The following is a 141,695-nucleotide window of genomic DNA, read 5'->3' as shown; positions in this document are numbered from 1 at the left end:
ACGTGTCCAAGAGAAAAGTGATGCACAACGGTCTTGGCTAGGCCCCCGTGAAATTTCATGATCTTTGGAGATGTGTAGGTTGAGATTTTAACAGATAACTAACGAGTGTAAGAGTAAGGAAAAAACTTGTTAAAATTTCCCCTAAAAAGAAGAATATTTTCAATTAGGGGGCCATTTCAACAAATTTTAACCCAAAACCATTCTTCATATTCATTTCTTAGTAGTACAAATTGATTGTGACTAGTGGCAAAAAATATTCCGAGATTGGTCCGGCCACATTTCACAAAGGGGTACCACTATCAGAAATGTGAGATTTTCACTATTTCGATTAAAACGATCGTTAGTGCAAGAAAACTAATTTTTCTCTCAACGTGTCCAAGAGAAAAGTGATGCACAACGGTCTTGGCTAGGCCCCCGTGAAATTTCATGATCTTTGGAGATGTGTAGGTTGAGATTTTAACAGATAACTAACGAGTGTAAGAGTAAGGAAAAAACTTGTTAAAATTTCCCATGAAAAGAAGAATATTTTCAATTAGGGGGCCATTTCAACAAATTTTAACCCAAAACCATTCTTCATATTCATTTCTTAGTAGTACAAATTGATTGTGACTAGTGGCAAAAAATATTCCGAGATTGGTCCGGGCCACATTTCACAAAGGGGTACCACTATCAGAAATGTGAGATTTTCACTATTTCGATTAAAACGATCGTTAGTGCAAGAAAACTAATTTTTCTCTCAACGTGTCCAAGAGAAAAGTGATGCACAACGGTCTTGGCTAGGCCCCCGTGAAATTTCATGATCTTTGGAGATGTGTAGGTTGAGATTTTAACAGATAACTAACGAGTGTAAGAGTAAGGAAAAAACTTGTTAAAATTTCCCCTAAAAGAAGAATATTTTCAATTAGGGGGCCATTTCAACAAATTTTAACCCAAAACCATTCTTCATATTCATTTCTTAGTAGTACAAATTGATTGTGACTAGTGGCAAAAAATATTCCGAGATTGGTCCGGGCCACATTTCACAAAGGGGTACCACTATCAGAAATGTGAGATTTTCACTATTTCGATTAAAACGATCGTTAGTGCAAGAAAACTAATTTTTCTCTCAACGTGTCCAAGAGAAAAGTGATGCACAACGGTCTTGGCTAGGCCCCCGTGAAATTTCATGATCTTTGGAGATGTGTAGGTTGAGATTTTAACAGATATCTAACGAGTGTAAGAGTAAGGAAAAAACTTGTTAAAATTTCCCTGAAAAGAAGAATATTTTCAATTAGGGGGCCATTTCAACAAATTTTAACCCAAAACCATTCTTCATATTCATTTCTTAGTAGTACAAATTGATTGTGACTAGTGGCAAAAAATATTCCGAGATTGGTCCGGGCCACATTTCACAAAGGGGTACCACTATCAGAAATGTGAGATTTTCACTATTTCGATTAAAACGATCGTTAGTGCAAGAAAACTAATTTTTCTCTCAACGTGTCCAAGAGAAAAGTGATGCACAACGGTCTTGGCTAGGCCCCCGTGAAATTTCATGATCTTTGGAGATGTGTAGGTTGAGATTTTAACAGATAACTAACGAGTGTAAGAGTAAGGAAAAAACTTGTTAAAATTTCCCCGAAAAGAAGAATATTTTCAATTAGGGGGCCATTTCAACAAATTTTAACCCAAAACCATTCTTCATATTCATTTCTTAGTAGTACAAATTGATTGTGACTAGTGGCAAAAAATATTCCGAGATTGGTCCGGCCACATTTCACAAAGGGGTACCACTATCGAAATGTGAGATTTTCACTATTTCGATTAAAACGATCGTTAGTGCAAGAAAACTAATTTTTCTCTCAACGTGTCCAAGAGAAAAGTGATGCACAACGGTCTTGGCTAGGCCCCCGTGAAATTTCATGATCTTTGGAGATGTGTAGGTTGAGATTTTAACAGATAACTAACGAGTGTAAGAGTAAGGAAAAAACTTGTTAAAATTTCCCCTGAAAGAAGAATATTTTCAATTAGGGGGCCATTTCAACAAATTTTAACCCAAAACCATTCTTCATATTCATTTCTTAGTAGTACAAATTGATTGTGACTAGTGGCAAAAAATATTCCGAGATTGGTCCGGCCACATTTCACAAAGGGGTACCACTATCAGAAATGTGAGATTTTCACTATTTCGATTAAAACGATCGTTAGTGCAAGAAAACTAATTTTTCTCTCAACGTGTCCAAGAGAAAAGTGATGCACAACGGTCTTGGCTAGGCCCCCGTGAAATTTCATGATCTTTGGAGATGTGTAGGTTGAGATTTTAACAGTTAACTAACGAGTGTAAGAGTAAGGAAAAAACTTGTTAAAATTTCCCGTAAAAGAAGAATATTTTCAATTAGGGGGCCATTTCAACAAATTTTAACCCAAAACCATTCTTCATATTCATTTCTTAGTAGTACAAATTGATTGTGACTAGTGGCAAAAAATATTCCGAGATTGGTCCGGCCACATTTCACAAAGGGGTACCACTATCGAAATGTGAGATTTTCACTATTTCGATTAAAACGATCGTTAGTGCAAGAAAACTAATTTTTCTCTCAACGTGTCCAAGAGAAAAGTGATGCACAACGGTCTTGGCTAGGCCCCCGTGAAATTTCATGATCTTTGGAGATGTGTAGGTTGAGATTTTAACAGATAACTAACGAGTGTAAGAGTAAGGAAAAAACTTGTTAAAATTTCCCAAGAAAAGAAGAATATTTTCAATTAGGGGGCCATTTCAACAAATTTTAACCCAAAACCATTCTTCATATTCATTTCTTAGTAGTACAAATTGATTGTGACTAGTGGCAAAAAATATTCCGAGATTGGTCCGGCCACATTTCACAAAGGGGTACCACTATCAGAAATGTGAGATTTTCACTATTTCGATTAAAACGATCGTTAGTGCAAGAAAACTAATTTTTCTCTCAACGTGTCCAAGAGAAAAGTGATGCACAACGGTCTTGGCTAGGCCCCCGTGAAATTTCATGATCTTTGGAGATGTGTAGGTTGAGATTTTAACGAGATAACTAACGAGTGTAAGAGTAAGGAAAAAACTTGTTAAAATTTCCCACGAAAAGAAGAATATTTTCAATTAGGGGGCCATTTCAACAAATTTTAACCCAAAACCATTCTTCATATTCATTTCTTAGTAGTACAAATTGATTGTGACTAGTGGCAAAAAATATTCCGAGATTGGTCCGGCCACATTTCACAAAGGGGTACCACTATCAGAAATGTGAGATTTTCACTATTTCGATTAAAACGATCGTTAGTGCAAGAAAACTAATTTTTCTCTCAACGTGTCCAAGAGAAAAGTGATGCACAACGGTCTTGGCTAGGCCCCCGTGAAATTTCATGATCTTTGGAGATGTGTAGGTTGAGATTTTAACGAGATAACTAACGAGTGTAAGAGTAAGGAAAAAACTTGTTAAAATTTCCCCTAAAAAGAAGAATATTTTCAATTAGGGGGCCATTTCAACAAATTTTAACCCAAAACCATTCTTCATATTCATTTCTTAGTAGTACAAATTGATTGTGACTAGTGGCAAAAAATATTCCGAGATTGGTCCGGCCACATTTCACAAAGGGGTACCACTATCAGAAATGTGAGATTTTCACTATTTCGATTAAAACGATCGTTAGTGCAAGAAAACTAATTTTTCTCTCAACGTGTCCAAGAGAAAAGTGATGCACAACGGTCTTGGCTAGGCCCCCGTGAAATTTCATGATCTTTGGAGATGTGTAGGTTGAGATTTTAACAGATAACTAACGAGTGTAAGAGTAAGGAAAAAACTTGTTAAAATTTCCCGTGAAAAGAAGAATATTTTCAATTAGGGGGCCATTTCAACAAATTTTAACCCAAAACCATTCTTCATATTCATTTCTTAGTAGTACAAATTGATTGTGACTAGTGGCAAAAAATATTCCGAGATTGGTCCGGGCCACATTTCACAAAGGGGTACCACTATCAGAAATGTGAGATTTTCACTATTTCGATTAAAACGATCGTTAGTGCAAGAAAACTAATTTTTCTCTCAACGTGTCCAAGAGAAAAGTGATGCACAACGGTCTTGGCTAGGCCCCCGTGAAATTTCATGATCTTTGGAGATGTGTAGGTTGAGATTTTAACAGATAACTAACGAGTGTAAGAGTAAGGAAAAAACTTGTTAAAATTTCCCCTGAAAAGAAGAATATTTTCAATTAGGGGGCCATTTCAACAAATTTTAACCCAAAACCATTCTTCATATTCATTTCTTAGTAGTACAAATTGATTGTGACTAGTGGCAAAAAATATTCCGAGATTGGTCCGGCCACATTTCACAAAGGGGTACCACTATCGAAATGTGAGATTTTCACTATTTCGATTAAAACGATCGTTAGTGCAAGAAAACTAATTTTTCTCTCAACGTGTCCAAGAGAAAAGTGATGCACAACGGTCTTGGCTAGGCCCCCGTGAAATTTCATGATCTTTGGAGATGTGTAGGTTGAGATTTTAACAGATAACTAACGAGTGTAAGAGTAAGGAAAAAACTTGTTGAAATTTCCCCTGAAAAAGAAGAATATTTTCAATTAGGGGCCCATTTCAACAAATTTTAACCCAAAACCATTCTTCATATTCATTTCTTAGTAGTACAAATTGATTGTGACTAGTGGCAAAAAATATTCCGAGATTGGTCCGGGCCACATTTCACAAAGGGGTACCACTATCAGAAATGTGAGATTTTCACTATTTCGATTAAAACGATCGTTAGTGCAAGAAAACTAATTTTTCTCTCAACGTGTCCAAGAGAAAAGTGATGCACAACGGTCTTGGCTAGGCCCCCGTGAAATTTCATGATCTTTGGAGATGTGTAGGTTGAGATTTTAACAGATAACTAACGAGTGTAAGAGTAAGGAAAAAACTTGTTAAAATTTCCCTTAAAAGAAGAATATTTTCAATTAGGGGGCCATTTCAACAAATTTTAACCCAAAACCATTCTTCATATTCATTTCTTAGTAGTACAAATTGATTGTGACTAGTGGCAAAAAATATTCCGAGATTGGTCCGGCCACATTTCACAAAGGGGTACCACTATCGAAATGTGAGATTTTCACTATTTCGATTAAAACGATCGTTAGTGCAAGAAAACTAATTTTTCTCTCAACGTGTCCAAGAGAAAAGTGATGCACAACGGTCTTGGCTAGGCCCCCGTGAAATTTCATGATCTTTGGAGATGTGTAGGTTGAGATTTTAACAGATAACTAACGAGTGTAAGAGTAAGGAAAAAACTTGTTAAAATTTCCCGTAAAAGAAGAATATTTTCAATTAGGGGGCCATTTCAACAAATTTTAACCCAAAACCATTCTTCATATTCATTTCTTAGTAGTACAAATTGATTGTGACTAGTGGCAAAAAATATTCCGAGATTGGTCCGGCCACATTTCACAAAGGGGTACCACTATCGAAATGTGAGATTTTCACTATTTCGATTAAAACGATCGTTAGTGCAAGAAAACTAATTTTTCTCTCAACGTGTCCAAGAGAAAAGTGATGCACAACGGTCTTGGCTAGGCCCCCGTGAAATTTCATGATCTTTGGAGATGTGTAGGTTGAGATTTTAACGAGATAACTAACGAGTGTAAGAGTAAGGAAAAAACTTGTTAAAATTTCCCTTAAAAGAAGAATATTTTCAATTAGGGGGCCATTTCAACAAATTTTAACCCAAAACCATTCTTCATATTCATTTCTTAGTAGTACAAATTGATTGTGACTAGTGGCAAAAAATATTCCGAGATTGGTCCGGGCCACATTTCACAAAGGGGTACCACTATCAGAAATGTGAGATTTTCACTATTTCGATTAAAACGATCGTTAGTGCAAGAAAACTAATTTTTCTCTCAACGTGTCCAAGAGAAAAGTGATGCACAACGGTCTTGGCTAGGCCCCCGTGAAATTTCATGATCTTTGGAGATGTGTAGGTTGAGATTTTAACAGATAACTAACGAGTGTAAGAGTAAGGAAAAAACTTGTTAAAATTTCCCCGAAAAGAAGAATATTTTCAATTAGGGGGCCATTTCAACAAATTTTAACCCAAAACCATTCTTCATATTCATTTCTTAGTAGTACAAATTGATTGTGACTAGTGGCAAAAAATATTCCGAGATTGGTCCGGCCACATTTCACAAAGGGGTACCACTATCGAAATGTGAGATTTTCACTATTTCGATTAAAACGATCGTTAGTGCAAGAAAACTAATTTTTCTCTCAACGTGTCCAAGAGAAAAGTGATGCACAACGGTCTTGGCTAGGCCCCCGTGAAATTTCATGATCTTTGGAGATGTGTAGGTTGAGATTTTAACAGATAACTAACGAGTGTAAGAGTAAGGAAAAAACTTGTTAAAATTTCCCCTGAAAAAGAAGAATATTTTCAATTAGGGGGCCATTTCAACAAATTTTAACCCAAAACCATTCTTCATATTCATTTCTTAGTAGTACAAATTGATTGTGACTAGTGGCAAAAAATATTCCGAGATTGGTCCGGCCACATTTCACAAAGGGGTACCACTATCAGAAATGTGAGATTTTCACTATTTCGATTAAAACGATCGTTAGTGCAAGAAAACTAATTTTTCTCTCAACGTGTCCAAGAGAAAAGTGATGCACAACGGTCTTGGCTAGGCCCCCGTGAAATTTCATGATCTTTGGAGATGTGTAGGTTGAGATTTTAACAGATAACTAACGAGTGTAAGAGTAAGGAAAAAACTTGTTAAAATTTCCCCTGAAAGAAGAATATTTTCAATTAGGGGGCCATTTCAACAAATTTTAACCCAAAACCATTCTTCATATTCATTTCTTAGTAGTACAAATTGATTGTGACTAGTGGCAAAAAATATTCCGAGATTGGTCCGGCCACATTTCACAAAGGGGTACCACTATCAGAAATGTGAGATTTTCACTATTTCGATTAAAACGATCGTTAGTGCAAGAAAACTAATTTTTCTCTCAACGTGTCCAAGAGAAAAGTGATGCACAACGGTCTTGGCTAGGCCCCCGTGAAATTTCATGATCTTTGGAGATGTGTAGGTTGAGATTTTAACAGATAACTAACGAGTGTAAGAGTAAGGAAAAAACTTGTTAAAATATCCCTCGAAAAGAAGAATATTTTCAATTAGGGGGCCATTTCAACAAATTTTAACCCAAAACCATTCTTCATATTCATTTCTTAGTAGTACAAATTGATTGTGACTAGTGGCAAAAAATATTCCGAGATTGGTCCGGGCCACATTTCACAAAGGGGTACCACTATCAGAAATGTGAGATTTTCACTATTTCGATTAAAACGATCGTTAGTGCAAGAAAACTAATTTTTCTCTCAACGTGTCCAAGAGAAAAGTGATGCACAACGGTCTTGGCTAGGCCCCCGTGAAATTTCATGATCTTTGGAGATGTGTAGGTTGAGATTTCAACAGATAACTAACGAGTGTAAGAGTAAGGAAAAAACTTGTTAAAATTTCCCCTGAAAAGAAGAATATTTTCAATTAGGGGGCCATTTCAACAAATTTTAACCCAAAACCATTCTTCATATTCATTTCTTAGTAGTACAAATTGATTGTGACTAGTGGCAAAAAATATTCCGAGATTGGTCCGGCCACATTTCACAAAGGGGTACCACTATCAGAAATGTGAGATTTTCACTATTTCGATTAAAACGATCGTTAGTGCAAGAAAACTAATTTTTCTCTCAACGTGTCCAAGAGAAAAGTGATGCACAACGGTCTTGGCTAGGCCCCCGTGAAATTTCATGATCTTTGGAGATGTGTAGGTTGAGATTTTAACAGATAACTAACGAGTGTAAGAGTAAGGAAAAAACTTGTTAAAATTTCCCTTAAAAGAAGAATATTTTCAATTAGGGGGCCATTTCAACAAATTTTAACCCAAAACCATTCTTCATATTCATTTCTTAGTAGTACAAATTGATTGTGACTAGTGGCAAAAAATATTCCGAGATTGGTCCGGCCACATTTCACAAAGGGGTACCACTATCGAAATGTGAGATTTTCACTATTTCGATTAAAACGATCGTTAGTGCAAGAAAACTAATTTTTCTCTCAACGTGTCCAAGAGAAAAGTGATGCACAACGGTCTTGGCTAGGCCCCCGTGAAATTTCATGATCTTTGGAGATGTGTAGGTTGAGATTTTAACAGATAACTAACGAGTGTAAGAGTAAGGAAAAAACTTGTTAAAATTTCCCCTGAAAAGAAGAATATTTTCAATTAGGGGGCCATTTCAACAAATTTTAACCCAAAACCATTCTTCATATTCATTTCTTAGTAGTACAAATTGATTGTGACTAGTGGCAAAAAATATTCCGAGATTGGTCCGGGCCACATTTCACAAAGGGGTACCACTATCAGAAATGTGAGATTTTCACTATTTCGATTAAAACGATCGTTAGTGCAAGAAAACTAATTTTTCTCTCAACGTGTCCAAGAGAAAAGTGATGCACAACGGTCTTGGCTAGGCCCCCGTGAAATTTCATGATCTTTGGAGATGTGTAGGTTGAGATTTTAACAGATAACTAACGAGTGTAAGAGTAAGGAAAAAACTTGTTAAAATTTCCCAAGAAAAGAAGAATATTTTCAATTAGGGGGCCATTTCAACAAATTTTAACCCAAAACCATTCTTCATATTCATTTCTTAGTAGTACAAATTGATTGTGACTAGTGGCAAAAAATATTCCGAGATTGGTCCGGCCACATTTCACAAAGGGGTACCACTATCGAAATGTGAGATTTTCACTATTTCGATTAAAACGATCGTTAGTGCAAGAAAACTAATTTTTCTCTCAACGTGTCCAAGAGAAAAGTGATGCACAACGGTCTTGGCTAGGCCCCCGTGAAATTTCATGATCTTTGGAGATGTGTAGGTTGAGATTTTAACAGATAACTAACGAGTGTAAGAGTAAGGAAAAAACTTGTTAAAATTTCCCTAGAAAAGAAGAATATTTTCAATTAGGGGGCCATTTCAATAAATTTTAACCCAAAACCATTCTTCATATTCATTTCTTAGTAGTACAAATTGATTGTGACTAGTGGCAAAAAATATTCCGAGATTGGTCCGGGCCACATTTCACAAAGGGGTACCACTATCAGGAAATGTGAGATTTTCACTATTTCGATTAAAACGATCGTTAGTGCAAGAAAACTAATTTTTCTCTCAACGTGTCCAAGAGAAAAGTGATGCACAACGGTCTTGGCTAGGCCCCGTGAAATTTCATGATCTTTGGAGATGTGTAGGTTGAGATTTTAACAGATAACTAACGAGTGTAAGAGTAAGGAAAAAACTTGTTAAAATTTCCCCAGAAAAGAAGAATATTTTCAATTAGGGGGCCATTTCAACAAATTTTAACCCAAAACCATTCTTCATATTCATTTCTTAGTAGTACAAATTGATTGTGACTAGTGGCAAAAAATATTCCGAGATTGGTCTGGCCACATTTCACAAAGGGGTACCACTATCGAAATGTGAGATTTTCACTATTTCGATTAAAACGATCGTTAGTGCAAGAAAACTAATTTTTCTCTCAACGTGTCCAAGAGAAAAGTGATGCACAACGGTCTTGGCTAGGCCCCCGTGAAATTTCATGATCTTTGGAGATGTGTAGGTTGAGATTTTAACAGATAACTAACGAGTGTAAGAGTAAGGAAAAAACTTGTTAAAATTTCCCCGAAAAGAAGAATATTTTCAATTAGGGGGCCATTTCAACAAATTTTAACCCAAAACCATTCTTCATATTCATTTCTTAGTAGTACAAATTGATTGTGACTAGTGGCAAAAAATATTCCGAGATTGGTCCGGCCACATTTCACAAAGGGGTACCACTATCAAATGTGAGATTTTCACTATTTCGATTAAAACGATCGTTAGTGCAAGAAAACTAATTTTTCTCTCAACGTGTCCAAGAGAAAAGTGATGCACAACGGTCTTGGCTAGGCCCCCGTGAAATTTCATGATCTTTGGAGATGTGTAGGTTGAGATTTTAACAGATAACTAACGAGTGTAAGAGTAAGGAAAAAACTTGTTAAAATTTCCCCTGAAAAAGAAGAATATTTTCAATTAGGGGGCCATTTCAACAAATTTTAACCCAAAACCATTCTTCATATTCATTTCTTAGTAGTACAAATTGATTGTGACTAGTGGCAAAAAATATTCCGAGATTGGTCCGGCCACATTTCACAAAGGGGTACCACTATCAGAAATGTGAGATTTTCACTATTTCGATTAAAACGATCGTTAGTGCAAGAAAACTAATTTTTCTCTCAACGTGTCCAAGAGAAAAGTGATGCACAACGGTCTTGGCTAGGCCCCCGTGAAATTTCATGATCTTTGGAGATGTGTAGGTTGAGATTTTAACAGATAACTAACGAGTGTAAGAGTAAGGAAAAAACTTGTTAAAATTTCCGGTAAAAGAAGAATATTTTCAATTAGGGGGCCATTTCAACAAATTTTAACCCAAAACCATTCTTCATATTCATTTCTTAGTAGTACAAATTGATTGTGACTAGTGGCAAAAAATATTCCGAGATTGGTCCGGGCCACATTTCACAAAGGGGTACCACTATCAGAAATGTGAGATTTTCACTATTTCGATTAAAACGATCGTTAGTGCAAGAAAACTAATTTTTCTCTCAACGTGTCCAAGAGAAAAGTGATGCACAACGGTCTTGGCTAGGCCCCCGTGAAATTTCATGATCTTTGGAGATGTGTAGGTTGAGATTTTAACAGATAACTAACGAGTGTAAGAGTAAGGAAAAAACTTGTTAAAATTTCCCCTGAAAAGAAGAATATTTTCAATTAGGGGGCCATTTCAACAAATTTTAACCCAAAACCATTCTTCATATTCATTTCTTAGTAGTACAAATTGATTGTGACTAGTGGCAAAAAATATTCCGAGATGGGTCCGGCCACATTTCACAAAGGGGTACCACTATCAGAAATGTGAGATTTTCACTATTTCGATTAAAACGATCGTTAGTGCAAGAAAACTAATTTTTCTCTCAACGTGTCCAAGAGAAAAGTGATGCACAACGGTCTTGGCTAGGCCCCCGTGAAATTTCATGATCTTTGGAGATGTGTAGGTTGAGATTTTAACGGATAACTAACGAGTGTAAGAGTAAGGAAAAAACTTGTTAAAATTTCCCCTAAAAAGAAGAATATTTTCAATTAGGGGGCCATTTCAACAAATTTTAACCCAAAACCATTCTTCATATTCATTTCTTAGTAGTACAAATTGATTGTGACTAGTGGCAAAAAATATTCCGAGATTGGTCCGGGCCACATTTCACAAAGGGGTACCACTATCAGAAATGTGAGATTTTCACTATTTCGATTAAAACGATCGTTAGTGCAAGAAAACTAATTTTTCTCTCAACGTGTCCAAGAGAAAAGTGATGCACAACGGTCTTGGCTAGGCCCCCGTGAAATTTCATGATCTTTGGAGATGTGTAGGTTGAGATTTTAACAGATAACTAACGAGTGTAAGAGTAAGGAAAAAACTTGTTAAAATTTCCCGTAAAAGAAGAATATTTTCAATTAGGGGGCCATTTCAACAAATTTTAACCCAAAACCATTCTTCATATTCATTTCTTAGTAGTACAAATTGATTGTGACTAGTGGCAAAAAATATTCCGAGATTGGTCCGGCCACATTTCACAAAGGGGTACCACTATCAGAAATGTGAGATTTTCACTATTTCGATTAAAACGATCGTTAGTGCAAGAAAACTAATTTTTCTCTCAACGTGTCCAAGAGAAAAGTGATGCACAACGGTCTTGGCTAGGCCCCCGTGAAATTTCATGATCTTTGGAGATGTGTAGGTTGAGATTTTAACAGATAACTAACGAGTGTAAGAGTAAGGAAAAAACTTGTTAAAATTTCCCTTAAAAGAAGAATATTTTCAATTAGGGGGCCATTTCAACAAATTTTAACCCAAAACCATTCTTCATATTCATTTCTTAGTAGTACAAATTGATTGTGACTAGTGGCAAAAAATATTCCGAGATTGGTCCGGCCACATTTCACAAAGGGGTACCACTATCAGAAATGTGAGATTTTCACTATTTCGATTAAAACGATCGTTAGTGCAAGAAAACTAATTTTTCTCTCAACGTGTCCAAGAGAAAAGTGATGCACAACGGTCTTGGCTAGGCCCCCGTGAAATTTCATGATCTTTGGAGATGTGTAGGTTGAGATTTTAACAGATAACTAACGAGTGTAAGAGTAAGGAAAAAACTTGTTAAAATTTCCCCTGAAAGAAGAATATTTTCAATTAGGGGGCCATTTCAACAAATTTTAACCCAAAACCATTCTTCATATTCATTTCTTAGTAGTACAAATTGATTGTGACTAGTGGCAAAAAATATTCCGAGATTGGTCCGGGCCACATTTCACAAAGGGGTACCACTATCAGAAATGTGAGATTTTCACTATTTCGATTAAAACGATCGTTAGTGCAAGAAAACTAATTTTTCTCTCAACGTGTCCAAGAGAAAAGTGATGCACAACGGTCTTGGCTAGGCCCCCGTGAAATTTCATGATCTTTGGAGATGTGTAGGTTGAGATTTTAACAGATAACTAACGAGTGTAAGAGTAAGGAAAAAACTTGTTAAAATTTCCCCTGAAAGAAGAATATTTTCAATTAGGGGGCCATTTCAACAAATTTTAACCCAAAACCATTCTTCATATTCATTTCTTAGTAGTACAAATTGATTGTGACTAGTGGCAAAAAATATTCCGAGATTGGTCCGGCCACATTTCACAAAGGGGTACCACTATCAGAAATGTGAGATTTTCACTATTTCGATTAAAACGATCGTTAGTGCAAGAAAACTAATTTTTCTCTCAACGTGTCCAAGAGAAAAGTGATGCACAACGGTCTTGGCTAGGCCCCCGTGAAATTTCATGATCTTTGGAGATGTGTAGGTTGAGATTTTAACAGATAACTAACGAGTGTAAGAGTAAGGAAAAAACTTGTTAAAATTTCCCCTGAAAGAAGAATATTTTCAATTAGGGGGCCATTTCAACAAATTTTAACCCAAAACCATTCTTCATATTCATTTCTTAGTAGTACAAATTGATTGTGACTAGTGGCAAAAAATATTCCGAGATTGGTCCGGGCCACATTTCACAAAGGGGTACCACTATCAGAAATGTGAGATTTTCACTATTTCGATTAAAACGATCGTTAGTGCAAGAAAACTAATTTTTCTCTCAACGTGTCCAAGAGAAAAGTGATGCACAACGGTCTTGGCTAGGCCCCCGTGAAATTTCATGATCTTTGGAGATGTGTAGGTTGAGATTTTAACAGATAACTAACGAGTGTAAGAGTAAGGAAAAAACTTGTTAAAATTTCCCGTGAAAAGAAGAATATTTTCAATTAGGGGGCCATTTCAACAAATTTTAACCCAAAACCATTCTTCATATTCATTTCTTAGTAGTACAAATTGATTGTGACTAGTGGCAAAAAATATTCCGAGATTGGTCCGGGCCACATTTCACAAAGGGGTACCACTATCAGAAATGTGAGATTTTCACTATTTCGATTAAAACGATCGTTAGTGCAAGAAAACTAATTTTTCTCTCAACGTGTCCAAGAGAAAAGTGATGCACAACGGTCTTGGCTAGGCCCCCGTGAAATTTCATGATCTTTGGAGATGTGTAGGTTGAGATTTTAACAGATAACTAACGAGTGTAAGAGTAAGGAAAAAACTTGTTAAAATTTCCCCTAAAAGAAGAATATTTTCAATTAGGGGGCCATTTCAACAAATTTTAACCCAAAACCATTCTTCATATTCATTTCTTAGTAGTACAAATTGATTGTGACTAGTGGCAAAAAATATTCCGAGATTGGTCCGGCCACATTTCACAAAGGGGTACCACTATCAGAAATGTGAGATTTTCACTATTTCGATTAAAACGATCGTTAGTGCAAGAAAACTAATTTTTCTCTCAACGTGTCCAAGAGAAAAGTGATGCACAACGGTCTTGGCTAGGCCCCCGTGAAATTTCATGATCTTTGGAGATGTGTAGGTTGAGATTTTAACAGATAACTAACGAGTGTAAGAGTAAGGAAAAAACTTGTTAAAATTTCCCCTAAAAGAAGAATATTTTCAATTAGGGGGCCATTTCAACAAATTTTAACCCAAAACCATTCTTCATATTCATTTCTTAGTAGTACAAATTGATTGTGACTAGTGGCAAAAAATATTCCGAGATTGGTCCGGGCCACATTTCACAAAGGGGTACCACTATCAGAAATGTGAGATTTTCACTATTTCGATTAAAACGATCGTTAGTGCAAGAAAACTAATTTTTCTCTCAACGTGTCCAAGAGAAAAGTGATGCACAACGGTCTTGGCTAGGCCCCCGTGAAATTTCATGATCTTTGGAGATGTGTAGGTTGAGATTTTAACAGATAACTAACGAGTGTAAGAGTAAGGAAAAAACTTGTTAAAATTTCCCTGAAAAGAAGAATATTTTCAATTAGGGGGCCATTTCAACAAATTTTAACCCAAAACCATTCTTCATATTCATTTCTTAGTAGTACAAATTGATTGTGACTAGTGGCAAAAAATATTCCGAGATTGGTCCGGGCCACATTTCACAAAGGGGTACCACTATCAGAAATGTGAGATTTTCACTATTTCGATTAAAACGATCGTTAGTGCAAGAAAACTAATTTTTCTCTCAACGTGTCCAAGAGAAAAGTGATGCACAACGGTCTTGGCTAGGCCCCCGTGAAATTTCATGATCTTTGGAGATGTGTAGGTTGAGATTTTAACAGATAACTAACGAGTGTAAGAGTAAGGAAAAAACTTGTTAAAATTTCCCCAGAAAAGAAGAATATTTTCAATTAGGGGGCCATTTCAACAAATTTTAACCCAAAACCATTCTTCATATTCATTTCTTAGTAGTACAAATTGATTGTGACTAGTGGCAAAAAATATTCCGAGATTGGTCCGGGCCACATTTCACAAAGGGGTACCACTATCAGAAATGTGAGATTTTCACTATTTCGATTAAAACGATCGTTAGTGCAAGAAAACTAATTTTTCTCTCAACGTGTCCAAGAGAAAAGTGATGCACAACGGTCTTGGCTAGGTCCCCGTGAAATTTCATGATCTTTGGAGATGTGTAGGTTGAGATTTTAAGAGATAACTAACGAGTGTAAGAGTAAGGAAAAAACTTGTTAAAATTTCCCCTAAAAAGAAGAATATTTTCAATTAGGGGGCCATTTCAACAAATTTTAACCCAAAACCATTCTTCATATTCATTTCTTAGTAGTACAAATTGATTGTGACTAGTGGCAAAAAATATTCCGAGATTGGTCCGGGCCACATTTCACAAAGGGGTACCACTATCAGAAATGTGAGATTTTCACTATTTCGATTAAAACGATCGTTAGTGCAAGAAAACTAATTTTTCTCTCAACGTGTCCAAGAGAAAAGTGATGCACAACGGTCTTGGCTAGGCCCCCGTGAAATTTCATGATCTTTGGAGATGTGTAGGTTGAGATTTTAACAGATAACTAACGAGTGTAAGAGTAAGGAAAAAACTTGTTAAAATTTCCTGTGAAAAGAAGAATATTTTCAATTAGGGGGCCATTTCAACAAATTTTAACCCAAAACCATTCTTCATATTCATTTCTTAGTAGTACAAATTGATTGTGACTAGTGGCAAAAAATATTCCGAGATTGGTCCGGGCCACATTTCACAAAGGGGTACCACTATCAGAAATGTGAGATTTTCACTATTTCGATTAAAACGATCGTTAGTGCAAGAAAACTAATTTTTCTCTCAACGTGTCCAAGAGAAAAGTGATGCACAACGGTCTTGGCTAGGCCCCCGTGAAATTTCATGATCTTTGGAGATGTGTAGGTTGAGATTTTAACAGATAACTAACGAGTGTAAGAGTAAGGAAAAAACTTGTTAAAATTTCCCCTGAAAAGAAGAATATTTTCAATTAGGGGGCCATTTCAACAAATTTTAACCCAAAACCATTCTTCATATTCATTTCTTAGTAGTACAAATTGATTGTGACTAGTGGCAAAAAATATTCCGAGATTGGTCCGGCCACATTTCACAAAGGGGTACCACTATCAGAAATGTGAGATTTTCACTATTTCGATTAAAACGATCGTTAGTGCAAGAAAACTAATTTTTCTCTCAACGTGTCCAAGAGAAAAGTGATGCACAACGGTCTTGGCTAGGCCCCCGTGAAATTTCATGATCTTTGGAGATGTGTAGGTTGAGATTTTAACAGATAACTAACGAGTGTAAGAGTAAGGAAAAAACTTGTTAAAATTTCCCCTGAAAAGAAGAATATTTTCAATTAGGGGGCCATTTCAACAAATTTTAACCCAAAACCATTCTTCATATTCATTTCTTAGTAGTACAAATTGATTGTGACTAGTGGCAAAAAATATTCCGAGATTGGTCCGGGCCACATTTCACAAAGGGGTACCACTATCAGAAATGTGAGATTTTCACTATTTCGATTAAAACGATCGTTAGTGCAAGAAAACTAATTTTTCTCTCAACGTGTCCAAGAGAAAAGTGATGCACAACGGTCTTGGCTAGGCCCCCGTGAAATTTCATGATCTTTGGAGATGTGTAGGTTGAGATTTTAACAGATAACTAACGAGTGTAAGAGTAAGGAAAAAACTTGTTAAAATTTCCCCGAAAAGAAGAATATTTTCAATTAGGGGGCCATTTCAACAAATTTTAACCCAAAACCATTCTTCATATTCATTTCTTAGTAGTACAAATTGATTGTGACTAGTGGCAAAAAATATTCCGAGATTGGTCCGGGCCACATTTCACAAAGGGGTACCACTATCAGAAATGTGAGATTTTCACTATTTCGATTAAAACGATCGTTAGTGCAAGAAAACTAATTTTTCTCTCAACGTGTCCAAGAGAAAAGTGATGCACAACGGTCTTGGCTAGGCCCCCGTGAAATTTCATGATCTTTGGAGATGTGTAGGTTGAGATTTTAACAGATAACTAACGAGTGTAAGAGTAAGGAAAAAACTTGTTAAAATTTCCCCTAAAAAGAAGAATATTTTCAATTAGGGGGCCATTTCAACAAATTTTAACCCAAAACCATTCTTCATATTCATTTCTTAGTAGTACAAATTGATTGTGACTAGTGGCAAAAAATATTCCGAGATTGGTCCGGCCACATTTCACAAAGGGGTACCACTATCAGAAATGTGAGATTTTCACTATTTCGATTAAAACGATCGTTAGTGCAAGAAAACTAATTTTTCTCTCAACGTGTCCAAGAGAAAAGTGATGCACAACGGTCTTGGCTAGGCCCCCGTGAAATTTCATGATCTTTGGAGATGTGTAGGTTGAGATTTTAACAGATAACTAACGAGTGTAAGAGTAAGGAAAAAACTTGTTAAAATTTCCCTTAAAAGAAGAATATTTTCAATTAGGGAGCCATTTCAACAAATTTTAACCCAAAACCATTCTTCATATTCATTTCTTAGTAGTACAAATTGATTGTGACTAGTGGCAAAAAATATTCCGAGATTGGTCCGGCCACATTTCACAAAGGGGTACCACTATCAGAAATGTGAGATTTTCACTATTTCGATTAAAACGATCGTTAGTGCAAGAAAACTAATTTTTCTCTCAACGTGTCCAAGAGAAAAGTGATGCACAACGGTCTTGGCTAGGCCCCCGTGAAATTTCATGATCTTTGGAGATGTGTAGGTTGAGATTTTAACAGATAACTAACGAGTGTAAGAGTAAGGAAAAAACTTGTTAAAATTTCCCGTGAAAAGAAGAATATTTTCAATTAGGGGGCCATTTCAACAAATTTTAACCCAAAACCATTCTTCATATTCATTTCTTAGTAGTACAAATTGATTGTGACTAGTGGCAAAAAATATTATGAGATTGGTCCGGGCCACATTTCACAAAGGGGTACCACTATCAGAAATGTGAGATTTTCACTATTTCGATTAAAACGATCGTTAGTGCAAGAAAACTAATTTTTCTCTCAACGTGTCCAAGAGAAAAGTGATGCACAACGGTCTTGGCTAGGCCCCCGTGAAATTTCATGATCTTTGGAGATGTGTAGGTTGAGATTTTAACAGATAACTAACGAGTGTAAGAGTAAGGAAAAAACTTGTTAAAATTTCCCCTGAAAAGAAGAATATTTTCAATTAGGGGGCCATTTCAACAAATTTTAACCCAAAACCATTCTTCATATTCATTTCTTAGTAGTACAAATTGATTGTGACTAGTGGCAAAAAATATTCCGAGATTGGTCCGGGCCACATTTCACAAAGGGGTACCACTATCAGAAATGTGAGATTTTCACTATTTCGATTAAAACGATCGTTAGTGCAAGAAAACTAATTTTTCTCTCAACGTGTCCAAGAGAAAAGTGATGCACAACGGTCTTGGCTAGGCCCCCGTGAAATTTCATGATCTTTGGAGATGTGTAGGTTGAGATTTTAACAGATAACTAACGAGTGTAAGAGTAAGGAAAAAACTTGTTAAAATTTCCCCTGAAAAGAAGAATATTTTCAATTAGGGGGCCATTTCAACAAATTTTAACCCAAAACCATTCTTCATATTCATTTCTTAGTAGTACAAATTGATTGTGACTAGTGGCAAAAAATATTCCGAGATTGGTCCGGGCCACATTTCACAAAGGGGTACCACTATCAGAAATGTGAGATTTTCACTATTTCGATTAAAACGATCGTTAGTGCAAGAAAACTAATTTTTCTCTCAACGTGTCCAAGAGAAAAGTGATGCACAACGGTCTTGGCTAGGCCCCCGTGAAATTTCATGATCTTTGGAGATGTGTAGGTTGAGATTTTAACAGATAACTAACGAGTGTAAGAGTAAGGAAAAAACTTGTTAAAATTTCCCCTGAAAAGAAGAATATTTTCAATTAGGGGGCCATTTCAACAAATTTTAACCCAAAACCATTCTTCATATTCATTTCTTAGTAGTACAAATTGATTGTGACTAGTGGCAAAAAATATTCCGAGATTGGTCCGGGCCACATTTCACGAAGGGGTACCACTATCAGAAATGTGAGATTTTCACTATTTCGATTAAAACGATCGTTAGTGCAAGAAAACTAATTTTTCTCTCAACGTGTCCAAGAGAAAAGTGATGCACAACGGTCTTGGCTAGGTCCCCGTGAAATTTCATGATCTTTGGAGATGTGTAGGTTGAGATTTTAACAGATAACTAACGAGTGTAAGAGTAAGGAAAAAACTTGTTAAAATTTCCCCTAAAAAGAAGAATATTTTCAATTAGGGAGCCATTTCAACAAATTTTAACCCAAAACCATTCTTCATATTCATTTCTTAGTAGTACAAATTGATTGTGACTAGTGGCAAAAAATATTCCGAGATTGGTCCGGGCCACATTTCACAAAGGGGTACCACTATCAGAAATGTGAGATTTTCACTATTTCGATTAAAATGATCGTTAGTGCAAGAAAACTAATTTTTCTCTCAACGTGTCCAAGAGAAAAGTGATGCACAACGGTCTTGGCTAGGCCCCCGTGAAATTTCATGATCTTTGGAGATGTGTAGGTTGAGATTTTAACAGATAACTAACGAGTGTAAGAGTAAGGAAAAAACTTGTTAAAATTTCCTGTGAAAAGAAGAATATTTTCAATTAGGGGGCCATTTCAACAAATTTTAACCCAAAACCCATCTTCATATTTATTTCTTAGTAGTAAAAATTGATTGTGACTAGTGGCAAAAAATATTCCGAGATTGGTCCGGGCCACATTTCACAAAGGGGTACCACTATCAGAAATGTGAGATTTTCACTATTTCGATTAAAACGATCGTTAGTGCAAGAAAACTAATTTTTCTCTCAACGTGTCCAAGAGAAAAGTGATGCACAACGGTCTTGGCTAGGCCCCCGTGAAATTTCATGATCTTTGGAGATGTGTAGGTTGAGATTTTAACATATAACTAACGAGTGTAAGAGTAAGGAAAAAACTTGTTAAAATTTCCCCTGAAAAGAAGAATATTTTCAATTAGGGGGCCATTTCAACAAATTTTAACCCAAAACCAATCTTCATATTCATTTCTTAGTAGTACAAATTGATTGTGACTAGTGGCAAAAAATATTATGAGATTGGTCCGGGCCACATTTCACGAAGGGGTACCACTATCAGAAATGTGAGATTTTCACTATTTCGATTAAAATGATCGTTAGTGCAAGAAAACTAATTTTTCTCTCAACGTGTCCAAGAGAAAAGTGATGCACAACGGTCTTGGCTAGGCCCCTGTGAAATTTCATGATCTTTGGAGATGTGTAGGTTGAGATTTTAACAGATAACTAACGAGTGTAAGAGTAAGGAAAAAACTTGTTAAAATTTCCCCTGAAAAGAAGAATATTTTCAATTAGGGGGCCATTTCAACAAATTTTAACCCAAAACCCATCTTCATATTCATTTCTTAGTAGTACAAATTGATTGTGACTAGTGGCAAAAAATATTCCGAGATTGGTCCGGGCCACATTTCACAAAGGGGTACCACTATCAGAAATGTGAGATTTTCACTATTTCGATTAAAATGATCGTTAGGGCAAGAAAACTAATTTTTCTCTCAAGGTGTCCAAGAGAAAAGTGATGCACAACGGTCTTGGCTAGGCCCCCGTGAAATTTCATGATCTTTGGAGATGTGTAGGTTGAGATTTTAACAGATAACTAACGAGTGTAAGAGTAAGGAAAAAACTTGTTAAAATTTCCCCTGAAAAGAAGAATATTTTCAATTAGGGGGCCATTTCAACAAATTTTAACCCAAAACCCATCTTCATATTCATTTCTTAGTAGTAAAAATTCATTGTGACTAGTGGCAAAAAATATTCCGAGATTGGTCCGGGCCACATTTCACAAAGGGGTACCACTATCAGAAATGTGAGATTTTCACTATTTCGATTAAAACGATCGTTAGTGCAAGAAAACTAATTTTTCTCTCAACGTGTCCAAGAGAAAAGTGATGCACAACGGTCTTGGCTAGGCCCCCGTGAAATTTCATGATCTTTGGAGATGTGTAGGTTGAGATTTTAACAGATAACTAACGAGTGTAAGAGTAAGGAAAAAACTTGTTAAAATTTCCCCTGAAAAGAAGAATATTTTCAATTAAGGGGCCATTTCAACAAATTTTAACCCAAAACCAATGTTCATATTCATTTCTTAGTAGTACAAATTGATTGTGACTAGTGGTAAAAAATATTCTGAGATTGGTCCGGGCCACATTTCACGAAGGGGTACCACTATCAGAAATGTGAGATTTTCACTATTTCGATTAAAACGATCGTTAGTGCAAGAAAACTAATTTTTCTCTCAACGTGTCCAAGAGAAAAGTGATGCACAACGGTCTTGGCTAGGCCCCCGTGAAATTTCATGATCTTTGGAGATGTGTAGGTTGAGATTTTAACAGATAACTAACGAGTGTAAGAGTAAGGAAAAAACTTGTTAAAATTTCTCCTGAAAAGAAGAATATTTTCAATTAGGGGGCTATTTCAACAAATTTTAACCCAAAACCATTCTTCATATTCATTTCTTAGTAGTACAAATTGATTGTGACTAGTGGCAAAAAATATTCTAAGATTGGTCTGGGCCACATTTTATCAAAAGGGGTACCACTATCAGAAATGTGAGATTTTCACTATTTTGATTAAAACGATCGTTAGTGCAAGAAAACTAATTTTTCTCTCAACGTGTCCAAGACAAAAGTGATTTGCAACGGTCTTGGCTAGGCCCCTGTGAAATTTCATGATCTTTGGAGATGTGTAGGTTGAGATTTTAACAGATAACTAACGAGTGTAAGAGTAAGGAAAAAACTTGTTAAAATTTCCCCTGAAGAGAAGAATATTTTCAATTAGGGGGCCATTTCAACAAATTTTAACCCAAAACCCATCTTCATATTCATTTCTTAGTAGTAAAAATTGATTGTGACTAGTGGCAAAAAATATTCCGAGATTGGTCCGGGCCACATTTCACAAAGGGGTACCACTATCAGAAATGTGAGATTTTCACTATTTCGATTAAAACGATCGTTAGTGCAAGAAAACTAATTTTTCTCTCAACGTGTCCAAGAGAAAAGTGATGCACAACGGTCTTGGCTAGGCCCCCGTGAAATTTCATGATCTTTGGAGATGTGTAGGTTGAGATTTTAACAGATAACTAACGAGTGTAAGAGTAAGGAAAAAACTTGTTAAAATTTCCCCTGAAAAGAAGAATATTTTCAATTAGGGGGCCATTTCAACAAATTTTAACCCAAAACCATTCTTCATATTCATTTCTTAGTAGTACAAATTGATTGTGACTAGTGGCAAAAAATATTCCGAGATTGGTCCGGGCCACATTTCACGAAGGGGTACCACTATCAGAAATGTGAGATTTTCACTATTTCGATTAAAACGATCGTTAGTGCAAGAAAACTAATTTTTCTCTCAAGGTGTCCAAGAGAAAAGTGATGCCCAACGGTCTTGGCTAGGTCCCCGTGAAATTTCATGATCTTTGGAGATGGGTAGGTTGAGATTTTAACAGATAACTAACGAGTGTAAGAGTAAGGAAAAAACTTGTTAAAATTTCCCCTAAAAAGAAGAATAATTTCAATTAGGGAGCCATTTCAACAAATTTTAACCCAAAACCAATCTTCATATTCATTTCTTAGTAGTACAAATTGATTGTGACTAGTGGCAAAAAATATTCCGAGATTGGTCCGGGCCACATTTCACAAAGGGGTACCACTATCAGAAATGTGAGATTTTCACTATTTCGATTAAAATGATCGTTAGTGCAAGAAAACTAATTTTTCTCTCAATGTGTCCAAGAGAAAAGTGATGCACAACGGTCTTGGCTAGGCCCCCGTGAAATTTCATGATCTTTGGAGATGTGTAGGTTGAGATTTTAACAGATAACTAACGAGTGTAAGAGTAAGGAAAAAACTTGTTAAAATTTTCCCTGAAAAGAAGAATATTTTCAATTAGGGGGCCATTTCAACAAATTTTAACCCAAAACCAATCTTCATATTTATTTATTAGTAGTACAAATTCATTGTGACTAGTGGCAAAAAATATTCCGAGATTGGTCCGGGCCACATTTCACAAAGGGGTACCACTATCAGAAATGTGTGATTTTCACTATTTCGATTAAAACGATCGTTAGTGCAAGAAAACTAATTTTTCTCTCAAGGTGTCCAAGAGAAAAGTGATGCGCAACGGTCTTGGCTAGGCCCCCGTTAAATTTCATGATCTTTGGAGATGTGTAGGTTGAGATTTTAACAGATAACTAACGAGTGTAAGAGTAAGGAAAAAACTTGTTAAAATTTCCCCTGAAAAGAAGAATATTTTCAATTAGGGGGCCATTTCAACAAATTGTAACCCAAAACCAATCTTCATATTCATTTCTTAGTAGTACAAATTTATTGTGACTAGTGGCAAAAAATATTCCGAGATTTGTCCGGGCCACATTTCACAAAGGGGTACCACTATCAGAAATGTGAGATTTTCACTATTTGATTAAAAGGATCGTTAGGGCAAGAAAACTAATTTTTCTCTCAAGGCTTCCAAGGGAAAAGTAATGCGCAACGGTCTTGGCTAGGCCCCCGTGAAATTTCATGATCTTTGGAGATGTGTAGGTTGAGATTTTAACAGATAACTAACGATTGTAAGAGTAAGGAAAAAACTTGTTAAAATTTCCCCTGAAAAGAAGAATATTTTCAATTAGGGGGCCATTTCAACAAATTTTAACCCAAAACCCATCTTCATATTCATTTCGTAGTAGTAAAAATTCATTGTGACTAGTGGCAAAAAATATTCCGAGATTGGTCCGGGCCACATTTCACAAAGGGGTACCACTATCAGAAATGTGAGATTTTCACTATTTCGATTAAAACGATCGTTAGTGCAAGAAACCTAATTTTTCTCTCAACGTGTCCAAGAGAAAAGTGATGCCCAACGGTCTTGGCTAGGCCCCCGTGAAATTTCATGATCTTTGGAGATGTGTACGTCGAGATTTTAACAGATAACTAACGAGTGTAAGAGTAAGGAAAAAACTTATTAGAATTTCCCCTGAAAAGAAGAATATTTTCAATTAGGTGGCCATTTCAACAAATTTTAACCTAAAACCAATCTTCATATTCATGTCTTAGTAGTACAAATTCGCTGTGACTAGTGGCAAAAAAAAATTCCGAGATTGGTCCGGGCCACATTTCACAAAGGGGTACCACTATCAGAAATGTGAAATTTTCACTATTTCGATTAAAATGATCGTTAGTGCAAGAAAAATAATTTTGCTCTCAACGTGTCCAAGAGAAAAGTGATGCACAACGGTCTTGGCTTGGCCCCCATTAAATTTCTAGATTTTTGGAGATGTGTAGGTTCAGATTTTAACAGATAACTAACTAGTGTAAGAGTAAGGAAAAAACTTGTTAGAATTTCCCCTGAAAAGAACAATATTTTCAATTAGGGGGCCATTTCAACAAATTTTATCCCAAAACAAATCTTCATATTCATGTCTTAGTAGTAAAAATTCGTTGTGACTAGTGGCAAAAAAAATTTCGAGATTGGTCTGGGCCACATTTCATAAAGGGGTACCACTATCAGAAATGTGAGATTTTCACTATTTCGATTAAAATGATCGTTAGTGCAAGAAAACCAATTTTTCTCTCAACGTGTCCTAGAGAAAAGTGATGCACAACGGTCTTGGCTTGGCCCCCGTGAAATTTCATGATTTTTGGTGATGTGTAGGTTGAGATTTTAGCAGATAACTAACGAGTGTAGGAGTAAGGAAAAAACTTGTTAAAATTTCCCTAGAAAAGAAGAATATTTTTTATTAGGGGGCCATTTCAACAAATTTTAACCCAAAACCAATCTTCATATTCATGTCTTAGTAGTACAAATTCGTTGTGACTAGTGGCGAAAAAAATTCCGAGATTGGTCCGGGCCACATTTCACAAAGGGGTACCACTATCAGAAATGTGAGATTTTCACTATTTCGATTAAAATGATCGTTAGTGCAAGAAAACTAATTTTGCTCTCAACGTGTCCAAGAGAAAAGTGATGCACAACGGTCTTGGCTTGGCCCCCGTTAAATTTCAAGATTTTTGGAGATGTGTAGGTTCATATTTTAACAGATAACTAACGAGTGTAAGAGTAAGGAAAAAACTTGTTAGAATTTCTCCTGAAAAGAAGAATATTTTCAATTAGGGGGCCATTTCAACAAATTTTAACCCAAAACAAATCTTCATATTCATGCCTTAGTAGTACAAATTCTTTTTGACTAGTGGCGAAAAAAATTCCGAGATTGGTCTGGGCCACATTTCACAAAGGGGTACCACTATCAAAAATGTGAGATTTTCACTATTTCGATTAAAATGATCGTTAGTGCAAGAAAACAAATTTTTCTCTCAACGTGTCCAAGAGAAAAGTGATGCACAACGGTCTTGGCTTGGCCCTCGTGAAATTTCATGATTTTTGGAGATGTGTAGGTTGAGATTTTAACAGATAACTAACGAGTGTAAGAGCAAGGAAAAAACTTGTTAAAATTTTCCCTGAAAAGAAGAATATTTTCAATTAGGGGGCCATTTCAACAAATTTTAACCCAAAACCAATCTTCATATTCATGTCTTAGTAGTACAAATTTGTTGTGACTAGTGGCGATAAAAATTCCGAGATTGGTCCGGGCCACATTTCACAAAGGGGTACCACTATCAGAAATGTGAGATTTTTACTATTTCGATTAAAATGATCGTTAGTGCAAGAAAACCAATTTTTCTCTCAACGTGTCCAAGAGAAAAGTAATGCACAACGGTCTTGGCTTGGCCCCCGTTAAATTTCATGATTTTTGGAGATGTGTAGGTTGAGATTTTAACAGATAACTAACGAGTGTAAGAGTAAGGAAAGAACTTGTTAAAATTTCCCCTAAAATGAAGAATATTTTCAATTAGGGGTCCATTTCAACAAATTATAACCCAAAACAAATCTTCATATTCATGTCTTAGTAGTACAAATTCGTTGTCAATAATGGCGAAAAAAATTGCGAGACTGGTCTGGGCCACATTTCACAAAGGGGACCATTATCAGAAATGTGAGATTTTCACTATTTCGACTAAAATAATCGTTAGTGCATGAAAACTTATTTTTCTCTCAACGTCTCCAAGAGAAAACTGATGCGCAACGGTCTTGGCTTGGTCCCCGTAAAATTTCACGATTTTTGGAGATGTGTATGGTGAGATTTTAATAGAAAACTAACGAGTGTAAAAGTAAGGAAAAAACTTGTTAAAATTTCCCTTGAAAAGAAGAATATTTTCAATTTTTGAATTAGGGGGCCATTTCAAGAAATTTTAACCCAAAACTAATCTTCATATTCACGTCTTAGTAGTACGAATTCATTGTGACCAGTGGCAAAAAATATTCTGCGATTGATCCGGGCCACATTTCACAAAAGGGTACCACTATCAGAAATGTGAGATTTTCACTATTTCCATTAAAATGAACGTTAGTGCGAGAAAAATAATTTTTCTCTCAATGTCTCTTAGAGAAAAGTGAAGCACAATAGTCTTGGCTTTGCCCCCGTGAAATTTCAGTATTTTTGGAGATGTGTAGGTTGAGATTTTAATAGAAAACTAACAAGTGTAAGAGTAATGAATTAGTTGTGACCAGTGGCGAAAAAAATTAGTTGTGACCAGTGTAAGAGTAGGAGAATATTTTGAATTAGGGGGCCATTTCAACTAATTTTAACCCAAAACCAATCTTCATATTCATGTCTTAGTAGTATAAATTAGTTGTGACCAGTGGCGAAAAATATTCCGAGATTGGTCCGGGCCACATTTCACAAAGGGGTACCACTATCAGATATGTGAGATTTTTACTATTTCGATTAAAATGATCGTTAGTGCAAGAAAACCAATTTTTCTCTCAACGTGTCCAAGAGAAAAGTGATGCACAACGGTCTTGGGTTGGCCCCCGTTAAATTTCATTATTTTTGGAAATGTGTACGTATAGATTTTAACAGATAGGTAACGAGTGTAAGAGTAAGGAAAAAACTTGTTAGAATTTCCCCTGAAAAGAAGAATATTTTCAATTAGGGGGCTATTTCAACAAATTTTAACCCAAAACCAATCTTCATATTCATGTCTTAGTAGTAAAAATTCGTTGTGACTAGTGGCGATAAAAATTCCGAGATTGGTCCGGGCCACATTTCACAAAGGGGTACCACTATCAGAAATGTGAGATTTTCACTATTTCGATTAAAATGATCGTAAGTGCAAGAAAACCAATTTTTCTCTCAACGTGTCCAAGAGAAAAGTGATGCACAACGGTCTTGGCTTGGCCCCCGTTAAATTTCATTATTTTTGGAAATGTGTAGGGATAGATTTTAACAAATAAGTAACGAGTGTAAGAGTAAGGAAAAAACTTGTTAGAATTTCCCCTGAAAAGAAGAATATTTTCAATTAGGGGGCCATTTCAACAAATTTTAACCCAAAACCAATCTTCATATTCATGTCTTAGAAGTACAAATTCGTTGTGACTAGTGGTGAAAAAAATTCCGAGATTGGTCCGGGCAACATTTCACAAAGGGGTACCATTATCAGAAATGTGAGATTTTCACTATTTCGATTAAAATGATCGTTAGTGCAAGAAAACAAATTTTTCTCTCAACGTGTCCAAGATAAAAGTGATGCACAACGGTCTTGGCTTGGCCCCCGTGAAATTTCATGATTTTTGGAGATGTGTAGATTGAGATTTTAACAGATAATTAACGAGTGTAGGAGTAAGGAAAAAACTTGTTAGAATTTCCCCTGAAAAGAAGAATATTTTCAATTAGGGTGCCATTTCAACAAATTTTAAACCAAAACCAATCTTCATATTCATGTCTTAGTAGTATAAATTCTTTGTGACCAGTGACGAAAAAAATTCCGAGATTGGTCCGGGCCACATTTCACAAAGGGGTACCACTATCAGAAATGTGAGATTTTTACTATTTCGATTAAAATGATCGTTAGTGCAAGAAAACCAATTTTTCTCTCAACGTGTCCAAGAGAAAAGTGATGCACAACGGTCTTGGCTTGGCCCGCGTTAAATTTCATGATTTTTGGAGATTTGTAGGTACAGATTTTAACAGATAACTTACGAGTGTAAGAGTAAGTAAAAAACTTGTTAGAATTTCCCCTGAAATGAAGAATATTTTCAATTAGGGGTCCATTTCAACAAATTTTAACCCAAAACAAATCTTCATATTCATGTCTTAGTAGTACAAATTCGTTGTCACTAATGTGGAAAAAATTGCGAGACTGGTCCGGGCCACATTTCACAAAGGGGTACCATTATCAGAAATGTGAGATTTTCACTATTTCGATTAAAATGATCGTTAGTGCAAGAAAACTTATTTTTCTCTCAACGTCTCCAAGAGAAAAGTGATGCACAACTGTCTTGGCTTGGTCCCCGTAAAATTTCACGATTTTTTGAGATGTGTAGGGTGAGATTTTAATAGAAAACTAACGAGTGTAAAAGTAAGCAAAAAACTTGTTAAAATTTCCCTTGAAAAGAAAAATATTTTCAATTTTTGAATTAGGGGGCCATTTCAAGAAATTTAAACCCAAAACCAATCTTCATATTCACGTCTTAGTAGTACGAATTCATTGTGACCAGTGGCAAAAAATATTCTGCGATTGATCCGGGCCACATTTCACAAAAGGGTGCCACTATCAGAAATGTGAGATTTTCACTATTTCCATTAAAATGAACGTTAGTGCGAGAAAAATAATTTTTCTCTCAACGTGTCCTAGAGAAAAGTGAAGCACAATAGTCTTGGCTTTGCCCCCGTGAAATTTCAGTATTTTTGGAGATGTGTAGGTTGAGATTTTAATAGAAAACTAACAAGTGTAAGGGTAATGAAAAAACTTGTTAAAATTTCCCCTAAAAAGAAGAATATTTTGAATTAGGGGGCCATTTCAACAAATTTTAACCCAAAACCAATATTCATATTCATGTCTTAGTAGTATAAATTCGTTGTGACCAGTGGCGAAAAAAATTCCGAGATTGGTCCGGGCCACATTTCACAAAGGGGTACCACTATCAAAAATGTGAGATTTTTACTATTTCGATTAAAATGATCGTTAGTGCAAGAAAACCAATTTTTCTCTCAACGAGTCCAAGAGAAAAGTGATGCACAACGGTCTTGGCTTGGCCCCCGTTAAATTACATTATTTTTGGAAATGTGTACGTATAGATTTTAACAGATAAGTAACGAGTGTAAGAGAAAGGAAAAAACTTGTTAGAATTTCCCCTAAAAAGAAGAATATTTTCAATTAGGGGGCCATTTCAACAAATTTTAACCCAAAACCAATCTTCATATTCATGTCTTAGAAGTACAAATTCGTTGTGACTAGTGGTGAAAAAAATTCCGAGATTGGTCCGGGCCACATTTCACAAAGGGGTACCACTATCAGAAATGTGAGATTTTCACTATTTCGATTAAAATGATCGTTAGTGCAAGAAAACCAATTTTTCTCTCAACGTGTCCAAGAGAAAAGTGATGCACAACGGTCTTGGCTTGGCCCCCGTTAAATTTCCTTATTTTTGGAAATGTGTACGTATAGATTTTAACAGATAAGTAACGAGTGTAAGAGTAAGGAAAAAACTTGTTAGAATTTCCCCTGAAAAGAAGAATATTTTCAATTAGGGGGCCATTTCAACAAATTTTATCCCAAAACCAATCTTCATATTCATGTCTTAGTAGTACAAATTCGTTGTGACTAGTGGCGAAAAAAATTCCGAGATTGGTCCGGGCCACATTTTACAATGGGGTACCACTATCAGAAATGTGAAATTTTCACTATTTCGATTAAAATGATCGTTTGTGCAAGAAAACAAATTTTTTAGTCAACGTGTCCAAGAGAAAAGTGATGCCGAACGGTCTTGGCTTGGCCCCCGTGAAATTTCATGATTTTTGGAGATGTGTAGGTTGAGATTTTAACAGATAACTAACGAGTGTAAGAGTAAGGAAAGAACTTGTTAAAATTTCCCCTGAAATGAAGAATATTTTCAATTAGGGGTCCATTTCAACAAATTTTAACCCAAAACAAATCTTCATATTCATGTCTTAGTAGTACAAATTCGTTGTCACTAATGTGGAAAAAATTGCGAGACTGGTCCGGGCCACATTTCACAAAGGGGTACCATTATCAGAAATGTGAGATTTTCACTATTTCGATTAAAATGATCGTTAGTGCAAGAAAACTTATTTTTCTCTCAACGTCTCCAAGAGAAAAGTGATGCACAACTGTCTTGGCTTGGTCCCCGTAAAATTTCACGATTTTTTGAGATGTGTAGGGTGAGATTTTAATAGAAAACTAACGAGTGTAAAAGTAAGCAAAAAACTTGTTAAAATTTCCCTTGAAAAGAAAAATATTTTCAATTTTTGAATTAGGGGGCCATTTCAAGAAATTTAAACCCAAAACCAATCTTCATATTCACGTCTTAGTAGTACGAATTCATTGTGACCAGTGGCAAAAAATATTCTGCGATTGATCCGGGCCACATTTCACAAAAGGGTGCCACTATCAGAAATGTGAGATTTTCACTATTTCCATTAAAATGAACGTTAGTGCGAGAAAAATAATTTTTCTCTCAACGTGTCCTAGAGAAAAGTGAAGCACAATAGTCTTGGCTTTGCCCCCGTGAAATTTCAGTATTTTTGGAGATGTGTAGGTTGAGATTTTAATAGAAAACTAACAAGTGTAAGAGTAATGAAAAAACTTGTTAAAATTTCCCCTAAAAAGAAGAATATTTTGAATTAGGGGGCCATTTCAACAAATTTTAACCCAAAACCAATATTCATATTCATGTCTTAGTAGTATAAATTCGTTGTGACCAGTGGCGAAAAAAATTCCGAGATTGGTCCGGGCCACATTTCACAAAGGGGTACCACTATCAGAAATGTGAGATTTTTACTATTTCGATTAAAATGATCGTTAGTGCAAGAAAACCAATTTTTCTCTCAACGAGTCCAAGAGAAAAGTGATGCACAACGGTCTTGGCTTGGCCCCCGTTAAATTACATTATTTTTGGAAATGTGTACGTATAGATTTTAACAGATAAGTAACGAGTGTAAGAGAAAGGAAAAAACTTGTTAGAATTTCCCCTAAAAAGAAGAATATTTTCAATTAGGGGGCCATTTCAACAAATTTTAACCCAAAACCAATCTTCATATTCATGTCTTAGAAGTACAAATTCGTTGTGACTAGTGGTGAAAAAAATTCCGAGATTGGTCCGGGCCACATTTCACAAAGGGGTACCACTATCAGAAATGTGAGATTTTCACTATTTCGATTAAAATGATCGTTAGTGCAAGAAAACCAATTTTTCTCTCAACGTGTCCAAGAGAAAAGTGATGCACAACGGTCTTGGCTTGGCCCCCGTTAAATTTCCTTATTTTTGGAAATGTGTACGTATAGATTTTAACAGATAAGTAACGAGTGTAAGAGTAAGGAAAAAACTTGTTAGAATTTCCCCTGAAAAGAAGAATATTTTCAATTAGGGGGCCATTTGAACAAATTTTAACCCAAAACCAATCTTCATATTCATGTCTTAGAAGTACAAATTCGTTGTGACTAGTGGTGAAAAAAATTCCGAGATTGGTCCGGGCCACATTTCACAAAGGGGTACCACTATCAGAAATGTGAGATTTTCACTATTTCGATTAAAATGATTGTTAGTGTAAGAAAACAAATTTTTCTCTCAACGTGTCCAAGAGAAAAGTGGTGCACAAAGGTCTTGGCTTGGCCCCCGTGAAATTTCATGATTTTTGGAGATGTGTAGATTGAGATTTTAACAGATAATTAACGAGTGTAGGAGTAAGGAAAAAACTTGTTAGAATTTCCCCTGAAAAGAAGAATATTTTAAATTAGGGGGCCATTTCAACAAATTTTAAACCAAAACCAATCTTCATATTCATGTCTTAGTAGTATAAATTCATTGTGACCAGTGGCGAAAAAAATTCCAAGATTGGTCTGGGCCACATTTCACAAAGGGGTACCACTATCAGAAATGTGAGATTTTTACTATTTCGATTAAAATGATCGTTAGTGCAAGAAAACCAATTTTTCTCTCAACGTGTCCAAGAGAAAAGTGATGCACAACGGTCTTGGCTTGGCCCCCATTAAATTTCATGATTTTTGGAGATTTGTAGGTACAGATTTTAACAGATAACTTACGAGTTTAAGAGTAAGTAAAAAACTTGTTAAAATTTCCCCTGAAAAGAAGAATATTTTCAATTAGGGGGCCATTTCAACAAATTTTAAACCAAAACCAATCTTCATATTCATGTCATAGTAGTACAAATTCGTTGTGACTAGTGGCGAAAAAAATTCCGAGATTGGTCCGGGCCACATTTCACAATGGGGTACCACTATCAGAAATGTGAAATTTTCACTATTTCGATTAAAATGATCGTTTGTGCAAGAAAACCAATTTTTCAGTCAATGTGTCCAAGAGAAAAGTGATGCCGAACGGTCTTGGCTTGGCCCCAGTGAAATTTCATGATTTTTGGAGATGTGTAGGTTGAGATTTTAACAGATAACTAACGAGTGTAAGAGTAAGGAAAGAACTTGTTAAAATTTCCCCTGAAATGAAGAATATTTTCAATTAGGGGTCCATTTCAACAAATTATAACCCAAAACAAATCTTCATATTCATGTCTTAGTAGTACAAATTCGTTGTCACTAATGGCGAAAAAAATTGCGAGACTGGTCCGGGCCACATTTCACAAAGGGGTACCATTATCAGAAATGTGAGATTTTCACTATTTCGATTAAAATGATCGTTAGTGCAAGAAAACTTATTTTTCTCTCAACGTCTCCAAGAGAAAAGTGATGCAAAACGGTCTTGGCTTGGTCCCCGTAAAATTTCACGATTTTTGGAGATGTGTAGGGTGAGATTTTAATAGAAAACTAACGAGTGTAAAAGTAAGGAAAAAACTTGTTAAAATCTCCCTTGAAAAGAAAAATATTTTCAATTTTTGAATTAGGGGGCCATTTCTAGAAATTTTAAACCAAAACCAATCTTCATATTCACGTCCTAGTAGTACGAATTCATTGTGACCAGTGGCAAAAAATATTCTGCGATTGATCCGGGCCACATTTCACAAAAGGGTACCACTATCAGAAATGTGAGATTTTCACTATTTCCATTAAAATGAACGTTAGTGCGAGAAAAATAATTTTTCTCTCAATGTGTCCTAGAGAAAAGTGAAGCACAATAGTCTTGGCTTTGCCCCCGTGAAATTTCAGTATTTTTGGAGATGTGTAGGTTGAGATTTTAATAGAAAACTAACAAGTGTAAGAGTAATGAAAAAACTTGTTAAAATTTCCCCTGAAAAGGAGAATATTTTGAATTAGGGGGCCATTTCAACAAATTTTAACCCAAAACCAATCTTCATATTCATGTCTTAGTAGTATAAATTCGTTGTGACCAGTGGCGAAAAAAATTCCGAGATTGGTCCGGGCCACATTTCACAAAGGGGTACCACTATCAGAAATGTGAGATTTTTACTATTTCGATTAAAATGATCGTTAGTGCAAGAAAACCAATTTTTCTCTCAACGTGTCCAAGAGAAAAGTGATGCACAACGGTCTTGGCTTGGCCCCCGTTAAATTACATTATTTTTGGAAATGTGTACGTATAGATTTTAACAGATAAGTAACGAGTGTAAGAGAAAGGAAAAAACTTGTTAGAATTTCCCCTAAAAAGAAGAATATTTTCAATTAGGGGGCCATTTCAACAAATTTTAACCCAAAACCAATCTTCATATTCATGTCTTAGAAGTACAAATTCGTTGTGACTAGTGGTGAAAAAAATTCCGAGATTGGTCCGGGCCACATTTCACAAAGGGGTACCACTATCAGAAATGTGAGATTTTCACTATTTCGATTAAAATGATCGTTAGTGCAAGAAAACCAATTTTTCTCTCAACGTGTCCAAGAGAAAAGTGATGCACAACGGTCTTGGCTTGGCCCCCGTTAAATTTCCTTATTTTTGGAAATGTGTACGTATAGATTTTAACAGATAAGTAACGAGTGTAAGAGTAAGGAAAAAACTTGTTAGAATTTCCCCTGAAAAGAAGAATATTTTCAATTAGGGGGCCATTTGAACAAATTTTAACCCAAAACCAATCTTCATATTCATGTCTTAGAAGTACAAATTCGTTGTGACTAGTGGTGAAAAAAATTCCGAGATTGGTCCGGGCCACATTTCACAAAGGGGTACCACTATCAGAAATGTGAGATTTTCACTATTTCGATTAAAATGATTGTTAGTGTAAGAAAACCAATTTTTCTCTCAACGTGTCCAAGAGAAAAGTGGTGCACAATGGTCTTGGCTTGGCCCCCGTGAAATTTCATGATTTTTGGAGATGTGTAGATTGAGATTTTAACAGATAATTAACGAGTGTAGGAGTAAGGAAAAAACTTGTTAGAATTTCCCCTGAAAAGAAGAATATTTTAAATTAGGGGGCCATTTCAACAAATTTTAAACCAAAACCAATCTTCATATTCATGTCTTAGTAGTATAAATTCGTTGTGACCAGTGGCGAAAAAAATTCCAAGATTGGTCCGGGCCACATTTCACAAAGGGGTACCACTATCAGAAATGTGAGATTTTTACTATTTCGATTAAAATGATCGTTAGTGCAAGAAAACCAATTTTTCTCTCAACGTGTCCAAGAGAAAAGTGATGCACAACGGTCTTGGCTTGGCCCCCATTAAATTTCATGATTTTTGGAGATTTGTAGGTACAGATTTTAACAGATAACTTACGAGTTTAAGAGTATGTAAAAAACTTGTTAAAATTTCCCCTGAAAAGAAGAATATTTTCAATTAGGGGGCCATTTCAACAAATTTTAAACCAAAACCAATCTTCATATTCATGTCTTAGTAGTACAAATTCGTTGTGACTAGTGGCGAAAAAAATTCCGAGATTGGTCCGGGCCACATTTCACAATGGGGTACCACTATCAGAAATGTGAAATTTTCACTATTTCGATTAAAATGATCGTTTGTGCAAGAAAACCAATTTTTCAGTCAATGTGTCCAAGAGAAAAGTGATGCCGAACGGTCTTGGCTTGGCCCCAGTGAAATTTCATGATTTTTGGAGATGTGTAGGTTGAGATTTTAACAGATAACTAACGAGTGTAAGAGTAAGGAAAGAACTTGTTAAAATTTCCCCTGAAATGAAGAATATTTTCAATTAGGGGTCCATTTCAACAAATTATAACCCAAAACAAATCTTCATATTCATGTCTTAGTAGTACAAATTCGTTGTCACTAATGGCGAAAAAAATTGCGAGACTGGTCCGGGCCACATTTCACAAAGGGGTACCATTATCAGAAATGTGAGATTTTCACTATTTCGATTAAAATGATCGTTAGTGCAAGAAAACTTATTTTTCTCTCAACGTCTACAAGAGAAAACTGATGCAAAACGGTCTTGGCTTGGTCCCCGTAAAATTTCACGATTTTTGGAGATGTGTAGGGTGAGATTTTAATAGAAAACTAACGAGTGTAAAAGTAAGGAAAAAACTTGTTAAAATTTCCCTTGAAAAGAAGAATATTTTCAATTTTTGAATTAGGGGGCCATTTCTAGAAATTTTAAACCAAAACCAATCTTCATATTCACGTCTTAGTAGTACGAATTCATTGTGACCAGTGGCAAAAAATATTCTGCGATTGATCCGGGCCACATTTCACAAAAGGGTACCACTATCAGAAATGTGAGATTTTCACTATTTCCATTAAAATGAACGTTAGTGCGAGAAAAATAATTTTTCTCTCAATGTGTCCTAGAGAAAAGTGAAGCACAATAGTCTTGGCTTTGCCCCCGTGAAATTTCAGTATTTTTGGAGATGTGTAGGTTGAGATTTTAATAGAAAACTAACAAGTGTAAGAGTAATGAAAAAACTTGTTAAAATTTCCCCTGAAAAGGAGAATATTTTGAATTAGGGGGCCATTTCAACTAATTTTAACCCAAAACCAATCTTCATATTCATGTCTTAGTAGTATAAATTAGTTGTGACCAGTGGCGAAAAAAATTCCGAGATTTGTCCGGGCCACATTTCACAAAGGGGTACCACTATCAGAAATGTGAGATTTTTACTATTTCGATTAAAATGATCGTTAGTGCAAGAAAACCAATTTTTCTCTCAACGTGTCCAAGATAAAAGTGGTGCACAACGGTCTTGGCTTGGCCCCCGTGAAATTTCATGATTTTTGGAGATGTGTAGATTGAGATTTTAACAGATAATTAACGAGTGTAGGAGTAAGGAAAAAACTTGTTAGAATTTCCCCTGAAAAGAAGAATATTTTCAATTAGGGTGCCATTTCAACAAATTTTAAACCAAAACCAATCTTCATATTCATGTCTTAGTAGTATAAATTCTTTGTGACCAGTGGCGAAAAAAATTCCGAGATTGGTCCGGGCCACATTTCACAAAGGGGTACCACTATCAGAAATGTGAGATTTTTACTATTTCGATTAAAATGATCGTTAGTGCAAGAAAACCAATTTTTCTCTCAACGTGTCTAAGAGAAAAGTGATGCACAACGGTCTTGGCTTAGCCCGCGTTAAATTTCATGATTTTTGGAGATTTGTAGGTACAGATTTTAACAGATAACTTACGAGTGTAAGAGTAAGTAAAAAACTTGTTAGAATTTCCCCTGAAAAGAAGAATATTTTCAATTAGGGGGCCATTTCAACAAATTTTATCCCAAAACCAATCTTCATATTCATGTCTTAGTAGTACAAATTCGTTGTGACTAGTGGCGAAAAAAATTCCGAGATTGGTCTGGGCCACATTTTACAATGGGGTACCACTATCAGAAATGTGAAATTTTCACTATTTCGATTAAAATGATCGTTTGTGCAAGAAAACAAATTTTTTAGTCAACGTGTCCAAGAGAAAAGTGATGCCGAACGGTCTTGGCTTGGCCCCCGTGAAATTTCATGATTTTTGGAGATGTGTAGGTTGAGATTTTAACAGATAACTAACGAGTGTAAGAGTAAGGAAAGAACTTGTTAAAATTTCCCCTGAAATGAAGAATATTTTCAATTAGGGGTCCATTTGAACAAATTTTAACCCAAAACAAATCTTCATATTCATGTCTTAGTAGTACAAATTCGTTGTCACTAATGTGGAAAAAATTGCGAGACTGGTCCGGGCCACATTTCACAAAGGGGTACCATTATCAGAAATGTGAGATTTTCACTATTTCGATTAAAATGATCGTTAGTGCAAGAAAACTTATTTTTCTCTCAACGTCTCCAAGAGAAAAGTGATGCACAACTGTCTTGGCTTGGTCCCCGTAAAATTTCACGATTTTTTGAGATGTGTAGGGTGAGATTTTAATAGAAAACTAACGAGTGTAAAAGTAAGCAAAAAACTTGTTAAAATTTCCCTTGAAAAGAAAAATATTTTCAATTTTTGAATTAGGGGGCCATTTCAAGAAATTTTAACCCAAAACCAATCTTCATATTCACGTCTTAGTAGTACGAATTCATTGTGACCAGTGGCAAAAAATATTCTGCGATTGATCCGGGCCACATTTCACAAAAGGGTGCCACTATCAGAAATGTGAGATTTTCACTATTTCCATTAAAATGAACGTTAGTGCGAGAAAAATAATTTTTCTCTCAACGTGTCCTAGAGAAAAGTGAAGCACAATAGTCTTGGCTTTGCCCCCGTGAAATTTCAGTATTTTTGGAGATGTGTAGGTTGAGATTTTAATATAAAACTAACAAGTGTAAGAGTAATGAAAAAACTTGTTAAAATTTCCCCTAAAAAGAAGAATATTTTGAATTAGGGGGCCATTTCAACAAATTTTAACCCAAAACCAATATTCATATTCATGTCTTAGTAGTATAAATTCGTTGTGACCAGTGGCGAAAAAAATTCCGAGATTGGTCCGGGCCACATTTCACAAAGGGGTACCACTATCAGAAATGTGAGATTTTTACTATTTCGATTAAAATGATCGTTAGTGCAAGAAAACCAATTTTTCTCTCAACGAGTCCAAGAGAAAAGTGATGCACAACGGTCTTGGCTTGGCCCCCGTTAAATTACATTATTTTTGGAAATGTGTACGTATAGATTTTAACAGATAAGTAACGAGTGTAAGAGAAAGGAAAAAATTTGTTAGAATTTCCCCTAAAAAGAAGAATATTTTCAATTAGGGGGCCATTTCAACAAATTTTAACCCAAAACCAATCTTCATATTCATGTCTTAGAAGTACAAATTCGTTGTGACTAGTGGTGAAAAAAATTCCGAGATTGGTCCGGGCCACATTTCACAAAGGGGTACCACTATCAGAAATGTGAGATTTTCACTATATCGATTAAAATGATCGTTAGTGCAAGAAAACCAATTTTTCTCTCAACGTGTCCAAGAGAAAAGTGATGCACAACGGTCTTGGCTTGGCCCCCGTGAAATTTCATGATTTTTGGAGATGTGTAGATTGAGATTTTAATAGATAATTAACGAGTGTAGGAGTAAGGAAAAAACTTGTTAGAATTTCCCCTGAAAAGAAGAATATTTTCAATTAGGGGGCCATTTCAACAAATTTTAAACCAAAACCAATCTTCATATTCATGTCTTAGTAGTATAAATTCTTTGTGACCATTGGCGAAAAAAATTCCGAGATTGGTCCGGGCCACATTTCACAAAGGGGTACCACTATCAGAAATGTGAGATTTTTACTATTTCGATTAAAATGATCGTGAGTGCAAGAAAACCAATTTTTCTCTCAACGTGTCCAAGAGAAAAGTGATGCACAACGGTCTTGGCTTGGCCCCCGTTAAATTTCCTTATTTTTGGAAATGTGTACGTATAGATTTTAACAGATAACTTACGAGTGTAAGAGTAAGTAAAAAACTTGTTAGAATTTCCCCTGAAAAGAAGAATATTTTCAATTAGGGGGCCATTTCAACAAATTTTAACCCAAAACTAATCTTCATATTCATGTCTTAGAAGTACAAATTCGTTGTGACTAGTGGTGAAAAAAATTCCGAGATTGGTCCGGGCCACATTTCACAGAGGGGTACCACTATCAGAAATGTGAGATTTTCACTATTTCGATTAAAATGATCGTTAGTGCAAGAAAACCAATTTTTCTCGCAACGTGTCCAAGAGAAAAGTGATGCACAACGGTCTTGGTTGGCCCCCGTAAAATTTCATGATTTTTGGAGATGTGTAGATTGAGATTTTAACAGATAATTAACGAGTGTAGGAGTAAGGAAAAAACTTGTTAGAATTTCCCCTGAAAAGAAGAATATTTTCAATTTGGGGGCCATTTCAACAAATTTTAACCCAAAACCAATCTTCATATTCATGTCTTAGAAGTACAAATTCGTTGTGACTAGTGGTGAAAAAAATTCCGAGATTGGTCCGGGCCACATTTCACAAAGGGGTACCACTATCAGAAATGTGAGATTTTCACTATTTCGATTAAAATGATCGTTAGTGCAAGAAAACCAATTTTTCTCTCAACGTGTCCAAGAGAAAAGTGATGCACAACGGTCTTGGCTTGGCCACCGTGAAATTTCATGATTTTTGGAGATGTGTAGATTGAGATTTTAACAGATAATTAACGAGTGTAGGAGTAAGGAAAAAACTTGTTAGAATTTCCCCTGAAAAGAAGAATATTTTCAATTAGGGGGCCATTTCAACAAATTTTAAACCAAAACCAATCTTCATATTCATGTCTTAGTAGTATAAATTCTTTGTGACCAGTGGAGAAAAAAATTCCGAGATTGGTCCGGGCCACATTTCACAAAGGGGTACCACTATCAGAAATGTGAGATTTTCACTATTTCGATTAAAATGATCGTTAGTGCAAGAAAACCAATTTTTCTCCCAACGTGTCCAAGAGAAAAGTGATGCACAACGGTCTTGGCTTGGCCCGCGTTAAATTTCATGATTTTTTGAGATTTGTAGGTACAGATTTTAACAGATAACTTACGAGTGTAAGAGTAAGTAAAAAACTTGTTAGAATTTCCCCTGAAAAGAAGAATATTTTCAATTAGGGGGCCATTTCAACAAATTTTATCCCAAAACCAATCTTCATATTCATGTCTTAGTAGTACAAATTTGTTGTGACTAGTGGCGAAAAAAATTCCGAGATTGGTCCGGGCCACATTTTACAATGGGGTACCACTATCAGAAATGTGAAATTTTCACTATTTCGATTAAAATGATCGTTTGTGCAAGAAAACCAATTTTTTAGTCAACGTGTCCAAGAGAAAAGTGATGCCGAACGGTCTTGGCTTGGCCCCCGTGAAATTTCATGATTTTTGGAGATGTGTAGGTTGAGATTTTAACAGATAACTAACGAGTGTAAGAGTAAGGAAAGAACTTGTTAAAATTTCCCCTGAAATGAAGAATATTTTCCATTAGGGGTCCATTTCAACAAATTTTAACCCAAAACAAATCTTCATATTCATGTCTTAGTAGTACAAATTCGTTGTCACTAATGTGGAAAAAATCGCGAGACTGGTCCGGGCCACATTTCACAAAGGGGTACCATTATCAGAAATGTGAGATTTTCACTATTTCGATTAAAATGATCGTTAGTGCAAGAAAACTTATTTTTCTCTCAACGTCTCCAAGAGAAAAGTGATGCACAACTGTCTTGGCTTGGTCCCCGTAAAATTTCACGATTTTTGGAGATGTGTATTGTGAGATTTTAATAGAAAACTAACGAGTGTAAAAGTAAGGAAAAAACTTGTTAAACTTTCCCTTGAAAAGAAAAATATTTTCAATTTTTGAATTAGGGGGCCATTTCAAGAAATTTTAACCCAAAACCAATCTTCATATTCACGTCTTAGTAGTACGAAGTCATTGTGACCAGTGGCAAAAAATATTCTGCAATTGATCCGGTCCACATTTCACAAAAGGGTACCACTATCAGAAATGTGAGATTTTCACTATTTCCATTAAAATGAACGTTAGTGCGAGAAAAATAATTTTTCTCTCAACGTGTCCCAGAGAAAAGTGAAGCACAATAGTCTTGGCTTTGCCCCCGTGAAATTTCAGTATTTTTGGAGATGTATAGGTTGAGATATTAATAGAAAACTAACAAGTGTAAGAGTAATGAAAAAACTTGTTAAAATTTCCCCTAAAAAGAAGAATATTTTGAATTAGGGGGCCATTTCAACAAATTTTAACCCAAAACCAATCTTCATATTCATGTCTTAGTAGTATAAATTCGTTGTGACCAGTGGCGAAAAAAATTCCGAGATTGGTCTGGGCCACATTTCACAAAGGGGTACCACTATCAGAAATGTGAGATTTTTACTATTTCGATTAAAATGATCGTTAGTGCAAGAAAGCCAATTTTTCTCTCAACGTGTCCAAGAGAAAAGTGATGCACAACGGTCTTGGCTTGGCCCCCGTTAAATTTCATGATTTTTGGAGATTTGTAGGTACAGATTTTAACAGATAACTTACGAGTGTAAGAGTAAGGAAAAAACTTGTTAGAATTTCCCCTGAAAAGAAGAATATTTTCAATTAGGGGGCCATTTCAACAAATTTTATCCCAAAACCAATCTTCATATTCATGTCTTAGTAGTACAAATTCGTTGGGACTAGTGGCGAAAAAAATTCCGAGATTGGTCCGGGCCACATTTCACAAAATGGTACCACTATCAAAAATATGAAATTTTCACTATTTCGATTAAAATGATCGTTTGTGCAAGAAAACCAATTTTTCAGTCAACGTGTCCAAGAGAAAAGTGATGTCGAACGGTCTTGGCTTGGCCCCCGTGAAATTTCATGATTTTTGGAGATGTGTAGGTGTAGATTTTAACAGATAACAAATGAGTGTAAGAGTAAGGAAAGAACTTGTTAAAATTTCCCCTGAAATGAAGAATATTTTCAATTAGGGGTCCATTTCAAGAAATTTTAACCCAAAACAAATCTTCATATTCATGTCTTAGTAGTACAAACTCGTTGTCACTAATGGCGAAAAAAATTGCGAGACTGGTCCGGGCCACATTTCACAAAGGGGTACCATTATCAGAAATGTGAGATTTTCACTATTTCGATTAAAATGATCGTTAGTGCAAGAAAACTTATTTTTCTCTCAACGTCTCCAAGAGAAAAGTGATGCACAACGGTCTTGGCTTGGTCCCCGTAAAATTTCACGATTTTTGGAGATGTGTAGGGTGAGATTTTATTAGAAAACTAACGAGTGTAAAAGTAAGGAAAAAACTTGTTAAAATTTTCCTTGAAAAGAAGAATATTTTCAATTTTTGAATTAGGGGGCCATTTCAAGAAATTTTAACCCAAAACCAATCTTCATATTCACGTCTTAGTAGTACGAATTCATTGTGACCAGTGGCAAAAAATATTCTGCGATTGATTCGGGCCACATTTCACAAAAGTATACCACTATCAGAAATGTGAGATTTTCACTATTTCCATTAAAATGATCGTTAGTGCGAGAAAAATAATTTTTCTCTCAACGTGTCCTAGAGAAAAGTGAAGCACAATAGTCTTGGCTTTGCCCCCGTGAAATTTCAGTATTTTTGGAGATGTGTAGGTTGAGATTTTAATAGAAAACTAACAAGTGTAAGAGTAATGAAAAAACTTGTTAAAATTTCACCCGAAAAGAAGAATATTTTGAATTAGGGGGCCATTTCAACAAATTTTAACCCAAAACCAATCTTCATATTCATGTCTTAGTAGTACACATTCGTTGTGACTAGTGGGAAAAAATATTCCTAGATTTGTCCAGGCCACATTTCACAAAGAGGTACCACTATCAGAAATGTGAGATTTTCACTATTTGGATTTAAATGATCGTTAGTGCAAGAAAACTAATTTTTCTCTCAACATGTCTTAGGGAAAAGTGATGCACAACAGTCTTGGCTTGGTCTCGTGAAATTTCAGGATTTTTGGAGATGTGTAGGGTGAGATTTTGACAGAAAACTAACCAGTGTAAGTGTAAGAAAAAACTTGTTAAAATTTCCTCTGAGAAGAAGAATATTTTAAATTATTGGGCATTTCAACAAATTTAACCCAAAACCAATCTTCATATTCATGTCTCAGTAGTACAAATTCATTGTGACTAGTGGCAAAAAATATTCCGAGATTGGTCCGGGCCACATTTCACAAAGGGGTACCAGTATCAGAAATGTGAGATTTTCACTATTTTGATTAAAATGATCGTTAGTGCAAGAAAACTAATTTTTCTCTCAACGTGTCCAAGAGAAGAGTGTTGCACAACGGTCTTGGCTTTGTCCACGTAAAATTTCACAATTTTTGGAGATGTGTAGGTTGAGATTTTAATAGAAAACTTACGACTGTAAGAGTAAGGAAAAAACTTGTTAAAATTTCCCCTAAAAAGACGAATATTTTCAATTAGGGGGCCATTTCAACAAATTTTAACCCAAAACAAATCTTCATATTCATGTCTTAGTAGTACAAATTCGTTGTGACTAGTGGACAAAAATATTCCGAGATTGGTCCGGGCCACATTTCACAAACGGGTACCACTATCAGAAAGGTGAGATTTTCTCTATTTCGATTTAAATGATCGTTAGTGCAAGAAAACTAATTTTTCTCTCAACGTGTCCAAGAGAAAAGTGATGCACAACGGTCTTGGCTTGGCCACCGGAAATTTCATTATTTTTCGAGATGTGTAGGTTGAGATTTTAACAGAAAACTAACGAGTGTATGAGTAAGGAAAAAACTTGTTAAAATTTCCGCTGAAAACAAGAATATTTTTAATTAGGGGCCCATTTCAACAAATTTTAACCCAAAACCAATCTTCATATTCACGTCTTAGTAGTACAAATTCATTGTGAATAGTGGCAAAAAATATTCCGAGATTGGTCCGGGCCACATTTCACAAAGGGGTACCACTATCAGAAATGTGAGATTTTCACTATTTCGATTAAAATGATCGTTAGTTCAAGAAAACTAATTTTTCTCTCAACGTGTCTTGGGGAAAAGTGATGCACAATGGTGTTGGCTTGGTCCCCGTGAAATTTCATGATTTTTGGAGATGTGTAGGTTGAGATTTTAATATAAAACTAACAAGTGTAAGAGTAAGGAAAAAACTTTTTAAAATTTCCCTTAAAAAGAAGAATATTTTCAATTTTTGAATTAGGGTGCCATTTCAACAAATTTTAACCCAAAACCAATCTTTGTATTCACGTCTTAGTAGTATGAATTCATTGTGACCAGTGGCAAAAAATATTCGGAGATTGGTCCGGGCCACATTTCACAAAGGGGTACCACTATCAGAAATGTGAGATTTTTTACTATTTCGATTTCAAATGATCGTTAGTACAAGAAAACTAATTTTTCCCTCAACGTGTCCAAGAGAAAAGTGATGCACAACGGTCTTGGCTTGTCCCCCGTGAAATTTCCTGATTTTTGGAGATGTTTAGGTTGAGATTTCCCCTGAAAAGAAAAATATTTTCAATTAGGGGGCCATTTCACTTCATATTCATGTATTAGTAGTATAAATTCATTGTGAGTAGTGGAGAAAAATATTTTCAGATGGGTCCGAGCCACATTTCACAAAGGGGTAGTACCACTATCAGAAATTTGAGATTTTCACTATTTTGATATAAAAATATTATAAGTTCTTGAAAACTACTTATTCTCTCAATGTGACGAATAGAAAAGTGATGCACAACAGTCTTGTCTTTGTCCTTGTGAAATTTTATAATTTTTTGAGATGTGTAGTGTGAGATTTTTAAAGAATACTAATGAGTGTAATAGTAAGAAAAACTTGTTAAAATTTACCGTGAATTTTGGGGGCCATTTTTACCAAATTTCACATAAAACGAGTCTTCATATTAACGTCTTAGTAGTACGAATTTATTGTGACTAGTGAGGAAAAATATTCCTAGAAGACTTTCCAACAACTTTTTTTGATGATTTCTTTTCTTCTACTTTCCTTCTATGTTCTTTTTAATTTTTTGTCGATCGTTTACAATGAATAGTGTTAGGATATTTTTAACCTATTATTTATGTTATTTTTATAGTTAATTTTCTTCTTTATTATCATTTTTTGGAATATAATTACTCTTGTTTTTCGTTAATTTCAGGCATCGACACTTGGAATGTATAAATTAGTCAAATCTCACAAAAAGATGATCTATAAAATAGATAAAATTGTGCAAGAAAATAAAGCTAAAACTTCAAGCTTAAAGTAGACTATTATCTGTTCATATTTTTGAGAAAGTTTAAACATAAAAATTCTAAATCTCTCTTTTTTCTTTTCGGAACATCTTGAATCGTCCCATTTTGAGCAATATCGAGAGATTTATGAACTAAATACTATCAATTGATGCAGTAGAAAGCTCATTGCCCAAATAAAGGGGGTTATGCCTAGGCATAGGCTTTCCATGTTGCAGCCTCGCCCCTTCTAATCCTAAGTTTTGAATAGGTTTTCAGCATCATTTATCTTTTTCTTTATCATTTTTTGGCTACAAAAGGAATGGACTTCAATAGTTTTCAAGAAGCAATCAAAGAGTACGAATTTAGAGAGCAAAATTGATATTCAAGGCTTTTTCACCAGGGTTTTTAGCATTCTTTTTTTCTCTATTTTCTTCTTCTATTCTTAAATTAATATGTGTGAAATTGCTACGATGAATATGAGTAGCTAAACAGTTCATTAGGGACTAGATGGATATTATTTGACAATTATTTTTGGTTTTAATATGATTTAATTTCCTCTCAATTTCTATGTATTTTATTTCATAATTCGTACTTAATTCTTTTTGATTGCTTGGCCATCAATTAATTGTTTATGATTTGATACAAAATTTGAGAACTGAATGTCAATTATACTATCGTGAAATAGAACTGAATTTCATTATAGGACAAGAATACCTATATGGTTTGGATAGCTTATAGGGATCTTGTATTTAATGTTTTTTACATGTTTAATTTATCACGATAGTAGAAAATTTGCATGTAATTGAGATTTATATATCTGAGAAGACTATAAATTACCTAAGTAAACCTACTATTGCATAGAATTTGGTAATATGAATACAATCATGTTAAACCATAATCAATAGATGCAATTAAAATCGAAAGTCCTAACTTATTTTAATCATCGTTAATTTCCTTATTGATTTACTTGCTTCTTATTTTCATTGTTTCTTTATTTTTATTTTCTAATTTTAATTTTCTCTTAATTTCAATATAACCAAATAGAAGTAAAAATTTAATTTTAAAGTATTTAACTACAAGTCTATAACTTGTTAACGATATGTATACTTGCGTGTTAAAATACCACAGCAAATAGGAGTAGCTAGACTTTTATTTAGGGTATTAATAGAGATTATTTGACATCTTATTATGGTTTTAATATTATTTAATTTTCCCCCCAATTTTCTTTGTGTATTTTTTTTCATTTGTTCTTAATTTCTTTTAATTTCTTGATCACTAATTAATTATTTATGATTTTGATATAAAATCTAAGAAGTGTCGATTATGCTATAGTTAAATATGGACAAATTTAGACATAGGACGCGAGTACCTATGTGGTTTGGATAACATTTACGATTTTTTTTTATTTAATGCCTCTTATATGTTTAAATTTATCACAAGATTATAAAATTTACATGTAGATTGAGACTGATATATCCTAGTTTGAATATAAGTTACTGTAGTAAACCTGCTACTACATAAAAATTGGTATTTATGAATTAAGTTATATTAAGCCATATAAGATAGATACAATTAAAGTTAATAATCTAGCTATGAGTATTGCTCCGGAAGGAAGTTTCTATTTGGGACTGCCGAGTTCAATGGGTCGTAATAAGAATGCGGCTTTGGGATATCTGAAGGAGAAGGTTCAAAAACGTCTTCAAGGGTGGGGAACAAAGTTTATCTCTCGTGCTGGAAAGGAAGTGTTAATAAAAGTTGTTGCTCAGTCACTCCCAAGCTACGCTATGAATGTTTTCCTAATCCCTCTTGAAACTACTAAGGACATGGAAAGTTTGATAGAAAAATATTGGTGGCAAGCCTCATCTACAACCAACTCGGGTATTCATTGGATTTCATGGAAAAGGCTTTGTCAACACAAATCAAAAGGCGGAATGAACTTTCAAAATTTAAGAGACTTTAATTTGGCGCTTTTGGGTAAGCAAGGTTGGTGTCTCTAAATCAATTATGAATCCTTAGTTTCGTGTGTGTTCAAAGCCAGATATTATCCCAATGGCACATTCACTTCGGCCTCTTTAGGTCCCAACCCGAGCTATGTGTGGCGGAGTATCCTTGAAGCTCAAAACTTGGTGGCTAATGGGGTTCGTTGGAATGTTGGCAATGGTAGCTCGTGATTCTCAAGGAATGCTAGTTGAAGGCTACACAAAATTGTTCCATGGTCAAGTTCCTCCTGCTACAGCCGAAGTCATTGGAATCCGAGAGGCATTGAGCTGGATCAAGATAAGATAACGAACACATGTGGTTCTTGAAATGGATTGCCTTCCGGTGGTTCAAGCCTTACAAAGAACAATTGATATGAGATCCATATTTGGTCAAGTGGTGAATGTTTGTAAGGGTATGCTTAAGGATTTAAAAGATGTAGTTTTTTATTTTGTTAGACGATCAGCTAATATGGCGGCTCATAATAACTTTGTTAGAACTTCTATATTCTATCCTGCTTGCACTTTCAGTTTGGAGTTTGTTCCAACTGATTTGTTACCTATTTTGGTAGCAGAGATGGTTATTTAATAAAGTATTATTTCCATTCAAAAATAAAAGTTAATAACTCTAAATTCTAATCATTGTTAATATTTATTCTAAATTAATTGCTTTTACTTGATTTAGATTTTCATATTTTTTCTTAATTTATTGCCAATTAAATAGAATAAAAAAATTAATTTGTTAGTATTTAACTACAATCCTCGAGGAAACTATATTCTACTTAACATTATATTACTTAAAATCGATACGTATAGTTGCGTAAAAAATCCATAACAGTAATATCAATATTGATCAATGAGAGTCTTGTCTCTTATATATTATTTTGTGTGGATGAATGATGCTATTTCAATTGTGAATAATTGTCTCTTTTATGGAAAGATGCGTATATATGAATTAGAGCTTTACAAAAAAAATTGTAAACCGCCCAAACCGAATCGAAAAAACCGATAAAAATTACAAACCGAAATAACTCGAAAAAATTACAACCCGCCCAGTCTGTTAATTGGGCGGGTTGAAAATAGGTCCAACCCGCCCAATTAAACCGATTAAACCGAATAACCCGACTAACCCGATTTTGGCTTTTATTCTTTTTTTTTTTACTTTTTAGTTTTTATTATATATAACATAAATGATTAAATATATAATAATATAAAATTATATACTTAATTGTTAGTTTCAAAGTCATATATATTGTGTTGTGTTTTGGTGGAATTTGATATTTTTAATTTATCTTTTTAATTTTTATTGACTTTGAAACCAAAAAAAAAAAAGTTTGGCCGGTTTGGACGGGTTAACTCGACCAAATCGTTAGTTGGTTTACAATTTTTTTTAAAAAAAATTGGGCGGGTGCACTTAAATTTTAGCAACCCGAACTTTAGATTGAGTTAGAAAATATATAGGATAAACCGCCCAAACAAACCGATGTAGAGCCGAATGGATGCATCTCTTTTGTGAACGATTACCATTTCTGTAGGAGGATTTGCAAATGTTATATTTCTCTTAAAGCCAACACTTTGTTAAGAAAATACAAAAAAAAAAAAATATTCCATTAAGATACAACAAAAATCGTTAAGATGTGTTAAATAAACACTTATATAATAAGTAAGATATGTACCAATTAAGTAAAAAATTAGTAAGATAATTTTATTGTAATGGCATAATTGTAATAAGATAATAATGTAGATAGTTGATATTTGTGTTAAATGATAGAGAGAGTAGTGTAAGAAAAGAGCCTCCTCAAAATGAAAACAAAAAAAAAAATGTTTTTACTTTTAGTGCTTTCATTGTTTTCTTGGCAGGTATAGTCTTGGGGAAATATAAAATTAATTAATGAATGCATAAGAGAAGAAATTAATTAATTTCAAATTTAAATTTAAATTCAAATTGAGTCTGGGAATGAGAGAAGACATTTTTATGATTAAAATAGTAAAGATAATTGGGCCCACCACATTTGGTCCATGCAGCCGGCCACGAGACTATATATATATAATATGAGTCGGCTCGGTCGATCTAGAGGCGACCCCGCTGTTGCCGCCGCCAAAACCGTCGGATTATCTGCCTCAACTTTTGCCATGCACCTCTATCTTGATCAGCTACTACACTTGTTATATATCTTACTCAACGTCCCACACACTATTACTATTACGTGTGTATTAATTTCTATCTATAAGTATAAATTGGCATCTAATAATTAATATTGGGAAGAGATATATCGATTGAGATGAAGATTTTAGTTTCTCAATTATCAAAGCCAGTAGTACTACTACTGCTACTACTATTGCTACTAGTGAATAACACTATTAGTAGTAGTAGTAGTAATGATATGATGATGATGAATAAACAGACTTATATAGTCCACATGGACAAGACCAACAAGCCAGCAGTTTTCAACGAACACATCAACTGGTTTCAATCATCTTTAAAATCAGTATCCAACAGTAACATTCTCTACACCTACAGCCACGTCGTCCATGGATTCTCCACCAGACTCACTCAAAACCAAGCTGAGTTGCTTAGGAAACAGACAGGTGTGCGCTACGTCTTACCCGAAGTCACATACAAGCTCCACACAACTAGGACTCCTAACTTCCTTGGCCTCTACAATACGACGGCGTTTACTTCACATATTAACAATAAGCTAGCGAGTGACGTTGTGATTGGAGTTTTGGACACTGGTGTATGGCCCGAGAGCCAAAGCTACAACGACAAAGGCCTTCCCCCAATACCAGCAGCCTGGAAAGGCAGCTGCCATGATGATGACGATGATCTAAACTTGTTCTTCAACAACAACTTCGGGTGTAACAGAAAGCTGATTGGGGCAAGGTTCTTCAGTAAAGGCTACGAAGCAAGTGCCGGTCCAATTAACCAAACACTGGAATCCAAATCACCCAGAGACAACGAAGGCCACGGGACTCACACCTCCGCCACTGCAGCCGGATCCGCTGTCCTTGGGGCTAATCTCAAGGGTTTCGCCTCGGGGACAGCGCGCGGGATGGCTCCCACCGCAAGAATAGCCTCTTACAAGGTTTGTTGGATTTCTGGATGTTTCGGTAGCGATGTAATAGCCGCAGTGGACAAGGCTATCGAAGATGGAGTCCATATTCTGTCCATGTCTTTCGGGAGAACCCCAACTGATTACTACGACGATGCTTCAGCAATAGCCACATTCGCTGCCATGCAACGCGGTATCTTCGTATCTGCATCGGCCGGGAACAAGGGTCCCGAAACCAAGAGCGTCTCCAACATTGCGCCGTGGATCATGACAGTCGGCGCGGGCACAATAGACCGCGATTTCACAGCCTACATCAGACTCGGCAACGGAAGACAATTCAAAGGCCTTTCCTCCTTCGCTCAACCCAAACATTTGAACAATAATAAGTGGTTTCCAATCGTAGAAGCCAAGAGAGTCAGTAGATCTGTGTACGGTGGTTATTGTTTAGCTGGCACACTTACTCCCCATGAGGTGGCCGGGAAAATAGTTATTTGCTACGAAGGAAGAACCGCAAGAACCCAAAAAAGTTTGGCCCTAAAAGACGCTGGTGGTGCAGCAATGGTTTACATCTACAAAAAATCTAATTATTTTGATAAGATAGTAGCGGATGCCGATTTCGTTCCTACAATTTCTATTGGGGTAGAAAATATAAACGAAATCAAGAGATATCTCAATTCAGTGGTTAATCCTACTGCTACAATGATGATAAAGGGAACAGAGATTGGATTTGGAGTTAAACCTTCACCAATCGTCCCAGATTTTAGCTCAAGAGGTCCAAATCCTATCACCCCCGAGATTGTGAAGCCAGATGTAATAGCACCAGGAGTGAATATCCTAGCCGCGTGGAGCGGAACAAGTGGGCCAACCGAGTTGAGTAGTGACAAAAGAGTCGTTGACTTCAACATCATATCAGGTACGTCCATGGCTTGCCCACACGTCTCTGGAATTGCGGCACTCATCAAATCCGTACATCCAGATTGGAGCCCAGCTGCTATTAAGTCTGCTTTGATGACTACCTCTTATAGGACTGATCGAAAGAACGGTAGACCCATTCAAGACATCACTACAGAGAACGATGCCACGCCGTTTGATTACGGATCTGGACACGTGGATCCCGTGGCTGCCGTCGATCCAGGACTTGTTTACGACCTTACTCCTGAAGACTACGTGTGGTTTTTGTGTGTGTCGGACTACACGCAGAGACAGATTAAGCTGGTTACTAATAGAGATATTAACTGCGAGGATTACTTAAGGGGAACAAATGACCACCTTGGTCAGTTTAACTATCCATCTTTTGCAGTTCCTTTCGATATTATTAATGCAAATACTAATATTATTAATGGTTCTACAAGTACCATTATTACGCACACAAGAAGTTTGACAAATGTGGGAACCCCAGCAACATATAAAGTGAAAGTATCGAAAGTTGAGTCAGTGAAAATTGTGGTGAATCCAAGTTCACTAACCTTCACACATAAAAAACAGAAGCTGGCTTACACAGTGACGTTTACTAGTACTGTCGTGAGGAAGAGAACTTCCCAATTTGGTCACCTGGAATGGTCAGATGGGAAACATATTGTTGGGAGTCCTATTGCTTTTACTTGGTCATGATATATATATGTATGCATGTATTTTACGTAACATCATTAATTTTAATTGCAGATGTATTTTAATTAATTATAATAAGAAATGCATTAATTATATATATTTTAATTATTTAATTTGGTTTTATTATTTGCAACGACAACCTATTTAGGTTATAACCGACCTATAACGATTTTCTTTTTCTTCTCCAATTGTTACAATATTTATATAAACGGAAGGAGATTGTATACTTGTAGCCATATTTACTTATGTAAAATCCAACTAACATATTGATCTTTTAGATTTGTTAAATAAAAGATAAAGAAATTAGTAGTTATAAATCTTTCAAACTCTCACTAGCATTCTTTTTAATTAGTGTAGTTTTTGAAATAAGGAATATGAGTAATTAATGAGTTTGGGGATCAACATCTTATATTGTTATGTACAGCTCAGCCTCAGCCACTAAGATTGTTATAAGGCTGACGTTAAGTTAGTTGGTTTGCCTTATAGCTCACTAACTCTATAAAAAGGGAACTTAGTCTAAGTCAGCCAGTGTGGGTGATCGACTTGACATGTAAAGGAGAGATCATACGAAGAGAGAAAATGAGGGTTGTTCAGTGCATAATTTGATCTTATGTGTCTAAGTGAGAAATTTATAATTTTGTTTTGATTGTAACTCCCTTATATGTCGATATTAGTTTATGATTAATAAAGATCCTCTAAGACTGTTCTCAATCTGATGTGTTTCTAGTTTGATTAGCTTTAATTTCTCCCAGTTTTAATTTAATTTCAATTTATGTACTTTAATTTGTTCATTTACTTAGTGCGATCTTGCTCGATATCATGTTGAATCTGACTGATATCAAATCATTACATATATTTATATAGGTGTGTGAGAAAATTGACTAAAGTGTACTAAAATTTTAATCACCGATCAGTTAGTAATGAGCAGAATGGTAATCGGAGAAAATAAGAATGAACAAATTATTAAAAACCATATTAAAGCAGTAAAATAATAAAATTAACACCAAGATACATATTGATTCAAATTATATAAATCCATGTGATTTATGGTTCTACTCCAATTCTTGAATACCACCAAATTCTTTTTATTATTTAAGCAAAAAAAGGTACAATATAATCGAGAGAAATCTTCTATTGGATCTCTCAAAGTATTTCAACTCTAACACCCATTGCCTAAGATTCTTTATACAAAATTTAAACTTAACCTCCGTCTTTTCTCTATATCTCTCTCTCTACCTCTCAATTTCTTTCTCTCTCAAACTCAAAGTCTTCTCTTGAAACTCGTCAATCCAATGTTCTTAAAATGATAAGTGTTTGTGGTATTTATAGGCTCAAGATTAAGATCCTAAGGTCAGTGGCTACAACTGATAAGTTGTTAAGATAGTTATGCTATAATAAACTTAACAACTTCCTCGAAACAGAATCTCCATGTCAGCGTACAGGACGAGGTGCTTCCGAATGAGGCGTACGCTTATTGGATAAAGGATCAAAGCGTATCCTGAAAGGGCTTTCGAATAAGAAAAGAGGGAAGTGGAGTCAACTATCGAGAATACCCTTCCAAGAGGAATAGCTAGTCATCCAAGACTCCTTTTCGGGGGAGAACTAGTTTTATTAAAGACTATTGGAGAACATTGTCCCACATGGATTAAATGTAAAAGTATTGAGTCATATATAAGAACATGAGCTACTCTACTCATCACCAATTGCTTTTGAGATGGAACCCCATGATTCTCGTCATGGTATCAGAGTCATATCCCTAGTGGGCTTTCGATCCACACCTATCCAGGTGGTTAACCAGTTGCACAAGATTCAGATGGACGCTTGAGATCCGAACAAAAATAAGCGAGAAAATGGCATGGCCTGTGATAAGGTCATTCAAGATTGGTGAGCAAAAATAGCCACCATCTTGAGGGGAGATATTGGAGAGCATTATCCCACATGGATTAAATATAAAAGTATTGAGTCATGTATAAGAACATGAACTATTCCACTTATCACCAATTGGTTTTGAGATAGAACCCCATGATTATCAAAGACAAACCCTAGAATGGAGATGACAACTAACTTTCCATTGCTTAGATAGTATTATGGAGATCTTTTTATTTTAGAGTAACTATACTGTTGGAAATATTTTACCAGGATCTAGATTTACTAACAAGTAGATTAACACCCTAAATATGAATTTTCTAAAACAATAAAGTAAACGCATAAGGGTTTAAGAAAATCTTACACTGATTGCAGCGGAATATAATGACTCCTTCCATTCAAGATCTCTAGCCCTTGATTCCTTTGTATAGCAGAGCATTATCAAGATCTGAACCTGGATCTCTTTCTCTCCTTCGGGTTCGGTTACCACCGTCTTACTCACTATGATTGAGTATTTGACTTGCTATGTGTGGGCACGGCACTCATTCACTCAAGGTTCAAATCTTGAGAAGAACAATGAAGGAGGATGAAATCACTAAGGAAGGAACTCTCTCATCTAGGTTGAAGCCAATAGTCAAGATGACATTAATTGGATGAGTGAGAGTATCGTGTTCATTTTATAGTGTTTCAACTAGGGCTTAGTGTTGAATTATATGGATTAAAAAGAATAAAATATTAGGCAAAAATAACTTCTAGGTCGTACACTTAAAGTGGACTAATTTCTAGTTAGATTTTCGCCACTTTATTTCAACCACTTATTCTTCTTTTTAATAATACCATATTTTCCAATTCAATCCTATAAATGTCAAAACTATTTATTTAATGATTATAATTAATTAGTAAATAAAATTGTCATTTACGTAATTTATTAATTAGACCATACAAAGTCTCTTAATTAACAAATTGACCCCAAAATCTCTTTTCTTCACAATTAAGCCCTTACTTAGTGAAAATTTATAAATAAGACATAGTCTAATTTTAGAATTATAATTGATTAATTAAAATCAATTAACTGAGTCTGCAAGCAGTATTATCTCAACTAGTGAGGATACCATGGGCCTATATAACCGAGCTTTCAATAAGTAGATCTAGAATCTACCAAGTTCAACTTATTAATTTTGTCTTGCGCCACTATAGATTTGGAATTGAATAGCACTCTCAGTTATAAAGAACGCTCTATATGTACCACGATATAGATACGTTATGATTATCCATTGTTACAATCCTAATAGTCAAGGATCCTCTTTAGATGAATAGGGACAAATTTACCGTTCTACCCTTCAATGTATTTTATCCTTAAAACACTTAGCAACCTATAAATATATTTCAGTAAACTAATATAATTACTGAAACGAGATCTCAATCATTTATCTCTATTCAGCCAAGCTCAAAGGAAATTATCGTTTCACTTCTAAATACTTATAGAAGCTATAAATTCCATATCTATGATCACCGCTCCCACTTAATTGAACTACCATGTCCCTAATCTATATGTCACGAGGGGATTTAATTGATCGACTTTAACGAACAAATTGAAGAACATAAATAATACAACTAAGTTGAACCTAACCATATCAAGATTAAGATGCATAGACCTAAAATCAACCATTGATATTGACTTAGAAAGATATAACAGTAAGTTTATGATATCTTATATAAAATCAATATCGGTCCCTTCCAATGTATACTCCATACATCCGATACTGGTAAACTTTGCCAATGACCTGGAAAGGACATAACATTTATCCAAGGTGTTTACACTTTGGATAAATGTTATGTCCTTTCTGTATCGCTGATTATCATGCCAATCCAGTGAATTGACAAATCATGGGAATTAAACTTTTGAACATATAATCATGATTATATTCTACCGTATCGACGATACTATAATCATGAACAAATATATACATATTTATATATGATCTGGATTTATAATAGAATTTATACATTAAATATATATAATCATGAAATAAATCATGTGAACCATGCAACATAAATGTAATTTCTGATCTTTATTAGTTAGTAAATCTAATTATATCAAAATAAATTTTATTTAGGGCACAAAACCTAACATATAACTCAAAGTAAGATTTTCTATACAATTATATATTAATATTTTAATATTTTGTCAATAAACTAAATACTGATTTTTAATTATATCAAATTAATAATATTAATATCAATAATTCCAATCACTAATTAATTGATCTACAGAAAAATAATAGTAGCCACGTACTAACTAGTACTGTGATCTATATATACGAAATGACCATCGATTTTGGCACCTACATAAATATACTAAGCTCGTGTATTGATTAGTAACCAAAAACTAGGCGTATATATTGATTTTGGGCAGCTCACTAATAATGTGGGCGTTTTGTGAGTGGTTAAGGTGGTTAACGGTTATAAAATTAATTAAATAAAAATATGTGGAAACTGACATTAAAATATTATACCAGATACTATATATCTGTAGTATTTGGCACTTTATAACATTTTCCAAAACTAGAAATCAAATTACCTGAAAGAACACAGAAAGCCAAGAACTAAACCAGAAGCAATGAGCAAGAAAGATGAAGGTGAGAGAGAGTGAACAATGGAAATATGGAAAGCTCAACTCAACTGAGTTGAGAAAGACCTTTGGTATTTATATACAAGAGATATGGTCAAGGACCTTACAACTGAAAAGAATAACAGAATTGTACAATAACAGAATTGTACAGCTGGACACTTTAACTAACTACTCAATATACCAACTAATATCAAGATTAGTTAAGTTCGTTATTTTCAGTATTGTCTGGTTTTCATATGGTTTAAGCAAGGGAAAACAAGAGCACCCAAACACCTTTAAGAGATTGTAATCTGGTAATTGGTTAGATAGCCGTTCATATGGTGTTTGGTAACTCAAGTTTGTGACAGGTAGCCTATTTATCAAGTAGGTAGCTGAGGTGTAGGCTTCGCACCAAAATTGGAGGGGCATATTGGCTTGTGCAAGGAGGGTGAGACCAATGTCAACAACGTGTCTATGTTTTCTCTCCACACTACCTTGTTGTTGATGTGTGTGAGGGCAAGAGTTTCTTCTAACAATGCCTAGTGTGGTGAACAATTTGTAAAGGGGTTCATATTCTTTGCCTAAGTCGATTTGCACACTTTTGATTTGTTTTTGAAAAACTCTTTTGACATAGGCATTGAAATGTTGAAAAATAGAGGTTGCTTCAGATTTATTTTTCATGGGAAAAAGCCAAACATATCTTGTGAAATCATCCACAAAGCTGAGGTAATATTTGTAGCCATCATTAGATGGATAGAATGAGGGGCCCCATACATCAGAAAAAATGAGTTCAAAAGGCATTTTAATTTTATTTTCAGTTTGTTTGAATGAAAACTGGTGTAATTTGCCAACTTGGCAAGCATCACAAAAGGGTACATGATTACATTTGGTGTGTGGAGACACCTTGGAAAGAACTTTAGCTAGAATTCTACTTGATGGGTGTCCTAATCGACAGTGCCAAATGGATGCTGTCTTGGACTTATCAAGGTTGCTAGATGTAGTGAAGTTGAAAACAGTGGGAGTTGCTGTAGCATTTTGTGACTTTTCTGAGTTGGAATGGTGAGACTTGTGTGTGGGGGCTTGAAGTTGGTAAAGGCCATCAGTGAGGGTACCTCGAAGAAGTGCTTGCTTCGTTGTCTTGTCCTTGATAAGACAGCAAACATCATCAAACTCAATGGTGACATTGTTATGCTTAGTGAATTGAGAAATACTGAGCAGATTTTTGGTTAAACTAGGGACATGCAAGATATCTTTTAATAATAAAGAGTGATGAGGAAAAAGTGTAGGAATTGAAGAGGTACCAATTTTATTTATGGGAAGGTTAGAGCCATTACCAACTACAACTTTAGCTTTGCCTTTATAGTTAGCAGATGTGTTCAGATTTTCTGGTGTGTTTGTGATATGATGAGTTGCTTCACTGTCCAAGAACCAAGAACCAGAATTGTCGAATTGAGCTGCTGATTCAGATAATAGAGCCTGTGGTGATTCAGAGCGAGTTGTAGAAGAGGAGGGTGTGCCTTGAGTTTGGGGAGGTCCAGTGAATGTTATATCGAATCTATGGTAACATTTTAACCCAGTGTGGCCTGCTCTGCCACATAATTGACATATGGGTTTGTTTCATCTGCCTCCTCTATTGCCTTGATATCCTCTGCCGCCCCTTTGACCACGATATCCTCGTCCTGTGTTCCCTTGGTATCCACCACGGTTGTGAGAATTTGTGGTGGTGTTGGCATAGTTGGCCTGAATATTTGTTAAAGAATCGGCAGCTAACTGGTTTATTCGCATTTCTTGAGAGTGCAGCATAAATTGTACTTCTTGAAGTGTTGGATTGTCGGTTCGAGAAGTGAGATTCACAATTACAGCCTCATACTCGGATCCGAGACCACCGAGTATGTAAAGAATCAAATCTTCATTCGAGAGGGGTTGATCTGCAGCAGCTAAGGCATCGGCATACTATTTCATCTTCAAGAAATACTCATCGATCGAAAGCGATCCTTTCTTTGTGGATTGAAGTAACCCACGGATCTGGAGCAATTTGGCCCTGGATCTTGTTGCAAAAAGTTGATTCAAGATCGTCCATATCTCAGCCGAAGTTTGACAGTTTATCACATGAGCAAGAATTGTTTCAGAAATCGAATTCATTAACCAGTGCATGAGAAATTGATCCAGACGAATCCACTGATTGAATGCAGGATTAGGAGCATTACCTGCCATATTTCGCTGAGGTTGGGGAATTGTTCCAAGCAGATGTCCATCAAGATCGTAGGCACGAACTGCTGCAAGAACTAAGGATCTCCATAGCGTGTAGTTTGATCGATCGAGTCTTAGATTCAACGGAAGCAAATTGTTGTTTGGTAGTGCAGCTGGTGGAGCTTCATTTGGTTGCAGATTTTCTGGAGCTTCTGGTCGACCGGTAGCCATGGCTCTGATACCATGAAAGAACACAGAAAGCCAAAAACTAAACCAAGAGCAAGAAAGATGAAGGTGAGAGAGAGTAAACAATGGAAATATGGAAAGCTCAACTCAGCTGAGTTGAGAAAGACCTTTGGTATTTATATACAAAGAGATATGGTCAAAGACTTTACAATTGAAAATAATAATTGAATTGTACAATAACAGAATTGTACAGCTGAACACTTTAACTAACTTCTCAATATACCAACTAATATCAAGATTAGTTAAGTTCGTTATTTTCAGTATTGTCTGGTTGTACAGTGATTACAATATTACCAAACCAAGTCTTTTAGACTATTACTATACAACTATATAGTCTCCTCCATCTTCCATATAATTAACCATACACATTATATATATACTCTTTCCTGACTCCCATCAAACAAATCAAGTTCCTATATATATAATATCATGATCATCATATACTATACCTATACACTATCCATAATATACTTCTACACATTATAAAATAAACCAAATACATAACATATATAACCATATATTTTTGTCACAAATTATATACCTTTATTGTTATTATTTAATTGGCAGTGGCACCGGCCCTTAGTATATATTGCACCCATTACATGCAATTTACAAGAAAGTAAAGTACAAATTAATTACCAAACAGAACAAGAGTGAAGAGCGTGGAGAGCTTAGATTCGAGACCTAGCTATTTCTCATGCGCCCATTATTATACACACACACACATATATATATATATATATGCAAATTATATATATAAAAGTGATATCTTGTCATATATTTATCATATGACTTAAAAACACACACACACACGATCACGATAGAAACTGGACAATGAAAAGTGTTTCATAGAAATGAATACATATAATTAGCGACGGAAGCTTCTGACTTGACGTGCTGCTAACTCAGCGCTAGTTTCTGGGAGTTTTACGGCTGTGTAGGTTCCAGCCCCAACAAGTGCCCCTAGAGTGGGTGCCACAAAGTATATCCACAAAGCCTTGTAATTTCCAGCTGCAACTGCCGGACCAAGTGTTCTCACTGGATTCATCGATGCACCACTCGATGGCCTATACCATATATATATATATATATGTACGTATATGTAAATTATTAATAAGTCATGACACATATATAATTGTTAATATTAATTATAGTATTTAGCTAGGTACCCTGCTATAAGAATGTTGAGCATGACAGTGGCACCAACTGCTATCCCAGCCAACTCTCCCACGGCACGAGTGTCAGTAGCCACAGCAGTGACCACAAACAAGAGATTGAAAGTGATGATAAACTCGAGAGCGAAGGCCTGGCCGTGGCTGACAGAAGGAACAGTGACTCCACCGCTCATAAAGGGGTGGAAAGCTCCTTTGAGAGCGTAGGAGGCACAGATGGAAGCGGAGACCTGGGCTGCGACGTAGGCAGGGACCTGAGTCCATGGGAAGTGACGCAGTGCAGCGAATGCAATGGTGAGAGATGGATTGAGGTGTGCCCCTGAGATGTGTCCTGTCGAGAGAATGACTATCATCACAGCCAGCCCCGCACATGCGGCGTTCCCTATCAGTGTCTCTGCTCCGTTGTACTTCTCATTCACTATCGGCCCTGCTGTTGCCCCGAATATCAGTATGAAAGTTCCCACGAACTCTGCTCCTATCTGCCCTTAATTATTATTAATTTCTTTATTATAATCAATATCCATTATTTCTATATATAAATTCAATAATAATATCATCTAAACTTCCAGCTGATCAACTACGTACCTACTGGTTAAGTATATATATTCCAAATTTCAACCTATATATGCAAACAAGTTAGCTATGGATTATATTGTTAAAATATTATTTAAAAATTCATAACTTAATATAATATAATAGTTTCCGAATTTGACACATTTTGATTGTATTAGTTAATCACAATTTTTTTAATTAAAAATATAATGGTTCAATGGTGCCCATTTTGATTGTATTAGTTAATCACACTTTATGTGCCCAACACTGTACCAATGTGGCATATTGTGAGTAAAATAATTTGCCCAATTAACTCCACTTGACCCACATTTACTTTTTAGCCAATCACAATTTTTCTTTTATTTTTTTAATAAAATCTTTTCATTGTCTCTCTCTTGTTACATAACATAAGTATGACCCACCATTTTTTAGTCAACCAGATGGACAACACCCATTGCCATAGGAGTTGGCCTTATTATCTCACTTTTCTCTCTCTTGTCGCATAATACAATATGACTCACTATTTGTTGGGCAACTATATGAACAATACCCATTGGAGTTGACCTTAGGTACTTTATGATGCCCAACATTATACTAATATATGTATTGTGAATAGTTAGCAATTTTTTATATAATTTATTAAATCAAAATGTGTAAAATTCAATCTTAAATAATAACAGTTGTGGTGTTTGGCTTTAATTTACCCCGCATTTCACTATATAATAACATAACATTGTCATTAATGTTTATTAGCATAACATTGTCATTTTGTTAATTAACAAAGCCAATATATTAATACATGATGGATCATTGAATTTTATATTTGAAATAATTAATTAAACAAATAATATGTAGGGAATATGTTATGTATAGATCCATGGATATCGATGAATATAGTTATTAAAATATTAGAAAGAAGAATGAATCTAAACTCAACTAGCTAACTATGGCGGTAATATTAAAAATTTAAAATATTGATTGATTGATGAGTAAGTAATTAATTAATTAGTAAATTAAATGAGATGACTAATTATTATTACAAATAATCTTGAAATGAGAGAGAGGGAGAGAGAGTACCTTGCGAGCAAGAGAGATGTCAGAAGAAGCGGTAAAATCGGTGAAGCAGTTGTGAGAATGGGCCCAGGAAGGAGCATTGACAGTCACGGGCAAGCATTTGCAACGTGGCATTGACTTCCGATCATAAGAGAGTGAGTCCACTCGCGCAGATGATGAAAACAGCGGAGTAGGCGTCCCCGGCGTTGCAGGTGCCGACACCCTCCCATTATTATCTCCCTCTGCTTCCGCCATAGATAATATATATCTCTTCTTCTTCTTTTTCTTTTTTTCTTTTTTTTTATATATATATAACAAACAATGATAATTGAAGATAATTAAGCTCGATGATCTAATTGCTTTGAAATTACATGATATATATTCGATAACTAATTTTTTTTTTTTTTTTGGTTGTGTATGCGGTGATACAGGAATACTATATAGGATTGAAATTTACATGATTTGAAGGTTTTTTATAAAAGTGTTTTTAAGGAATAAGGGAGTACTTAGCCAGCCTTAATTATAACACTATATATACAATTAATCAATGAAAGGATATAATTTCAGATAAATGGAGATTTTTTTTATGGAGGAGAAAAATATATATGGGGAGATTGAACGAATTTACATGCTTGAAATGATTTTTTTAAAGGTGTGATTACGTGATGATGCTACAAAACATAGAGAGATCCAGAATTAATATTCAAAAAACAATACGCAAACAAATTAAATTATATGAAAGAAACATTAATTATAAGAAGAAAAAAAGAAGAAGATATATGATGATCGGCAGAGAGGAGAGGTTGAAGTAGCTAGGATTAGATATAGAAGTAGTACTGTGTTGTAAATAAAACAAAGATATTTATATGAATAATTGAACACGTCATAGCTTATATTATATGAATATATATATGTACACGTTTGACCTAATTATAAATAATGCTACATTCGTCGTTTCGTTATATACAAAAGTTCACTATAATATTAACTCTTTATTTTGCATTGAACCTATAACCTCATCATATGGGAAAGCAATTAAAAGTGAAAAAGAAAAGTCAATGCATAATACAATGCAAGACATCATATATTGTTTCTAATTTTTATGGAAGTGAGTTTGCCATGTTAACATTTAATTATTATTAATTCATCACTGTAAAATTAAAAAATAAAAATAAAATATTAATGTAGTTTTTGTTAAAAGAAATATATTTTGGGGGAGTAGTGTGCCAACCCCATGCACCGGCCTCGATGGGGCCACCAATAAAGAGCATCAATAAACCAAATATAATTAAGAAATAATAATATTGCTTAGGATTATATAAAGTAGCATGTATATATATAATTCTAAAAAAATTAATACATTCATATATAGCTATAGGTAGCAATCAAATTCCAAATTGGCAAACCCACATGCTTGCGTTGCTTAGCAACCCTTTCATGACTATGTACTATATTTGTATAGTTAAGCAAAAAAAAACAATAATTATTAATATATATAATAATTCCACTAAACTACACTACATACCAACCAATCATGTCAACATTATAGACATTAAATTATTGATATATATTGAACAATATATATACATACATATACTCTTTTTCAACTTCGCAAAACAATAATTCTGGCAACATGAGTACGAATAATCTCCACTAGTACTCAAAGTAATATATATATTATTATTAAACTATTCGTACTCTATTTCATGCTAATAATTAATATATATATATATATATAGGTTAATTACCGCGGGTAATACTAATTAAATTTTGTATATATATGTTGATCATCATATATCTATTTGTACGGTCCAAGTATGTACATAAATAATCTCTTTCCAATTACATTTTATATAATAAATAATAATACCATGCTTTATTAAGTATCCATATCATATCGTAGATCAATATATAATATACATCATATATCGACATGAAGTTATATATTACGTTTAATTAACTTAGAACTCTCCATCTATGAATTGGTCAATTTCTTTTGATCTATAATTTAATTAAAGTACATGTTAATTTAGTTATTAATTAAACGATTATTTTCTCCCGGTAATTATTATTATTATTATTATTATTATTATTATTATTATTATTATTATTATTATTATTATTATTATGTGAAATTCAAAGTGTTTAATATAATATAGGTATAGTTCAACCTTAATTAATTTGGTTCATTTTACTGCTAGCTATTGTAGGCTGTCGTGGATTATACAAATTTCTTCAAAGAAAATTAATTAAAATGATAATAGTATTGTTAATGTTAATTTTTTTCAGTTCAAATATGACGTCGTGACTATTTTTTTTTATATATACGGAAGTAGTTAATTTTTTTTTTTTTTTTTTTTTTTTTTGTATATTTCAATACTGGAGTTATTCATGAGAATGATCTTGCCACATATACAATGTGATTCAACTTTTAAGACAAATTTTAAAAATATAGATGTTGATGGTTGCCTAAAAAAGACAATGACCATGTCTATCTTTTCTTTTCTTTTTTCTTTTTTGGTAAAAATAAAATTATTTTTACCAAAAAATTCATTATTTTAATATTTAAAATATAATATTATATGCTACTTTTCATTTGAGTACTTTTTATAGAAAAATACACCAATAATATTATATACATATGTTACTTTTGATAACTATAGATATTACCTCTCTTAGAAGATCCTCTAAACTATATATTAAAAAAAAAAATTAAAAGTAGTTCTATAAAACTACAATATAAACGTTTTTGAAAAAAAATAAACTAAACAATTTTCTTAGATGTGAAATTAATTAGGAAGTGTAACGCAACATCTCTTGGGGTAATATTACAGATTTTTCCTTAATGAGGTCATGTATATATACTTTTAATTCTTATTTGCTACTAATAAAACAAAAGACATAATAGCTGTTTTTTTTTCCTTAAGCTAACAATCAATTTATATAATTAGCTAATAATAAATTTATAATTAGGGATGTATATAGGGGCACATGTACATCGTTGTGTAAATTTCATACATGAAGACTTTTGTATTGAATAAAATTAAGGTAGCTAGCCATGGAGCATTATTATTATTATTATTATTATTATTATTATTATTATTATTATTATTATTATTATTATTATTATTATTATTATTATTTGTGTCAGTCTTTGACATGGACGTGGTAGCAAGTGATTCTTAATTAATTATTGTAACCTTTGGAGTTTAATAATGCATGATCATATTCCATCATGAAAGGTAGTAAGTTCTGACTATATTTTTTTCTGGTTAAATAACGTTATCTCAACATATTATTATGCTAAGTGGAATTAATGTATACATATTAAATATAATATTAAAATTTTCTGCCATTTTTTCAAATTTTCTATTAATTATTATATAAAATATAAACAAATAAAAATAAGCGAATTACATTTTTCATCATCGATCGGGTCAAAATATGCTTCTAATTTACACATTACCCTAGCGATAATAAGTGTTGTCGTTAACTTGTAAATTATCTTTTAAGGTAAGGCACAAATTATACATTTTATAAAAATAGATTTTTAAAATTTAATGGAAATATATACACAGGGAAATGCCCCCAGTTTAAATTAGTCAATGATCATAAAATAAACCAAAATGATTCATTCACAACTCATATTTAAATGGATATCCATAAATTGTGTAGCAGCATCAGCATGTGGGAATTATGTTCTCAAATTTCCTAGGCTAGATATAGAGAATAGGCAATAGGCATCCCACTTGACTTGAATGAACATTAATTCATGCTTAGTCGATCGGTACTCAAACTGGTTTGTACAATCTCTCTCTTCTCAATTCTCAACTCTATATTTGGTCTGGGGGTACGTTAGTAGTTAGATCATCCTATACCTAGCCTATTATTTTAGTTATTTATGCAAAAAGTAGTTTAAATATAATTCTACCTCCTACCTCACAGCTCTGTAACCACCTTGTTGCTCTCCCACCTTTCTTGTCCGCGAGCTTCCCCAAAATGTAAGCTGCCTACCTTCTTTACTTAATTACTGAAATTTTCACTTAGCAGAAAGACAAGACCAAAAACAGAAGGAGAATTTTATTGAGCAAATAGGATAAAGATTAACAATTTTGATATGTATTCATAAGCAAACATTTGTGCAACTAGGTACTAAATTACAAACTTTTCAGTTTTGTTGACAGAATTAGTGTATATATGTGGTTGAATTTAGCTGATTTAAACATGCGTTTCCAGTCACTTAATAGCCAGTTATACCCAAAAACCAAAGGTGTTCCATATTACGAACAAACTCTTTGTGAATGAAAACTGGAGTCTTGATCAGAACATTAAATACTCAGCAACAACAACAACAACAACAACAGCCAAAAGTAATTAATTGTAGTTAAATTACTAACATAAGTAAAAGCAGAGACATACAAATGAATGTTGGGACTAGGTAGCCAAAGGAGGCATATCTTGTAGATAAGCTGAGATAAAGATGAGCAATGCACATATGGAGACACCTAAAAGAGGGCCTGCAGGAATCAATTTTCGAGTAGCAGCCAACCGAATACCTGAGAATTAAAGAAATGAATGAATTGAAAATGTTGCATCTTTTCCTTTTACATATGAAAATAAACTAATCTGCTCTTACCAAATACAGATGTGAAGAGGAATGCAGAGCCAAACCCCAAAGCATCCCCAATGGGTCTACTCTCTGCTGATTGCATCAGAACGTAAACCTACAAAACCATAACCATATTATTATTCACACTAATTACAGCTAAATCAAAATCTCATACCTAAACAAATGGATTTGATTTGAGAATTTGATATATAACATTTCAAAAGTTGAGAATTAGGAGCACTTACAGCAGCCATCAGAGCTCCACCTGTAAGGCCTCCGAAAAGAGAGCCTTTGCTTCCAGATTTTGTGACTGCACACACACACACACACATACCCATATGGAATTCAATTGATGTATAAAAATGTAGTAATAGTAAGAGATCGATTGGATAGAGATTAATGAATGGGTGGTGACTAACAGGCATATAGACCACCGGAGGAGAGGAGTAGGCCGTAGAGTGCAGAGGTAGAAGGAGCGACCTCTGCGAGTAGTTGTTGATAATTACCAATGCTGCCGCAAACAACAGCATGACCACCTCTGCAACTGTAAGGGTTTCTTCTGGTTTTAATCAGTAGTTGTTGATGATAATCATCATGTCTGTTGGAGTTCAAACTGGAATTACGATAACCTAGTGCATGTAGTATCGATGATGATGATGATGATGGTGAACTCAGGTACACAGAACAAGACATGGCCTCCATAGCTAAGCTACTACTGCTAGTGCTCACTGCTTACTTCAATTCACCGAAGCAATCTATTCTACTGAGTCTAAAGTACTCATTCCCATGGGCCATTGCAAGCACTCTCGCTCAGCCCAGCCCGGGCCGGCCCAACTCAGCCCAGCCCCGCCCACTTAGCCCATCCCTTTTCATTTTGGGGCCATATTATCAAAATAAAATAATAACATCATCGAAATGAATAGGAACCACATGGTGACACTAGCATCTCCATGAGAGTGCTAAAAAAGTGTTATGCTTGCTATGTGCTAAATAGTGTGTCAAATTTATTTTGGGTTTAGAAAAAAATGTTAAATTAAATCGAGTGTCTAATTTAAATTGAAAGTCAAAATGAGTAGCAAACTTTGTTTGGGATTGTTCTGTAAATTTAGAATGCAAGTAGTTGAATTAAGTAATATAATAATAAATAATAAAGATTGCTCCCACAAAGATTGATTACTAATTATCAACAATTCTGTCTTTGTTTGATTACTCATTTGTTTAATTCTCTTATTCTCTCTACCTGATGTTAGTCTCCGTTTTGTTAGACGATCAGCAAACAAAGTTGCCCACTTCGTAGCTAGGCGCTCTTGTTTCTATTCTGATCGTAGCATTCATGATGTTGATGTTCTGGTTGATTTTCATGCCAATTTGTAATTTGAATGCTTTATTTCAATGAAGTTGATATTTTATGTTAAAAAAAAATTATCAACAATTAATTTCAAAAATTTATTTGGTTAATGATAATTTGATTTTAAAAAATAAAACAAGGAACTAAATACTAAAATTAACAATTAAAAAATAACAAAACAAATTAATAAATGTTACAATGGATGAATACTAGGACACTTAATTTCGTCATCTATCCAATCTAACATTTCATAATATAATTTTAATTATTCTTCTTCCTATTATGCTAGAAGATTTACCAAAGAAATTTATATTCAGGTTAGGAAATGTAAATTTCAACCTATATGCAAATTTTTATATTTCTATGATAAATTTAAGTATATAGAAAGCATTAGGCATAAAAATCCTAAATGATACACAGGACATACAGATATTCTCGTTCAATATTTAATTCCCACTTATTTTGAATCAAAAATTTAAATCATATAAATGGTGATCAACCATTAAACATAAATTACATAGATCATCATAATGAAGAATAAAACCAAAAAAAAATTACATTAATCCATAATTAGAGTTTCAAGAGACTACACTAAAGAAAAATCTTATTTCTTTAGGTATTCTTGATTCTAATGGTTACAAGATAACATTAAAAGATAAAAACTTGAAAGTTGTATGAGGTGTATTTGCAGCGATGAAAGGTACTCGAAAAGAAAATTTAAACTTTCTAGATGGGAGTACTCTTACAAGAAGAGCAGTTGTCTCTAGCAGTTATGAAGAAAAGACATCTAATTCTTCTCGCATTTGGCACGTGTGCTTAGGGGCATGACAGAGAGAATGCTTTGCAAGGCTTAGTGAAGCAATGTCTACTGAAAGGTGCCAAGACCAGAAAGTTTGATTTCTGCAAGCATTGTGTGTTGGGAAGCAAACAAGGGTCAAGTTCGGCATTGTTGTTCATCTTACTAAGGGAACTCTAGATTATATCCACACAGACATTTGGGGACCTTTCAAGAATGCTTCACATAGAGGTAAAAAGATAGTTTGTGACTTTTATTAATAATTCCTCTAGATATGTTTGGGTATACACCATGTGACACAAAGATGAAGTTCTAAATGTCTTCCTTAAATGGAAGAAAACGATCGAGACTCAAACAGGCAAAAAGATCAAGAGGCTCAGATCTGACAGTGGTGGTGAATACAAATCAGATCCTTTCTTAGAAGTGTGTCAAGAAGAAGGGATAATAAGACATTTTTCAGTACCCTATACGCCACAATAAAATAGCATGGCAGAACAAATGAACTGTAGATTGGTTGAGAAGTTTGATATATGTTATATCAATCTAAATTGAGCAAAGCATTTTGGGTCGAGGCTTTGTCATATGCAACCCACATCATCAACAGACTATTTATGACTGCACTATATGGGAAGATACCTAAAAAGGTATGGTCTGGAAACTTGTTTGTGATTATGATTTTTTTTTTTTTTGAAAGGACGTCAATTCATTAAACTAAGCGAGAAAAGTGGGATGTCCTACATATTTCCTTGTAAATGAATCCAATTTGGATCCTAAATCAAAGAAAGTTATTTTCTTAGGCTTTAATGAAGGAGTCAAAGGTTTTTGACTTTGGAATAGTGAATCGAAGAAGATAGTTTTAAGCTAAGATGTCACATTTGACAAGTCTATTATGCTAAGATAGACTACCTTAGTGAAAGAGAATGAAAGCCCAAATACTCTTCTAAGGTGGAGCTTGAGATACCAAAAAATCTAAAAAATATTATTGACAATCATGGTGAAGATGAAAGTGATGATCGAGAAGAGATCTCAATTGAGGTGGAGGTTCCCTCAACTTCATCACTAGTCAATCAACAATCGGAATCTATTACAGCTACTCGACTGAGAAGGGAGATTAAAAGGCCTACCAGATACATAGATATGGTAGCATTTGCACTTTAAATAATTGATGATGACGCCCCATGCATTTACAAAGAAGTTGTGCAGAGTGTTGGTGGTAAGAAATGAAAGTTGGCAATGGATGGAGAGATGAAGTCTCTACACCAGAATCAGACATGGGTGTTGGTTTGACCTCATAAAGGAAAGAAGGTTATTGGCTGCAAATGGGTCTGTTCTAAGAAGGAAAGAGTTCCAAGTAAAGACAACATCTGATACAAAGCTAGACTGGTAGCAAAAGGTTATGCTCAGAAAGAAGGAATAGATTACAATGAGGTATTCTCACCTGTAACGTCCCCGCTTCAAGCCTCCATTGGGTCCTTACACCCACAGAATAATGGCTCTTATACACGAGTACGCCACTCTGGCTGCTTTATGGATTGGCGAGTGACCCTACAGACCAACACGAGTGTTTCCAGCGTGCTTTGTCCTCACTCGCACGCTTCTTGGGAAAACTTCCCAAGAGGTCACCCATCCTAAAATTGCTCCAAGTCAAGCAAGCTTAACTGTGGAGTTCTTTCATAATGGGCTACCGGAAAACAAGATGCACCTTGTTGATATAGGTAGTACCAATCAATCTATTTAAGCTCTCTTCAACTATGTAGTCTCATACCTACACAGCCTCAGAATCATCACACTTGACCTTCTCCAAGTGGTGTGGGATTGCACAGCTTACCCGATATATCCCCTTACGGATCACGGTACACTGACTGTCACAATCACCCACCCTTACGGGGTCCGACGTCCTCGTCGACCACACTTTCGACTGGGTCAAGACTCTGATACCATTTTGTAACATCCTGATTTCCCGAGACGTCACACTAGCTAGTCCGTTTAAAACCATTTAAGATAAAGACAATAAAAGACTTCTTTAATGAAAAATAACTAAGCATGAGATCTCATTATTTTTAAAACAAAACATTTATTTATTCATAACCTTAAAATATAAAAAAATTCAAAAATTATCTGAATCATAATCTTTAACAAAATATTTTTAAACCAAAACATCGTGATAATCCCCTAACATGTAATCCACGCCTCGAGCTCGCCATCCTCACTGTTTAGTTTTGTCTTTACCTGCACACAGAGTACCCGTGAGCTAACGCCCAGTAAGAAGAGCTATGTAGGACATAACCCCTCAACTGGATAACATAGTCATAAGTATAACAAAAATACAACATCAAATCAATTCATACCATACTTGCATACATATAACAACATGTCATATCACATATTATTCTCACATACAATATAACATCATACCACAGTGTAATCTTAATGCATGCTATACTCACACACATAACACACATTATCTTATCGCATATTGTCCTCACATACGATAATCTACTCCCACTCATGTTGACCAGACATGAAGTGTAACTTGCCCTACCTTGTGATGTTCTCACACTCGGCATCCAATAGGGCAATCCCTTATCACAAGTTGTACTCACCAATGATAGGATAACCTGCAAGTAAACCCATACAAGCAGCCAAAAATATATCCTGCAGTGCTATGCTCACACCAGCAGTAGAAAACCTATCCTATAAGTGTTATTCTCACACAAACAGTCAAAAGCCTTATCGCTATCACACACTAATAACATTAGCATAAAACAACAATCTACCATAGAATAAAACATGTAAATACAAACCCATAATATAGTTGTATGTTTCAACATACACCTTATGCACAGATGTTCACTCTTCTTACCTCAGTTGTTAAGAACACCTTCTTGCTACTCCAAGCACCTCAATGAATTTTCTTGTTGAGAACAAGATCCTAAATATTCATTAACACAACAATACACTCAAAATACATTCAAGTATAAATCTTTGTACTCACACAGAAACTTACGTAAAAATACATAACACATAAATCAATTTTAATACATAACTGAAAATCTTTTGAAAAGCTTTATATTTTAAGGTTATGAATAAATAAATGTTTTATTTTAAAAATAATGAGATTTCATGCTTAGTTATTTTTCATTAAAGAAGTATTTTATTGTCTTTATCTTAAATAGTTTTAAACGGATTAGCTAGTGTGACGTCTCGGGAAATCGGGGCGTTACATCACCTATTGTTAATCATTCATCTATTTGAATTTTGTTGGCTTTGGTAGCATAATTTAATCTCAAGTTAGCTCAACTCAATGTCAAGATAGCTTTTGTTGGTACTTTAGATGAAGAGATTTATATGTCTCAGCCAATTGGTTACAAAGTTCAAGGTCGAGAGAATCGGGTTTGCAAGTTAAGTAAATCACTGTATGGTTTGAAGCAGTCACCAAGACAGTGGTACAAGCATTTTGATAGCTTCATCAGAGAGTAGAAGTACACCCGCAGCCAATACAACCACTGTGTACACTTTTAGAAACTCTAAGATGGTACTTTCATTTATTTGCTCTTATATGTTGATGATATGTTAATTTCATCTAAGAACAAGGTGGAGATTATCAGGCTAAAGACTCAGTTAAGTGCAGAATTTGAAATGAAAGATTTTAGAGAAGTTAAGAAGATTCTTAGGATGGAGATCAAAAGAAACAGAGTTGTAAACACAGTTTGTTTAACACAAACTCAATATCTAAAGAAAGTACTGCAAAGGTTTAACATGGATGCACTTGCACCTCATTTTAAGTTAAGTGCAAAGATGTCACCTAGCACTGTCAATGAGAAGAAGAAAATGAAGCATATTCCATATACAAATGCTATTGGTGCCCTGATGTATGCATATGTACTAGACTTGATATTTCACATGTTGTTAGTATGATGAGTCGTTACATGTACAATCTCGATAAAGGTCACTAACAAGTAGTGAAGTGGATTCTACAGTATATCTATCGTACTGTAGATATTGGTTTGAAGTTTGAGAGAAACAAGATTGATGGTAATCATCTTATCGAATATATTGATTCTGAATACGCTAGAGATCTAGATAAGCGTCGATCAACTACTGGTTATGTGTTAACAATGGCAGGTCGACCAGTTTGCCAGAGATCAACTTTACAGTCAACAATAGCTTTGTCTACTATAGAGGCAGAATATATGGTTGTGATAGAAGCATTCAAAGAAGCTATCTGGCTTCTCAGATTGACCAAGGATTTGGGTATTATTCAGAAGAACGTGGAGATTTTTTGTGACAGTCAGAGTGTCATTTGTTTGGCAAAGAACAAGTCCATCATGATTGCACTAAGCACATCAATGTTCATTTATATTTTGTTCGTGAAATCATTGATGAAGGGGATGTTATTTTCCAAAAAGTCAAAACTACAGACAACCCAATTTTAGGAAACACTTTAGTGAGTTTGGAAAACACTTAGGGAAACACCTGTGAGATATTATTAGTAGGAAATTTGTATTGGTATTATGTATATTTCCTACTTAAGTTAATAATATTAGTTGTCTCCCGTGGAGTAGGCGAATTGCCAAACTACGCAATTCTATGTGTTTTATTATTTACCGCTTTGATATATATATTTATCGATCGTTATTTTTCACTATTTATTGCTTTCGCGCACAACAAAATCCTAAACACAATGTTGAAAGTTCTCTCTCCAAAAGCTCACGTTGCATTAAAAATTAATCAAAGAAATAAGGTGGCGTTTGGTTGGAGGTAATGAAATAGAATGGAATAGAAAGAAAATAATTTTCATTCTATTCTTTTGCTTGGTTGCATTTAAAACCCTTGGAATACCATTCCGATAGAATGACATTTCTATTATTTTAGTAGAATGACTATTCTATTTGGAAATAGAAGGAAAGACTATTTCAATGCAAGATTTGAAAAAATTTAATAATTTTTTTTATCAATTTTTTATGCATTTTAAATTTTATTCCATTCCATTTCTATTCAAATTTGCATTCTCATTCACATTCCTATTTTTATATTTTTATTTTTTCCAACCGTGACTTGACTGTCAAGGAAATATTTGGTATGGAACTACTCAGTGTGGGCTTAATTTTCATTATTACTATTAATTAATTTAGTGAGCAAAAAGAAATAAAGTTTCATGTCCATGCCAATAATGTCTGAGAAATGCTAATGAATGAGTACATGTACAGCTACAGCTCCGAAATGGCCACTACATACAGCTACTATCACGGATGAGAGAGGTTGACTGCACGTGCTCATGATTTTAAACTAAGGCAGCTGTATATATACACAATTAGTTATGCCATAATGTTGGAGCAATGCAATTGGCAATATATATGCCAATATGCCATGCCACCACCAACATGCATGCTGGCCAAGTCATATGCTTCATTAATTGGTGCATTTTTGGATAATTATTGGGTCATATGATTAATGACGACAAACGTCACCCTGGCCTAATTAAGGACTCACACTCACCTCTCACATCTCATATGGCTAGGCTAGCTTAGCTAGCTCCACATTTTTGGCTTGTTTAAGATCATAATTTGATGAGACTAGCATCAAAATATATGCACACACGAGCCACACAAAGACGCAACAAAACAAAACAAAACAAAACGTACCTTACCTACTATTGTTTTGTCACTCCCAACAATACATAAAAATAAGTCTTTGACACACCAAGCATCCTAAGCTCTAAAATTATTTACAAGTGCCACTTAAATTGAACATGTGGATGTGTGTAACTGTGTATACAATACAATTATACAAGTATAAAAAGAAGAAAATGGTAAAAATAACTTTGAAGGGTTCAATTCAACTCAAGAGCAGAGCAGAAATGGTGAATAATAATTCAATAACTTATATTTTATGTTCAAGATTTGGTGTTTGTGATCCTCATGTAAATGGGAATATGATTGTTTATTGTTTCCAATATCTGAGCGGCGGAAGGCCTGAGAGTGGGCGGGTGACGCAGGCACTGAGCCGCCAATGAAAGCATGGCTTTGGCCTCTTCTGGGTCAAACTCTCCGCCAAGGCAGGGGTCCACCACTCCACTAACCTCTTCAACATCACCATTATTCAGCATAGGTCCCAGCAAAGACGTCAACAGCTGTGTCGGTCTCTCCGAGGAGAATGGCTCCATTCCAGTGATGAGCTCCAGAACTATGACTCCCAAACTATACACGTCGTTCTTCTTCGAAGGTATCCCTGTTCTCAGATAATGAGGGTCTGTGTAGCCAGGGGAACCCATCAACACTCGTGGCCGATTACTTCTCGTGCTGCTGTTGAGTACTACAGTAGATGAAAACCCCATCTTCGCAGACCCAAAATCACACAGCTTCACATTCAGATTATGGTCCAGAAGGACATTGGAAGCTTTGATGTCGCCATGAACGACTGGTAAACTGGTATCGCACTTGTCGTGAAGGTATTCTAATGCCTCAGCAAGCTGAGCTGCTATGGCCATTCGCTTTCTCCAGGGTATTAACGTCTTTTCATTCTCATTTCCATGGAGCTTCTCTTGTAAGCTGCCGTTGGAGACGTATTCCAATACAAGGGCGCCACCACCGCCTATCTCGTCCTCTGTTTCATTGATTCATTCAAAGTAATTAATAACAAGCATAGCATAGAATTGATAATTGATAATTGATAATTAACAATTAATAGTACCTGGATCGTCACAATATCCGATTAGGTTAACGATGTTGCGATGGTGAAGGCGGAATAAGATGTCTAATTCCTGTTTGAAAACGCTACGGCTGCCGTTACTCATCTTTACAGAGGCAAATTGATGATGATGATGATGAGATTTACTAGTACTTGTTGTAGATGATGATGATGATGAGGTGAGATCAGCAAAGTAAACAGTACTAAAACCACCAGATCCAATAACTCTAGAGGTGGAAAAATTCATGGTGAACCTCTTAATTTCATCCCAGCTGAATTTGACAATTGTACAAGCCTGGTCTTCCATTATGACGATATCATCATCTTTCTCAGTAGCAGTAGCAGTGTCGATACTATAATTATTATTATTATTATGTATTTGTTTGCGTTTATTGGTTCGGGTCAATCCGAGACAATCGAACTTGAGGAATTCAAACCCCATAGGAGTTAAGTTAATATGATCAGACAATACTACTTTTAATCGATCCGTAGTACCGAGTCCAACTAAGATCTCTCCCTCTCTCTCTCTCTCTCTCTATATATATATATATATATATAGTAGTAAGGATATAATAAAGAAGAGAGTAGTTTTTGGATTAGGATTAGGAAGAGGAAGAAAGAAGAAGGTGCGTGCAATTGAAATGTGTGATCTCGTCTCTTAGTCTGTTAGATTTGAAGGCAGAATCTGACACAAATCCTCTCCGATGAAGCTTCCAAGTGTCTCCCTCAACCACAACCACAACCACACCCAAAACCAGAGCCACAACCACTCCTATATGGTATGGTATGAACTTATTGGTCTCTCAACACGGATTTGAAGCCTTCAATGGAATTCTTAAAATATATTATTATTAGTATTAGTATTAGTAAAGTTGCAACATTTAATTCATTTTAAAATCATTGTTGATTCTTTTTCCTTATTTATATACAAATGTCATATATCATCATCAGCCAGCAATCAATAATAATAATGCAGTCAATTTTAAGATGCCCCTTACCTTACCCCTGCTATGCTATGCCCTTTCCCTCTACTCAATTCAACACGTGCACCTCATTTCCATCTCTACTCTTTACTCTTTTTATTTAAGTAACAAACAATTATTCTCTCTTTGCTTTCTTCTCACAAACTCATCATTTCATGTGTTTTTCATTTTAACACATAACACTTCAATACATATTCTGTTTTATTAAGATTCACCAATATTAATTACCTTTTTATTTGTTTTTTTTAAACAAGACCTAATAAATTGTTCTATTGATAATAAATAATAAATAGGGTTGAATTGGACAAAGGGACATAAATAAACATAATAGTATCAAATAACTTGTGCTCATTCACCAACCACAGTACGTAGGATTTTAAATTTTAATATTATGTGCTGCTAATTAAGCCTAAGTACTGAAGAGAATACGTATACAAAACCCAATGCGTTGAATCATGCCTGCTTCTTAAAATACAAATAAACCAAAATTAATTTAGCAGGCGCAACATCTTTGTCATAAATCTTTGTAATTACTTTCAAATCTGAAATCTCTAGTCTCTAATTACATTAAATTATTTATAAATGTTAGTTACACCTAATGATATGATATTGACTTTTTTGTTTCCCAATCTTCTTTTCTTTTCTTTTTTTTGTTTGTATTTTTTCCTGAATTAATTATATGCATGCATATACATATATACATAGATTAGATACAATGATACAAATACAATACGACCACTACTGTATTAGGATTAGCAACTTCCTACCACATAACATTAACATAGCGATGCTCACGTTTTATCTTTCATTATATATAAATTATAATAATACAAGGATGAATTTATAGCCGACAACGACTTGGATCGAAATGAAAACTGTCTAATTCATCCAAAAGAAAAATGTGCGTTTCAATTTATTAAAGTAGAGATGCTTCACTACAGACCACACTTATTATTATTATATAAAATACATTATTTTATTAAGTAATTAATTAGCATTCCTTTCTGTTGTAAAAATGGCCTAGAAACTTAGTCTTAGCTGAATGTACTTAGGACTTTCTAACTACCTTACCGGTTTTATAGTTAAGTTAGTTATGTTGTTTGTCTATAAATAGACTAAACTAACTCTTAGCTAGTGTGATTCATTTCCTCAATTTTACAGAAACAAGAGAGAGAGAGTGACAGAGAGAGAGAGCAGTGTACTGGTGCACAGAAACCAGTTTTTTCTGGTGTGCTCAGATTGTGTTTCAATTTCTCTTCCACTTACTCTAGTTCGAATCACCAATTGTTGTACATTGTATTCTTGGCATACATGTTTAATGGAAAGTTCCTCAATGGCTGAATATTGATTTCAATCTTGTCTTGTTAAATTCAGTTTGTTTTACTGTTTTATTGTCATTTTTTCTTTGTATTAAGTTTTGTTAATCTGTCATAGACTTAAATCAATTAAGTTGTTCTTGATATTTGAACATTGTGATCGGTTTGATCACATCAAATGGTATCAGAGCTGAGGTTCAATCGAGGAGATCAAGAAGTGTTTGATTAAAGTCTAACTGCAACAAGATTGAAATCAAGAAATGGCATCAACTAAGTACGAGGTTGACAAGTTCACAGGAGCTAATGACTTCAGTCTTTGGAGAATCAAGATGAGGGCCTTGCTGGTACATCAAGGCATTGCAGAAGCCATTAATGTGGATGCATTGAAAGCAATTGAAGATGTGAGGAAGAAACAAGAAATCGAGACCAAGGCACATTCTGTAATTCTTCTCAGTCTTGGAGATGAAGTATTGAGAGAAGTTGCAGATGAGGAGAAAGCCCTTGGACTGTGGGAAAAGCTTGCTACGATCTACATGAAGAAGTCCCTTGCAAACAAGCTGTACTTGAAGAAGAAACTGTACACCTTGAGGATGGAAGATGGCAAGGAGCTTAGAAGACACCTAGATGACTTTAACAAGATTGTTCTTGACTTGAACAATATTGGTGTGAAGCTAGATGAAGAGGACCAAGCTATAATCCTACTGAGTTCTTTGCCAAAATTGTATGAACACTTTGTTGATACAATTCTTTATGGCAAAGATACTCTTACAATGTCTGAGGTAAAAGCAGCCTTGAATTCTAAGGAAATTCAAAGCAAATCAGATGACAAAACAGAGCACAATGGAGAAGGTCTATTTGTCAAAGGAAGACATGACAAGAAAGGGCACAAGAACTACAAACATGGTGGTGATCGAGGGAACCAGAAAGCAAAGACAGGTTCAAGAAACACAACTGACAAGAAGTGTTTCTATTGCAAGAAAGAAGGACATTTCAGAGATGAATGTCTTGCTTTGAAGAACAAATTGAAGAAAGAAAAGAACAAAGAAAAGGGACAAGCTGATGTTGCTGATGGTTATGACTCAGCTGGTGTTCAGTGGTGTCAAACACGATTCCGGACAAGAATGGATACTCGATTACGGTTGTTCTTTTCACATGTGTCCTTGTGAAGAAATGTTACGCAATCTTGAGAAGAAAACGAAGTCTTGTTTTATTGGGTGATAACAAGGCATGCACAATTCAAGGGACTGGATCTATTGTGATGCAGATGAATGATGGTGCTCAAAGAATCATCACTGATGTCAGGTATGTTCCTGAACTCAAGAGAAATCTCTTGTCAATTGGTGTCTTAGCCTCAAAAGGATGCAAAATCAAAATTGATGAAAACTCACTTAATGTAATTAAAGGTGCCACTACTGTAATGAAAGGAATGTATAGAAATGGCTTGTATTTTCTTAATGGAAAATCAGTTACTGGCCTAGCTTCAAATGTTACAGGTACAGGTGATGATGACTTGACAAGGATGTGGCATTTGAGACTGGGACATGTGAGTGAAAGAGGCTTGATGGAATTGAAGAAGCAAGGGATTCTTAAAGGAAAGGTGTCATGCAAGATGGATTTCTGTGAGGAGTGCATATATGGCAAAAGCTGCAGACAGAAATTCACACCAGCAAAACACACAACCAAAGAACAGTTGGCATATGTGCACTCAGATCTTTGGGGCCCTTCAAGAATTCCTACACTTGGTGGTGCTTACTATTTCATGAGTATCATTGATGATTACTCAAGAAAGGTGTGGGTTTATCTCTTGAAAACCAAAGATGAGGCTTTCAACACATTTGTCAATTGGAGAAAACTCCTTGAGAACCAAACTGGTAAGAAACTCAAGAAGATCAGAACAGATAATGGATGGGAATTTTGCTCAAACCAGTTCAAGGAGTTCTGCAGCAAAGAAGGGATAGCCAGGCACTTGACAGTAAGAGACACTCCTCAACAAAATGGCCAGGCAGAGGATGAATAGGACACTGCTTGAAAGAGTTAGATGCATGCTTAAAGGAGCTAGTTTAGAAAGAAAATTCTGGGGTGAAGCACTGAACACAGCATGCTATCTAATAAATAGATGTCCCTCCACTGGTATCAATTTCATGACACCACAAGAAAAGTGGACTGGAGAAGCTCAAACCTATGACCATCTAAAGGTTTTTGGGTGCACTGCCTATGCTCATATAAGGCAAGACAAACTGAAGCCTAGGGCAGTGAAATGTATGTTCTTGGGATATCCTGAAGGGGTCAAGGGATACAAACTTTGGTGTCTTGAATCAGGGTTCAAAAGGTGTATCATCAGCAGAGATGTCACATTCAGAGAAGAAGAAATGGCCATGAAACCATTACCAAATCCATCACTGCAGACAGAAGAGCCATATTGCAGAGTCAATCTTGAGGTGGATCAGTCACACTGCACAGACAAAGACTCAGAAGCAGATGAGAATCAAGCCCAAGAACTTGAAGAACAATCTCATGAAACACAAGGAGATCTTGATGACTATCTCTTGGCCAGAGACAGAGAAAGAAGAGACATCAGACCTCCTACAAGACTTGGTTATGCAGATTTCTCTGCATTTGCTCTAGCTGCTGCCAGTGAACTCGAAAACTCTGAACCCACTACATACAAGGAGGCACTGAAATGCAAAAACAGGGAACACTGGTTGAGGGCAATCAATGAAGAAAAAGTATCATTGATCAGAAACAAAACATGGTCTGTTGTGAACAGACCACCAGGGCAAAGACTGATCGATAGCAAGTGGCTGTTTAGACAGAAAGAGGGAGTCAATGAAAATTCAGTAAGGTTCAAGGCAAGGCTTGTGGCAAAGGGATTCACTCAAAGAGAAGGTGTCGATTTCAATGATATATTTGCACCTGTGGTGAAACAAGCTTCCATCAGAGCCATTATGGCAAAAGCTGCTGCTCAAGATCTAGAAATAGATCAGATGGATGTGAGGACAGCTTTCTTACATGGCACTTTGGATGAGAGAATTTACATGAAGCAACCTGAGGGATTTGACAATGGTAATCCCAACCAGGTATGCTTGCTACACAAATCCCTCTATGGCCTAAAGCAAGCACCTAGACAATGGAATATCAGATTTGACAAGTTCATGTCAAGGATAAAATTCACCAAGAGCAAATATGATCCATGTGTTTATTTTGACAAAGAAACCTACCTTCTATTGTATGTTGATGACATGCTAATAGTAGGCAAGGATAAACACAAAATCAGTGAGTTAAAGTGCCAACTCAAAGGTGAATTTGAGATGAAGGATATGGGAGAAGCCAAGAAGATTCTTGGAATCGAAATCAAGAGAAAGAGACCTGGTTTCATCATGCTGACACAGCAGGGATACTTGAAGAAAGTTCTTTTAAAGTTCAACATGAATGAAGCCAAGCCTGTGATGACACCATTGGCTCAACATTTTAAGCTCACTAAGGAGCAGGCACCCCAAACTGAGGAAGAGAGAAGAAGCATGGATGGCATACCTTATGCAAACTGTGTAGGATGCTTGATGTATGCCATGGTGTGCACAAGGCCTGACTTGGCCTATGCCATGAGCATAGTAAGTCGTTTTGTTGCTGACCCTGGAAATCTGCACTGGGATGCAGTGAAATGGGTCATGAGGTATGTTAAAGGATCTCTGAACATAGGTTTGATCTACAAATCTACAGAGAAAAGTGAATGTGAGGTTGAAGGATTTGTCGACTCTGATTATGCTGGATGCATTGACACAAGGAGATCATTGACAGGTTATATCTTCACAGCTTTAGGTGGATGTATCAGCTGGAAGTCAAACCTGCAGAAAGTTGTAGCTCTGTCATCCACAGAGGCAGAGTACATGGCTGCAACTGAGGCAATAAAAGAGGCACTGTGGCTAAAAGGTCTCTCAAAAGAACTCGGGTTCAACTCTGAGGACATGACTGTCCATTGTGACAACCAAAGTGCCTTGCACTTAATGAAAAATCCGATGTTCCATGATAGATCAAAGCATATCGACATCAAACTTCACTTCATCAGAGAGATCATTGCCAATGGAGAAGTTCAAGTGAAGAAAATCTGCACTGATCACAATCCTGCAGATATTTTTACAAAATGTGTCACTCAAACCAAGTTTAGACACTGTCTGAACTTGGTCAACATCAAGGAAATTGGATAAGTTTCCATTTCCCTTTAATGTTTAGCTTTTCTTACTCATGTTCTCTAAGTCTAAGTGTCTATGCCAAGGTGGAATTGTTGTAAAAATGGCCTAGAAACTTAGTCTTAGCTGAATGTACTTAGGACTTTCTAACTACCTTACCGGTTTTATAGTTAAGTTAGTTATGTTGTTTGTCTATAAATAGACTAAACTAACTCTTAGCTAGTGTGATTCATTTCCTCAATTTTACAGAAACAAGAGAGAGAGAGTGACAGAGAGAGAGCGATTAATGCGGGTGCACGAACCAGTTTTTTCTGGTGTGCTCAGATTGTGTTTCAATTTCTCTTCCACTTACTCTAGTTCGAATCACCAATTGTTGTACATTGTATTCTTGGCATACATGTTTAATGGAAAGTTCCTCAATGGCTGAATATTGATTTCAATCTTGTCTTGTTAAATTCAGTTTGTTTTACTGTTTTATTGTCATTTTTTCTTTGTATTAAGTTTTGTTAATCTGTCATAGACTTAAATCAATTAAGTTGTTCTTGATATTTGAACATTGTGATCGGTTTGATCACATCACTTTCCTTCCAATTAAAGCCAAACAATATCTTAAATAAAGTAGATTAATATGCTTTCAAATAAGCTCACCTTTGTCATTTTTGTGGATTAAGAAAGAAGATGACATGATAATTAGGTCGTGTGTGTAATCATTTAATAAACTCGATCACTCACTTCACTTTCATGTTGCATCTTCCTCTAGTTCGTAAAATCAACAATTCATATTGAAAATTGTTTGTTTCGGATCAAACCAACTCCAATCTGCACACACACAAATATAACACTACACAGATTCAACTTGAACAATTATTAATCAAATAGTACAAGAACACAAAAGCATTAAAATGAACACAACCGATTTCAAGAGGTTCAAACTTCCTTAATTTAACAATGTGTTGGGAGAGCCTAATCCCCTTATGTGAACTCCCTTGATCATTGGGTTCAATTCATGCAATAAGAAACCAAATTTAGTGTTTACAAACTAAGAGCAATCCTTCATCGGCTTCTCGATCTTCTTCTTTGAACAGTCTTCAGAGAATCATCTCTCTTCACACAACACGAATCTCCCTCTCTCTCTCTAATTACAACCTGCAGTTCTAACTAACAATAAACCTAGAGAGCTTAATATAGTTAGCTACACTATTAGCTAACACTAGCAAAATATAAAGGAAAGAAAAAACAGTTACAATTGAAACTAACACACTAGGAAAATTTGAATTAATATTCATGCATTTGAGCAAAATTGGTACACTAAACTTAAATATATCAAAATTAGTTAGATAGACTATTTTTTCATTAAGTCCAAAAATACCCCTATCATAACTCACACATCCTCTCTCTCTCGTCCTCTATTCTCTCTGTCTCTCTCACACTCTTCTTCTCGCGCATACAAAGACCCTAGCAAACCCACAGCTTCGAACCACCGTGCCTTCAACCGAAGACACCAATCCATTGACGACTACCCACCCAAGATCCAGGATCTACGAACCACACCACCGCGCCATGAATGTAAGTTTTTCATTTCATTTTATTGTATTCTATGTGATTTAGGGTTGAAATGTATGATTTTATTTATAGGTTTGTTGATTTAGGAATAAATTGTATAATTAATGTTTGTTATCTGTGAGTTAATGTTAGATTTAGGGTCAAAAACAGTCGAATTTGAGTTTTGGACAGAAAATTGGTTATTTTATTAGGCTCGATGGTAGTCTAATGATGGCTCAAAGTCTTCCTATTATTAAAATGAGTAAAAGTTGAAGTCGAAGATCTGATGGTGGTCTGACGGTAGCCCGACGCCACCTATAAATATAGAATATGGTCTAATGGTAGTCTGATACCTTTCTGACTAGTTTAATAAATGGAGCTTAAAATTTATAAATGTAGAATATGGTTCGATGGTGGCCTGATACTATTTTTTTATGTACAAAAACATAAAAAATAGTAGTATTAGACCACTATCGACGTAGATGAGAATGAAGAATATGTATGGTAAAGTTATAAGAAAAAAAAGAGTATTATGGATATTAATATAAAGTGCTTATTTTTTTTTTATTTTGACAAGTTTGTATTTAAAAAATTTAATTCACAAGACTCAAATTAATCTTGATTAATTCATTTATAATTTTATAGATAATTGATAAAAAGCATTAGTAACAATATCTACTTGTTCATTTTTGTGCAACTTTAACCAATTATATTAGTAACAATACAATACAATCATTAAGATTTTGTTTGGTATGGTGTATAGTTTAATGTTTTTTTTTTTTTGAGAAAAGACTGTTATTATAAATTAGAATGAGTCATTTAGAACAACAGAGAAAATAGCAGAGGAAATATCCTCATGCCAGATACAAACATTATCCTGCACTAAAGCCTGTTTTGTTAATCCATGAGCCGCTTGATTAGCAGTTCGTCTAACATGAAGAACACAAGCTTGAGAGAGATTGGATAAATGTTGTTTAATATCTATGACTAAATCGCTAAAATAGGACCTAGAAGATGTTTGATTATTCACAGCATTTGCATGTAACAAAGAATCTGTTTCAATGAAATTCAAACACAAATTGAGATCTTGGGCCATTAGCAAGCCATTGAACATCGCCTTAGTGTAATACATTGGAATTAAGAAAATAGATTAGCAAAAATCCTAACTAGTTAATTGAGTTTTATTGTGAAATTGTATTATTATATAATTTATTATATGTGAATTAATATGAGATATGACATGTTAAGATGGTTATCGGTTCAAGGACGCAAGGTGCCCCTATTTTTTCAGGGTAAGAAGGGGTAGAGAAAATGCCTGTAGGTGAGCCAGGGGCATTTTAGTAATTTTGACCTGAGAAGGGTAAAATAGTGAAATTAATTTATTTACGTGCTTATGGACTATATTATTATATAGTATTCTTTTGTTGTCCTTTTTGCAGGTGTGTTCTGACAAGTTGGCGCGGTATAGTCACAACCGGGTATTTCGGGCTAAACTGAGTTCGGGGCCAAAATACAATTTTGGGTTTAATTATTGGTATTTTATTTATGTGGGAATAATCTGAAAATTATTTGAGTTTGCAAGTGGCTATTTTACCCTTGAAGTGCTTATGCGGGTGTTTTATGGCCTTAAGGGCAATTGAGTAATTTTGCTATTTTGGAGTAAGGTTCATAAAAGGGATTTTAAGCAAAATAAAGATTTAATTTTCTGCATTTTTTTTCCAGCTCTTTGGTTGAACCCCTTTCATCTCAAAACTCATTCTAACTCTTGATTTTAAGTTGTGCTTGCTTGGATTCAAGCTTGGGGTTTGTGGCTTTTGTGATTGAGATTGAAAATAGTTATTTTGCATCTTAAAAAGGAAAATTTCTGGGCTTTTTCCTTTGCCCTAGCTGCCCCCTCTCCCTCTTTTCTTCATATTTTTATTTTGCTAAGTGTTGGAAAATTCATCTTGAAAGTTTGGATTCTTGGTGGGTTTTGTGCTTAGCTTTGTTTGGAGCTTGAGGTAGTTCTTGACCCCTTTTATTTGTTGATGTTTCTTGCTGAAATTTATTGTTCAAAATCATGAAAAAAAAAAGTGCATGATGTTCTTGGTTTGCATGTGGGGAGAATCAATATTAATCTTGAGAAATTTGGGTGTGAATTGCTTGGTTATGTAATGGATTATGTTGGTTGGGTTCTAGATGAACTTTTAGGGTAATTTTCATGTTTAAATTCAAGTTTTTGTTTGATGTGTTGTTGCTGGAAAAATAAGTTTGATGCTTGCTTGAAGGTTCAAGTTCTTGATTAGGAACTTTTGATGAATTTTGCTCTAGGTTTGGAGTTTTGATTTCATGTTGTTGAATCTGAATTTCTATGCACGTGGACTGAAATTTTAAGCTTAATAATTTGTGGATTAACTTCCTTTTGTGGTTGTTTAATTGTATAAGAGGTTATGTTGGATTGAAGTATGTTTGGGTTGAAATGGATGAGTTTAGGGAGCTGAAATTCATTGTAAAATGCTAATTTTTATGTTGCTGGTTTTTGGTGTTGTTGGAGAGTAAATTAGGTGTAATTTCTCTCTAATTACTTGGTTTATGCTAGGTAAAAGTTTGGTATGATTGTGGATTGATATAGCATGAACAATTGGTATTTTTGGATGCATTTTTGTGGCTGGAAACTAGGTTTCCTAGGGTTTTAAACCCAGTAGCCGCGGCCATGTTATGGCAGCATGTTGTGTTTTTTTCGGGTTTCTGTTTTAGTCATAACTTTTGACTCGAGACTCTGTTTGGAATGTTCTTTATATCGTTGGAAAGTTCTTTTTGAGCTCTATGTGAATATCTAGAATTTAAATGCCAATTTTATAATTTGTGGAAATGAATTTAGGGGTTAACCCTATACTTGTGTATTCTGAGTTTGTGACTAGGATTACCGTCACTTGGTCAGGAGCACCGGAGGATTTGGAATCTCCATATTTATGGGACATCAGGTAAGGCAGTAGTTAGCACGTAGAGATATGCATAATGGCGCTTATATGGAATGTGATATATATGAGAAACTAGAAACCGGGATTAGAGTTATTACTCTAAAGTGAGCGGTTTATTGGCTTAGGGTTATTACCCAAGTAAATTGTTAAAATGTAATTGTTATGCCATGATGTATATAAATTTATATTGAAGTAAAGGGTTATGTGTTCAAGACATAATCGGGTTGGACTCGGTAACTAAAACCGAGATGAACCCTTCTAAGGCCTTAATGTAAATAGACGTGTGAGCGTTATACGTGGGTCTATGCCACATAGACATAAATAGGCGTGTGAGCGTAATACGCGAGTCTCTGTCATATAGACAAAAATGAAATGGCATTAATATTTATGTGATGTGTTAATTATGATTATTGATAATTATACTGTCTTGTTAGGCTTGGCTCACGGGTGCTCTACTGTGCAGGAAAGGGTAAATCGATTTCTAATCAGCCATGAGTGTAGGAGCAGGACGATGAATGCACATGTTCGGGCCACACTAGACCAAGCGGGTTGGGGTCTACCAGTGTTGAAACTTTTGTAACTCTGTTATGCCGCTTAGGTCGGCTAAGGGAAAAGACTTGTAATATTTTGTAAAATAATTTTTGGGATCCCAATACGTGTAACTTTTGTTTGTAAGGTTAAAATTATTACAAGTTTATTTTCATTTCGTTTTCGTTTAAAGTTTAATTTCTACGCTCATTTTATTAGTAATTCCATTTAGGGGATTAGGGTTTCTTAATCATCTTGGGTAGCGTGCCTAAATGTTAGGGCGTTACACTTAGCCTCCATTTCTTGAGGACTATAACAACTAAATGCTGGTTTTGACATAGCAGCAATTACACATCCTGAAGAGTCACGAACAATAGATCCAAATCCAATTTTATTGGTGGAAGAATCGAATCCAGCATCTGTATTTAATTTTAAGCAATTGTGAGGAGGAGGCTGCCAAACCAAGTTTACTTCAGTCATAGCAAAGTGATTAATTGTTGCAGCCAAACGAGGAGAATCTAAGGCAATATTTGATAGGAGAGTAGACGATGCTTGTGGGAAGAAAGAGCCTGTAGCAGTGTTTATCTGAGCAGCAACAGGAGTAGAATTATTAACAATCCCTGATCTATGTTGACCCCTCAAACCAGAAGCATTCGAAACATTTGTATTTGTTGAAGAACCTGAGAGGTTATCATAATTATGCAGATAAGCCATTGCTTTTGAGTAAATTTTAGTCGAGTTCTGAGCTTTTTTCCCATAAATTACATTGTTTCTATCATTGCAAATGGACCACATAATACAAATGAGCAATTCAAATTCAATTTTGGTATAGACTTGGGATAGATGGAACAAAAAATCAGTTGGCTTAGAAGCAGCAACAAATCAAAAATCAATATGAAAATTTGAGTGAAACCAAATGGATTTAGCATGTTTGCAGCTAAATAAAGCATGTCCCACTGATTCCCAAGCATTTTGACATAAGCTACAGGCAGCAAATGTGATGGTTTTCCGTTTGAATAATGCTACAACAACAGGAATGGAGTTTTGAATCACTCTCCAACCAAATATTTTGACTTTGGAGGGAAGGTTTAAGCCCCAATATGATCTCCACAATTGTTCTTGAGAAAGTGATAAAGATTCATTGAACTCCGAAGCAATTGAACAAGCAAAATGGTATCCTGACTTGACTGAGATTTCACCAGCAGTGTGATGCCAAAACCAATCATCTTGAGAAGCATTTAGTGAAAGTGGGATTGAAAAAATTCGATCTACATCTACTAGAGAGAAGTTTGCTTGAAATTTAGGTAGATTCCATTCTCTTTCACTAGTTATGTAATCAACAACTTTATTTGTAGAAGGACCTGAGTAGAAAATAGGGACAAACTTAGACCTGCCAGGGATCCAAGGATCTAAACCACAATCTATTGATGAGCCATCACCAACTTTCATTCTGAGACCTTCCTTCAATAAATCTCTTCCCCAACAAATACCCTGCCATGTAAGAGATGACAAACCTCCTTTCTTCGCATCAAGAAAATTATTATTTGGGAAGTATCGGCCTTTCAAAACACGACTGAGAAGTGAATTAGGATTTTTAAAATTTAACCAAGCTTGCTTAGCTAGTAAAGCTTGGTTAAAGTGAACAAAATCTCTAAAACCCTAACCTCCTAATTTTGAACGACAAAGGTACTTCGATTGTTTCTAATGAATTTTTTTCTTGTCTGTCAAGGTTCCCTACCAAAAATTAGCCATCATGGATTCAATTTTCTTGCAGAACTTAGATGGTAATTTAAAGCAATTCATAGCATAGGTGGGTATAGATTGGATTACCGCTTTCAAAAGGACCTCTTTACCACCACTAGAAAAGAGCTTTTCAGTCCAAGAGTGAAGCAACTTCCAAATACGATCTTTTATATTGCTGAAATGTTGCTTTTTGTCACGTTCCGAGTAAGCCGGTAGTCCCAAGTATTGTTCATGACAATCACAAATGGGCATCCCTAAAATCTGTTGGAACGAAAGCTTTGCAGCCTCTTGAGTGTTTGGAGAGAAAGACATGAGGGACTTATCCATAGTGTATAGTTCAGTTATATATTTATAATTGTAGATAGCCAATTCACAAATATGTGTTGAATTTACTACACAAGTAGACAAAAATTTGTTATAAATGTCACACAAGTTTCGTTAGCGCAAAATAAAACAAGTGTATTTTGAAGTGACTACCCAGCCTAGTATCTGTAGGGGTGTTTATTAAGTATCCGATCAAATTTAATCTGCACGATTCAATTTAATTTAATCCGCAAAATACGGATATCCGCACTTGCGCAGATTAGATTGGATTGAAAATCCAAAATCCGCACTTGTGCGGATTAGATGTTATTTGATCTTAAAAAGTAACTGATCCAATCCAATTCACACTTGATTATATATATTTTAAAAAAATTATTATATATAATATATATTAATTTTTTAGTAATATTAAAAAAAAAAGACACAAACTTCTAATTTCTTAATCTTTTTTAGTAATATATTGAGTTGGTGTATTTTATTTGTTTTATAATAAAAAAATACCAGAAAAATTATTCTTATTCACATAGACACATAAACATAAATTTAAATATGTATATTAACTTAATTATTTTAGTAATGAATACATATGTATATTTTAGTGTAAATCTAAAGATGAGTACATATATATTGACATATATGTATATTGGTTTGATTTATATATAAATGGACATAGAAATAGACTATTGTTGAAGATTAAGAAACAATAGTCTTATTTTAATTTTTTTTCTATAAAATATTAAATAATTCATCATTAAAAAAATAATCGATCCAAAATAACCAATCCAATCTGTACTATTGCGGATTGGATTGGATTTAAACTGTTATGCGGATCAAATTTGATCCAAAATATAAAATTTGCACTTAGTATAGATTGAATGTTGTTTGACCAAAAAAGTATAAATTGAATCGGACGAACACTCTTGTAGATACAATGCCGTTATCAACATCTTTAATTTCTATGATTGAACTCAACTCCTTAAGGAAAACATATAGATATTAATTTTATTTATTTTTTTGTAGCATTTTGTTATAGATTTAGTTGTTTTTGCAATTCTGTTATTTCTCTTAAATTTAAATGATTTGTTCAATAAATGTTTTAGGGATTCTACAATGCACCTCTTTAAAAGGGATGTATTGATAACCCATGACTTGTTTCGGCATCCAGAAAAAAAATTTAGTCTAATTTTTTTTCATATTCATGTACGTTATAACTATTTAAGATAACCTGCAAAATTTTAAGAAATTCCGAATAATTTACAATATGGAAAATAATGTTCAAACAGTCTATTTTACACACGTATAAAATAAAATAGTCACGCGTGCAATACACTGTTTGAACGTAATTTTCGGTGTGTTAAACTTTTCCAAATTTTTTAAAATTTTACAAGATGTCTTAAATAAGTATAACGTACATGACCATGAGAAAAAATTTGACTAAAAAATTATTTCGGGTGCTAAAACAAATAAGGGTACATCAATATATCCATTTTAAGGGGGTGCATTATAGAATTTCACAATATTTTATTACAAAACTATATATTTTTGGGTGATTCTACAATGCACCCCCTTAAAAGGGATGTATTGATACACCCTTGACTTGTTTCGGCATTCAGAAATTTTTTAGTCTAATTTTTTTTTTTATATTCATGTATGTTATAGCTATTTAAGATAACCTACAAAATTTTGAGAAATTCGGAATAATTTACAATATTGAAAACAATGTTCAAACAGTCTATTTTACACGCGTATAAAATAAAATAGTCACGCCTGCAACATACTGTTTGAACGTAGTTTTCGGCGTGTTAAATTTTTCCAAATTTCATAAAATTTTGCAAAATGTCTTAAATAACTATAACGTACATGACCATGAGAAAAAATTTGACTAAAAAATTATTTCGAGTGCTAAAACAGACAAGGGTGCATCAATGTATCCATTTTAAGGGGTGCATTATAGAATTTCCCTATATTTTTAGTTGGAAAATTAGTTTTAGGGTGATTCTACAATACACTCCCTTAAAAGGGTTGTACCGATACACCCTTGACTTGTTTCGGCATCTAAAAAAAAATTAGTCTAATTTTTTTTCATATTTATGTACGTTATAACTATTTAAGATAACCTACAAAATTTCAAAAAATTCCGAATAATTTACAATATAGAAAACAATGTTCAAATAGCTTATTTTACACGTGTATAAAATAAAATAATCACGCGTGCAATACACTGTTTGAACGTAGTTTTTGGCAGATTAAACTTTTCCAAATTTCTTAAAATTTTGCAGGTTGTCTTAAATAACTATAACATACATGACCATGAGAAAAATTTTGACTAAAAAATTATTTCGGGTACTAAAACAGATAGGAGTGCATCAATATATCCATTTTAAAGAGGTGGATTTTAGAATTTTCCTTAGTTTTATTACATAAGAAAAAGGGAATTATTGGTATTTTTGAAAATTTCTCATGTAAATGAAATGGAATGGGCTCATGAGAAAGAGGATGAGCCCATGCCCGTGCCCATGTGTATGTATGTAATTGAATTGTAACTGTCTTAGACTGACTGTGTAACTAAGGTGGCTTTTGGAAAAGCGACCATTACATTTGAACCACCGCCACCGCCACCGCCACCGTCGCCGGTATAGGGGAGCGTCTCTTTTGTTTTTCCGGGATGGGGATCAGGGGAGTGGGGTTGCTTCGGTTTTCCCAACTCCCAAATCATTTCCACTAGAACATAAAGGTATACTTTTCTCTTTTCCTCTCTCTCCCTTTCACTTTGTCATTTTGAATTTTCACAAAGTTAAAATCAAAATCCCAAATTTCCCTATATCATAATTAATTATAAGCCTTAACGCTCTCTCCCAGGCTCTCAAACTCCATGAATAACAAGACTCGTAGTATGTTGTTGCATTGTTAATTGCTTTCTCAAGCCTCCATGGATAACATTGTTTGTTTATACCATCCACCATCTTTATTCTTTAATGCATGCTTACGTTTTCACCAACTATGGGTTTTTCATTATTTTATTCTATTAAACTTAGTTTTTTTTTTTTGTTTTGTTATGCTTTTTAGAGTTTGGTTTTTTATTTTATAGGTGTTACTCACTGATTCTTTTATGCTTTTGTGTAAAATAGATTATAGGAAATGAAGGAAATTACCGCACTTGGATTTGGATTTGACTTCTACTTAGGATGGAGAGGAGAGAGAGAGCTATGAATATGAATATGAAATGAATTAGCTCTTGCTCTGCTGTTTCAAACTGTAAGAATTTGGTGCATTTCCTATATGTGCATGCATACATATGTTTCTTTTCTTTCACTTACTACTGATAGTAAATAGCAATACATTGCATTACATTACATGGTCAAATCAAATCGTGTTGCATACTACAGTACTCCTAGTTTGATCAACTTCTCTTGTACAATGTATTCATTTGGTCACCAACCTATTAATTTGTTTTATTCGAATTTTTATCTATGTAATGTATTCTAATTTGCTACACATTTCGCCTTACAATTTCCTCCTCTTATCCTCTCATGTCTTGTTAGTTTTCCATCTTGCGAGTTGGGATTGTTAGAAAATCTAAATCTGATAATGCTTCTGAAGTGAGCTTTTAAACGATGATTGTTAAAAAATGGAGTTTAAAAGTCTAATTTCAAGGGGGGCTTTTCATAATTTTAAGTTGCTTGTATGGAACTTGATCCTAGAAGTATATGTAAAGTTGGTTCTTAATCTACTTCTATTGGCTTCTTTTGTAGTATGAATGAAAGCTGATGGTGATGAATATGAAGACTACACCTACAACCATTAACCATGACCATAGCCTCTTAAGATCCCGAAGCCGTCGATGGCGCCAGAGCAGCATGGGAACTGCTGTCGTGGCTGTTGCAGCACTCCTAATTGCCACCACTGCTTGGCTTTCTCTTGTTTTCTCTGGCACCACCACCCGCTGTTGGCACCGCTTTAAGGACTGGGAAGCCACTCCTCATTCTCTTCTTTGGAACAAACGACATTATGATGTAATCTCTCTATTGCCTCCGCCTCTACTGCCATCCCCACCTCCGCCTCCACCTCCTCCCCCATATCCAGAACTCACCCTTAAGCACATTGTCTTTGGCATTGCTGGTTCATCACAACTTTGGAAACGTCGCAAGGAATATGTGAGGCTATGGTGGCGACCCAACGATATGCGTGGCCATGTATGGTTGGAAGAGGCTGTGCCCTCTGAAGACAGTGATGATTTATTGCCCCCAATAATGGTATCTGAAGACATCTCTCGCTTTCGTTACACCAACCCCACTGGCCACCCTTCTGGACTAAGAATCTCTCGAATTGTGGCTGAGTGCTTTCGCCTCAAATTGCCTCATGTCCGTTGGTTTGTTTTGTCTGATGATGATACCATCTTTAATGTCGACAACCTCGTCACAGTTCTTCGCAAGTATGATCCCTCTGAGATGGTTTACATAGGCAACCCTTCCGAGAGTCATTCAGCCAATTCTTACTTCAGTCATTCGATGGCTTTTGGTGGAGGAGGAGTTGCTATTAGCTACCCTTTGGCCAAAGCGCTTTCCCGCATTCAAGATGATTGCTTAGAGAGATATCCAAAGCTGTATGGGAGTGATGACAGGCTTCATGCATGCATCACCGAGCTAGGAATACCTTTGACTAGAGAACCTGGATTCCACCAGGTACATATCTCCCATCCATTTTTCTCTTTTTCCTTTTGTTTAGGGAGATGAGTAAAGTTAAGTTTGTTGTTGTTTGTTTTGTTTTGCACTACCTTAATTATGATAGAAGTCTTGAATTTGGCTTTGTTTTGCTATTTTTCTTTTGGAGCCAGTGGGATATTAGAGGCAATGCACACGGTCTTTTATCCTCCCATCCCATTGCACCATTTCTATCAATTCATCATGTTGAAGCAGTCGACCCTTTCTACCCAGGCTTGAGCTCTTTGGAGAGTTTGAAGCTTTTTACAAAGGCTATGAACGTTGACCCTACTAGCTTCTTACAACGATCAATTTGCTATGATCATGGTCGCCGCCTTACTTTTGCAGTCTCGCTTGGTTATGTTGTTCAAGTGTTCCCCAACATCGTGCTTCCTCGTGAGTTAGAACGCTCTGAACAAACTTTTTCTGCTTGGAATGGAATAAGGCATAGAAATGAGTTTGATTTTGACACCAGAGATCCGTACAAGTCTATTTGTAAGAAGCCTATACTTTTTTTCTTAAAAGATGCTGGAAGGGAAGGTAATTTTTCAGTAGGTTCATATGCTCGTGCTAGAGGCAAAGATGATTTAAAAAAGAAGTTTCTTTGCTTTCCTCATTTGCTCGCTTTTCGCCATGTGCAAAGAATTCGTGTCCTGGGGCATCCGCTAACCAAGAAATGGCATTTGGTACGTTCTTGCTCCTTTAGTTTTCTCTTCTGAAGTGATTCACTTTTTTTGGTATACAACGTAGGATCAAGAGAGTAGACAAAAGATTTGTTGATAGAATACAACTCTAGATTCTAGATGAAAATTCATCATATCAAGTCGTAGAAATGAAAATAAATAAAAATAACATAATGAATAGAATAATCTTCTAAACTAGATAAAAATTCCTAAGATTATTACAAATTATGCTAGTCATTCATCAAATAATAATAATCCAAAATTGTGAGGTGTTCTAGAGCTTGACCTTGGACAGTTAAAACATTTAAATATTATAAAGAAGCAATGTGAACCTTTGAAACATTTCCAGCACTAATGTGGATGCTTGAAGAAGAGGTAGCTAGTAATTATGATCGATGTTAACCTTGACAATCCGACCACAGACTACTTTCTTTTTTGCACAAGACTCATAAGGGAAACGAATGTGGAGAAGTATGAGAGATTATAGAGTGAGGAATTTTAAGAAAATAGAAGAGATAGAATCAATAAATGAGATTTGATATAAGAAACAGAACAATAATAAATAGTGCTCAAGACTTTAAAAACAGTGATCAAGTAAGCAAATAAAAGAACTAGTGTAGTAAGAAAAGTAATTAGAACAATGTGTAAAAATGATCATATTATTACTATTTTGTTGTTGGTTTTATAATAATGTCCTTGAATTTGAACATGAACATGAACAGGTACCTCGCAGGTTATGCTGCAAAGTGAACCAAGGCAGTGAAGAAATATTAACCTTAAGTGTAGGGCAATGTAGAAAAGGATCTTCGGGTTCTGTTGCTGATTCTATGTGAAAATCATCATATATGTTCTTACTCTTACTCTGACCCTTCCAAAAATAGATTTGAGGATATATGTTGTTAATTGCAGATAGTAAGTGTACTGTAGTGTAGAGTGATATGTACTACTTGTTAAAATTGATTAATATGAAAACGAGCTGAGCAGAGGAGTTGACATTCATTCATTTTGTTCAATAGGAATTGCAAAAAAGTGAGAATGCTTTGTTGTTGGATTTGTGGGCTGAAAATGAAGTGTACGGTTGATGGTTGATGTAGATGGGTGTGTGTGGATGGAATTGATTGTGTTAGATATATATGTGTGTGTGTGTGTGTCCGTACTACTGACAGTGAACGAATGATAAGCGTCTTCATCTTGATTTGTCAGTCAAATTCTTTTTCCTTTTGACATTGGTATACCAATGGATTTGGGATTAACTCATTAGACAGACAAACTAGAGACTTAGAGAGTCATGTGGGATGCATTAAATATGAAAAGCTTCACATGAATTACATGTGATGTGATTATTATAAACGTTTCATTGCCTACACTCACTCAACTCAACTCAACTCCTCATCTAATCAAAGTTTAAAGGGAATTAACCACGTAATCTAAATTCCAATGTGTAATGGCATCAATCGATCAGTCACTGGGACTCGGCCCAACTTAGGAAATGCTCGGCCCAATTTAAGTTGGTGACCGTCAGCCCAGTAGGAGTTCGGACACTCCACGGCCACGCACGTTGTAGGACCCACAGCCAGCTACTACTGCTGTAACAAACCAATCTGTTATTTCTTTTCTTTGTCCATTCTCTGTAGCCACACAGACATAGCCATAGCCACGTCACTCATTCATTCTTTCCCAATTCATTAATTCATTCATTGATTAGCCCTTAATGAACTCCCATCAATCCAACTAAGTGAAATACCCTCCAATTCCAATCTTCACTATAAACCCTTAGAACGTATATTTAAGTGTCACCTTTTAATTATCTTCTAGATATGTTATCTTCCAATTAACAAGACACTACTAATATTTTTTTTAGCATGATTCACTATATATATATTACTATATATTTAGTCTCAATAGTTTTTTTGATAAGTCTCAAGTCTCAATAGTTAATATGTATATGATGGATATACTCACACAACATACCATGGATCTTCATCACCTCCAAACTTATTACACCCTATATATATATATATATTTAGTCAATTAATATTTATATATAAACGTACATACAAAAGGATCAAATAGTCATAGCCATAGACAAACAATATCAAATTATATATATAGACGATCGATCAGAATATTCAGAATAATCACGAGATAAGATGAAGTAGGTGCTTTAGACAACTAGTACTACTGTGTAGTTATTCATCATGAGTAATTAATATATATATTTGAGCAATTAATGCTCTAAATTAATTTCATACACCTCTCTCTCTCTCTCTCTCTCCCTCTGTAAATGTATATTAATTTATACGGTAACATAAAACACATACATAACTAACTTATCAAGCAAGCATACTTCTCTGTTACTTTACTTTCAAACGTGTTTTCTAATAATAATAATACCATTACCATGCAATTCTCTCCTTAATTATCATATTATTTTTTAATTTATTTTTAAAATGAAAGAAAATCTAAAAACGTTGTTTGTGAGTATATGTATAAAAGCCACAGTAGCTAGGTTGGTGTCTGAAAATGTGATGGTAGACATTAAAGCTAAGCGTATATGAATGTAATAAAAAAAATAAAGAGTAGTGAAAAATTATGGTGGATGATCAGAGAGAAATATAACTATTACTACTACTATTATATATATATATATATATATTGTTATTATTATGATATGATATATAAGTAAAGAGGGAGTAGTAGTAGTAGTAGTACATAGATAGAATACAGATAGGCAAATATATAAAAGGTCGAGAGTCCAAGGTGTCCCACGTTGTTTAAATGTGATTTAAAGAAACATAATAACAATGGGCACCGCTTACAGTGGAGACACCCATCCATCGCACTTCTCACTGCCTCCTCCTTCTCCTCCTCATTCTCCTTATTCTTCTCCTCATCCTACTAATATATATTTATAATATATATACATACCTTAATTAAGTGGTACAGGAATTGTTGGCTGTCAATTAATTAATACATGAATATGTGAATGTGAAAGTGATTATTAATTAAATAATAATTTATTTATTTTTTTGAATTTTACTTTTTTGGTAGCTACGGCTCCAATCACATGGGACTTATTAAGCATGTCAGATCGATGGAGTTGGGGGCCGACATCTCTGTTAAACTAAAGTCATCTGACAACTATAGCATCCCACCACCCCTCCCTTCTCTTCCCCCTAATACATACTTATATACATATACATTTCTACATTATATATTCAAATCTACCTACCTACCTTCAAAAAAAAAAAAAAAGAATAAATTCTACAAATTAAAATGTCATAATTGATTACAATTTTCCGCATACTTTATATATGTACATATTGATTTTTCTTAATATATATAGTAGTGATCATATGATAATCTTTTCATACTAAAAACAAAACCAAAAAAAAAAAAAAGAATTGTATATATGGTAAAATTGATATATGGAATTAAATGTAAAAAAATATTGAAACAGCTAATTAATCAATTAGATATATCAAAATATAGAATATTACAGCATATATATGGGGGGAAGGTGGGATTATATAATATTATTATTAAGGTAATAATTATAATGATGAAATGAGAAAATTAAAAATAGAAGAAAGAAGTAGATTAAGGGAAAGATATGGGAGTGAGTTTAGAGATTATAATAATATATAGAATATGAGTTAGAGGAGTTAATAACGAAACTAATAAGAAAAATAAGAGAGCTTTGTAGATGTACCCGGCCCACCCCCACACACTCACACTCATCATTTCACCCATCCCTCTTGCATGTTATATATTATATGTTATGTTGTAATGTTGTATACATATATTTTTTATTATTTTTTAAAAAAAATAAATATATTTATTATTGATGATATGCATTGCGTACATTCATTTGCAATTGATACACAGAGCCGTAATAAGTTGTGTTTAATTACAAGAAAAAGACATTAATATTAAATATAAAAATGAAAGAGGGTAAAACTAAAAATGGTTAATGGCAATTATTAGATGCAGCAAAGTGAGAGCCCCCTGACAACACAGCATCTTATTAATATATACAATCCTATCTCTTTTACTCTTTACTATAACACTACTTATATATCTATATATATATATATATACCACTCTCTCTTTTTTCTCTCTCCACTCTTTTTTTTTTATTTTATTTTATTATTTATTTTTCTCTTTCTTAATCATCATCATCAACATCCTCATAATCGTCATCTCTCATTTTTTTGTTTCTCTCTCTCTACATTTATCTCTGTCTTCCCCACAGCCCATCATCTCTTTGCTGCTATCTCTATCTATCTCTATTTATCTTTTCTATTCTATCTCTCTTTGCCATAGCCAACCTCGCTGGGTACCTTTCTCACAGTCATTTTCATTTAAAAAATTTTATTTTTTTTAAAAGAAAAAAAAGTGGGCGGTAGCAGTAAACAGCAGAGAGAGAGAGAGAGGAGAGAGAAAAAATAACTAGGGGCCTCATCAGAACGGGACAGTAGTGCAGTAGTACTAGTTGTTGATGATGATGATGAGGATGAATATTATGCTCTCTCTTACTACTACTTCTACTTCTACTTCTACTCTTGCTTAATTAGCTACCTCCTTTCTCATTCTCTCTCTCTCTCTCTTTCTTTCTCTCTTTGTCTTCTTTACTGCTGCTTTTCCTTAAAAGAAGATTTTTAAAAAAACTCGACTAGTACTGCCCTGGATCTCTCTCTCTCTTTCTCTTACCCTGCTATAATATTCCATGCGTTTCATTCCATTTCATCCCTTTCTTCTTCAAGTAAATACAGTACTCAAATTAAACCAAATCCAAATTCCCAATAATCCTTATTAGTTATACGATTTGGATCTCTCTCTCTCTCTTATTAGTTAGTACAATTTGGTTTATTATTTAAACAAAGGTTTTAATTATCAATTTGAGAGGGATATATATATATATATGCAGCACGGAATAGAAGGAGGTGGTGGTGGTGGCGGTGGAGGAGTGTCGTTGATGGAGGATACTACTGGAACAACAGGTGGTACTGAGTCGGCGATGGAAGTACAAGCAACAGGTAGTGGAGGAGTAGAAGCGGCGTCTCCAATCAGCAGCCGGCCACCTGCAGCCTCATCTCTGAATTTAGATGAGTATATGGCCATGTCTTCTGGGGGAGGCGGAGGAGGTGGGAGCAGTGGGGGTGGAAATCGATGGCCTAGGCAAGAAACATTAGCTCTTCTCAGAATTAGGTCAGAGATGGACACTGTGTTCCGTGATGCCACACTCAAGGGTCCACTATGGGAAGATGTCTCCAGGTATATATATCTATATCTTAATTATTAGTAATCTGAATTCTTCTTCTTCTTCTTCTCCAATTCTCCATTATTAATTAAGAAAGAAAGAAAGAAAGAAAGAAAAGAGAATTGGTTTTGTTTGGTTTGGTTTTGTTTTGTTTTGTTTTGTTTTGTGTGGTCTAATCAAATTAAATCATTGATGATTTGAATTGATTTGATTCTTGATTTGGTTCATTGGTTAATTTGTGAGGTAGTAGCAGTTGCATATAGTATTCGTAGTGCACATGACATGCCTTCCCTTCCCTTCTCTTCTCATCAATCCCTTTCCATCACGCTTCACGAGAGAGAGAGAGTGTGTTTTAGTTTTAGTTTTAGTTTTGTTTTTGTTTTGTTTACTAGTTGCGCATCTCTCTTTTCTTTCTCTTTTCATTATTTTATTTTAAGAGAATATATAGATATAGAGTAAGTAGGTAGGTAATAAGGAAATCCCAGCCATTGTATTTTCAATAGAGAATTAGAAAGCACGCATTTCAGTATAAGATTAGATATTAGAGATTAGAGTCGTCCCAGATCCAGATATAGCATATGAGTTTGTATTTGTGTATTATCTAATAAAACTCAATCGCCTACTACTACTACTACTACTTCTACTATTTCATTCCTCTTGATCTCTTATTTTTAATCATCATTAATGATTAATTATTATTTTAATTAAAAGAAAAAGAATCATTCATCATCTTTATTTATTTGTTTTTGTGAAAATTCCAAATCCCGAGAGGATTTCTTTTCTTCTAAACCTCAAAAATATTATTAAATATAATAATGAGCGTCTAAACACACGCGCTCTCTTCTCTCTTTCCCTCTCAATTATTATTATTTATTGCCTGCCTACATGTTTTCGTATGGAGAATGGAGATGGACTCACTCACCGCATTAACTATTTGTCTTTAATATTAGAAATGTAGTAAATTCTAATAATAATATGTTAATTGTACGATTAAGAGAAGAGGAAAATGATTTATATATATTTACGTTTAGTTTTGTTGACGTTGTGTAAGTACTGTGCAGGAAGCTAGCAGAGTTGGGATACAAGAGAAGTGGCAAAAAATGCAAAGAAAAATTCGAAAACGTTCACAAATACTACAAACGAACCAAAGAAGGCCGTGCTGGCCGTCAAGATGGTAAAACCTACAAGTTCTTCACCGAGCTAGAAGCTCTCCATGCCTTTAACCAACCTCACCACCAAACCCTCCCTCCTCCTCTTCCTTCTCAACCCTCTCTCGGCGTTGGTATCAGTAACCCAATGCCCATTTCCTCTTTCAGAGCTCCTAACATCACTATCACTACTCCTCCACCTCCTAATTATCCCACACACCCACCACCGCAACCACAACCACAACCACCACAACCACAACAACCCCAGCATCAGCAGCAGCCCATTACAACAGCTGCAGCTCCTATTCCTGCACTCAGTTTCTCCTCCAACACCGCATCCTCATCACATGGCTCGGAAGATGATGACGATGAAGACGACAACGAAGATGATGTTTTCGAATTAGGAGAGCCTTCCACGGCTGGTGTAGGAATTAGCAGCAGCCGCAAACGTAAGAGTAGAGATTGGTCAAGCAGGCACAGTAGTGGTAGTACGATGGAGTTTTTTGAGAACCTAATGAAACAGGTTATGCAAAAACAAGAGGCTATGCAGCAGAGATTCTTGGAGGTTATTGAGAAAAGAGAACAGGACAGAATGATAAGAGATGAGGCTTGGAAGAGACAAGAGATGGCTAGACTGAGTCGTGAACATGAGCTTATGGCTCAAGAGCGAACCATTTCTGCTACAAGGGATGCTGCTATTATCTCTTTTCTACAGAAGATTACTGGGCAGACAATCCACTTGCCTGATCCTCCTCCTCCTCCACCACCTCTCAACACAATAACCACTTCTACTGCTGCAACAACCACTCCAAATATCATCAATATTCCCAATGTTACTATTCATCATCATGTTCCAATTACCACTACTTCTACTGCTCCACCCCAGGCCCCTATTACTACTGCCATTACTACTACTACTACTACTACTGTACCTCCTGCTGCTGCTGCTGCTGCTGCTGCACCATCTCCTCCAGCTGTGATGATCCCACCTGTTGTTGTAACACAGCAGCAACCACAACAGCAGCAACTAGTGATTAGCCAATCGCCACACGCAGCTCATGATCAACAGGATCATACTGGGGGAAGTACAACACCTTCTTCATCAAGATGGCCTAAGGCAGAAGTTCTAGCGCTTATAAAGTTGAGAAGTGGGTTGGAATTCAAGTATCAAGAGGCAGGCCCCAAGGGACCTCTTTGGGAAGATATTTCTGGAGAGATGACTCGGATGGGATACAAGAGGAGTGCAAAGAGATGCAAAGAGAAATGGGAGAACATCAATAAGTATTTCAAGAAAGTGAAAGAGAGCAACAAACAAAGACCTGAGGATGCCAAAACTTGTCCATACTTTCACGAACTGGATGCCCTTTACCGCAACAAGGTTATTGGGACTAGCATGGTTACACCACAACAGCATCATCATCAGCAGCAGCAGCCGCCAAAACCACCTACACCTGCTGCTCCACCTGCACCTGCACCTGCACCTGCACTTGCAGCACCACCACCCAATATTAATGTACCAGCTGAAATCAAAACCTCTGGCCCGGCTGCACCTACCAGTACCACCTTCCAACAACAGCCAACCGATAAGGTAATAATAATTAATTATACTTAATCCCATATTAATTTTTAATTATATATATGTAGAAATTAAGAAATTATTTGCTGATAATTGTTTTGTATATGAAGCCAGAAGACATTGTGATGGAGTTGATGAAAGTACATGAACAGGAGAAATGTGGAGGTGGTGGAGGAACAAAAGCTGTAGTACTGCCCAAGCAACGACAGTTATTAGTGAATGATTATGATCATGATAGGGCGCTTGAGGAACTGGTAGAGAGTACTGAGGATGATGATCATGATGAAGAAGATGAATTAGATGATTATGATGAAGAAGAAGACATTATTGATGAAGATGATGAGGGCGGTCAAGTAATTGTTGATCAGAGGAAAATGGGTAATTATAAAATGCAACTCCACCACCATCATCAGCATCAGCAGAGACAACATAGTGCAGTAGTGGCATCATCCAATAATGGTAATGCTACTGCTACTACTACTACTACTCCAAATGACACACCACCTTCCTTCTTGGCCATCCCCATGGTTCAATGACTACTACTACTACTACTACTACTATATCAATTCATCATCATCATCTACCTATACCTGGCTACCTACCTAGCTAAAACTATATATGTGTATATCTATCATGAGAAAATTCTAACACACCCACATATATATATATATACATATCATCATGATCATCTTGAAATTAATTCACCATATGCCGCCATTTCTCATAACGTACGTAGTAGCTATATTGGATGGATGGATGGATATTCTCATCAAAATTCATGATTCTTTTTCTATATATACCTTTGGAACTACTTTGTACGTAGTACCTCTTCTTTCTCATCTCTTCTCCTGTTCCATCCTATATATACATAGCTTTCTACAATTTTTGTTTTTGTTCCTTATCAGCTCTATATAGCTAGCTAGCTAGCTAGCTCTGAGTATAATTATGATGATGATGATGATGAGATACGTACGTAGACGTACGTACGTACAGCGGTGAAATTATAAGGTTGTAGAGAGAGAGAGAGAGAGAGTTTGAGATTATTTTCTAATTGATTGATTTATTATTTGTTGGTGAATAAAAATCAGCCCTACACACGTTTGACAAACCCCCAAACGGATGAGGCAAAGGAATTATTAATTAATTTATATTATTCAAAGTAAATTAATTACGAGATTAATTATTATTATTACTATTCATAAGCATATACATATCATATATGCATGCACCACCCTCCTATAATTAATAACATTATTCATTAACAGAAACAGTACATAATCTTTTTCAATCTCTTAATGTCTCTTTTCTTATTTTTATTTTCTCATAGAATGAATTTTTGTTTATTTTTTCTTTTGAGCTTTTATTATCAATGGCATGGAGTTTATTGGGTTCGCGCGAACCAATAACGAAAGTTACGTATACTTAATTATGTTCAACTCTTTCTATCTCTTGATTTTAATTATAATCAATATATTTATTATTCTTGTTTTAACAGTACCCTATTTTCCTTTTCTTTTAATTAATTTTGATATTTATTTGTCTTCTACTATTTATATCAATCTGATCACATTCTTCTCTTCCGATTTCTTAGTTTCATGATACATATGCATATGGAATAAATATATACATATATATATATATAAAGAAGAATAATCAATTTCAGAAAGAATGGTGATTTTTAAAGGAAGATGATCTCTGGCTCCATATATACAAAAGTTATATTTACAAAGTCAGCGGCATGCAGTACACTTCTAATATATACTATTTGATGATCTCATTCATTGTCATATATATTAATGTGCAAATTTTTATCTCTCTATATATATAAAAATATTTCGTAGTATTTGTAGCATGATCAACATATACATAGTTACATATACTAAAAACTAAACACAATTGATATTTACCAAACTATAGCTAATATTAATATTTCGTAATATTTATATGTATCATGCATATATAACAAACTAGCTAGCTATGTTATTTATATGCATATATATACATAATTATTGTTTTTAATTTAATTAAATCTGATTCACTTTGAAATCAAATTAAAGATCATTCTCTCTCATGCCCCGAGATTCTTTATATATAGTAATATTACATACTATACTATAAAAAGGAATCCAAGCCTTTGTTGTGAAGCCAAGTAATTAATATATATAATTATCAAATATAAATTAATGATAAAAAAAAAAAGAAATGGAATGGAGAGTGAATGGTGAATGGCCATTTATTGTTAATTATTAAATCCACTGACACGTACGACGATATATGGATCACCGATGAAGGTGAACGTGGGGGCTTCTAACTATATATATATATATATATATATAAATATAAATATATATAAGTAACATCTTCTCTCTCTATATATATTATGTATATTTTGATGTTTTTATTTGAGTGACCCCTCTTGTTTTGGGACGTGCCCTACCATGTGCCTTCTTATGATATATGTTTCTACCTTTTTTTTGAAATAAAATTATTAATTACAACAATACATATACAGTGATATATCGCAAAATACAACCCATTAATTAGCCTGGCCATTATCACAACGGGTTCATGTTTGTATAGCAAACACGCATGTGCATTTGTGTAAATCCATTAATTTATTTGTGATAGGAGAAGTTAGAATAAAGTAGCTATAGTACTATATATAGATTACTTTTATCAATTGTATTGTAAAATATATATACATCTGTAATGACAATGTAATAATATGATATCTAAGTGTAGTAGTGTAAGAGAGAAAGAGAGAGAGAGAGAGATAGTGAGCACATGGACCCAATTAAAGATTAACCCTAACTTGTTAGGGTGTCAGATCACATTTTATATTTCTCATTAACTTAAGATTAATGGTCACAGCCTGTCTGTACTACGTACTTGGAACTTGGCCTTTTATATATCATTTTCTCATTTACTTATATATAATTATATATTCTCTGTATCAAAACTAAAAATAAATAAAATAAAAACCATGTATTAATATATATAAATGTATATATATATTGAAATTAAATGAGAATTTGAGAAAAAAAAAAAACGTAATACTAGCTACATCTGATCCCATGGCATGACACTTCTCTACCATGCCAAAACAACTACTATTACTTGGCAGTGATTTGTTATGTTACTAGAAAAAGTAGAATAAATGATATGGCCTGGTGAGGTGTAGGGGCCATGCCAATTATATGTATATAATATATATATATATATGTATAAGTTGTTTGTTGTGTTGTATATGATATATGAAATATGAGTGTATTTTAAAATCTTTATTAATTAATATTAGTAGTCACCACATGGGTTGTCTGCCAGTGAGTGAATAAGGAAAGCAAGCTCCGACTGTGGAGGCGGTAAAAAGGACCCTTCCTTACTTAATAACAAACTACCTTTTTCTTTTCTTGTTGCCCAAAATGCTTTCCTTACTTGCAACAAAGTACATTCACATACATTTCTGACACTTAACTCTTTTTTCTTTCTTTTTTTCTTTTCAAATTAAATTTAAAATAAGAAGAATCTGCCAAAGTGTGTGTGAGTGAGTGAGCTCACTAAATAGTAAATACTTTAATGGGGGGTACAACTCATATATTCTCTCCTAATTTGACGTAAGCATCATTATTTAGATGAGAGAATTATAAGGATGGAAGTTGAATTAGTATTTCAGACTTCGGAAAATGGTTGTAAATTTTAATAGTACCAAAACAAACAATGACAATTAGAAGTGATGTCAAAAAAGGGTTAAATAGGTAAAGCAATTCTAGTAGTTATCAACCAACTCCTTTAAACCATAAATAATAACCTCAGCTAACACAAAAACCACTACTACTACTACTTCATGCAACACCATATAAATGGCTCAAATCATCATCGATCATACATCCGTATTAATGTCGGAATCAACATTTTTTTTTCTTTTTTATATGAAAAAAGACACTTCCACTGGCTCTGGAGGCTCTTAATGACATGGGTCTGTTTGATCAACATACATCCAAAAGTTAGAAGATTGTATAAAGCTCTGAGTTTGACTGATTCTAACAACTTGGATGATTGGATGATTGGATTGGATTTGATTAGATTGGAGAATGAATGCCCTGCTATAATAACAAAAATAATAATAATAATAATAATAATACTATAATTCATGCTTGCTCTTGCTTCTTTTCATTTTTGCCTTGAACCTTGATTTTGTCATCAGTGTCTGTACTGTATTTACAAAGTTCCCAATTGCCATTAGCACCAAAAGGATCCCACAAAATATCACCTGACAACAACAGTTTTCCAACATTCAATATATATCTTCATCTTTTACTTAAAAGAACAGAAGAAACATTGACCAAAATTACGTGAATACATTACCTGCCATTCAGAAACAACCCCATCCAATGCGGTTCTGAGCAATAGTAGTCCAACATAGGCTTCAAAACCCTAAAGAGAAGAAGAAAAATGTCATTACACTACACCAGAATCCACTATCACACAACATTTAATCGAATCTAATGAAGATATGAACAAAATAATCTTTCAAAGACATCAATGTTAATGAACAAAATATTATCATACATCACAGTTCAACTTCGCAGTAGTACATTTAAAGCCTATCAACTATAAATATTAAATACTGAAGGTATCACAACTAAGGCCAATGCAAAAGGAATACAAATTCAATTCAGCTCAGTTTAGAGGAATAGACTGTCATAATTCAGGTAAAAATTTAACCAATAAAGATAAAATGGCACTACAGTCAAAATCTATTAAACTCCTTTCCCCCAATTTTTTACCGAAAGCCAGATCGTTCAAACACCCTAACATGCCAAGGACACTAGAATTATAATAGAATTCTTGAAAATTACTGTATATGATAATAAGCAAAAGCATAAAACGACTCCCCTGTCAGTATCTATTCATCAGTATTTATGTCTCAAAGGCATAATAATCTGTTCCGAGCTTATAAAAGTTTTTATAATTGCATGAATTTGATTTGTTTATCATAAATTGTCAAGTCATGGTCTAATTACCTGCAAAATAAAGAGTATAGGACAGAGCACCCACAACTGACCATCTACACCAGCAGTTTCTCCCCAAACTACATCCATCCTTTTAGCCTTCACAAAATAAACAATAAACAACTTAATTGAAGCATAAAGAACTAATAATTATACATAATGTATTATATTTTGATTAATGATGATTGAGCAAGACCCAAGAGCCAAGAGATAGGCCAGTTGTTTCCCAGCAAAATGATATGATATGTGTTTGTTATCCTAATATATTATTGTAAGTAGAACGTAGTATATTTTCTATATTCAATACATGTGTAAAACTGAATATATTACATCTTAAATTAATTCACTTTAAAAAGATTTAAGTAATAAGTATTACACACTATCAATTTACTAAGCGAAAAGAAGTGGAAATGACACCTTTCCCAATGCAATACGAGTATAGAGTCTTTGGCGTTGATATCTATTTTGTAAAAGCATAGCTACTCCTTGCATCATAGCCCATATTAGGAAAAGTTGTACCCCTCTCTGTACAAGAATGAACTAATTTAATCAACTGCAAACTACAACATTTGCATGTAAATATGGAATGGGACAAACTTACCTGCTTCTGAGAACAATTTGGCTGTCCTTTGATCTCCCAAGTGAGACTAACAAGAGCCATGAGCATAGCACAATAATGATGGTATATCCACCTGCCAAAGTAGGTTGTGGTATGTCATGAGAGACAATCCTAAACACACTAAATAATGATATGCATATGTGGTCAGTAGACAGATACCCATCTTCCAGTAAGCTAATCTCACAAGAATGATTACTAGATGTTTCTAAAGTACACAAAGGCTTAGTGTTAACATTTCAATTGTCAAAGCTACTATTATTCAATAAACGAAATTGTCTCTGTATCATCAATCACTTTTAATAGGTTATAAGTAAGCCGAACATTCTGCCAAACCCCAAAATGCAAAAGATAGGTTCTTTCTGGGACAATATATTTTCCTATCTCTTTTTCTTTTGAGACAAAACAACACTACTTGTTTTATTTAATAACAGAGAAAATAATACAAAAGAGTGACTAGGGTGCAGGAAAAGTGTGTAAACTATGTTCCTGCTAACCTACAGACAGAAAAAGAAAAGGAAAAAAACAGTCAAGACTCTACATTGAGACAAGGCAAAACCATTCAACAGAAAATCAATTAAATAAAATTACAAAATACTCTGCCAATTCCAAGGAAGATCTGAGAAGAAAATGTCATTGAACTTTTTCATTTTGAACAGCCACGTAGCAACCCAAATTCTGATCAACTCCCCATATCATAATTTATCTTAAGAAACTCTTCTATTTCTCTCCAGCCACAAAGCCCGCCACATAGCCATTGTCACACCAGCTTCTAAAACAGCTTCCTGCTTTTGCCACCTTCTATATCTGTAGACAGAATAACCCATTCCATACCAAATTCCTTCAGGACTTTTAACCGAATATTTTCCAATCTCAATGAAGAGAAAGGAATGGGTCTTCAGCCTAGAGAAGTAACAGCATGTGTAAAGTTTTCATAAGAAAATAGTTTGTACGAGTCAAATGTGTGTTTTTATAAAAACACTTTGGTTATTCCAAGTTCTTGTTGCTATACTCACATTTTGGTTTGTTTAGAGAGATCGCTGGCCCAGTAAAACTATTTGAGGAAAACAGCCAGTAAATTGTAGGATGTTAAAACTTTTTGGGTGTTCATTTGAAACCCTGGATACATGACTACAATGTTTCTCTTCCTTTCCTTATTTCACCACAAACTGCCATTCATTGCTGTTTTTAGTCTCCTTGGTATCTGTTCCCCCCCCCCCCCCCCTCTCTCTCTCTCTCTCTCTCTCTCTCTCTCTCTCTCTCTCTCTCTCTCTCTCTCTCTCTCTCTCTCTCTCTCTCTCTCTCTCTCTCTCACCCCACACATGGCCATACTACAAATATGTTTCTTTTTTTTGTTAAATGAGACGTCACTTATATAATAAGTTAACTCATACATACATACAATATAATGAATCTAACATTCCACTTTCTAAAAACTCACATGATTCTATAACTAAAATTTGCAACATCATAGACACGTAAAATGTGTACAAGTATATATTAACATGAGCCAAGCACTCAGCACTAGCATTATAAATTAATGTGATAATATAAATTCATTCAGCAAACAGTATTCAAAGCTACACTTAACAAACAATAGGCATTGAAAACTAGAATTAATGTGACACCACAAAGCAGTTCATATGCAGTATATACTATTTAGTGTTTACAGGCATCCAAAACTAGAAATTATGCTTAACAATCCACGCAAACACAATCCACGCAAACGTAAATAAGATATTCAGAAACAGCAATAAACATGAAGAAAACACATACCCAAATTAACATCACCCAAGCACCAAGCATTCAGCCTGCAAACTAATATGATACTACAAAAGCTATTCTGTTACAGGTTTCCTTTATAATAGATACTAAAGATGTTCTACTAGATTTCAGGGGGCTGTTGAAGTATGTTTGACATAACCATCTCAGTTCACATTTTCAAAACCAGTGGTGAGAATGGTGGCCAAGAGTAAGCAGGGACATTTATATTGATGATTAAATCAATTCTTTCAGCTTTACCAACCTTCATCTATCATTGTTTCAGGCTCCTATACATGTTGTAGTTAACAAGATACAAAGGTAAATAAAATAATTTTTTGTGGAATGAGCAAGATATCATCAAATCCGATCACCATGTGGCATGGGATAACATTTTATTTTCGAAATCCAAAGGATCTTTGTGCATTAGAAATCTAGTTAAACTTCATGTATAAGTGTTTGGGAAAATCTTCACACACGATTGCCCTTAGATACATGGTCTTGATTCTAATAAATGAGATTCTGGATTTACATTAAGAACCACTTTTTGTAGACTCAGTGTCTTCCGATGAGAAGATACTGTGAATGAGTTATTTTGGGTGACTCTTTGATAGAAGAGCATTAAGGTGTTCAATCTTTATCTGGGAAGGAGTTGTTTCTGGTGGCACTTCGAATGAAGAGTTTTAAAGTGTGAGTGTTTCTTTATATACTGAGGGTCCGGGAGTTGGCACATAGGACTGTTTTGGTGGTTCTATTTTTCATTTTGCTGTTTTACTTAAGGATTTCCAGACTTTATGGGGAACTAGAGTTCCCTGTTTTGTAAATTTTTATTTGAAATTAGTAGCCTATATGAACCAAAAATAATGTATGTAAGGATTACAGGAAATTCAAAAACACATTTTGTGCTTAACAGTCAATGCCAACTTGAAACAAGTATTTCAGAACAGCAATAATTATTTTTAAATAAAAACAAACCAAAATCATTGACAGCACACCTCAAAAGCCAATCACACAAGGAAGGCAAATCTTTGGTTATCTTTGCACCCAACTTGAGCTAAAGTAGAATGCCTTGAGTAACCGATTATAATGATTATTTTTTTTTTGGAAATTGCATAGCAAGACACCATGACACGTGTAAAAGAATGAAATGAAGAAGAACTAGTGCATAATATAACTGTGGGATAGACCAACTAGGTATTGGAGACAAGTCAGTAAAACCATATGCTTTTACCATGGACGAATGTCACTTCCATTCGCTCTAAGTATGTTTTCACGCAATGCCAGACCTGTGTATAGGAACAACAGCCAAGCCTGAAAAATTGTAGACTCATATGTCAACTCAAATGAAATGGGAATCAAGTATTAAAAGAATAGGAATTAGCACTAGCAGTACCACCAAAATGTTAAAAACAAAAGAATAATAGTATGAGGTTATATATACCTGATATAGCTGAACTGGGAATGCTGGCAAGCATCCATCCCATTTCCAAGATCTCAAAATAAGCAGAATAAATGGGAATAGAAGAAAGAGGAGGGCAGTTCTATCCTGTTCAATGAGACAAAAATATAGCCAGTGAAGTTTGTAAGTGACAAGTATGAACAAGTAATCGAGAATGAGTTTGTTTTCATACATCTAAACAATGGCATGTATATGCATTTTTCATGAAAGTAAAGCATACCCTATAGCTGTTGTACTCCTCTTTGACCTTCAACTGAATGTCCTTGCGAGATGCACGGACATTAATAGGACCCAAAAACATTCTCAGAAAGCGACCTGAAAACAACAGTAGATTTGAAATCAATAAGTGGCTTTTATTTTCAAATTTTCTTTTAAGAAAAGAAAAGGGGTCTGACCATGAGCTTTGGCAGGAAGAAAAGAAGCGGCGTCTCCATCGGCGAGGAGACATCTGGTCCGGTGCAAATCTTCTTCGAGCTGTAAAACAACACATGCAAATGAGAAACCGAGAAAAAAAAAGGAGGGATTTTAAATAGTAATCTTGCATGGATTTGAAAAAAAAAAAAAAAGAATTGCCTTTTCAGCGAGCTTGGGATCGGAAAGAGTGAGGGAAGGAAGGGAAGAGCGAAGGCGGCGAAGGGAAGAATCGAGGGACTGAGCACGGTGTCGAAGGGATTGTTCGTCGGTGGAAGTCTTGGAAAGGAAGGAGACAGCGGCTTCATGCAAGTCCTTGGCCTCTTCCACTGCTTTCCCTATTTGTTCTTCTATGGATTTCTCATCCCCCATCTCTGCTTCACCTTTCTTACTTTCTTCTTCTTCTTCTTCTATTCTTATTATCAAATCGAAATTGAAATTTGATTGAAACTGAATTGAATTGAATCGAATCGAATTCCAATTCCAATTCCAAATCCAAATCCAAATCCAATTCGAGAGAGGATACGATATGATAATGGTGATAGAACAGTAAGCAAGGAAAGGCAAAGCAGTTTGTTTAGCAAAGAAGAGACCTCACAACAACACAACGCACAGCTAAACCCAAAAATCCTATATTTATTTATTTATTTATTTGTAAATAATAATAATAATAATATTCTAATATTCTATTTCTCACTAAAACTAAAAAATAAAATAAAATTGTATTTGTGTGTGTCTGTGACTGTGAGTGAGTATTGTTCTATTCTATTCTCTCTATCTAAATAAAGCTGGTAAAGTAATAACTGACTCAACTCAAGTAATAAAGGCATCCACAATCAAACAATATGTATCTTTCTTCTATTTTCAGTAACTTTTTTTCTCTTTCTTTTACCTTTTCTCTCATGTAACCCGACCCGACCCAACAACCAAATTGAACAATGAACCCACCAAACACTCCAAGTTCTTTCCAACTATTTAGGTGCAATTTTGAATTTGAGATTTTGATGATGATGATGATGATGATCACTCACTCACTATTCCTTTTCTGTTTGGTTTGTTTGACTCTCATAACCATTATGATAACTTACTCATATCATTATGTCTACACTCTACCAATCTTTACTTGTTCTTAACCCAACTCTACTGTCTTAAATTAATACTATTACCTACTCCTACTACCATATCATCATTTTCATATTTTATAATACCAAATTCTATCATTTCTGGAGGAAGAAATCGACGAGAAAGTAGTGAGGACAACTTTTAGAGAGTGAAATCATAATGTTTTGTACTACAATACAATGAGCTCAGTGTACATGTATGTTAATCATCATTTTCATTTGCATTAATCCATTGCCACTCTTCCTTCATTTTATTATCAACAAATCAAAAGTCAAACTACCTTAGCTTAAACAAAATAATAACAATTAAACAAAAATAGCCGAAACCCAAGTAAAGTCTTTTTTTTCTTTCTCACTTGTTGTGCCTGTTTGTGTGTTTTACTACTACAAGTACAAACAAACAACTACCACACCAAACGTAGGTAGGTAAGTAAGTAGTACTACTTTCTTCTACTTAGTCCACTACTACACAGCTATAGCCTATAAAGCTAGTTAGTGCTCATTTCACCAGTCCAGTAAGTTTTAACAGCAACAAGAATTTTCTCAGGATTGAAAGGACCACTTTCATGGTCCATGATTTGAGTCTTCCATCTCATCTCCTTTGCAATGCTCTGTATCTTTACCAGGATCTCTACTGTGTCTCTGAATATCACTGTTCCTTCAGGCCTCAGAATTCTATCCATCTCTAGCAGAACATATGTGATATCACACCTTCACAACACAACACAACACACAACACTCAATATACATACGTGTATCATTATGTGTATAATCTTACTAAACATAAAGATGTCTTCTTTTCGTTACCTGTCCTGGTATATGCTGAAAACGCCACCTGCATGAATAAGATCATAAGTTCTTGGATAGGTTGAGAAAGCCTCGCACCAATCTTGGTATGCTCCAATGAAACCACGCTCATAAATCACACCAAGAGTGTCCAGGTCCGAGTTGGCAGGCACCACATTCATAACCCACACAGGATACTTAGCCAAGGCGGCTGCAAATCCACCCAGATGAGCGTTCATGTCCATGATGTTCCTGTAACGCCCTTGTTGAAGAGGTAGGATTCGCTTGTAGTGAGTCAACCGCTCTTTCCACACTTGATTGTCCTCTCTGAATTTCTCTGCAGAGATGCCTGGTATGGAACCGCTGCTGATTCTTGGAGGCGTGGCAAAGGCACGCTCAGGCCACTTCTCCAGCTTCCCACCAGCCACTTCTGCTGGACTGCTAACATCAGGCATTGGGGTGATGCAAGTTTCCATGTTCTTATACCAACTCGCATCGGGATTCTCAGATTTGCACATGTGTGGTGTTTTGTATACCTTCCTGTTCTTCACACACTCCACATGATTGATGGGCTTTTGCCAAATCGAAAGATCATTCTTTTCAGCTACTTTCTTCCAGCAAAGCCTCTTTGCAACATCCTCAATGGCGTCTTGCTCTCCTTTCAAGTCCTCTTGGCTTCTTTCCCAACCTCTCCAGTACTTTTTCCAGTTAATAGGTGGCCCAGAAAGAACCCAGTAACCACCTGGCCTCAGAACTCTGTCCACTTCAATTAGGTACATACCATCTGCATAACATGTAAGGTACTATGAAGTAAGTGCTTCTGCTATGACCAAGGACAGGAATCCTTAAGCTTCAAGAAAGAAAGAAAAAGCTTACTATATTGATGCCAAGGTATTAAACAACGAGAACAGTGAGCCATATCGAAAGCCCTGGCTGGATAGGGAAGCCTTTGGGAAGCCATAATGCCAATCATTGCAGGAACTCCTCGCTCCAATGCAAACTGAACTTGTGCTTCGTGAGTGTCCCTTGGCGCAAAGGACATAGTAACTATGTTCCTCTTCAACAAATATGCTCCCCAACTTGCTACCTTAAACACAAAGAGCCAGGAGAATATGAAGGGGGAAGCATTAGCAATTCTATAGTACTATTTGTAGCAAAATAAAATAACAAACAAAGGTATACTTACACCACAGCCTGTGTCAATGGCTGTTCTTATAGCTCCATTAGTAAGAGGTATGAGTTCATTAATGTCATCAATATAGGCATCAGCTCCACGAGGGAACATGGTTCCACCACCAGGGAATCTGAACCTATCACCCTCCACTTGAATCCAATTCTGCACAGCTTTCTCTATGCTGAGCTCTCTGTGAGGAATGTTATCATACCAAGCATAATCTCTGCTCTGAGGCCACTTGAAAGGAGTCTTATACTTAGGAGGAGCAGGAATGAGGCAAAGGAGGAGTTCCTCCTTGGTGGGGCAATGTCGCTCTCTATACTTAAGCATGTCACGGTCGAATTTCCTTCCCCTCGGAGGATGTTGGCATGGAGTGTACTCACTCAGGGACATGTCACATGGCGGCAACTTGCGTGATGCATCATTAGTTTTGTTAATGTCCACCGTGTGATGGCTTTCGAAGTCCAAAGCAGGCGATGAAGAGGAAGAGGATGAGGGTGTTGATGATGATTTGATATCCACTTGGGGGGGTCCAACTTCACAACCAATCTTATTGGAGACACCCGCAGATGGAGAGGTTGAAGGATTAGAGTTTTGCCAGGCTCCCAAAACATAAGATAATATGCATAGTCCACTAACTCCAAAAATCCAAGTAAGGCGCTTTCTTTTGGACTCGAGATGATTATGATGATGCTTTGGGGATCCATTATAGTCCCGGGCCATTTTTAATAACTTGTTTCAATACTACTATGGAGTTTCCAGTTTCAGCTCAGAAGAATTCACTCCTTAAACACCAAACATAAAACAGCTTAGGAAAAGCATAGAAAAGAGAAAGAAAACATAGACTACATTTTACAACAAGAAAAGGGAAAAAGCAAAATAAAGATGGGAAGGGAAAGCTAAAACGAGTATACAATAAGAGTAGAGTAAAAGGATTGGTATTTTGAATTTGAATTGTTGTTCAAATTAGCAAAAAGAGTAATGAGAGTGAAAAATAGGGTAATAGTAAATCCAAGATGGGACTTTTTTCATTCAAGAAGGGCAGGGGACAGCTATCCATTCCATCCCTCTCTCCCAATACTTATAGAGATATCAGATAGTCCAATCCAGTCCACACCCACAAACATGGAGTTTTTTTTAAATTCAAATAATTCCCTAAGTGGCCAAAACTACTTAATATATGTCAGACCCACAAATCTTTTTGCCCATTCAAGACACAGACAGAGACACATAATAATAAAAATAATAATGACAGCAGCTGCAATAACACCAAGATTTACTCATTTAAAAATAAACAAGAAGAAAAAATTACAACTTTTTTCTGCATAACTTGTAAATTATTATTCTTTGAGTAATTTTTTATTTATTGTTTTCTGGGGTGGTGAAAGATGATATTTTTATAGCTAAAAAAAGAAAACATATAAGAAGACAATATAATGGCGAAAAAAAACATACCTTTAAATCGATACTGGGCAAAGAGTTTGCAAGGGCTGTAAAAAGATTAATAGTTATATGTAAAGGAAACCATGGTTAGAAAAAAAAAAAGCAAAAGAAAAGAAAAAACAAAGGAAGAAGAAGGGTTAGTAAAAGAAAGGAACAGGAAAAGAGGAAAAAGAGGAGGAGGAGGAGGAAAGGGTGAGGTTGAGATTGAGAGGCTCCGCCATTAGAGGAGGGACTTGGTCATATTCATTCATTCTTATATTATGTTAATGTTATGGGAATGAGTGACTGACTGACTAGTAAGAAGAGAGGAGTGGCACAATCTCAGCCTCCCTCAATTTACTCTCTCTCTCTCTCTCTCTCTCTCTCTTTAAAATATTATTATAATGATAATTCCTAATCCACATGTCTGAAAATGGTAGGAGCTTCAGAGTAATTTGGATTATGTATTGTATTTTATACACACATTACATACATAGTAAGAAGAATAATATATAATTAATGATTTAAAAATGGAAAATAGCTCATTCTTTCCTTCATTCCTTCCTTATTCCAAAATCCAAATTTGCAAATTACAATCATATCTATCTGGATTCAATTTCCCAATAATAATTTGCTTCTCTTCTTACGTTTATGTTAGTTTTCTCTCCTTATATTTTTATCTAATAATTATAACGTCTCATTTCCCAATCTTTTATAAACACAACTAGCTACATTAATTATTCTATTTATATGCTTTATATTTTATGACAAAATTTATGTTATATCGTTTTCATGCACATAGTTTTCAAATAATCCAACTCTGCAAAAAAAAAAAAAAACAATAATGATAACATCTGTACTTATTTCTATATAAAGCTTTCGGTTGATGAAAAGATACATAGTAGTTTTTAAAATACAGATAAAATATAACAAGGAAACAAATCTTGTTGTGTATATATAATCAGTGGCGGTCCTAGAATTTAATTGGAGGGTGGGCGCAAATTTTTTCATACATAAAAATATTCCAAAAAAAAATAAGTAAATATAAAAAAAAACACAATTCAATATTTTAATTCCCAACTAAAAATATATTAAATATCAAGTATTAAAAATCTTCTAATAAAAAAAAAAAAGCAATTTAAAACGATGTTCAAAATATATAACATACTCAATATCCTAAAATTTTAGCAAATATATCAATTTTTGAGCTCATATCTTTAGAGTTGTCCTCGACGAGTTTTCATGTTTTGAAAACGATGAATAATAAGCTCGTTGTCAATAACATTGAATACATCCTTTTTGAGATATACTGTCAAACTATCATTCAACTATTGATCTCCCATTTTGTTGCGCATTTGTTTTGGGCAATTAAAATAATTAAAAGATTTTTTTTAGTTAAAAAGTAAAAGAAATATTTTTTTTCAGCATGGGCTTAAGCCCACATTGGTCCTTCATTGGTCCGCCAGTGTATATAACTCTTTAAGTACACTAATCAAAATTTTGTGTTTTATATGTATGTAAATGATTTATTTTAAAATCTATTTTATAAATTATTTAAAAAATTACTTATTATATTTTATAAATAATTAAAATGTATATAATCATGTAAAAAAAGTTTTTATACCATATATTAAAATTTTTAACTTTTTTTATTTTTTTTACTGTGGGTAAATTTTTTTTAAAAAATACTGTATAAATTTTTATACTATATACTGTGTTAAGTTTTCACAATTGCTTCACGGATATTTTTTAGTTGTTCCATTGTTGTTTTATTGTTTTTCAATTTTTTTATATAAAAAAAAAAGTATTTTTTGTAAAAAAAATCTCTATAACAGTAAAATTGTAAATTTTTGTCCAAAATCCAATACTTTTATAAAAATTCCTATAAAAAATAAGATTTTTATTTCTCAATATTAAAAACAAAAGGCTATTAGTAAATATTGGATATTTACTAATTAGACTATTAGTAAACATTGTGTGTATTGTGTGCAACTTTCTTTCTCTTTAATTTCACCTTTATGTGTGGCCATGCATGTAATCATTATAATTATTCTTCTTCTTTACAAAAAGGTAAAAGGGATGGACAAATAAATGAGAATGATGATCAAGATCAACAAAATATATTCCTTGAAACTGATAGTGTTGTTGTGAGTCAAATGAGTTTGTAATTATAATAATATTAGAAATTTGTAATGGAATGGGCATGCAATTCAAGATGAGCAGCCCAGCGAGGAAACTACAACAAGAATAATGTATAAGACTTAATTTAGTTGGAATTGGACCCCCAACCTTCTTTTATTTTCTTTTCTTTTTTTCTTTTTTTGTGTATACAGTCAAAGTCAATCTCTATAGAGTGAGTAGTGACAAATTTTCCCTCCTTCTATGTTATGATGTTATGTTACCAAAACTGATAGAGTTATTATTTTCATAGTCATAATCATAATCAATTTTATTTGTTGATAAAATACATGGCTCATTCAGATCAGATATGCATATGACTGGAAGAAGGAATAAGAATGAGATAAAGAGATGCCAAACTATGATTGTTCATTAATACCAAAATAAATACTTGGGTTGGGTTGGGTTGGGTTGGGAATGGAACAAGTGGACAGCAACAAATCATTAATCAACCAAACATATTCCTTGATTTGTTCCCAAGAAAAACAAGGCTCTATACCTGTCCTTTGTATCTTTTCTTGTTAATTTGTTATTGGGCCTCAACTCAACTCCATCATCAACCAATGTAGTCCAGTCAGTCCAGGCCTGTTTCTTTGTTTATTTGACCTCATCTCTCATCTCTCACCTCAAGGCTAACTAAGCATTCATACATTAACATTATGATTAGGATTAATGAGCCAACCACCACTGCTCTACTAGTAGTATAGTACTAGTCTACAACTCACTATTCTCATTTGAAATTGCAGTGCCTGCATGCCATGTGTGTAATATCATCTACATGTACCTCCAAGTGACAATTGATGGTCCCCATTTTGTCCATTTCTTGAGAATGCCGTGGGTTGCAGGCAATTCCCCCTGTTTTTGTTCTTTGCTATTCCAAGAATTCAATACATACATATACATATATATATATACACACACACTCTCTATGCACTCAATTGCTTCCTCATCAGGACACTTACTTATATATATACATAATTTCAGGCTAAAATAAATATGCTTGTCATGACTTGTGTGGTTTGTATTCACCCTATTCGTCTAGGTGGGTCACATTTGCTGTTTTAAAAATTAATAAATAAAGAAAAAACATAAATGAGTTGATTTACAAGTCTTTGTCTTTTTTCTCCTTTTGCTGTCATTCTAATCTCTTCTCTCTCTTATCTCTATGGATAAAGAAATATATATAGAAGCATCTACATGTTTCTGAATTTTCTCAGAGTATAACATCATTGCATGTGTGATCTGATAACTGAAAATGAATATTCATACCCAATAATCCAATTAATCACACTCTTATCTTACCCTTTCTTTCCCTTATTATCTGCTTTACAACTACTTTCTAGTTTCTACTGTTCTGTTCTGCTTATCCACATGCCACACACAATATCACCAAATCTCTTGTTTCCTCATTTTGATTTGTTATATGAAATCTCATCATAAGTGTTATAAATGAAGTTAGTTAGAGTTAGAGGTGGAAAAAATAATACATGATCAGTAATTAATTACGTATGTACCAACAACAACCATAACCGTATCATACAATAATATATACATTACTTACTTGGCACTTGGCAGAGGTCTATCTTTTTGTCCTTCACAATAATCAATGCCATCCTCTTCTAACCTCATTATCATTAAATAAAATGTAAGCAAAAGAAAAGAAAAAAGAATATCAAAAAGACATGTAAAGTGAAAAAGGTATATTTATATATATATGAAAATTATAAGAGAGAGAGAGAGAGAGAGAGAGAGAGAGAGAGAGAGAGAGAGGTTCTTAAACGAGCGTACACACATGAGAAAAATAAACCTCTAGTGCACGTATGCATTTCATGTTTTCTTCCTTCCTTTCATTTTACTATAAATCATCTTAATCTCAAACTCCACGCAATCTCTCTCTCTCTCTGTCTCTCTCTTTCATAACATATAGGAGGAAAAAGTAGGAGGAGAAGAAGAAGAGGGACCCCTCAAAACTCAGGCAAATGAGAGCAACCATAGCGCCTGCCTATAAGATCCACCTCTCCCCACCAGTAGCAGCATCATCCACAACCACAACATCAGAATGCGATGGCCCCGGTTGCCACCTCCACCCTTACTCGGGGACAACAGATTTCGAAGCTAACGCTGCCATGATCCTCATCATTCTTTTGTGTGCACTCATTTGCGCCCTGGCTCTCAACACCGCCATACGTTGCTTCCTTCGTGGCCAACAACACAACCATCGTAGTCGCCCAGTGGCCACCGAAGGCAGCAGCAGGCTACAACACCAGCAACAGCAGCAGCAGCAACAGCAGAAAAGTAATGTAGGTGTGGCTGCAGCTGCGCTGGAGGGGGTTCCAGCGCTGGTGTACTCGGCTGAAGTTCAGACTAAGCTGGCAGGGGCCGAGACAGAGTGTGCCATTTGCTTGTCGGAATTCGAGGAGGGGCAGGGGATTCGGGTCATGGCTAGATGTAACCATGGATTTCATGACCAATGCATACACCAGTGGCTGTCTTCCCACTCTTCTTGTCCCACTTGCCGTACCTCTTGTCTACCTCCTTCTCCCTTAACTCCACATCAACACATGGAAAGCTGCAATTCCCAAATGGAATGACTTTTAGTAACTCTGTTTCTCTCTCTGTTTCTGTACTAATACTATGTACAAAAATTGCAAATACAAGTTCTAATGTGAATCTCATCTGGTATTTCTCCTCCCATTTCTTTATCTGCTTTAACTTTAGGTACTAATAGCAAGTAATGAATATATATATGTGTGTGTAAATATAATCAATAATTGCTGCTCTAGGCTCCATCTATGATCTTAAGGGTGGTGAATTTTTACATTTCAGCATGGCAAAGGCCTTGTGGTTGTGTTTAGATGTTTGATTATGGACTTCAGTTCCGTCTTGATTTCTTGTCTAGGAAATTTGATTATGGAAGAAGAAAAAGAGAAAGGAAAAGGGAATCATACCATTTGATCATAAATTTATAGGCAAAATCATATCATATCTTATCATATCATTCATCCAATTCTCATTGTTCTAAACTCAACCCAGATAAAAACAAGCAAGAAGCAACAACATCCCCGGAATAACTAATAGGTACGTATACACTGAAAAAGCCAACAAACAAACTAACACACACTCTCTCTCTCTCTCTCTCTCAATCACTGACAAATCCAAACCACACTATATCATCAATGATATCATCTCTCTTTCTCTCTCTCTATATATATATATATATTTATATATGTGATATATCTAGAAGCACTTCCTGTGAACAATGGATGGACCAGATTCATCATACTCTGCCTTTGAAATCCACATCTGCAGTCAATTCAGTAGATAAAATTACAAAAAAGCCATTTCAACATGTGTAAAAAGAAGAGAAAAAGATATGAGAAGAAAAAAAAAACCTGCTGGAATGTGCTGAGTGAAGCCAAAATAGAGCCACCAATCCAAACACTGTATTTCCTCTCAGGAGGAGCAACCACCTTGATTTTGACACTGCTTGGAGCAAGTGCAGTGATCTCCTTGCTCATACGATCAGCAATCCCAGGGAACATGGTGGAACCTCCACTAAGCACAATATTACCATACAAGTCTTTCCTTATATCAACATCACACTTCATAATAGAGTTATAGGTAGTCTCATGGATCCCAGGAGCTTCCATTCCAATCAGAGATGGCTGAAACATCACCTCGGGACACCTAAAACGCTCAGCTGCGATAGTGATCACCTGTCCATCAGGAAGCTCATAGCTCTTCTCAATGGATGAGCTGCTTTTAGCAGTTTCAAGCTCTTGCTCATAGTCCAGAGCCACATAGGCCAGCTTCTCCTTGATGTCACGTACTATTTCCCGTTCGGCGGTTGTGGTGAATGTGTAACCTCTCTCTGTTAGGATCTTCATCAACGCGTCTGTCAAGTCTCTTCCAGCCAGGTCCAGACGAAGGATGGCGTGTGGAAGCGCATACCCTTCGTAGATGGGGACGGTGTGGCTTACACCGTCACCAGAGTCCATTACAATACCTAACAACAACAACAGTATCAACATGAGGTTTCATATCGAAATCAATTAGCAACATGTATTTAATTCAATAAAAGAAATACCTAACAACAACATCAACATAAACATGAATTTTAATATCAAAATCAATTAGCAAGGATTAGATTCTAATACCTGTGGTGCGGCCACTAGCATAGAGGGAGAGAACTGCTTGGATGGCAACATACATGGCAGGGACATTGAACGTTTCAAACATGATCTGAGTCATCTTTTCGCGGTTGGCCTTTGGATTAAGAGGTGCTTCAGTAAGGAGGACAGGGTGTTCTTCAGGAGCAACACGAAGCTCGTTGTAGAAAGTGTGATGCCAAATCTTTTCCATATCATCCCAGTTGCTAACAATGCCATGTTCAATAGGGTATTTGAGTGTAAGAATGCCTCTTTTGGATTGAGCCTCGTCTCCAACATAGGCATCCTTCTGACCCATTCCCACCATAACACCCGCATGCCTTGGCCTACCCACAATGCTAGGAAATACAGCTCTTGGAGCATCATCCCCAGCAAAACCAGCCTATCAAAGTCAAACAAACACACTTCTAATTCTTGTTAAGATCAACTCTAAAATTTTATAACCATCAATGTTAACTCTGTGTGACAGAGATGAGAGAATTATGATTGCTTACCTTAACCATTCCAGTACCATTATCACAAACAAGAGGCTGAATTTCCTCACTTTCTGCCATAATTAGCTGTAATTACTAATTACCCTTGTGTTTGTGTTCCTGTGGATGTGATCAACAGCAACATGTGGAAAGAGGTTTCATTTAAAAACTAATCCTTTTTTAGCTTAGTTACCAATTGATTGGATTGAATAAAAGTAACAACTCTAGAATCCAAGAAAAATCTCATTTTCATAGTCATGTAATTTATTTAACCCATATCTTTTCAAAAAAAAAAAAAATAAATTATTTAACCCATAAAAAGAAAAGCAGTGTAACAAAGCATCAGCATTTGGAATATGGAAACAAAAGTGATCTATTTATTATTCTACATGAATTGAATTGAACTATATATGATGAATCACACAAACTAATAATAGCATGGAAGTTGAGAAGCTTACCCAGCCAAGCCAACTCCAACTACAACTGAGATCAGAAGAAGAGAGAGAGGAACAGCTAAAAGAATTGCCTTTTATTTTCTTCCTAAGAAAGAATTGCCTTTGTTGCTCTGCAAATTATAGAGCTTAAAAGTGAAGCAAAAAAAAAAAAAAAAAACACATCACTTGCCAAGTTGACAATCACCAAACACTATATTATGCTTTTAGAATGATTAAAGGGAGAAAAGGAAAAAAGAGATTCTTCTGCCCTTTACACTAATGCATTATTATTTTTCTGTTAAGAGTATTATTTGGATTTGTGAAAAAAAGTAGTATTATTGAAAAAGAAGAAAAAACAAATGGGCCTGTGAGGCCTACTAGTATTGGGGCCTGTAAGGCCTATTAGTGTTGAGCCTGTAAGGCCCACTAGTGTTGGGCTTTGCTAGTCTTCTCTTCACTCTACCAAAGACGAGAGAGAGAGAGAGAGGGAGAGAGAGGTTTAGGAGGCAGGAGAAAGGAGTGGCGGCGCCGGAGAAGGAGGTGGGGTTTTGATTTGATTGGTTAATAATATGTGGTTGAACAGTGTTGGAGCTAGATTCAATGGCAGTGCCGGTGGTGCTGTCAGTTCTTTCGTCAGATATTTCTCGAGAAAACGCGCCGAGAATGTGAGAAAAATCAATCCGAAGGTGAGTCCTCAAGAGGCTTCTTCCATTGCTCGCAATCTATACGATGTCATCAAGGAACATGGTCCACTCACCATCCCCAACGCTTGGGTTCACGCCAAGGTCCTCCCTTTCTTCTTCTTCTTCCTTGTATTTGTTGCTATCTGATCTATGATGAGAATGCTTAAAACATTGTAATGATAGATACATACATAGATATTTAGCTGTTTATAATCAAGCTTCTAGCTTGGTCCAATCCAACTCCAACTATTTACTCTATTTCGTTTAAAAGCTAATTTCTTCCATTTCTAATAATGTTTTCAAATTCGAACATGGTTCAATATTGTCTATTTTAGCAGACTGGTGGATTTGGAAATATGTGTTCTTTGTTTGCTTCACTTGAGTTGACCAAGTATGATCATTTGTGATCTCTTATGAATAAAAATCATGACTTGCCGTTGCCCATTTGATTGATAATGAATCTCCAAACAATTATACAAAATTTGTGTAGCATAAGGTAATTTTTTTTGTCTACCACAAACCCAATTTGTATAAATTCCCCTAAACCTTTGTTTAGACTTGTTGAATATTAAGGGTGGCTGCATCTTTGATAGTTTGTACTGTTCACTGTAAATGTTAATTGTATTGATATGCTCTTGTCAAGTATGTGGTGCTTTGGTTTCTAGTCTATGCAGGCACTTGTTTGTATGTGACATGTGTATCCATTTGTAGTTTATGTCAGCTTCAGAAGTTGAGTGTAGATTTAGTTGCTGTAATTAGTTTCTGTGGGATTCATCCCTTTTAGTTCAGAGTTGAACATTTTAAAGTTTAAAGATGCAAATTGAAGATAAAAAGAAGAAAGAAAAAAGAAAAAAGTTCTCATCCCTTTTAGTTATGTAACTATATGCGTCTGTTTATTATTTCAGGACTCTGGTGTTGGTGGAATTAATAGCAAAACACACATGAAGCTGCTCCTGAAATGGATGAGGGGAAGAAAAATGCTGAAGCTGTGGAGCACTGGAGTTGGCTCAAGCAAGAAATTCTTGCTCTCTACTTTGCCTGAAGATCCAAAAGTTACGCAAATAAGGAGCGATATGGAAGTTAAAATCCAACACAAGAAGCCTTCTTCGAGTAAAGGGAAAAAGAAAACCAGATGAAAAATTTTAATCTGGGACTGCTTGCTGCTTTGATTCTACAATCTTAGGACATGGATGAAGTAATCAATTTTAGCTGATACATATTATATGGACTGTTGAAGATTATTTGTTGATTGTGATGTTAAGTTCAGTACTATATCAATATGATGAGCCAAAGACTTTGGATCATCAAAATAATTTGTTGTTTTAGATTCCAACATATAACTGGAGATTCAAGTTTTTGTTTGTCAATTTTGTAGTTTTTTCACAAATATATGCCAATTAGTTCCTTTTTTCTTTCCTTAAAACTCTAAATCTAATAATGTCAATTTTGAAAGTACTGAATAAAATAGAGCGGAAAATGTGATTCTTTGATTGTACTATAATAAAGTCAATCAATCAAAACTAAAGAGCTATTCATCCAAAAAAAAATGAAGGCATTTTGACAAAACAACAAATGGTTAAAAAGAAAACAAATAAGAGGAATTCACAAGAATAAGCATTGAATAGAGCCTTGAAAATGTTAATGAGAGAGAGAGAGAGAGAGAGAGAGAGAGAGAGAGAGAGAGAGAGAGATTGTGAGGTAAGCAAGTAAACACGACAGAGTCAATAAAAACCAATACGATAGTCTATGCTACTACTATAGGATGATATTGTAAGGTACCAGAACAAGAAGGGGACAAATATCATATTTAAGGAAGGCCCAACACACTTGGATTGATCAGATTGTGGACCTTTCCCACTTGCTGCAAACAAACACAATAGTCATCATGAGTTGTGCCAATCATGATCATGAATGCCTAGGTTGGGCAGCTACAGATCCATCTGGTATTGTTTCTCCTTACAAATTCAATCGCAGGTATCAATTGTTTTCTCTCTCAATATCCTTTTTTTTTTCTTTTTTTATATATTATAACTGACAAGACAACAGGGCTGTTGGGAGTGACGATGTCTCCATAACCATTACTCACTGTGGAATTTGTTATGCGGATGTAGTCTGGACCAGAAACAAACATGGAGATTCCAAATATCCTGTGGTGCCCGGGTAAGAATAAAATAAAGATCTGATTTTGATTCCATTCATTTCACTGATATAGCTTTTTACTGAATCTGATTCTGAGGTTTTGGCTTTGGGTAGACATGAGATTGTTGGGGTTGTGCAATCTGTTGGGTCTGGTGTTAGTCGTTTCAAAGTAGGAGACCATGTTGGTGTTGGAACATACGTTAACTCTTGTAGAGATTGCCACTACTGTAATCAAGGCCTAGAAAATCATTGCCAAAAGGGATCTGTTTACACTTTCAATCATGTTGATGCTGATGGCACCATCACCAAAGGAGGCTATTCTTCTTTCATTGTTGTCCATCAAAGGTACATACATATTAACATAACAATAAATACGATTTTTGCACTGCCCCTGAATATTTCCTCTACTTGTATTTTTCTCATTTTTTTTAATAATTTGCTTATGTCGCTATAACTTATAAGTGTAATTGCAGTATTTCATAGCTTTAAGCAACTTAAAATTTAACTTAATTGGCATTAAACATACAAATAATAACACTAAAAAAACACATAATTACCCTCATAATTCATTGTTAAACTGTTATTTATGCATTTATTTTTATTTAGACTCTTGAACTGGCCTAAATTAAAGTTGTGTTAGTGCTATATCAACAAATTGTTTAACAAAATGAGCAAAATGCAACTCCAAAAGAATATTAGCAAAAATTTTTGCGACAGAGAAAAACAAAAATCTACAAGGGTCATCGTTCGGGGGAATAAATCCTATTTATTCTTAACAGTATGCTGACACCAAATTGGTTGGGTAATAATCTTTGATTTCTGTCTCTATAGATACTGTTTCAAGATACCTGATAGTTATCCACTAGCCTCAGCAGCACCTCTTCTTTGTGCTGGAATAACTGTTTATGCTCCCATGGTTCGCCATAAGATGAACCAACAACCCGGGAAATCATTCGGTGTCATTGGGCTTGGTGGTCTTGGACACATGGCTGTCAAGTTTGGAAAGGCTTTTGGCTTGAATGTAACAGTTTTCAGCACAAGCATTTCCAAGAAAGAGGAAGCTCTGACTCTTCTTGGGGCAGACAAATTTGTTTTATCATCTGACCAAGAACAGATGAAGGTATAGATAATATAAGAAGAGATGAAGTTGGTATTTTAGTAGTCTGTCTACTTGCTATGATCTTTATTCTGATTAAAGTTTGATTGTATCCAGGGTCTGGCCAATTCGTTTGACTTCATTATCGACACAGCATCTGGAGATCATCCATTTGATCCATACATGGCACTGTTGAAAACATATGGTGTCTTTGTCTTGGTGGGGTTCCCAAGTGAAGTCAAACTAAGTCCTGTCAATCTTAATTTGGGTACTTGATACATCAGTTTCCTTATGAAATTCAGTAGTTTTTTTTGTCTGTGTGTGTCCCAAATACTTATGTGTATGTGTTTATGTGTGGTGACATGAGACAGGTGATAAAACCCTTTGTGGGAGCACAGTAGGTGGCACAAGAGAGATACAAGAAATGTTGGAGTTTTGTGCTGCTAAAGGAATACAACCCAATATAGAAGTGATTCCAATTCAGTATGCAAATGAAGCTCTCGAGAGGCTAATAAAAAGAGATGTCAAATATCGGTTTGTGATTGATATTAAAAACTCTCTCAAATGAGAACCAATTCATAAACACTGTCAAGTGTCTTAAGTGTTTTGGTTTAGATGAATTTAAGTATGCCATATTTTGTGTAAGTTGAGTTGGACTGAATTAGGGGGTGTTGTGTTGGTGATCTCAAAGACAACATAAACATATAGAAAGTATACTATCTATCTATCTTTCTTCCTTATACTTTTAAATGAGTAATACTATCTAATATCTGTCTTTGATACCATTGATACAAAATCTGATACTTGAATCCTATTCAATCCTAATATCAATATTCTTCGAAACTTTAATCCTTTTTTCATATATTTGAAGATAATATATATAAATGCAAAATGAAAATAGTAGTGTCTTGGTCTCTTATTTCCATTATACAAGTTTACAACGATATTAGTATTAAATAATTGAAATTTAAATACTTTATTGACATAAAATTATTAAGAAAGATCAACTATTTTTAAATATTATGGAATTTCACATTAATTGGACACAAAATTCGACAGGTAGTGTTTTACATCATTCCCTTTTGATGAGCCCTAAGTTGAATTGAATGAATCCCACTAACAACCCAGAAAATGGACAAAAAAAGAAAAGCAAAATCTAAAGCACAACAATGCTTGACAGTTGAGATATACAATACAGTGCTGCTATGGCTGAAGCAAGTACTATCATCAAGTCTCCCTAAACTTCATACATATTAATAAAGCAATCAATCCTCAACCAGGAAAATACTTTCAATACACAATCACAAAAAACAAACCGAGTGAAATCTCCAAACATCTAAGCAAAGCCATCTTGGACATAAACACCATCTTCCTCTTCCTCTTCCTCTTCCTCCATCAACTTGTATTGTATTCACTCAAGTGACTCACCCGAAACCTCCACTCTCCTTTTAAAGGATCATACAATAGAAACTCGGCACCTTGATCCTCCGCCTTTCTCTTCAGCGTCTCTTTGTAAACCAAGAGCATCTTCAAAGTCCATAAAATCCATTTTCCCATACCCCACTTTGCAAACCACATCTGTTAACAATCTGCTTCTAGTGATGATGCAATCGGAGAAATGCAGGGGAACCAGTACCGGCGTCTTCCATCTCTATGCCCATCATCAATCATTGCAAGACCTTCCTGTACAATCAATTTTTTCCAAGGCTTGTAAGTCACATTGTTACCATATAATGGTTTTTCTTTTTCATTTTTTTATGAAGTTAGGAAAAGAAAATGGAGAATGGCAAAACAAAGCAAAGATAGCATAGAAAGAAAAACTTACATCTAGCAAAGTATCAAGTGCATCTGTTGCACGACCAGATGTCCAAGAGAGCCGCCTTTCCACTTCATCAATGGTAACAAAACCTTGAGCCTATGAAAAAATAAAAATAAAGTGAAAGTGATTGTAATAATCATTCTGGCTGAAAGAATGACTGGTAATTATAGACTGATCCTTTGTGCTCTATAAGATCATCCACTCCACCCTTGAGCTATTTAATGCTTAGAGCAAATAAGTTATGTGACATTGAAAGGAAAATAAACACAGAAGTAACTTGGACCTGGGCAAGCTCCAAAATTTCATTATGGTCTTTGTTCAACTCTGTTGGAACAGAACGAACAAGCTTTTTTCTTCCAACAGAAATCACCTCAAAACCACTCCCTAGAACCTGAAACCAACGCACTACATTTTTTGTACATGAAAATCCTAAAACAAACACGGTAAACAAATCCAAGGTGTGAAAAAAAACACTTATGATATTACCTTGAGTTTACTTATAGCTCTTAGGCAGTCATCCTCAGAGACAGCTTCTCGATCAGTCTTTCGCCTCCGACGAAGCAGGTTGCAGAGTTCTTGTAAGTTGATCAAACCTCCATTGTGAGGCCTTGTCGCCAGACAAATATCAACAATTTGAACACCTGTCTACCCAACAGTACCATCCAACATATTAATCTCAGCTTTATGTACAGTACAGATTCTTAGTTAAATTAAAATCCATAAAGACATTCGTAATCGTACCAAGTTCGTAGTAGAAATCACCAATGCCCAAGAGCTCAGCCCAGAAACCCTTATTTGAAGCTAAGGGGTCTACTCCAACTTTTGTACACATCTCATGGAATTGTGATCTGAACGCAGGATTCTTCCGAATATCATTCTGCACACACATCATCAACCCTTACTTATTTGAAGTTAAGATTGTAATAATAACTGAATGTTGTAATTGGGATTGAGGTGGTAACCTTATGCTTGCGAGCGAAATCTTCTAATTGGGAGCGAAAAGTGGCAAGCTGCTCCTTCATGAGATCAGTTCGAATCCTGGCCACATTTTCTCCAAGCACTCGGTATTGATCCTAATTATCAATTCCAATTTGAAAAGAGACTACTCTCATCTCATAATCATATATCATATACAAAAACAAAAACAAAAACATAAAAGATGAGAATTCAGAACAAACCCTAGCAGCAGCTGCCGTCTGTAAGCCACCAATTCCAGGTCTCCTCCTCATTGTTGTTCTCACTATGCGTTCAGAACCAGATTAACCACAATAATCTTATCTTAATTTGATGATGATCGAAGAAAGAAACCCAGTTTTGAATATCCTGAAGTGACTAATTCAAATGTTAATGTGTTGGGATTTTCTTTCATGGGCAGGGAAGCTTTAATCAGACCAGAGAGATCCTGTAGCTTCTTCTTCAACCAAATTATTAGACACTTATATAAAATATGTATTGAGTATGTTTGATCAAAAAGTCAAAGGTAAGAAGTTTCTTTTCTGTTAAGAAATAAATAAAACCCAACAAGTAACTTCCTTAACATCATCAACAACCTTAACGTTAACATTATCCATCTCATTCTTATTTTCTTCCATGTTTCATTTTTGGACCAAAGATATCATAAATCCAAACATCAATTACTCTTATTTTAACTCCACTCCTTAAGAACAGCCCAGAATGAAAATGAAAACCCATACAATACAATACAATACAATACACACTCGTATGAATTGAACCTAAACTCTGATAAATTCTAAGAAAAAGAAGAAAGTTTAAAATATCTATGAAAGGTAACCAACCTCAAGGCTCAAGGCTCAAGGCTCAAGACTCAAGGATCCTCCGGCGCGGATCCACCAACCGATGATGGTGACTGAGTACAAGAGTGTCGATCGTAGATCTGGGGCGTTTAGGAGTGACCAAGAGAACACAGAAGAAGTGAATTTTATAATTTATTAATTTTTTTCTTTTTTTTAGATTTTTACTTATTATTACATATACTATCAATAAATAACGAATTAATTAGAGTGTTAATCCAATATCATCCGTACAATTTTGCTCGGTATGTCGTTTCCCTTACAACACAACACAACCGCGTTGCGTTAGAACTAAGCCAAACGCTTTGTCGTTTTTCCATTTATCTCATCTTTTACTTTCCCAAAACGACAACATTATATTTCATTAAATTTTCAAAAATAATAAATTCTCAATTGTAATACTTTATTGAAATACTTTCTTTTTTATTTTTCATTTGTTTTTTTTATCATATGAATTTTAAATTATATATATCATAATTTTTAAAATGTTAATTTTATTTAACTTTTTTTTTCTGAGAAAATAATTTTGTTTAATCTTTAATAAATATTACTTAACATTATTTTCTATTAATAAAAAATTACAAAGTTATAAATCATTCTTTAAAAATATTTATATTATACTCCATCCTACAACAAACAAAATATAATATATATTGAAAAAAAAACATGCTCTATGCTAAATATATTAAGGTGTGTAATTTTGCTAAATGAGTATCAAGGTTGGTATCACTGTCATTTTGAAATGTGAATTAATACATCTTAAAAATTAAATAAAAAATAATATGAGTTTATTTTAAATTTATAAAGGTACACTAATTTATTATTTTTATTTTATATAAAATATATATTTAATTTATAGTAGAAAAAATATATATGAAAAAAAAAATTATTGAAATTAATATGCGAATTTTTTAAATAAAAAAATAAAAGTAATTTTTTAAAATTAATTTAAATTTATTTTATTTGATATTAGAGTGAATGAACTATGAAGTACAAATAAAGCTTCCTTTCTTTTAACAATCCCTCATATTTTATCAAAAGAAATTTATAAAGAAAATAAAAGGCAAGAAATTGGTGGTATCTATCAAAATCATGCACGTTGACTCTCATCAACTCCAACATACGATATAAAAAAGAAATGAGCAATATGAGATAAAGGGGAATATGTTCTCAAATTGAATATTATTATTATTATGTATACATATATAATAGGGAATATATGCTTAATAAACTAAAAAACCAAAGTTTTAATTACTTAATTTGCAGGTCAATATTAATTATGTGCGTGTGCATGTAATGTTATATCACCAATCCTAAAATTTATGATTTTTATTGTGTTGGAAATAGAGCATTGTTATTAAGTATCAGTGTTGTTTAGCACTTTTTATAAGTTGCGTTTTACACTTAGTTAACGATATTCCTTAAAAGTTATTGTCTTAAGTTATATGGGACCCAATACTTAATTACATCAATAACGATATAACACTGGGGAGAATTTTGGGCATCAATAATGCCTTTTAACATTTCTCGTTGGAAATAACATAAAGTAAGCACAAAATAAATAATTTATTTACTATTCAAAAATAAAATAAAATAATAAAACTTCATTCAAACTAGACTATTACTACTACAAATATGACTTTTGGCGTCGTTGAACACTTCCGTTGATTGATGCAATTGGTTAGTGCAAAATAAAAGCGTCGATTCTAACATTAATTAATAGTGTTAGTCCTAACATATTGCCAATGTATAAACCAACGCAACCATGTAACAAAAGTTGAAAAAATCTTAACTACATGGTTAATTTCAATATACCTTAACCGCAAACTACAAAATAATGTGGTTAACCACGATTAAATTACTATTTTATATATTAAAGAAAAAAAGAAAAAAATTCCAATAAACATACTCAAAACACAAATTTGTCTGCTGCTAATAATATATAGAGAAATAAGGATCAAAAGATAAGGATAGTATTAGTGAAATGAATCTTAAATTTTATTATTGAGTAAAGAAGGGTCTATATACATGAACTAAGTAACAGAAATCTGTTACAGAAAACAGAAAAGAGCAAACAATATACAACTGGCTAAATAACCGAAATAACAGAAAATATATTCTCTGTAGTACGCCCCCTCAAGATGAGCTATATATTTTGATGATGCTTATCTTGCTCAAGAGAAAGTTATGTTGAGTGGGAAAGAGAGCTTTGGTCATTATATCTGCGAGGTTGTGCCGAGAGGGAACATGAATGAGCTTGAGTCGATTTTTGTTGACTTGGTCTCGCACAATATGGCAGTCTATGTCTATGTGTTTTGTTCTCTCGTGGAAAACAGCATTCTCGGAGATGTGCAAGGCAGCTTGATTATCACAGTAAACTGTTGCTGGTGTGGAGTGCGTAATGCCAAAGTCTTTGAGGATGTTGAATAGCCAGAGAAGTTCGCATGTTGTGTTTGCTAGGGAACGATATTCTGCTCTGATACCATATTAGTGAAATGAATCTTAAACTTTATTATTGAGTAAAGAAGGGTTTATATACATGAACTAAGTAACAGAAATCTGTTACAGAAAACAGAAAAGAGCAAACAATATACAACTGGCTAAATAACCGAAATAACAGAAAATATATTCTCTGTAATAGATAGTCATCATGATCATAAGTAATAAATAATCTTTGTGTATATAAAAATGAAAATATATGTAAAAATATTAATTTTATATTGCAGTTTGGAATCTGTGCTGTATAAGTAGATATTCTGCTCCCTTATATATATGTATATATAATGTGAGATTTGTTTGTATGTATTGTTTGGGTTTGGAATTAATTGCTCGATGTGTCCAGATTTGATGTTTTTTCTTACATACGTTGTTTTTGAACCAATGCAAATGAACTAAACAGATTTCCCACTCGTAAGTATCGGTTTAAAACTGATGCCTATGCTTGCAAGCGTCAGATCAGTTCTCAAGCCAAAGACATTCCTTCATACGTACGTGGTATAAGTGTTAATTTCCTAAACCGACACACACAATAAACTTATAAGTCGATTGATTTAGTATCTACACTAAATCTGGTAGTGTATATGGTAGCAGTAGCCCAAAATGAAGAATGGTTACAAAAATAAAAGCAACATATCTTAAATTAGCAAGTAAATGTTTACAATTGTTCACCAAAAGACCAAAAGCAAAAATCATGTTAAAAGGACTTCTAATTGCTTGGTTGAATTGGAACCAAGCAATTATATTCCACTACCACTTTGCCAAATAATAATTTATATAATTGAACAACATAAATATGAAATATAAGTTAGCTACAATAATGTAACACAAAGTTAAGACATGCAAAATGTGCTTATGTTTTATATAAATTTGCCCCATTTACCTAAACGATGCTAAAGAACTTGTGACTTGTAAGGGTATACAAGTGAGAGAGTGATTTGGTATTTCAATTTTAAGGTTGGTAGATTATTGATGCGAAAAAAAAAACTCTCAAATTCTCAATTCAAATTTATTTATGGTTCTCGACTTCTCGTAAAGTCTTGTGAGTGAAAATCTCATATATAATTCTAGAATAACGATAGGAATAGTTCTAATTTTCATGTAGCTCGATATTTTAGAACGAAGAGCATTAATAAGATTCCAACTTAATATTTTTTGAGATTTTGAAAAAAATTGCTTGTTAGTGAGCACAATACAATGAATGTTATAAGTTATGTAACTTTATTTTTAAAACATTGTTATAAGGTACCAATAATATCTAAGTAGTACTGATTAGCGATATTCAATAAAAATTAATATATTAAATTATATGGAATTCGATAATTATATCAATAGTGATATGACACGTTAAAAAATGCTAGGCACTAATGGTGTCTTTCTCTTATTGTTATTCAAAGTAGTGCATATTTTAATTAATAGTGTAGGTTGGTGATAGGTAGACCAGTAGTTCCATGCATGGTATGATATGATTTGATAACCTATATTTTACATTTATTTAATAATAATAATAATAATAAGATGGCATGTATATATGTATATTATTATGCACTTGTGCTAATAATGCAGTGTAGCATATATACCTAAGAATTCGAAAGAATGAACCAACCAATGGACTGAAATTAATTTCATTAAATAGTGTACATATATGTTTTTATATAATGTATAGTACTATATACACTTAGTAATTTAAAGTGGTAAAAGTAGTGTGTTAGGATGCTTTCATTTCAAATATTAAGTAATAATATGTTTTGTTATGTACTTTGTGATATGATGAGAATATGTTTCGATCATTCATCGATCACAGATTTGATACATTGTTCCAACTGAAGCTATATACATATAGTACATGAACTTTGTAAATATATATATCTATATATAATCAGGATGCTCTGTTCACTCTCTTCCTATCATTTAATACAAGTATTAGATACTATATAGCTAAAAAGTAAATGAAGGACACGACACGTGATGAATGATGAAGATGAAGATGATGAAGAAAGGGGTTCATTCATGAAAAAAGAAAAACACAGGGACAAATCCAAGATTAGTGTACCACAACTTGTGGGGGAGACAAGATAATATAATATGCATTTGATTCTCTTGATGATGACTCTGAGAGTCCCCTAAAACGATTCTCTATTGATACTTTCTATGCATTGGAAAAAAGAGAATAATGCAAGTAAAATATTTAAAGGGAGGTTGCTTAAAGCATTGATGTGATATGAAGAATTTAATCTTTCTTTCTCCCCACTTATTCTGGGGCCATCATCTTCATTCATTCATTAATTCAATTCTATTTAGATCATCACTAGATCTTCTGTAAACCACAAGAAACTACCACACACACACATACTAGTTAGTTCTCAGCTATAATACTATATTATAGTTAGTTACATGCCAATCTTGCTTTACCTTACCTGTTAGAGAAGTAATAAAGACTTTTGTATTGCTTAAGAGACTATATAGTTAAGCTAATATATAGAATTAAGAGTGGAGTGGAGTGGACATTAAATGGGAGAAGAAAGGATGACGAGAACAAGTTGTGAAGAATGGAAGCCTTTTATGGCAATGGTAGTAGTCGACTTTGCATTCGCAGTCTTGAATATTCTTCTAAAGAAAGTACTTGACCAAGGATTGGATCATTTGGTTCTTGTCACCTACCGTCTCACCATATCTGCCATTTTCTTGGCCCCAATTAGCTACTTTTGGGAAAGGTACCTTACCTATAACTCCTATAACTATAACTAAACTACCCAATTCATTTCATGGAAAAACTACTACTACTACTACTTCTACTTAATGCACTAACACTCATGTCATACATACTCGTATTCATTCCCAAGTCTCGGCGGCAGGGCAGCCCTTGTCCCCCGCCAAGGCCATCTTTAGGTTGCGGTGGTTGAGGCCGCAATGATTTGACTGACAGCAAAATTAGTCTTTTTTTTTGTTTAAATAAAATCCAATTACTTCTACTTCATGCACTAACACTCATAGGCAGGGCAGTCCCCTGTCCAAGCCCTGAGTTCATCACCTCAACTCTCAATATATTATAATAAAGCTTGCTTTGCTTTGCTTTTGCTTGTAGGGATGGTAGACCAAAGCTTACAGTTCGTATCTTATGCTACCTGTTCCTAAGTGCTATTGTTGGGTTAGTGAGACTCAACTCTTTTCTTTCTTTTTCTCCTCCATTAAAAATGAACAACATATTCTCACATGTAAAAAGAGTGGATGTACCTTGGCTTTGCAGGGCATCTCTAACACAGTATCTGTTCCTTCTTGGAATTCAATACACATCAGCCACTTTTGCATGTGCCTTTGTCAACATGGTGCCTGTCACCACATTCCTAATGGCCTTACCATTTGGGTATGTTTTTCTATATAAAGCAACAAAGAAAACAATAACAAGATACATATAAGTTATTAATACATGTGTGTTTAATGCTTTTGCTCAGATTGGAAGCAGTTAACATCAAATGCAACAGTGGGAAAGCCAAAGTAATAGGAACATTGGTGTGTATAGGAGGTGGTGCTATTTTACTACTATACAAAGGAGTCTCTTTGTTTGACAACAACCACTCACATGCTACCATAGACAGGGCCATTACTAAACTCAGCTCCTCTAAGAAAGCAGAGAGATGGATGATTGGGTCAATAGCTCTAATCATGGGAACTCTCTCATGGTCTTCCTGGTTTCTTTTGCAATCTAACATAGGCAAGAGATATCCTTACCAGTATTCGAGCACTGCTATCATGTCCTTCTTCGGTGCCATTCAGTCCGCTATCTTGAGCTTCTCCACCGGAAGTAACCTCTCTGTGTGGATTCTAAAGGGGCCGCTGCAAATTGTAACAGTTGTATTCGCTGTAAGTATTAGCCACCTTGGCCTTTTAGATTTCAGTGTTAAAAGGGCTCATAAATAATCATAGATTCAATTTCCAGGGGATGGTAGGATCAGGGTTGGGGTTTGTCACCATGTCATGGTGTGTAAAGAAAAGGGGTCCAGTCTTCACAGCTGCCTTCAGTCCACTTGTTCAGATTATGGCAGCCATGATAGATATCCCCATTTTGCATGAGAGCCTCTACCTTGGAAAGTCAGTAGTCACTTCTTCACCTTCCATATTATTTAATACATTTTCTACTTTTCAATCCTCCCAACTGACATTCTCACTGTTTTACTGCCCCTGTCCTATGGTTTCAACAGTGTGATAGGATCTGTCGTAGTAATCATCGGCTTGTATATCCTCCTTTGGGGTAAAAAGAAAGAAATGCAGAATTTCGCCAACAAATTAGCACAAGAAACGGAAGAAAACAAGATACAGGAGCCACAGTTACAGGCTATCACAATTTCTAGTGAATCACAGGCTGTCGCAGTTTCCAGTGATTCGCGTCATTCTTAAATCGAAAACTAGCATTGAAAATGCACAAGAATCAACTTGCACATTTCCACTGCCTCAATAATACAAGCATTCCTTCCACTCTCCTCTGCATCTAAAGTTGGAGAAGCTCTCTAATATTCTTTGAGTGTGGGTCATGTTAATGTAGTTTTTGAAGGGTCATCTGAATCAAATTCAAACTAATAAGATATTTGATCAGAGGATACTTACCTTTTTCCTGTAAACATGTGCCATACATTACATAATATATACAAAATATAAATATATATATATATATATCTCCCAAGTAAACTTCAATTAGATGATTCAGATTTCATCCTTACCATGTGAAAATGTGACATAATATAAAATAATATCAAGTACAGGGTACAGCAAAAGTAATTCACACAATTAAATTAGATTTGTTTGAGTAACAAGCTTCAAACATGAGTTTCTACACAACTATTATCTAGAAAAAACTATTATGAACAATTGCAAACAATTGCAACTCAGTAAAGAGCCTTCTACTATACAAGGTCCAGTTCTATCCTTCACAGACTTAATCAACAACACCACCAAACAGCAACCGGGTAATGCTTTCAAAATGTCGAGCTACTCCAAATTTTAAGCTCATATGATGAAGAATTGTCAAAACTAAAGGTGCAACCTCACCATCATTTCCAATAAATCTATAGATATGAGTCTAACCACCATTTCATGATGCTCTCCGTTACCAGTAAAAAATAAATTAACAAAAAAAAAATCTCCTTGTTCCCTTTCAGACGCCCCAACTTCACTCTTTTTAGCAAGTTTAACCCATTGTCACCTTCACTCCATCTCCATGAACTCTAGTTTCAACTTTTTGTTGTCGAGCCTTTTGCTACGTGAGCTGGGTTATCTACTTGGTCCTTGTCCTCAAAATCCTTAAATGGTTTCGGTTTCTCACAGACACAAGTGTGTGGATATTCATGAAACTCACCACGCCCTGGTTTCATCTCATCTGGTTCACCCATGAATCCTCTCTGGCACGACCTTACCTTCTTCGAGAAAGTGTCCCATCCCATCTGTTCCCTTGCCATAAACAGAGCACTAAGTTTCTTTGCATTTGGTCTGATGGTTCTCTTATGACCCATGTACCGCCTGCACAGTGTACCACAAAAGAAATCAGCAAAGTAATAGTTATCTCTCTAACAATAAGCAAATAGACTAGATAACAAACCTTCGACCAGCAAGAATTTTAGCCATATTGCCATTGTTATTGGCAACAAACACATCACTCTCATCGCTGACGATGTAGTCAATGGCAGCTAATCGTGAAGAGAAAGGAAGAAAAGGTTTAAGTTCTTCATTTCCAAGCATCTCCTTTGTGTAAAAGTTGGGAAAGAGTTCCCTTAGAGGACGTAAAGTTTCTTCCCCACCATATATTTCACCAGAAGCAACATAGAGAAATGTGTCATTTGTGTAACCAAGTGCTCGCAACATCAAACCAACTTCATGAGGGGTAAGTGGACATTTTCCTCGCTTTCGCTCTCCATCAGGGCTTAACTCCTGCATAAGGAAAAACAGTAACAGGACGTCCATTTAGATACACAGAATGGTACAAATTTTACAAACTTCCAAGCATGGTACTCTAAATATGTTGATCGTGCGAGTGCAGATAAATACAAAATTATAAACAACATATTATTTGGACTTAGAGATCAGAACTATAAAAGTTAGTAACTCACAGGTAGTGTTTCCCAGCGCTTTCTGATTTCACCAAGTTCATATCTCTCTTTGTCACCCCCACCATAATAACATCCAGAAAATGCTAACATATCAGGTTCAAACCTGTGGAAAAAAGGATGTCAGAAACTAACCATAGCCATAATCGTACTTGTCAGCATATTATGTATCAACACATGCAATGCAAGCAGTTTGACATACCTTAGGTGAACCGCAATGAAGCGTCCTGCCATCTTTCTCATTCTCTTCACAAGTTTGTGACCAAGCTCTTGTATAGGTTTTGTAAATCTTAAAGCATGATAGTTGACACGACAACGCAGCTTTTGCAGCTCTTCTTCAAGGTCATTTGAGAGTCTGTAATCAAACTTGGTCAATTGCACAACCTGCAAACCTCCTGGTGTTAATTGTAGCTTCTCAAAAAACTAAAAACAAATCATGACAAAATTTCATTTGTGCAACATATGTGCATCATTAACTAGGAGTTAAATGCAATTAGAATGAAAAAAGGGTCTGCTAATATCTAAAATTTAAGTGGCAAAGTAGCCTTACACGTCTCCTCAAAAGTATTGGCAGCACTTGATCAAGATAATAATCAGGGGCAGATTTCCTAGGAACACGCATAGTATATGGAGGCTTTTCCATTGATCTCATGACTTTCTCAGGAACTCTCTTAACAATGGTGACATCTTTTGCAAGAGAAGAAATGAACCAATTGACATCAAAAATGTCAACAAAGTCACTGCAAACAAAGTCATTTGAGAAGCAATTGTCAAAAAGGCACGCCTTTAAAAAACAAAATTGAAGCATAATGCTATAAAAGTAATGAATTCAATCAATCATCACCTATCATCCTTCCAAAAGGAATGATGATCCAACTCTGGCACAACTAATGTAGCATTAAGAATTCGGGCAACAACCACAGCATCTGTTATCTGAGAGCACAGTGAAATGAAGACAATAATATGAATAATAATTTTGATAACAACTTTGATTAAAGCCCAACCCCACCAATAAAAATCATTAACTTACTCCTGTTCTTTGTTGATTCAGCCCTCCACTAGTTGCAATAAGTAAATAGCCATTGGAGAATCGTTGCCGAGTAGCAGCTACACAAACACACACAAGAATCGAACTTGCGTTAGGAAATATGCTTATTTTCCCAACACTTCGCACCCAAGCAAAGTAGAAGAACAATCGAACAAGAAGATTAGAAGAACGTACGAGTAAAACGCGGGCCTCTTTCACTACATCCATAGAAATGGTTGGAGTATTTGGATTTCCAGATATCAATGGGAGCCGTCCTACGTCCAAAATCCTGCAAAATCAGTAGAAAAATGTCAGTAAAGTATAGATATTTAAAGAAGAAGAAAGGAACAATAACAAGAATAATGAACAGTTATACCAGTTTGGAGTAAATAGAAGGCTTTCCAAGGCGGTGTGAGTACCATTCGAGATGAGAAGCTACGTGACCTGTGATAAGGGAAATCAAGCCAAGGCCAAAGAGCATAAGACCACAGACGAGTGACCAGGAGGAGGCTGAAGATGAAGAGGGGGAAGGATTGGGCGATCTGTAACAGACGAGGGGCTTGACGGTGGCGGTGGCATTGTGAGGGTTTTGGGGGTGAAGGACAGCCAGGTTGGGAGAGATGAAGCTAAACCTCCATGCCTTTGCTACCCCCATTTTCATCACATTTTCTCGCTCTGTAAATCTTTGCAAAAGAATGGAGAAATCGAACGAAGAAGAAGAAGAGCGAGTCGGTTGTTTGTGTCTTCTTCTACGTTCTTCTTTATTGGGTTTTCTCTTAATATTTAATTTATAATTATAAAATTATTTTCCATTTTCGTAACACAAAAATTAAATAAATAATGAAATTAGATGAATACATGGAAGTTAAGAATATTTTATTTTAAGTATAAAGAAAGAGAGAGAGGGAATGAGATCTGTTCTGTTTTCCGTTTGTGGAGGAATTAATATTATTAAGAGAAGTGGGGTCAATTGGGGAATATTAGAAGAAAATTGAGGGTAAAATGGGTATTTTGTATTTTGGTTTGAAACCCAAAACAAAACAATGAAACTTTTAGGTGACAGGGACGGTCGGTCATTGGTGTGGACTCCCATCAATTCTCATCTCTTTCCCATTTTACCCTCCTCCCCTCCACCCTATACTATAATAATGAAATATAATTTTATTTATATTAATAATACAGCCATTCCATTCCACTTCATTTGTACTATTTTTTATAATAAATAAATATATAAATACACCCCCATTCCATATTGAATGTGCCAGAATAATTGTTTATAGAGAAACCTTAGTGTCTAGTATAAGTAAGAGCATTGTCGTTGGGTATTAGTGGTGTCTAGTATTTTTAAAATATGTTATTTTATGATTAGCTAGCGATATTCTTTAAAAGTTATTATATTATACTATATGAGACCAGATATTTAGTTGGACTAATAGCGATGTTGACACGTAGAAAGGTGTTAGGCACTACTGGTGCCTTTTAACATTTCTTTATAATTAAGTATCGAATTTCATATAATTTAATATATTATAAAACGCTATAT

At 34.8% G+C, this 141,695-nt stretch overlaps 15 protein-coding genes and 1 long non-coding RNA gene across 26 annotated transcripts; 8 read left to right on the top strand and 8 right to left on the bottom strand.

Moving 5' to 3' along the window:
* Positions 1-48,779: 48,779 nt before the first annotated feature.
* Positions 48,780-51,982, top strand: LOC115715698 (subtilisin-like protease SBT1.7). The gene has a single exon (XM_030644362.2). The coding sequence runs from the start codon at positions 49,509-49,511 to the stop codon at positions 51,888-51,890; it is 2,382 nt and encodes a 793-aa protein (XP_030500222.2). The 5' UTR covers positions 48,780-49,508; the 3' UTR covers positions 51,891-51,982.
* Positions 51,983-59,320: 7,338 nt separating this feature from the next.
* On the bottom strand, positions 59,321-62,539 carry LOC115716527 (probable aquaporin NIP5-1). Its single transcript, XM_030645338.2, has 3 exons — positions 61,602-62,539; positions 59,970-60,451; positions 59,321-59,867 (listed from the first exon to the last, which is right to left on the bottom strand). The coding sequence occupies exons 1-3, from the start codon at positions 61,830-61,832 to the stop codon at positions 59,669-59,671; spliced, it is 912 nt and encodes a 303-aa protein (XP_030501198.2). The 5' UTR covers positions 61,833-62,539; the 3' UTR covers positions 59,321-59,668.
* A 3,210-nt stretch (positions 62,540-65,749) lies between these two features.
* LOC115716246 (protein FATTY ACID EXPORT 4, chloroplastic) lies at positions 65,750-66,947 on the bottom strand. Its single transcript, XM_030645003.2, has 4 exons — positions 66,606-66,947; positions 66,432-66,496; positions 66,214-66,301; positions 65,750-66,133 (listed from the first exon to the last, which is right to left on the bottom strand). The coding sequence occupies exons 1-4, from the start codon at positions 66,886-66,888 to the stop codon at positions 66,012-66,014; spliced, it is 558 nt and encodes a 185-aa protein (XP_030500863.2). The 5' UTR covers positions 66,889-66,947; the 3' UTR covers positions 65,750-66,011.
* A 7,014-nt stretch (positions 66,948-73,961) lies between these two features.
* Positions 73,962-76,155, bottom strand: LOC115716245 (probable receptor-like protein kinase At1g33260). The gene is made up of 2 exons (XM_030645002.2): positions 75,024-76,155; positions 73,962-74,936 (listed from the first exon to the last, which is right to left on the bottom strand). Exons 1-2 carry the CDS (start codon positions 75,460-75,462, stop codon positions 74,227-74,229), a joined length of 1,149 nt encoding a protein of 382 aa, XP_030500862.2. The 5' UTR covers positions 75,463-76,155; the 3' UTR covers positions 73,962-74,226.
* An 8,608-nt stretch (positions 76,156-84,763) lies between these two features.
* LOC115716247 (uncharacterized) lies at positions 84,764-86,710 on the top strand. The gene is made up of 2 exons (XR_009687741.1): positions 84,764-85,045; positions 86,469-86,710. It is a non-coding gene; the product is annotated as an uncharacterized LOC115716247 (long non-coding RNA).
* Positions 86,711-91,099: 4,389 nt separating this feature from the next.
* On the top strand, positions 91,100-94,982 carry LOC115716243 (uncharacterized). 2 transcript variants are annotated; one of them, XM_030644999.2, is made up of 5 exons: positions 91,100-91,334; positions 91,729-91,855; positions 92,353-93,282; positions 93,435-93,986; positions 94,706-94,982. In XM_030644999.2, exons 3-5 carry the CDS (start codon positions 92,368-92,370, stop codon positions 94,814-94,816), a joined length of 1,578 nt encoding a protein of 525 aa, XP_030500859.1. In that variant the 5' UTR covers positions 91,100-91,334; positions 91,729-91,855; positions 92,353-92,367; the 3' UTR covers positions 94,817-94,982. The 2 variants fall into 2 exon arrangements, with proteins under 2 accessions (XP_030500859.1, XP_030500861.1); XM_030645001.2 differs by lacking the exon at positions 91,729-91,855 and having other exon boundaries at positions 91,144-91,334.
* Positions 94,983-98,087: 3,105 nt separating this feature from the next.
* Positions 98,088-103,150, top strand: LOC115716242 (trihelix transcription factor GTL1). 2 transcript variants are annotated; one of them, XM_030644997.2, is made up of 3 exons: positions 98,088-99,260; positions 100,308-101,982; positions 102,081-103,150. In XM_030644997.2, the coding sequence occupies exons 1-3, from the start codon at positions 98,908-98,910 to the stop codon at positions 102,504-102,506; spliced, it is 2,454 nt and encodes an 817-aa protein (XP_030500857.2). In that variant the 5' UTR covers positions 98,088-98,907; the 3' UTR covers positions 102,507-103,150. The 2 variants fall into 2 exon arrangements, with proteins under 2 accessions (XP_030500857.2, XP_030500858.2); XM_030644998.2 differs by having other exon boundaries at positions 98,109-99,260; positions 102,085-103,150.
* A 2,634-nt stretch (positions 103,151-105,784) lies between these two features.
* LOC115716215 (uncharacterized) lies at positions 105,785-112,180 on the bottom strand. Its single transcript, XM_030644958.2, has 10 exons — positions 111,392-112,180; positions 111,214-111,292; positions 111,039-111,133; positions 110,801-110,905; positions 110,591-110,670; positions 107,584-107,674; positions 107,400-107,507; positions 106,995-107,081; positions 106,336-106,404; positions 105,785-106,240 (listed from the first exon to the last, which is right to left on the bottom strand). Exons 1-10 carry the CDS (start codon positions 111,599-111,601, stop codon positions 106,112-106,114), a joined length of 1,053 nt encoding a protein of 350 aa, XP_030500818.1. The 5' UTR covers positions 111,602-112,180; the 3' UTR covers positions 105,785-106,111.
* A 487-nt stretch (positions 112,181-112,667) lies between these two features.
* Positions 112,668-116,174, bottom strand: LOC115716690 (probable methyltransferase PMT18). 2 transcript variants are annotated; one of them, XM_061116255.1, is made up of 5 exons: positions 115,766-116,174; positions 114,319-115,095; positions 114,013-114,219; positions 113,158-113,920; positions 112,668-113,061 (listed from the first exon to the last, which is right to left on the bottom strand). In XM_061116255.1, exons 2-5 carry the CDS (start codon positions 115,031-115,033, stop codon positions 112,839-112,841), a joined length of 1,908 nt encoding a protein of 635 aa, XP_060972238.1. In that variant the 5' UTR covers positions 115,034-115,095; positions 115,766-116,174; the 3' UTR covers positions 112,668-112,838. The 2 variants fall into 2 exon arrangements, with proteins under 2 accessions (XP_060972238.1, XP_030501406.1); XM_030645546.2 differs by having other exon boundaries at positions 114,013-114,223; positions 114,323-115,095.
* A 3,715-nt stretch (positions 116,175-119,889) lies between these two features.
* On the top strand, positions 119,890-120,604 carry LOC115715687 (RING-H2 finger protein ATL79). The gene has a single exon (XM_030644348.2). The coding sequence runs from the start codon at positions 119,890-119,892 to the stop codon at positions 120,499-120,501; it is 612 nt and encodes a 203-aa protein (XP_030500208.2). The 3' UTR covers positions 120,502-120,604.
* Positions 120,605-120,872: 268 nt separating this feature from the next.
* LOC115715684 (actin-7) lies at positions 120,873-123,222 on the bottom strand. Its single transcript, XM_030644342.2, has 5 exons — positions 123,011-123,222; positions 122,574-122,672; positions 122,068-122,461; positions 121,303-121,916; positions 120,873-121,213 (listed from the first exon to the last, which is right to left on the bottom strand). The coding sequence occupies exons 2-5, from the start codon at positions 122,631-122,633 to the stop codon at positions 121,148-121,150; spliced, it is 1,134 nt and encodes a 377-aa protein (XP_030500202.1). The 5' UTR covers positions 122,634-122,672; positions 123,011-123,222; the 3' UTR covers positions 120,873-121,147.
* Positions 123,223-123,397: 175 nt separating this feature from the next.
* On the top strand, positions 123,398-125,036 carry LOC115715688 (uncharacterized). The gene is made up of 2 exons (XM_030644349.2): positions 123,398-123,771; positions 124,575-125,036. Exons 1-2 carry the CDS (start codon positions 123,556-123,558, stop codon positions 124,803-124,805), a joined length of 447 nt encoding a protein of 148 aa, XP_030500209.1. The 5' UTR covers positions 123,398-123,555; the 3' UTR covers positions 124,806-125,036.
* Positions 125,037-125,170: 134 nt separating this feature from the next.
* LOC115715685 (probable cinnamyl alcohol dehydrogenase 1) lies at positions 125,171-127,646 on the top strand. The gene is made up of 6 exons (XM_030644343.2): positions 125,171-125,643; positions 125,716-125,829; positions 125,923-126,153; positions 126,640-126,928; positions 127,022-127,172; positions 127,276-127,646. Exons 1-6 carry the CDS (start codon positions 125,555-125,557, stop codon positions 127,470-127,472), a joined length of 1,071 nt encoding a protein of 356 aa, XP_030500203.1. The 5' UTR covers positions 125,171-125,554; the 3' UTR covers positions 127,473-127,646.
* Positions 127,647-127,914: 268 nt separating this feature from the next.
* LOC115715686 (vacuolar protein sorting-associated protein 22 homolog 1) lies at positions 127,915-130,716 on the bottom strand. 8 transcript variants are annotated; one of them, XM_030644344.2, is made up of 8 exons: positions 130,520-130,714; positions 129,902-130,137; positions 129,686-129,796; positions 129,465-129,600; positions 129,210-129,364; positions 129,007-129,114; positions 128,730-128,819; positions 127,915-128,587 (listed from the first exon to the last, which is right to left on the bottom strand). In XM_030644344.2, exons 2-8 carry the CDS (start codon positions 129,950-129,952, stop codon positions 128,486-128,488), a joined length of 753 nt encoding a protein of 250 aa, XP_030500204.2. In that variant the 5' UTR covers positions 129,953-130,137; positions 130,520-130,714; the 3' UTR covers positions 127,915-128,485. The 8 variants fall into 8 exon arrangements, with proteins under 8 accessions (XP_030500204.2, XP_030500205.2, XP_030500206.2 ...); XM_030644345.2 differs by having other exon boundaries at positions 129,902-130,134; XM_030644346.2 differs by having other exon boundaries at positions 129,902-130,055.
* A 4,499-nt stretch (positions 130,717-135,215) lies between these two features.
* Positions 135,216-137,692, top strand: LOC115716374 (WAT1-related protein At3g30340). The gene is made up of 6 exons (XM_030645158.2): positions 135,216-135,744; positions 136,116-136,178; positions 136,278-136,394; positions 136,483-136,891; positions 136,968-137,119; positions 137,230-137,692. Exons 1-6 carry the CDS (start codon positions 135,542-135,544, stop codon positions 137,423-137,425), a joined length of 1,140 nt encoding a protein of 379 aa, XP_030501018.1. The 5' UTR covers positions 135,216-135,541; the 3' UTR covers positions 137,426-137,692.
* Positions 137,693-137,714: 22 nt separating this feature from the next.
* On the bottom strand, positions 137,715-141,069 carry LOC115716373 (O-fucosyltransferase 29). Its single transcript, XM_030645156.2, has 9 exons — positions 140,529-141,069; positions 140,348-140,441; positions 140,156-140,232; positions 139,970-140,058; positions 139,676-139,865; positions 139,328-139,509; positions 139,129-139,231; positions 138,621-138,949; positions 137,715-138,541 (listed from the first exon to the last, which is right to left on the bottom strand). Exons 1-9 carry the CDS (start codon positions 140,811-140,813, stop codon positions 138,256-138,258), a joined length of 1,635 nt encoding a protein of 544 aa, XP_030501016.2. The 5' UTR covers positions 140,814-141,069; the 3' UTR covers positions 137,715-138,255.
* Between the last annotated feature and the right edge of the window lie 626 nt (positions 141,070-141,695).

Source organism: Cannabis sativa, chromosome 5, assembly GCF_029168945.1.
Source record: "Cannabis sativa cultivar Pink pepper isolate KNU-18-1 chromosome 5, ASM2916894v1, whole genome shotgun sequence".
Classification (NCBI taxonomy): Eukaryota; Viridiplantae; Streptophyta; class Magnoliopsida; order Rosales; family Cannabaceae; genus Cannabis; species Cannabis sativa.
This window is presented reverse-complemented; position numbering and strand designations above follow the sequence as displayed.

Bases quoted from the DNA above. Each gene is read 5' to 3' on its own strand.
- LOC115715698 (XM_030644362.2), top strand. From the start codon at position 49,509: ATGAAGATTTTAGTTTCTCAATTATCAAAGCCAGTAGTACTACTACTG.
- LOC115716527 (XM_030645338.2), bottom strand. From the start codon at position 61,832: ATGGCGGAAGCAGAGGGAGATAATAATGGGAGGGTGTCGGCACCTGCA. The intron at 60,452-61,601 runs GTACTCTCTCTC...AATTAAGGGCAG, and splicing joins ACATCTCTCTTGCTCGCAAG to ATAGGAGCAGAGTTCGTGGG. The intron at 59,868-59,969 runs GTACCTAGCTAA...TATATGGTATAG, and splicing joins CTCAACATTCTTATAGCAGG to GCCATCGAGTGGTGCATCGA.
- LOC115716246 (XM_030645003.2), bottom strand. From the start codon at position 66,888: ATGGAGGCCATGTCTTGTTCTGTGTACCTGAGTTCACCATCATCATCA. The intron at 66,302-66,431 runs GTAAGTGCTCCT...ATGGTTTTGTAG, and splicing joins GTGGAGCTCTGATGGCTGCT to GTTTACGTTCTGATGCAATC. The intron at 66,134-66,213 runs GTAAGAGCAGAT...TTTAATTCTCAG, and splicing joins CCTCTTCACATCTGTATTTG to GTATTCGGTTGGCTGCTACT.
- LOC115716245 (XM_030645002.2), bottom strand. From the start codon at position 75,462: ATGGGGTTTGAATTCCTCAAGTTCGATTGTCTCGGATTGACCCGAACC. The intron at 74,937-75,023 runs GTACTATTAATT...TCAATGAAACAG, and splicing joins CGGATATTGTGACGATCCAG to AGGACGAGATAGGCGGTGGT.
- LOC115716243 (XM_030644999.2), top strand. From the start codon at position 92,368: ATGGTGATGAATATGAAGACTACACCTACAACCATTAACCATGACCAT. The intron at 93,283-93,434 runs GTACATATCTCC...TTTTGGAGCCAG, and splicing joins GAGAACCTGGATTCCACCAG to TGGGATATTAGAGGCAATGC. The intron at 93,987-94,705 runs GTACGTTCTTGC...GAACATGAACAG, and splicing joins TAACCAAGAAATGGCATTTG to GTACCTCGCAGGTTATGCTG.
- LOC115716242 (XM_030644997.2), top strand. From the start codon at position 98,908: ATGCAGCACGGAATAGAAGGAGGTGGTGGTGGTGGCGGTGGAGGAGTG. The intron at 99,261-100,307 runs GTATATATATCT...AGTACTGTGCAG, and splicing joins CTATGGGAAGATGTCTCCAG to GAAGCTAGCAGAGTTGGGAT. The intron at 101,983-102,080 runs GTAATAATAATT...TTGTATATGAAG, and splicing joins AACAACAGCCAACCGATAAG to CCAGAAGACATTGTGATGGA.
- LOC115716215 (XM_030644958.2), bottom strand. From the start codon at position 111,601: ATGGGGGATGAGAAATCCATAGAAGAACAAATAGGGAAAGCAGTGGAA. The intron at 111,293-111,391 runs GCAATTCTTTTT...GTTGTTTTACAG, and splicing joins ATCCCAAGCTCGCTGAAAAG to CTCGAAGAAGATTTGCACCG. The intron at 106,405-106,994 runs GTAATTAGACCA...TCTTCTCTTTAG, and splicing joins CTATACTCTTTATTTTGCAG to GGTTTTGAAGCCTATGTTGG.
- LOC115716690 (XM_061116255.1), bottom strand. From the start codon at position 115,033: ATGGCCCGGGACTATAATGGATCCCCAAAGCATCATCATAATCATCTC. The intron at 113,921-114,012 runs GTAAGCTTTTTC...CATGTTATGCAG, and splicing joins AATACCTTGGCATCAATATA to ATGGTATGTACCTAATTGAA. The intron at 113,062-113,157 runs GTAACGAAAAGA...TGTGTTGTGAAG, and splicing joins TTCAGCATATACCAGGACAG to GTGTGATATCACATATGTTC.
- LOC115715687 (XM_030644348.2), top strand. From the start codon at position 119,890: ATGAGAGCAACCATAGCGCCTGCCTATAAGATCCACCTCTCCCCACCA.
- LOC115715684 (XM_030644342.2), bottom strand. From the start codon at position 122,633: ATGGCAGAAAGTGAGGAAATTCAGCCTCTTGTTTGTGATAATGGTACT. The intron at 121,917-122,067 runs GTATTAGAATCT...TGTTGTTGTTAG, and splicing joins TGCTAGTGGCCGCACCACAG to GTATTGTAATGGACTCTGGT. The intron at 121,214-121,302 runs GTTTTTTTTTTC...AATTGACTGCAG, and splicing joins CACTCAGCACATTCCAGCAG to ATGTGGATTTCAAAGGCAGA.
- LOC115715688 (XM_030644349.2), top strand. From the start codon at position 123,556: ATGTGGTTGAACAGTGTTGGAGCTAGATTCAATGGCAGTGCCGGTGGT. The intron at 123,772-124,574 runs GTCCTCCCTTTC...TTATTATTTCAG, and splicing joins ACGCTTGGGTTCACGCCAAG to GACTCTGGTGTTGGTGGAAT.
- LOC115715685 (XM_030644343.2), top strand. From the start codon at position 125,555: ATGAGTTGTGCCAATCATGATCATGAATGCCTAGGTTGGGCAGCTACA. The intron at 126,154-126,639 runs GTACATACATAT...CTGTCTCTATAG, and splicing joins TTCATTGTTGTCCATCAAAG to ATACTGTTTCAAGATACCTG. The intron at 127,173-127,275 runs GTACTTGATACA...GACATGAGACAG, and splicing joins TCCTGTCAATCTTAATTTGG to GTGATAAAACCCTTTGTGGG.
- LOC115715686 (XM_030644344.2), bottom strand. From the start codon at position 129,952: ATGAGGAGGAGACCTGGAATTGGTGGCTTACAGACGGCAGCTGCTGCT. The intron at 129,797-129,901 runs GTTTGTTCTGAA...ATTGATAATTAG, and splicing joins AGACGGCAGCTGCTGCTAGG to GATCAATACCGAGTGCTTGG. The intron at 129,601-129,685 runs GTTACCACCTCA...ATGTGTGTGCAG, and splicing joins ATTTCGCTCGCAAGCATAAG to AATGATATTCGGAAGAATCC.
- LOC115716374 (XM_030645158.2), top strand. From the start codon at position 135,542: ATGGGAGAAGAAAGGATGACGAGAACAAGTTGTGAAGAATGGAAGCCT. The intron at 136,179-136,277 runs GTTAGTGAGACT...TTGGCTTTGCAG, and splicing joins TTCCTAAGTGCTATTGTTGG to GGCATCTCTAACACAGTATC. The intron at 136,892-136,967 runs GTAAGTATTAGC...TTCAATTTCCAG, and splicing joins TTGTAACAGTTGTATTCGCT to GGGATGGTAGGATCAGGGTT.
- LOC115716373 (XM_030645156.2), bottom strand. From the start codon at position 140,813: ATGAAAATGGGGGTAGCAAAGGCATGGAGGTTTAGCTTCATCTCTCCC. The intron at 140,059-140,155 runs GTAAGTTAATGA...CTGTGCTCTCAG, and splicing joins TGAATCAACAAAGAACAGGA to ATAACAGATGCTGTGGTTGT. The intron at 138,950-139,128 runs GTGAGTTACTAA...TTCCTTATGCAG, and splicing joins AGCGCTGGGAAACACTACCT to GAGTTAAGCCCTGATGGAGA.